The sequence below is a fragment of the Hippopotamus amphibius genome, chromosome 1, assembly GCF_030028045.1.
Source record: "Hippopotamus amphibius kiboko isolate mHipAmp2 chromosome 1, mHipAmp2.hap2, whole genome shotgun sequence".
Lineage (NCBI taxonomy): Eukaryota > Metazoa > Chordata > Mammalia > Artiodactyla > Hippopotamidae > Hippopotamus > Hippopotamus amphibius.
The window spans coordinates 12,350,731-12,494,909 of NC_080186.1; the positions used below are offsets into that span (position 1 = coordinate 12,350,731).

General features: G+C 42.7%; 4 protein-coding genes and 1 long non-coding RNA gene across 9 annotated transcripts in view; 2 read left to right on the forward strand and 3 right to left on the reverse strand.

Moving 5' to 3' along the window:
* Positions 1-8,625: 8,625 nt before the first annotated feature.
* Positions 8,626-74,527, reverse strand: FBXO42 (F-box protein 42). Of its 3 annotated transcripts, XM_057697602.1 has the most exons (11): positions 74,303-74,521; positions 56,546-56,841; positions 47,673-47,939; positions 45,063-45,179; positions 36,015-36,149; positions 14,152-14,305; positions 13,231-13,341; positions 11,843-11,939; positions 11,306-11,362; positions 10,521-10,637; positions 8,626-10,010 (listed from the first exon to the last, which is right to left on the reverse strand). In XM_057697602.1, the coding sequence occupies exons 3-11, from the start codon at positions 47,920-47,922 to the stop codon at positions 8,895-8,897; spliced, it is 2,154 nt and encodes a 717-aa protein (XP_057553585.1). In that variant the 5' UTR covers positions 47,923-47,939; positions 56,546-56,841; positions 74,303-74,521; the 3' UTR covers positions 8,626-8,894. The 3 variants fall into 3 exon arrangements, with proteins under 3 accessions (XP_057553585.1, XP_057553580.1, XP_057553592.1); XM_057697597.1 differs by lacking the exon at positions 56,546-56,841 and having other exon boundaries at positions 74,303-74,527; XM_057697609.1 differs by lacking the exons at positions 10,521-10,637; positions 56,546-56,841.
* Positions 74,528-76,193: 1,666 nt separating this feature from the next.
* On the forward strand, positions 76,194-76,397 carry LOC130860249 (40S ribosomal protein S3a-like). The gene has a single exon (XM_057748178.1). The coding sequence runs from the start codon at positions 76,194-76,196 to the stop codon at positions 76,395-76,397; it is 204 nt and encodes a 67-aa protein (XP_057604161.1).
* An 11,078-nt stretch (positions 76,398-87,475) lies between these two features.
* On the reverse strand, positions 87,476-96,535 carry LOC130830411 (uncharacterized). The gene is made up of 3 exons (XR_009047790.1): positions 95,982-96,535; positions 93,526-93,638; positions 87,476-90,287 (listed from the first exon to the last, which is right to left on the reverse strand). It is a non-coding gene; the product is annotated as an uncharacterized LOC130830411 (long non-coding RNA).
* A 526-nt stretch (positions 96,536-97,061) lies between these two features.
* On the forward strand, positions 97,062-128,690 carry SZRD1 (SUZ RNA binding domain containing 1). Of its 3 annotated transcripts, none has more exons than XM_057697622.1 (4): positions 97,062-97,135; positions 118,046-118,095; positions 119,837-120,091; positions 121,128-128,690. In XM_057697622.1, exons 1-4 carry the CDS (start codon positions 97,085-97,087, stop codon positions 121,228-121,230), a joined length of 459 nt encoding a protein of 152 aa, XP_057553605.1. In that variant the 5' UTR covers positions 97,062-97,084; the 3' UTR covers positions 121,231-128,690. The 3 variants fall into 3 exon arrangements, with proteins under 3 accessions (XP_057553605.1, XP_057553612.1, XP_057553616.1); XM_057697629.1 differs by having other exon boundaries at positions 119,840-120,091; XM_057697633.1 differs by lacking the exon at positions 118,046-118,095 and having other exon boundaries at positions 97,066-97,135.
* SPATA21 (spermatogenesis associated 21) overlaps positions 125,070-144,179 on the reverse strand; it is a 33,836-nt gene continuing 14,726 nt past the window's right edge. The window contains 6 exon segments of the mRNA XM_057733298.1: positions 125,070-125,127; positions 125,640-125,817; positions 126,611-126,786; positions 140,019-140,136; positions 140,253-140,324; positions 143,162-143,299. Of these exon segments, the coding sequence (XP_057589281.1) occupies positions 125,070-125,127; positions 125,640-125,817; positions 126,611-126,786; positions 140,019-140,136; positions 140,253-140,324; positions 143,162-143,299 (740 nt within the window).

Here is a 144,179-nt window from a genome sequence, read left to right on the forward strand (position 1 = left end):
CACCCCCAAGGAGTTCTTTTTAGGCTGGGCATAACAGGCCGGGGCTTGGTGGCAAGGCTGGTGTCCTTGACCTGGACAGCCTCGTGTCACTCCCCTGCTTAAAACACTAACAGCTTCCCACAGCACCTGCTGTCCACACCCCTCCCTCACAGGGCCTACAAGGACCACCTGTGCGCTGCGCCCCTGTTCAACACTCCAGTTGCACCGGCCTTTCTTCTCCTCCTTGAACGTGTCAAGTTCACACCAACCTCAGAGCCTTTCTTTCTGCTGTTCTCTCTGCATGGAATGCTCTTCCCCCCATCTTCCCATGGCTGCTCTTTCTTAATTCAGGTCTCAGCTAAGATGTCGCCTTCTCAGAAAGGCCACTCGGATAAGCCCAACCCCATCACACTTTGCCACATCCCATTTTTATTTTCTTCATGGTATCCATCTGGAATAACCTTGCTCAGTTGTTTACATATTTGTCTGTCCCTTCTCCCCACCCTCCACCGAAACAGGGCAGGGACAGGGCCTGGCAGTGCCCTCAACAGTGGATACTATATATCTGCTTAATGCAGCAATCCACGCTGGCCAGACACCTCCTCCTCCACCTCCAGATCCAGTCAGCCACCAGAGGCTGATTTTTCTCCCTAAGTGTTTCTACGTCCTCTTTTTGTTGCCACTGTCTGAGTTCGGGCACCCATTCCTGGGCTCTGCCTCTCGTCCCCCATCTCCAATTCATTCTCCAGTTCTGTCCACTCCAGTCACACTGACCTTGAGGCTCTGGAGGGGCCAGTCACACCCAGATCTCTGTGCCTTCACACAGGCTGTTCCCTCTACTGGAAGACCCTTTCCTTTCCTTCCTCCAGTACTTGCCAGAATCCCTGTCATCCTGAGTTCTGGTGGATCCCAAGCACTTTATCTGACTCCCCTCCCTCTAATTGGAACAAGTACAAGTGTTTACCTCCACTGATTCAGACATTTAAGAAACAGAGCTTTGTTTCCTCTGACCCGATTAAGCTGTCTCGGCTATGCAGACATTTTAATCCAGCAATTTCCTGTTAAACATAAATTCAGTGATTCCTCATTCCTACAGCTTAAACACTCAGTCTCCTCAAGGCTGCTTCATGTCCCCTACCTCTGGCCCCGGGGCTCATGTTCAGTGGGGTGGCGGGGAGGCACGTACCCAAACGCCAGGGACGCATGGAGGGGGTGGCGGTGGAGCACACACTCCTCTGATGTCATCTCCCCTGGGCCTCTGGGGGCCTCCTGCTCCAGAGAGAACCCTCCTCTGTACCTCTGCCAGGGCCTCATCCAGAGGTGTTCTCTCCTCCCACCGCGGACCCTGGTCATGAGCTTCTGTCCCTGCGACATCTGAGAAGTTGACCTCTGGTCACTCTGCATTGTCCTCAGCCCTGAATACTGGCTCCTTTGGACATGCCAGACCCCCCACAGCTCCTTTGCACCCTTCCGGGAGCACAGGGCGTGTCTTCCCAGGCAGAGGCCTATAGGCCTGCGTATTCTGCATTACTGACTGCCAGAGGCCAGGCCTGGACCCCACCCACCTGGGATGGCCCAGAAAGGCTCAGTCCTCGTCTGCCTCTGCCTCAGTTTCGCAGGGTGAGGCCAGGACAAGAACTTCTTCCTAGTTCTCTGGCTTCTCAAATGTCCTGCCCCTTGCTGGTTGTGTTGGTTGTTCTACGGACTTCACCTGCTTCTTATCTTTTAGTAGGACATAACTGGACTGTCTTTTGGCCTCAGAAGCTCAGGATTTGCAGTCTTTGTTCAGCCAAGGTGACACTCCTGCGTGTGTGATGAGGTTGTGAGCTCCTCCAGGGGCGGGCCTCTTTTTGATTCATCTGTGTCCAGTGCCTCGGGATCAGTCCACGCTCAGGGAATGTGCTGAGAATGAGTGATCCCCAGGTCAGTCCTGGGCCCTCCCGGCCTTGCCAATGAGTGGGCAGCAGCCCAGGTCCCCGGGCCCCAGGGCAGAAGCTTCCTTCTCCCTCCAGGCTTCTGTGTGGTAAGGCCTGGCCCTCAGCCCTCCTTCTCTTCGCTGCAGTGGCTGGGCAGACAGGCTCCTGGTGGGGGCATGGCACACCCCGCCAGGCCCCTCAGGCATTTAAAACATCAGCTCAGCTTTGTGCATACTGACAGGGCCCAGGCCAAGAGGCCAACCCCATGGGGAAAACACAGCCTTTCCCACAGCTGGGGGCTGGAGCAGAGAGGGCAGGAGGGCCAGCTTGGGGATGGTGCTCGAAAGCGCGGCAGAGGCCAGAGAAGGGGTTCTCCCCAGGCTTTACCAACAGCGGTAGAGGAGAAGTGGGCGTTTTTCTCCTCCAGCCTTCAGTTTCCTTATCAAAACGGCTTTTGAGAGTGTCTAGGAGGACTCAAAGCCTTTCACAGGGTGCCCCCAGGTGGTTTTTTGAGGAACCACACCCATGCCATAGACTAGCAACTACTGCTGGTTCCAGCTAAATGGCTAACCTGTGAGGCTAGCAGCATCCCTGCCATTTTTGCTGAGGCTCGGAGAAGTGGGATGATGAACCAACAGCTTTCCTGGTCCAAAGGGTATGCCTATGTCCCTGTCCTGCAGCCTCTCTGGGAAGCCCTTTCTGAATCCACAGAACTATGTCTAAAGAATTGAAAGGGCATATAAAGTTCCCTTGGTCTCATTCTTGATCTGATGCATCAATCATCTCTGTCATCTCCTCCCATGCAATTTATCAGTCTCTGCTTGAATACTTCCGTCAATAGTGAAATCTTTACCTCACAAAGAATCCTCAAGAATGCTGGACTGCTTTTGTCAATGGTATACTGTAGTGAGAAGGGGATAGTTACGGCCATTGAGAGCAAAAGGCAGACGTTAGCTGGAGATGCTCCCCTCTGTCTGGGGCAGGTGAGAAGTGGTAAACCCCAGTCACTTGTGGTGACACTACAAGCAGGGCCTGCAGGATTTTGAGGTGATGCCTCCTGCCCTGCCTGGACCCAAGGATGCTCACAGCCTTGTCTTTCCCAGGTTCCCTGGATGAGGGTGATGTGAGGCCAAGTCTTGGGCTGAGGAACTAGCTCAGGGTAGTAATAACAGATGCAAGACCTTGCTCTCCTCATTTGAGTCAGTGATTCCTGCACTGCTTCCCCGCAGGGCCAGCTGGAGAAGGGCTGTAGAGATCCGGGAAGCACAAAGGACAGTGTGGCATTGCCCTTTTGCTGGCTGGGTGCTGTGATTCAGACCCAAATGTACACAGGCCTCTGGCCCTTTAGTACCTAGGGGAGTGGCCAGGGAGTACTGTGTAGGACTGCACAGGGAGGCAATGGCTGCTGACTCCTGCAAGGCCTGGGTGAGCCATGGCTCTTCTCTGAGCTGTGTTTTCCTTGACATTAAGATTTCTTCTCAAATTGGCGAGACCCCTCCTCTCTGCTCCACACATCCTCTGACGTGGGGTCAATCACACCACTGTCTTTGTGCTCTGACCCTTCCAGTGCAGGAGCCTGCTCATCGGTAGTTAGGAGCATGGTCCCTGGCATGGATGGCCTGTGTTAGGAAGCTGTCAGGGAGCCTTATGGCACTGACCCTCTCTGAAGGCTGGGCATTTGAGGTCTTCCCCAGGACCACCAATCACCACTGGAACCCTACCCACCAAACATCACCTGCTCTACGACATCCCGTAGTCTGACTATCCAGGCAACGCTTGAATTCTTCCAACGATGCCATGCTGGTTCCACTCATTACACAGAGCTCTGACCGTACAAAGTTCTTGATGACCCTTCTCTAGAGCTTCTACCTACTGGACCTTGTTCAGCCCAACAGAGCCATAAGGAACAAGTCCAACCCTTCTGCAAGGGCAACAGTGGAAGCATCCAAAACAATCCTTCTATGCCTACCACCACCAAATCAGTAGCTGCGAGCACATGGTGCTGGGCCCTCTGTACCCAAGACCCTTCCTCACACAATGGTCTAGTTTGCTACACGCCTCAGAGTACAGTAAACAGAACAGACAGCACCAGACCACATGTTGTCAGAAATGGAAAAGTTTCATCTTGCAGCTTGGGAAACACGATTGTGCAGACAGGATTAGAGCTGCAGGCTTACAGCACCTGAGCCGGGGACAAAGCTGACATTCAGAAAGCGTTGAATGAAAAGAACGTTCAATGGTGCTTGGTGCGAAGATCCAGGGGTATAAGAAACTGGCACATACTCAGCCAAGTGGCTTTAGGGCTGTAGCCCCCTACCCTCCTCCCAGGCCCCACACAGGTGGGCAGACTCATGTCATCAGCCCCCGAATGATACTAAGTGTGCCTTTGAATCCAGGCGGAGTACTTTATGAGCCAGGGGCTGAATTCAACTGGCAAACCAAAGGATAAAAGTCCAAAGGGAGATGAAACTATTGAGACCATCCTGACCTGACTGATGGCAGCAGATGCTACGTGCTGCTCTCGAGGCAAAAGCCTCAGAGGTTCTCTTGGTGACATGTAAAGGATGACTCGGACACCCGTAGACATGCATCATCTTTAGTACGGACATGCTCCTGACAATTTCCACACTGTGCCCAGCACTTTCCTTCAAGATCACGTATTTTCTTCAAGGGCTAATTATAAATAGCCACCATTTATTCAGCATTTATCATGTGCCAGGCACCGCGCTAGTGCTTTTCATACACAACTTCAATTAATCTGCATGATCCTATATAACAGAAACTGTATTTATAGATAGGAAACTTGTACCCAAGATTAAGTAGTGAATAGCGGAAGGCAGGATTAGCCACAGGCCTACAGGGCTTCAGGCCTGTGTTCCCAACCCTCATTTGCTACGCTCTTTCAAGACCCTGAGGCCCTGTGTCCTCAGCTTTGCGTAGGAGGCCAGTGATGGCGTAGCTGTCGTCCTGGTCCCTGGGCCTCTGCTCCAAGCTCATCCCCTCTCTTGGGTCTCCACTGCAGGGTGGTACTGATGCTCTGAAACACTGAGTCCTTTGAGCGTGATGGAGAGAGCAGCTTTAATATTACATGACGTCCTCAGGGACGGGCAACCCTCCTAGAGGAGGAGTATCTTTCCAACTATTTTGCTTCCAACTTCAATCTCCAACTGGTTTTCACAACAGCTTGCTTTCTTTTGTACTAATAAAACAGTTAAGACAATTCTGTCCATTTTGTTTTATTTGTTAAACGGCTAAAAAGTCATCAGGGGAAAACATTAACAAAAAATAAAATTGACAGAGATTTAAATATCAATGAAATCAAATCCACTTTTCATTCCTACACTGTTATGTGCCTAAAATGATCATCTCAGGGTAAGCCACCCAGGACCCCTGAGTTGTATGGGAAACAACACTCACAGCACCAGCTTTGTCAGGGCACAACAGGTGTGCACTGACATGAACCCTGGTTGGTGGGAAGGGAGCAGAGCGAGGAGAGTACAGTGGAGCCAGTGCCTAAGGGGTTGTTTTCATTTGACAATGAACATGGTGGAGGGAGCCACTGACTGGTGACCATGCAGAACATGCCTTCTGCAGTTCACGGAGAGGCTGCGTGGGATGCAGGCCTTGAAGTTCTGTTTCCTTGCCCCTGGGTGTGTTCAGATCCTCCCCACTGACTTGTGCGCTGGTAAGAGACCAGACATAATGCAAAGCAGAGCACATCACCATGCCAGGATCACCAAAAGGACAAGGACAGACAGACAAACCAACCAGGAATGTCACTCTGAAGGGGAAGGAAAGAAGCAAAGCAGACGGAAACCCAGAAAGATACAGTGAAAGGAAAGGGAAGCATCCCTTTGTTCTCCATCAGCTGGTGGCTTTCTGTCCTCCAAAGTCAAGACAAGTTGCTTTTCTTTCTTCTTCCTCCTCTTTTATTTTAGAGAGTTTTTTGACACAGTTCCTAGGATAGTTCGTGGTTTCAGCTCTTGATATAAAACTCAAACATTAAAATCAAATCAATCTGTAGAGGGCTGGGAGAAGAGTAAGCCCAGTATTGCCTTACAACTAAAATTGAAGCTTGTTTTGACACCAAATTTGTGCTCCCAAATGTGTGGTGGGTGCGGGTAGGGGGTTTGTGTGGTTTGTGGAACCCACCCCCAAAGTGCAGAAGCCGGGCAGAAATATGAGCAAAAATGCAGAACCCCCTCTGCTGCACAGCCTGCAAAATGAGGAAACAGGAAGCTCTGTTCAAGAGGATATAGGAAGAGACTAAAATTCTCACGAGGTCAACGAGGTGGCCGGTGAAGTCAATATGACATGGGGGCTCTCAAAGGCACATTTGCAGGAATGGAAGGGGTTAAAGCTTCAAGTAGAAACAAAAGGTATTTTAAATACTTAAATACTGATAAATATTTACTTTAGGTGCTCCTGAGGGTTTAAAAAAATATTGTCTCATTTTCCTCAGTGAATTTTAAGACAAAATTGGCATCATGTCAAAACCAGAGCTGTGGTTAAATCTGACTGAAGTATCCACGGCGCTGTGGAAACAGTCACCTCAGCTGAGACGCCTGAAGTTCCCCTGCACGTGTGACTTCGCAAGGGCCCGAGGAGACAATCACCTTGACTGTGCTGAGTCACTCTCCCAAGACACACGAGCACAATGCCCAGGAGCCACCGGGACCAACACCACTGGGTGCGGAAGAGGCAGAGTCTTCTCAAAGAGCTGTAAACAGACAGTCTGGTTCCAAGTGGTGTGGGTAACACTGGGATGCCACGGAGTTCCGAGGAGCCAGGCTACTTTCTAAGAGAATCACCATCTCTGTTTCCTGCCTACTTGGGGAAAGTAAAAGGAATCAACAAGTTAACAGCTGGCTTAGGGAGGCCACAGGACAAAGGGAAAGATTACAAAGTTGAGATTCTGAACTTTCACGCTTCCAAATACTTTATATTTAAGTAGGAACTGAGTCTGGAGGCACTGCCCATGCACAAATGCAATGTCATAAACAAGGTTCAGCAACAGCAATAATGCCAAAATTGCTAATCTTCTAGGCTAGCTTTCTCTTGTGAATAAGGATCCCCACATGATCTAACAGTCTTTGCCAAAGAAGGACTGGCAACAGGCCCAGAGCAGACAGTCTGGAAAGCTAAGTGCTGAGCGACGAACAGTTGGACACCATAGTAAGTAGGCACACGGTAGTTTCCTCAGCTAAGGGAGCACACAGAGCGGTTTCTGGAACACATTCCCCTCCCCATGAGCTGGCCCTTTCCTGGACTTGGCACCATGGGTGCTTTCCCACCAAGACCACATTGTAAAAGCTAATGGCTAGGGGAAAGGATTTAACATGATTTAACAGGAGAAAACACACTTATCAGACAGACTGCTAAGAGCTGGCTGGGAGCCAGGACCCAGGGCCAGCTACAGCAGGCTTGTGCTTGGGAAATGCTAACAAGAAAAAGGGGAGTGTGGAGATGAGAAATGCAGTATTTTGAAATTTAAATCCTAAAGGCAAAATAAAAACCCTCTTTCTACTGATGAGAAATCACCAAAAAAATCCACATTTAAGTGGTGCCAATGTCTCCTACATCCAGGCCATGGTTTAGAGACTGGTAAGCTGAAATTTCCTGTGTCAACCAAAAAAAAGGGAAAACCCAAGCCTCGTTTGGATGAAAGGTGAATAAGACAATCACAAAGAAGGAGCTGCTCCCAAGGTCAGCCAGGCATCAAAGAAGCCAAGCACATGATATTCAACCCAATCACCAGTCAACAGCCAGGCAGAAAAATGCATGTCACAAACATTGGGTAAAAATCATTTCTAGAAGGAATTCTCTCCCAAGATCAATTTCCACATTCTATAAACATGGATGGGTGTGTCCAATGTGCCTTGGAAATAAAAGAAACCCATAAGGTAAAATAGTATCTTTTGACGCTTCAACGATTTCTCATGACAGTGGCATCTCAGAATTCCCTACTGGTCCCCTAGTGACGTTAGAAGAAGGGTTCCAGAAACATTTCTAAGAGATTTCTCTGGGCACCCAAGCTTAATAAAAGAAAAGAAAGCGAGAAAGGTTTCAGGGCTTTAAAAAAATCCACATATTAAAGAAAAAGAGGGAGGCAGGGAGAGAGGGAGGGGACGGGGGAGGGAGGAAGGAGAGAAGAAAAGCAGCCTATAAATAGAAAAGGCAGCCTCTGAGGATCAGGTTTTAAGGGAAAGAAAAAGAGAACAAATGTGGTTTTTGGCAACTGCAATGAAATATGATTGTCAGAAAATTCCACAATCAGACACCAGAATGTTTTCTGAGACATGGAGGGAGCGCTCAAAGACCAATGGACACTATGTGGACAGGTGTTTCTGCATAAACATTGTTTCACGATGATCCTGGCACACAAACGTGGAACAAAATTCCTTGCTGGGTAACTTTCCTCAGTCACAAAGAGCAGAACAGGGCTAGGCACAGGGCATTACTGCAAAGAGATATTTTCACAGGTCCTCTGTGTGTGTGGGGAAGGGGGGGTGGACGGGACAGTTTTCTCTAGGTTACTTTCACCCTGCCAGCACCTGAAGCATGCGAATCTGAAACCTCTACACATGCCCTTTCTTTTTCTAACTCCAAGAAGGCCAAATGAGATTTACAGGTGGCTCTTCAGTTTCTTTAGGAAGGTTCTGGTATTAATCTGTTCCCTAAATTCTTGGTCTAGTTACCGGCAAATAGAAAAAGGCAGCACAGCCTCTGCTAAAACACAGCAACAATTTTATCTGAACCAGGATGGAGATCTCTCCCTCTTTGTAAACAGAGTTGGCTATATAATATATATTTATATATTTATATAATTTTTTTCTTAATGGAGATTTGATCCCAGCCTGGAGTGAGTGATGCTGGGAATTGGGGTTTGGTTTATGAGAGGAATTTTGTCCTTTGTTTTCTCAATTCTCAGTCCAAATGCTTGCACTCTGGAAAATTCCAAATTAAAAGCCACAGAAAGGGAAAGGGTTTTAGAACATATTATCTCTTTGCTCGTACAAAGTACAAGGCGTTTGTTTTTGGATAGTACTTCACATTCTGTTTCTTGTCCATGAGTCCTCCAAATATGATGAGTTCACCCCTGCCTTGTACCACTGTATGCAGGCTGGTTTCGGGAGGTCCAACCACAGAACTGCTATTAAATACTTTCCATTTGACTCGCCCCTTCTCCTTGGTGTCTTTAATGTCCAGCACGTACATCTGCATGGGCTTGCAGTTCATACTCTGGTACAAGGGTTTGCCAACATTTAGGGACTGTGGAGGGTGGTGACCCAGGCGGCGGGCAATGGGAGGTAAGGAATGTCCATCTCCTTGGGCGGGCCCTGGGCGGGGAATGGGCACTGTTTCTCCACTGCTCAGGTTCTGGGTCCCAGGGGAGCCTGGAGAAGACCCCAGAGGAGGACTGAGTGCTGAAGAGGCTGGAGAGCCTTTGGACGACATTGCTTTGATGGCTTCTAGGCTCCGACGCAGGGCACCTGGGGAAACGGCTCCTGCAAGGGCACTGGCCACGTGCGGTGGGGTATGCACACCATTTGTCTGTTCAGGAGGGTGTCTTAAACTTCCCCCAACTGTCCTGTTGTCCACACCATCCATATGATTGCTACTGGAAGCAGGTTTCAGATCCCAATTCAGATCTATTGATCCTAATCTTAGATCTTTCTGATCTGGTAGTGACCCTCGTCGGGGGGCCAAAGAAAGTCCCATTTTTAGGTCATATCCTTCAGTGGTAGATGGAGTGCTAGGAGATATAGCCTGTACAGGGCTGTCCAAGGAAGAGCCACCTACAGCTGCTGATCCTGGAGATAAACTCCCACCATTAAGGATGGGAGAGCCATCGCCTCTAGCTGGGGAAAGGCTTCCTTCTCGGGAACTTGAGGGGGTCTGCCTTTGTGTTCTGGGCCTCAGTGTTCCCCAGCGGCCATTAACACAGGGAGCTTCATCCATACTCCTTACTGGAGACTGAGAGCGGTATTCTCGGGTTTCAGGAACTAGGGCTGGAGGAGTGGCACTGATAGGTGATGGGCGAGAGTTCAAACTGGGGCTGAGTGGGGCTCGCCCACTAGGAGCCTGGCTGAAGACCACCACACACTGCCCTACCTGGAAGACAAAAGACTCGTGCTCAGTTCTGATCATTCATTTAATCATCAAACATTTTATCACGAGCATCTGGGATGTGCCAGGCATTTTGTAGGTACCTGAGACGTAGAGATGAAAAGAAGGTAGTCTGCCCTCTAGGCTAGGTGTAGGGACAGACACGGGAACAATTTGTTGCTACAGTGAGAAGTGCTATCATCTGAATTATGTCTACAGAAGAGGGACAGAGTGGGGGGAGGAATCAAGTATTTGCTTGGGGGATCCTAGGGCAAGTTTTATAGATAAAGATGCTTAAAGCTGGGGCTTAAAGGATGAGTGGGGCCCACGTAAGTTTTTCCATCTAGTGGCTCATGTATGTGAGAAATGCCCCAAAAGCTATGGTCAAAGTCCACCTCTTCTGTGACATCAAGATGTTTTCAATCCCCATACAAAGTTGCTTGGAAATTTGAGGAGTTAATTTGGCTTTAGAGTTTAGGACCTCTCCTTCTGCTTGCCTATCAGTTCCCTACTTACCCGGCAAGCTGGATGGCACCACAGTTCTGGGGCCCCATGGTCTTCATTTTCTACCTTGAGTGGCTGCCAGGCCCAGGGACCTGAGTGCATGTGCAACAACCAAGCATCCTTGAACAGCTATAAGAGAAGCACCAACAACAGGACTCAGGTGTGGTACATGTTACAAAACACACACACACACACAGAGCTGGAATCTCAAAGCTGCACTGTCTGTCATAGAGTGTGTGAGCTCTTCAGAAAGAACAGCAAAATCTCCGGCCATTCATTCATATTATCACGACTGGCCTGGCACTTGAAATTGTACTTGTGACCCCATGTATCAATTTTAAGTGGTTTTGGATTTTGCCTGTGGTTGTGTGTGTGCGTGTGTATTGACGGAAAGGGTAGGTAATACACATCCAGAATGTCTGAAACTGAGTTCTTAAATAAATTCCACGTGAACTCTGGCCATTATCAACCTGCTTTTCTGTCCCACCCCCCTTGAAAAAATGACAGCAGCAAACCTTATAGCCTAATGACTAAGTGGGAGTAGGAAGACTACAGATATGTATATTCAAGAGAAGAATGTCTCTGATGAAAAGCCACCCACCGCCCCACCAAAAAAAAAAACAGAGTGGAGAAAAAGGCCAGAAAATACAAAGGCTATATAACCAAAGTTGAAAAAGTATTTTATAAATGAAAATGCTGCAGAAATGGCCTTGTACACTTTTACAAGATGAGACGGGGAAGCAAGTTTTGAATACTTAGCAGCATGTGCATGGGAATGCCACACCAGCAATACTCACAGCATTGGGGCCGCCACACCCTCCAAGGATTAAAATAGTTGCATCATCTATAACAATCTGGGGAGAGGAAGAAATTTAAAATAAACCTACAAAGACACAGGCATCTGACCTCCTTTACTTCATTTGTAAATGAAAATAGTCTACTCAGCTCCCAAAATGAGAGCATTCTATTTACCATAGCTCCACTCCCCCAAACCATGTCAATTCTGATCCTTGTAAACAAATTACTGATGATTCACCTGAATGGACTCTTTGTTGATCAAATATTATTAACACAAGAGTGCCAACCACATAAAACGCAGTGCTCTAATGAAAAATAAAAAAGCAAAGCAAATGCTTTCGGGAGAGGCATAATATAAACCCAACAAAAATAATTATAACCCATTAGAAGTTGAAAAATAAATACCAGCAAAAAAGAATGATAAATTCTCTTTGGCTTATGTATGTTGGCATCTTACCTGACTCCCTCCTCCCTATCCTGTCCTAACTGAAAGATGCTACAGTGTTTGCTGAATAGTTATTTTAATTCCTGAGCACCTGAGATTGGCCACCTCGAGGATGAGGACTGGGGCCAGAGATGTTCGGCTTGGACCACGCCCACTGCTCAAGGTCAAGGACCCAGACATCGTTGCTCCTGTAAGATAAGGACATAAGAATGAAGGAGTTGGGAGCTCTCAGGGACCACAAGAATTGATATAAATGAAGTTACGTTCATAAGGATGCCCCCAAAAGAGTCAGCACTTAACTATATTTTTCTTCCCCTCCTTTCCCTGGAAAGGAGACCTTCAAACCTTTGCTCTTTCCATTGACCCATAAGGCCTCATTTGAGACGTGTCTGTAGCCAAACAATGATACCTAAAGTAAGAGTTAATTAACTGTTGATAGGAAACAGCTACTAGTCATGATATAGTCTTCCAAAAAATATTGGAAAAAATTATTCAAAAGGCAGTTCTATCATTGTCCAGGAGATAAAGATTTATAGACTTTGGCTACAAAAAGTAATTTCACCATGACTAATGAAAGCTGCATTTGTATCAAGGACAAACTGGCATCTCCAACCTTCAAGGGACCAGTATGGCAAGGACAAACTCCTAAATGGCACTATTTTATGTTCCCCCCTCTAAGGTCATTTATTTACATGTAGGAACAATGGAGTAAGAGCTCCAATACCTTAAGCCCTAAGCCCTCTCATCTGGAGGGTACAGCTTACACAGTCTCCTCCACAACTGCTTTAAGATACGAAGACAGAGCGTACCCTAAGGGAGAACAGGGTTGGGTCTGGAACGGTTTTATTGCTGACAGCTGCTCAATTCCCATTTCAAAGCACAGGGGAGGCGACCACTACTGCTGCTGATGCCAAAGCAGATAAACAGATTCAGACAGACTGCTCTGGCCTGAGCTGGCCAGTTGTGACCAGAGGTGGAGGACAGTGGGCAGGGAGAGCATCCTCACAGAGGATGTCAGGCCTGACACAGTTTTCTTGCTCCTACCCATTCCCTCAACCCATCCCATTTGAAGAGTGAACCGTTTCCACCTGTCCTGTCAGTCTACCACTCTCCTTTTCTAAAGCCCCAGGGGGTATGAGCGGGGCCACAAAAGAGAACGAGGAAAAGTACTCTGCTTCTTGGAAGGTGGCCTTCTGTAGGCACAGGTAGAAACAGGCAAGGTGCAGGCCTCATCAGAACTCGATCCCACAGAACTGAACGACATAGCAAACAAAACAGAGATTCTACACAGCCCTGATTTTATGGAACAAGTTTTTCAACTTACTGGTCTATGACTAGAATCAAAAAATGGAATACTAGGGTAAGACGTTATTTGGATTAATTAGAACCATGTTCAGGAATACTGACCCTGACTAGTTTACTTTTCTGACCTGAAGGAGTATTCACCTTCAGGTTGATAGTGAGCAAACCAACACTTACATTTGCCGGGATCCTAGGGAGCCACCAAAGACAATCATCTTATCGTCTATCACACAGGAAGAATGCCCAGCCATGGGAGGCGGGCCATGGGTCGTCACAATGCAGTTCCACCTAACAAAAAAGAGAGGAGGAAGCCAAGGAGTCAGCTCCTCTGATTCTGGTCTTACATGTTGAAGGCGGGAAACAGTAAGCAGGCATCCATTTAAAATGACAATCCTATCACCTTCAGCAGAGAAACTGTTAGGATAATAAATGGAGAGTGGCACAAGGTATTTATGCCTTTTCTATGACTCTGCCAAAGTTATATTCACTTTCGCCTTCTCAATGCGTGTGGCCTGGGTAGAGTGGAGAGATGAGACAACAATGACAAGGGACTCTATTACGGTTCCTTAGCTGCTTCAGCCTAGTTTGCTGAAGGAGCACCACCTGCTGTTTCTTTCTGCAGGCCTGACCTGATCAGAACCAGCTGCCAAGAGCCCTGTACTAAGGAGTCCATTACAAGGAACAGAGGTTGCTGTCATTTAAAAAAGACAGGTTTGTAGAACAACTGAGAGTCAGTCCTGGGGACACAGCAGGAAGTAAAGAATCATCGAGATCTACAGCACCCCTAGGGACTCAGTAGCAAAGCTGAAGAGCTGTCTATTCTTCAACTGGCTCACTCATTTTTCTTGGAAGTGGAATAAATGTCTTCTACCTTTTCTCTTTGGAATAAGGGTTAACTTCAGGTTTTAAGGGGGTCCTGTAAACCCTCTGAAACTGTAGGCAAAATCAGTGCATATATAAAATTTTTTTTTCTGGGAAAAGAGTCCAAACCTTTCATCAAATTCTCAAACAGACTTCTGGACATACAAAAAAAGATAAGGAATCCAGTCATTTAAATCTTCTACTCTAGATTGAAAGGATCTTATCTTTGTGGCTTACCAGTTTTTAGAGGGTGAGTAAGTATGTATTTCATCAAAGAACCTCTCTGGTTGGTGTAGGGGGTAAGGGCTTGGCCGTGTCCAGCCACCAAACAGCACCAGCAGGTCCTTGTATACAACCAGGGTCGCTCCAGCTTTGGGGGAAGGATAGGACCCTGGGAGAAGTCAATAACAGCATGGTTAGGATTCAGGGCCTCACAAAAAGCCATAGGTAGGCTGTGTATAGATCACCTTTTCCTGGAAGAGTGACAAAACAGGACCCAATACTACGAGGCACAAGAGAGAGAAGAGACAAAACTGGGTTTGCAGTTCTGAGAGAAAACCATTACCAATTTATACACCTTTTTTAACTGAAGTAGAGAAACCTCAATTAGAGGAAAGTTACTTAGCCTCTCTCAGGTTTGGAGTGCTCACCTGAAATTAAGGATGAGAGTACATACCTCATAAGGTTATTTTGAGTATTAAACAGTATCTTCAAAGCACCTAGCACACTGCCAGGCACAGAGCAGGTACTCAATAAATGCTGACTCTCCTGCCCATCCCTTCAATACGCTTAACAGAGATCACAAAGGAAAGCATGTGAAGGATCCAGGGAGGGGTGTACACAGAGGCTAGATAACTGCTGCTAACAAACACAGGTAAAAGAGGAAGCAGACTGCAGTTCTCACTTGTCCTGTAAGTCAAATGTTAACACAGCAACCTCTGGGCCTCACTAGCACAAATGGACGCAGACTTTCAAGGCTCAATATGAAAGCATTCCAACGAAACTGTAGCCAAGAGTGGCTACTAAGGCCCTCCAGGCTGGACCTCTGAGCTCTGTTGACCAAATTTCAAAACAACAGAAATATGGCTTATGCTGGAAAACTTTAGGGTAACAAATGTCCCATAGGAGTATCATTTTTCAGAGCTTTTTGTCTTTGAAACAATTGCTATTTCTCCCAATCCCCTACTCTACATGCCACCTTTATTCGCTCAAAACCAAAGTAAGTTGTCCCATCCAGCTATCGGTAAATACTGGAATATTAAAAAGAATTTTTGTTGTTGTTAAAGCTATAGGATCTATTTTTCAGAGGAAATCTTAAGCAGAAAGAATCCCAGCAGTATATTAACCTGACAGCAGTTAAGGTACTCTTAAATTAGTGGACAACCTGGCCTCTCCCTTCAGCTAGGGGTTATGGGAACATGGTTTGAAAAGCCCTGCTCAGACTGCTTTAATGGTGTCGATTACATAGTCCTGAGGTTGAGAAAGTGGAGAAGAGGACTGTCCTCGCTGGGATCCAATTTAAGAGTAACAACATGAGTGAATTCCCTGGTAGTCAGTGGTTAAGACCCTGCGCTCTCACTGCCAAGTTTAATTCCTGGTCAGGGAATTAAGATCCCACAAGGTGCATGGTATGGTCAAAAAAAAAAAAAAAGAGTAACAACATGATTTATTAGGAAGGTACCAACACTCAGAATATGGAGTGAGCATCAGATGTGCTGAATACTTTCCTAAGAGAACACGCATCAATCCAGACAGGATCTGACCACAGAAACAAGTCTTCTCAAGGAATGGTTCTTGCTGAGACACTGGCTGAAGCATTCCATGAGTTAGTTCTTGCCATCCTCATATCCCACAGGAATCATGACTAACGGGGCTGCTCATGATATGCTGTCTTTCAGACAATCTGATGATCTCTGGTTAAAAGCTCTTGCCCTCCTAAGAGGAAGCCTTCTAGCCCAACTGGAATACCTAACTAATATAACGGTCTAGTTAAAATGCTAGTGTTACCCCAAAATGATTTAACTTGTGAAATACCAAACAAAGCTTCAAGTTCTTTCCCCTACTTTGGAACTCCTAAGTACTGTGAAAAAGTTGGAAAAAGCTAATAAAATATGTAACAGATTTCAGCAGAGCAGCAGCTTAAAAACTTTCCAGACTAAAATTTGGATTTGAATTTGAGATACTGGAAATCCTGGCTTTTAAATCAAGTGTAAAAAGTGAAGTAGCAGAGAATTCCCTGGTGGTCTGGTGGTTAGGACTTCGTGCTTTTACTGCTGAGGGCCCAGGTTTCATCCCTGGTCAGGTAAGAAAGATCCTGCAAGCTTTGAGGCGCAACCCCCTCCCTTCCAAAAAAAGTGAAGCAGCATACCAAGGTTCCCTCAAATAGCAAAACTTGGAAGCAAACAAAAATAGAAATTTTAGGGGCTTTCCCTGGTGGCGAAGTGGTTAAGGATCCGCCTGCCAATGCAGGGGACACGGGTTTGAGCCCTGGTCCAGGAAGATTCCCACATGCTGCAGAGCAACTAAGCCCGTGTACCACAACTGCTGAGCCTATGCATCGCAACTACTGAAGCTTGCACACCTAGAGCCTGTGCTCTGCAACAAGAGAAGACACCGCAATGAGAAGCCCGCACACTGCAACAAAGAGTAGCCCCCACACTCCGCAACAAGAGGAAGCACACACGCAGCCACAAAGACCCAAAACAGCCAATAAATTAAATAAGTAAATAAATAAATAATTTAAAAAAATAGAAATTTTAAAGTAAACAGCAGTTCGTATCAAAAAAGTTTAAGTACATGCACTTTGAATCAGAAATTCCATTTCTAGGGATTAATCTTCATGAGATAGCTGGGCAAATGAAAAAAGAAAGATACAACAATGCTTATTTGCAGTGTTTAAATAGATCAAGGAGTATCCATACAAAAGAATGGTTGTGAAAATTAAATGACTTAAATCATGTAATGCATTTAGGACAGTGCCTGGTATTGCTATTATCATTGCTAAGGCTAATTAATACAAAGTTAATACCAGGTCAGTCAGCCACAGACACCTGACAGTACTGCCTTCTACGTGGCACAAAGTTGATGAGAACAGAACTGAACTGGCGGACATATTTAACTACTACAATACTGTTAAAGCATTCCTGGCAGAGTAACTATATAGCTCAAGAAAGTACAATTTAAAAAGAAGAAGAAGAAGAAGAACAATAGAAATAAAATTGTAACTGACCCTACATGACAGAAAACGGAAGTCATCCCAAGTCCCAGGAAGGTAACTCAAATATACTGAATTATGATTTGGAAACAAAAAACAATGATTAACATGATAAGACTAGTTAGGGTTTGCTCCTTCGTGTGTACTATGTGTTTCCTGTAATATCTTTTGAAACAAATTACCAATACTTTATGAGGCAAGGCAAACCAACATTTACCACTTCTGGGTTCAAAGAGATTACAAATGTAGTGTAAGAATACATACCTCTTAAGGGGAAAAACTAGTCATAAAATTAAAAAGAGTGTTTGTAAAACATAACAATATGTAAAATCAAACTCAAGTAAAGACTACACTTTAGACCTGCACGCCCAACATGGTCACCACTTAGCCTTGTGTGCCAGTGACTACTGAGCTGGAAAGTACAGATACAGAACATTTCCATCATTACAGAGACAGTGCTACTTTAGACAAAGGATTTTAACTTTATAAACTATATGCCTAGGTTTACGGTGTATGGGGAAAGTGGTAAGGATGGATGGGTGACCTGACTGACTTTTAGGAGAAGTTACAATTGCTGCTACTTAAAAAAAACTATTACTACTGCTGCTAATGATGATGACTTGTATTTACTGAGCATTTACTATATGCTAAGCACCTTTCTAAGTATTCTGCATGTATTAACTAATTTAATCCTTCCAAAACTCCTAGTTTTATTTCCATTTTATGGGTTTTTTTGGCTTTGTTTTTTGTTTTTTTTGGCTGCACCACACAACATGTGGGATCTTAGTTCCCAACCAGGGATCGAACCTGTGCCCCCTGCATTGGAAGTGTGGAGTCTTGACCACTGGATCGCCAGGAAAGTCCCTTTATTTCCATTTTACACATGAGAATACTGAGGCACAGCTTATACCCATTCTCTGCATTGTTCTTCATGCACACAGATACACTCCTTCTGAGTAGTTACCACAAACAAGTCAGACACCTAAAAGATCTGAGTGTTTCAAAGCTGAAAAAGTTCTTTCCTAAATCTTTTTTTTTAAGTTCCATTGTATTTAAAAACTTTTTTTTTTATTGAAGGATAGTTGATTCACAACCTAAATCTTAATTAATTAGGTAAGCAACAGACCTAGAACAGAGAGACAAGTAAATTGAACAGAAGGCTATTCTTAGGACCTCTTTTTCTCCACAAGGCTCTGGGGTCACACCAGGACCCTTTATTTGTCCTCCAGGCTCTCCAAGGAAAGGTAAACTGGGACCAGTGACAGTGATAAATCAATCCTTAAGGATTATCTTATATGGGGGTTTTCCGAAAGGACTTCTCAAATACCTTGACCTTTAAGAAAGCCAAAAAATTTCCCTCTACTTCTTATCCAAAGGAGTAGGAGAATCCCCTCAACCTAAACTTCCAAGGTCTGTTTTACGTCACAAACGGAAGCTGTAATTTTAGCATCTTACTATCTTGACAGCTATATAGAGTCACACTGAGAAGTTACATTGTGCTTCTCCACCTCAATTTATAAGGAGAGTGAGAAGAAAAATTACCCTACAGGAACACACGAAGCAGGGGGGAGGGAGGGCACAGAATTCAACATAAAACCTCTACACAGTTATTTCAGCAACAAGAGGTCAAAGATACTGACTGGTGTGTCAAATTTTCTGTGACCCAATCATGCATGTAATGTTTACATTATTTGTTGCAAATTGGATACTTTAAAATTCTTGTCACTTGAAAAAGTCAATATTGTGAAGCCTTTGCCAAGAGCCCCTAATTTTATCATTTTAAAAATGTACATATTTCCTATTTTGAATTTGTTTAAAGCAAAGGATCTTCAATTCCCCTCCCAATTATCCTGCAAGGTCCACAGATGAAATGAACTAAATTTATGGTGAGATCAGAGAATGCAGAGGTCAATGAATTTTGCCAATTTCTCTATCTTAAAAGCTTTTTATCTGAGTTCTGGAAAGCAATATCTTTACGAGAATTCTTAGAAAAACAAGAAAACTCATTTTCAAATTATATACCTTTATTTGTTGTTTTAAAGTTCCAAGAAAAGCAAGCTATTTAAAGAGCAGTATTTACAAACTTTATTTAAACAACAACAAAAACAACAACAACAACACAACCATACATTACTGGGTAAGGAAAACAACTAACTTTTATGTGGACGAGCCCTAGATAAAATATTAGGTCCTAAACTTTGAAGAACTGCAACCTATGTGCAAGCAATTCATTCCATACAGCAGCTAGAATGGTATCACATAGTTGTTTAATATATTTTTATGAAAACACACCCAGCTATGATATTAGAGCGGGAATGAGTCACTGGAAATCTTGTACAAGATAGGGCAGTCCGACAACAGAAGACCCTCCATAATTAAAAGGCCCATCATCACAGTGACATATGATGAAATAAATACCCTTCCCTCAAGAAAACTTACAAATGAAGGTTTTCTACTCATCAGGACATTTCTTGGCCTGCCTTCAAAATATGACGCCACTGAGCCTCTAGAGAGTCTAAATATCATTGTACCACAAAAGTGGAGGAAGAAAGGGTGTCACTCCCAAGTAGGTTTTCATCAAGCACCACGGGACCAAATATGCCCACGTCAAACTTGGAGAAACGTTACTAAAGCCTACTCCTCCCAAAGCCGATGGGTATCCTCACAGAATTCTTTCCCCAAACACCAAAGGCCTCTAATTGCACAGTAGATATGATCAGTGGAGCAAATTTCAAAACAAGGCACAAGCCAAAAAGGCATCTGTGGTAAACTGGGTAATCAGATAGCTACCCTATACACAGAACTAACATTCCCTAAAATTGCTAACTGGCTCACGTTCCCCAAGATTCCTATGAAATCTGAAGAAATTTTCACATATGAAAGACAGTGGTAGAATTACAAGGCATTCTCACTTACTTTTGCAAAGAAGATGGTAAAACAGTGAAGGAAAGCCAAATTCTGGTTTGGTTTCCATGCCACTTTCCCACAACTGCAGTTTCTCCTCACACAGAACCCAGCGCTAGAAGTGAAGTTCATAAAACAAGCATTCATTTTAATTGGGGGAGGGTGTGTGTCTATATTTTATGTATGGCTAAAAAGTTACTTTTACATCTCCATACTGTGAGCATTATTTATTAAGATTATTAGTTTATTATTAAGATGTTATAATTACCATTCCCCTAGGGCTGTAGTTCTGAAACTTCAGCTGTATCAGAAATAAATGAAGGACTTGTTACAACACAGATTGTTGGGACCCACTTCTGAGTTTCCTGTTTTGTAGGTATGGGGTAGGGTCCATGAAGTTGCATTTCTAACAAGTTACCAGGGGGGCTAGAGTTTGAGAACCATGTTGCAGAGAGTTAATAATCCTTGGGTGAACCTGTTAGAAAATGCTCCAATATGACATTAAAAGGGCATGTGGTCATCCTTTTGCCTTTTTCCCCCAGTTTAGATGACTTTTCTTAACACTGAATCTATCCAGACTTCTTTCTGTGCGTACACTCTGTGTATGACTATGTGAACAAGGGTCCAAAGTGGGTTTTGCTGCCAAGTGCTTTGGTTAAAGGGGTGCTGAAAGGAACTACTTTAACATTTTCAATATACAAATATTCCCTTGGTCATCCTCATCTACATGTTACTGAATCTAAACTCTGCAAAATAAATAAATGGAAAACAACTGTTCCACCTACTACTTTCAGACAAATCACTTTAAGACTTATTTACAGCAACTTAAGTGACTTGCTAATAGTTCTCCATGATACTGAAAACAGAATGATCTAATACTAGGAATTAGGTACTCACAAGAGGTAAAGTTTGAAAACAAGAAAACTGTGAGCATGAAAATTTTTACCACGGGAGACTCACTAGCATGCCAATAAATCCAGAAGAAAAGTACTGGACAAAAAAAATCTCCGCTTTACTCATGGAATTACAGAAGGCTTTGGTGTGTGATTTGTTTTTTAAAAAGGGGGCACATGGTCTGAACTGCTTCTTAACTGGCAGTCAAAAACTGTTCCCTGGATGCAAACAAATTTATTTTGTAGTAATGATGCCAAAGGGGACATTAAAGAATGAATAATGGGACTGAGGTTTCAGGTTATACTCTCCATCTCATATTAACAACTCTTCACACGCAGTCACTTTCTCAGGGTAGGTCCAATGAAAGGCATTCACTCACAGCTCCAAATGAGGTACCACTAGTCCTTCCCACACAAAACTAGCCTTGAGGGCAAAATAAGACCAGATAGACTAGATTAACCAACAACTCTACCTCACAATTTCTTTTGTGTGGGTACTTTTCTGTGGTAATGAGGAGCCTGAGTTGATGTGTGTGTAGGGGTGGGGAGGTGGGGTGGGGGGAGAGATGAATTTTGCTGATAGGACCCAAGCTGGGTTTTGGGAAGCAGACCAAGCCTTTAGTGTGATAGAGCTGTCATTATGGTTGTGTGTGAAGTGACTGACCTTGATAGCAAGAGTCAGAGATCAAGAGAAGATTAATTTGGAGAGTCATTTCCCAGAACACCACATTAGCATCTGAATCAGAAAACCTACAGGGCACAAGAAGATAGGCTGACACTTATCACTTAGGAGGCAAGAAATCCTTCAGAAAAGCATGTTTCATGGTTTTATGGTTTGAGGAAGGGGGAGACAAAAGGAAAACTGAGAACACAATTCATCAGTATAAAGTTTGTCTTGGGTACTGTAAACACCTTGAAGACTAATAACTAGTCAGAATGGTCTCCAAAGTATGCAGCCAGACCACAGAGGTTCTACCTGGAACAGATATCAGTTTCTCTTCAGCTGATGAAAATGTTTCCAATTTAACTTCAATGTAGCCAATAATAATTATGCTGAGTCTTTGCAATTATTTAGATGCCCAGGGAAGATACAAAACTATAACGCCTATTTTAAAGAACGAAGGTAGGAGGTAAATATAAAGTTACCCTTCGACAAAGTCACTACAGAACCCCTAAACTCCTGCTTTCCAAGACTTGGTTGTATCCACTGTACTCTTTAACTCAGTCTAAAATAGGGATTTTAAGTTAGTCACCAAGGACATGGTACTGGATGCAAAAGAACTAAATTCTTCTAGACATGGCTTTCTTCAGGACCTCTGCCAGCACATTCCTTCCTGCTCGGCTAAAGACCCTCCTAGGGGAGGGAGGGGTGAATGGAGAAGGACATACTGTATCTAACCTCAATCTGTGCATTTAGTACAGTGCTGAGATAGTCTCCCAATAAGATTATATTATTATGTTATCCTAGAGGACAGGGACTATTTCTTATGAAAATATCTGCAGAACTGAACCCATCCATGGAAGTCAAATGGTTATGGGTCCCTCATGGGTTGGGATGAGACCTGGCTCCACTGAATCACAACCCACCCTTGATCAAGGCATCAGCATGCCTTTCAGCAGGGGGAAGGCCAAACACTTCTTTAGGTGTTACCCTCACACTCCAATTTTTTTTTTCCTTTTCGTATTTTTTCCCTCAATTGCAACACGGCCAGAAAGTTACTGACTGATGTCAAAACAACTCATTAATATTAGACAAAGCTTGTCTGGATCTTGGGCTTCAGGGCGCACGTTTTCATTATTACAATTATACCTGCATCTTTAAAAACATCCCTCCGTGGGTCATTTACAGACCATCCAAAACAAGAGGAACTTTTGTAATGGGCATGAGAAACTTTTAGATTCTGTATAACTATATAGGCCATAGGCATGAACAAAGAGAAATTCCCTGTTGGCATCTGTTTTCACTTCTAAACCAACCCACATGAAAGACCACTTGATAAATAGGGCAGCACTTATAAGCTAAAAATTAACAACATGAAAACCAGTAATAGTTCCTTGTCACCATTTTAAGTAGTCTTTTGATTCAATTTCTGAGGAAGGAGATGAAGTCCAGAGTCTAAGTTTAATCTGGTAATTTGTTAATTGCAGCTCTTGGGTGGGGGGGGAGCTTTGTTTAGAAGTGAGAACAATGCTGCTAGTCATAACGTTTCTGGCTTGGTATCAAAACAGGAAAATCCTAGTCAGGCAGAAGAGAGCTAAAGTGAAATATGGTATAATCTTTATTCTCTCCCTTGGAGGACCAAAGTTTACCCAGATTTGTGCTATGCAAATTTCCCCACTCTTCTCTCCACCAGGAGAGAATGTGTACCCACTTTAGAAAGCGTGTATTCTGGAAAAATCCCAGGATCTGAACTTCATAAATAAACAGAAAGGATTCCTTCCTTTCCTAGGGGAACCCACTGGCTCTGCTCTCATTCGCATCTCCCGAGACCACCACAGGTCCAGGCTGTTTCAGGACTGCATGGGACTAGAGAAGACAAGGAGAAATCACCAACTCATCAAGAAGATTAACGAGGAATGGGTCCATGAATTGGGAAGGAGCTAATACAACAAAGAATTTAAAGCAGTCACTTAAGTAACACCATATGCCTTCTTCACAGCGATTAGCACTATGGTACCTGGGCCCTGGGTGCCTTCCTTCTCTGGAAACAAACAAAATGTAGATGGAGATTCAAATACGTCAGAGTTATTTTAAGCAAAAGCACATAATCTTAATAAAAACAACTAGTCTTAAAAAAAAATTGTAACAAGGAATTCCATGGCAGTCCAGTGGTTAGGACTTGGCGCTTTCACTGCCAGGGCCTGGGTTCAATCTCTGGGAAACTAAGATCCCACAAACCACGTGGCGGAGTCAAAAAAAACAAGGAACAAACTGTGAACAGAATCCTATTTCATTAGTTTACTACTTTTCTCCTCATAAATTATATTTCCTTTAAAACCCCATCCATCCATATAAGCCCTGGCTCTACATAAATTTTATAACTTATTTAAATACTTCCATCTACTTTCTGGCATCATTATTTATTTTCTTCTTAGTACTTTATACTTTCTTCGTATTAATTTGTTTATTGTCTTACAGACGTTGCTGCTTGTTCACATCTATATCTGCAGTACTGACAACAGAACTGGACATAAATACTCAATAGATAAAGGCATGAAAATGAACAGAGGAATGAATGCAGTCTCTGTTCAAGCTCTGGGAATTCGAGGACAACTTAGGACCAGTCTCTACTTCTTAGCTACTACAGTATATATATAAAGGTATCAACTCAATTAGCTTCCACATCCCCGCTCCAGCTGTCTATTGCATTGTATACAATCTGAAGAAAAACTACAAATGGTGGGTATTACTGTGTCTACCCTATAGGTGAGGCAAATGAAATGTTAAACAACCTGTTTAAGGTCATCCAGTTACTAAGCAACCTTAGTTTGAAGAGACCAGATGCAAACCTGTGTTTGCACGACACAAAAACCATGCTCTTAATGGTACTATTAACTAGTCTCCCTCCCTCCCACAACACATTCCTCCCATCACTTTAGGCTGTGAGGCCCTAATAATAAGTATACCTTTAATTACTAGCTGAGTAGTCTTTTCACTTCAAACCTCTAAAATACTTAGTCATAGCATCATATCCTCCTACTTAAAGCAAGACTAAGTGAATAGAGAATTCTCTGGGTACTTACTGTGTCTAGAATATTCCTTAAAGTTGACAAGTAGGTATTAAGTGAGAAATGAATGCATACGTCCACAGGCAAACTTCTACAAGGATGTCGACTGCAGCTATATTCAAGGTGGCAATAATCCAAGTACCCATCAACAGGAGAATGGGTTCAAAAAAAAAGTGGTATATTCATGTTATGGAATACTCACAGCAATGAGAAGGAATAAACCACTGATAGATGCAACCACATGGATGAAAGTAAAATAAAACCAAGACGAATCTCAAAAAAAATCTCTTGGAAGTCAGAATAGTGGTTACCTCTGTGGGGAGTGGTGCTGACAGGAAAGGGACACAAGGGAACTTTCTGAAGCGGTAGCAGTATTTTGTATCTTGATCTAGGTGATGATCACATGGCTGTATACATATGTAAAAAAAGTCTGAGTTGTGTACTTAAGATGTTCATATTCCTATATGTAAATTGTCTTAATAAATTTATTCTTAAAATAATGGCTAATATTAAAGCATGTTACACGGTTGTCATGTGGCATCACCCATTACTTTCACCAGAAAACAGAAATACCAGCAATCTATTGTCAGAATTATAATTCATTATGTGAGGTCTTCAAGAACACATTCCTCATTTAATATCTAACTACTCTGTAACTCATATATAAATAAATCAAAGAACAAGAAACATTTTAAGACTGGGCAATGGGATTTCAGAAAGCTTACTAAAATGGGAAGAGAAAGCAAAAAAGGAACACAGTGTAAAAGCCAACAAACCACACATAAAACCCACAGCCCATACTCACTTTCAAGAGAACTATGGAAAAGAGAAAATTATCAGGAGTACTATCTGTTTGATAAGTAGAATCAATTAAAGCATAGTTCAAGAGTTCATCTCCCAAAGAAGAGATGAGAGGTAGCTTCTGAGCTTTGAAAGGATAGTTTCTCAGAATTCAGGCTGATATTTTTCAGTTAATAAATGACAAAACACAACTCTCACCCACCTAGGAAGAGCGCCTGTAGATTCTTCACACAATCTCCTCAAGGTTAAGAGAGTTGGAAAACTTGAGACACTGGCCTGATTCTGGACTGTATAAAGGATAAACAGCCAAACAATGTGCACTGAGCATGAGCTGGTACACTGTACTGCTGAGTACCCTGGGAACCAACAGGTCATTCATGGGGAAGGAGAAGTTAGAAATGACTCAAGGACAATACCTTCTATGTTCCCCCACACGGGACCAGCTTTCTGAAATTTTATTCAGGACATAACATTAATAAATTATACAAAATGAAGTTTATTGTGGTCATAAAACATGAAGTGCTGTTGCCAGGGGGTGGGCAGGGAATTATGTGGATACCTGACAATAAACAGAAACAACAGATGGTCTGAGAGTTTTACTACACAAGGATTCCAAGAGCAATCAAAAATTGCTTGTCGGGAACTTCCCTGGTTGTGCAGTGGTTAAGAACCCACCTGCCAATGCAGGGGACACTGGTTCGATCCCCGCTCCAGGAAGATCCCACATGCCTTGGAGCAACTAAGCCTGTGCACCACAACTACTAAGCCTGTGCTTTAGAGCCCGTGAGCCACAACTACTGAGCCCATGCGCCTAAAGCCCATGCTCCTCAACAAGAGAAGCCACAGCAATGAGGAGCCCACGCACCACAACAGAGTAGCCCTCACTCGATGCAACCAGAGAAAGCCCACATGCAACAATGAAGACCCAACACAGGCAATAAATAAATTAATTAATTACAAGAAAAAATGTGCTTGTTGGGACTTCCTAGGTGGCACACTGGTTAAGAATCCACCTGCCAATGCAGAGGACACGGGTTTGATCCCTGCCCCAGGAGGATACCACGTGCCGTAAAGCAACTGGGCCCATGCGCCACAACTATTGAGCCTGCACTCTAGAGCCTGTGAGCCACAACTATTGAGCCCACATGCCGCAGCTGCTAAGGCCCGTGCGCCTAGAGCCCGTGCTCCACAACAGGAGAAGCCACCACAATGAGGAGCCCGGGCACCACAATGAAGAGTGGCCCCTGCTCGTCGTAACTAGAGAAAGCTTGTGTGTAGCAACGAAGACCCAACACAGCCAATAAATTAGTTAATTAATTAAAAAATAAATTTTAAAAAATTGCTTGTCAAGATGGTAGGCAGACATGATCACATGTGTAGACATGAGACCTCAGATTTCTAAGCAAAGTCACTGGTTATTCTCAATGACACTCTGAACATCTATCTAAAATAAGGAAAAAAATTAGAGGGTTTCAAGAAAAGACAGAAAAGGCTCAAGAGTTGGACCAAATGAATAAAGTTAAAGGATACAGAATTTCCAACATGGAAGAGATAAACTAAGTACAGATTTTAACACAATTTGGTAATCAATACATTTGGTAATCAAGAAAAAATTTGTAGGTAGGAACTAACTGGAATGTCTCCTTCACAAAGAAAATATTGAAACAGTGAGATCGATGATTTGTTTTTAAGACAAAGAATAGAAGCTTAAAGTGTATTTGAAAGGCACGTGACAGTGTCCTCTTGATACACACAGGCTATTTACTAATTGATAAGCAACCACTTCTCCCCCATCTCTACAGACAGGTACTCTCAGAACACATCTGCATATAATGGTGATTTTTAAAAAAATGTATAAAGTGTTTAGATGCAAAACAATGCTAAAAAGCAGAATCTAATGCCTATGAGTACACTGGTACATTTTATTTACAAAAAAATTCCACATCCAGCTGTTTCAATGTCAGCACTGACATTTGGGACCTAAGGCAAGGGAAAGACTGGGTGATCTCCAGAACAAATTTTTCTGTCAGCTGTTATGGTTATACCTGGTGCCAGGTATCAGTACCAGACTCCCTTCTCTTCTGGCGATATTACCACAGGCTTGGGAAAGGGCAGTAGAAAACCTAAGAGTAAGTCTTTCCACTAGACACAGAACAGAAAGCTTCATCAGTGGATCCAAGAACCCTACGTGTATCATTTACACAGAAGAGAAGCCATGACACTCTGGGCAGTTATTTCTGGACAGTTCCTGCACTTTCCAGCTTCTGAGGATATTTTGGCCTTCCTATAGACACCTGATATGACCAATACTCTTTCTTTTTCCCACCCCTGACTCCAAAAGTAAACTAGCTTTTCTGCAGGATTCCTCACTGATTTTGTAAGATGTGATTTTTCTCTTAGGGAATGGTCCTAAAGAAACAAAATTATTTCCAACAGAGCTTCTGACTTTGGATAGCTGGAAAAGATCTTGACTGGGTTAGGTCATAATAAAACAGAGATAGTGTCTTCAGCAGCCTCCTGCCTCCCACCAAAAAATTTAAAAAGGCAAATCATGTTGCTATTTTAAGAACTCTCCCAGTTGTGAAAAGGTTTCTTCACCGACAGGCCTTCTGCTCCTCAGCCTTTCCGACTCTGACGACAGACACGCTGGCCAGAGAGCTTAGCTACCCGAGCCCCCCCCCAAACTGCATGGAGTGTCAAGGACGAAGGGCAACTATAAATAAAGAAGAGAGAATCACAGGAAAATAAACTATAAAAAAGAATTTTAAAAGGAGGGAAAAAAAGGAATAATTATGATAGTGGAGAAATCTAATAAACAAGCCAGGTGATAAGGTTAACATCAACAGTGATAAATCATGTTCACAGTGTATACCCTTGATGGGATGCGATGAAAAGGGCACTATACCGCTATGGTCTTCCTGCCCCAAATCCATAATGCTAAGTCTAACCATAAGAAAAACATCAGACAAACCATAATTGAATGATAGTCCACAAAATATCTGACAGTACCCCTAAAACTGTCAAGATCATCAAATAAGGAAGTCTAGGAAACTGTCACAGCCCAGAGGAACCTAAGGAGACATGAAGACTAAATGTAATGTATCCTGGATGAGATCTTGGAACAGAAAAAGGACCCCAGAATAAAAAAATAAGGAAATCTGAATAAAGTACAGATTTTAGTTAATAATAATGTAGCAATACTGGTTCATTAATTGTCATAAATGTACTATTATAACTAGATGTTAACAACAGGGAAAACTGGGTGTGGGAACTCTGTTCTATTCTAAAATTTAAAAGTCCACTTAAAAAGTAAAATTGATAATGCGAAACTAGTAAACTATAGAAAAAAATACAACTACTCACAGCATGTTACAGTAGGAAAAAACACAGACTTTACAGACAAAATCCTGCATTTCAATCACCGCTCCATCACTTACTGGCTGTGTGATCTTAGGTAAATTATTAAGTGATTCTCTGAGCTTCAGTTTCTTCATCTGCAAAATGGGGATAATAGTAGTGCCAACCTAGTTGGGTTGGTTTGAAAGTGAGATAGTATGTAGGAAGAGTCTGTGGCAAATAACACCCCACCTCCAAACCTTTCTCCATAATCACTGCCTCAGCAAGTAAGCTACTCCTGACTAGGGTTAACAGGTAGCTATTTCTACAAAGAAGCAGCTAAGAGAGCACAAAGCAGCCATTCTTAACAACAGTTACGGAGTCCAGTTTGGCAAAGTGAGGTCAGAGTTTGCACAATAAGAAAGCAAGAAGATTTTGCAGCGATCCAGGGTTTCCAAATTTAGGTAGGTTTAGAATCAACTGGGACATTTTCTTTTTTAAAATACAGATCCACCACTATCCCCAATCCCTTGAGATTAGGTGAGTGACTCTGTTACGAGGCTGAAGAATCTATATTTTTAGTCAGTTTCCCAGGTGGTTTGCTGTGTGGTTTTAGGAACAGTGGTCTTATCTTTCCCTCTTTACACAGCAAAGGAAATCGAGGCCCAGAGAATGCAAAAGTGATTAACTTCAAAGGTAAGTAGCTCAGGAGTAGCAAGGCCAAGATTAGAACAGGCATCTAGTTTGTATATCTCGGATCTTGATATGTTTTTCTGAAACAAAGGGCCTGAACCACAAGCCATCACTTGAAACTCCATGTGTGACTGAAAGGGAAGAAACTGGAAAGGAGAAAAAACAATCTTTGGGAAAGAAGATTCTATGGGGAGAATGTGGTAGGAAAATTAACTGTGCTCCAGGACTAGAGTTCACAGGCTGAGCTTTAAATCTTTACCTAACAAGTTTATATATAGGCTCTCCCAATATTTATAGACTCTCATAACTACGGAAAGTTTTAAAACGGAAATTTGTTCCCCCTTTGTAAATGGGTGTGAGCTAATGTTTAATAAATAAGTTTTGAAAATCAGAACAGTCTAGTATTAAGTGTAAAAATTCCTCCTTACAAATTTCAACCTTGATTAAAAGTAACCAAGAAAGGCTGTGACTTATGGTATTATATATTAAACAGATGCCAAAATTAGCCTCAGTTTGAATAAAGGGTGTTTTGGAAAGAGTGGTTCAAACATTAGTCTTTCGAAGTATCTATCCTAAGAACTACTCATTTGCTTTGGGAATTGGACATAGGTGGAGGCAAACAAAACTGTTTAAGAGTGAAGGTGTTACCTTAGTACAACACAAGGAGGTGAAACACTCAACCTCCTAGAACCACCTGGCAAAGACTACAATGAATATCCCTGAGCATTCATAATCACCCACCAGGATTTCTAATGGTTTCTGTTCTCTCCCACCCTTAATGACTTCATCTGAGTGATAAAGCAATCAGCAGAGAACTTCCACCAGTTCTTCCTCTGGATAAAGGGTCAATGTTCCTATTCACAGTCACCCCCTCCACTTGTATAGTAGATTCTGCCTTTGTCATTATTCGAAGACACTGTCCTAGCAATTAATTCTTCCTCTCTATCCAAATCAATTCCTCCCTCTAGAAGCTCACTGCCATCAGCATATAAACGTGCTATATCTGCCATCTTAAAAAAAAAATCCTGTCATTCTACAATCATCTCTACTTAGCACCTCACTTCCCTGCTGTCCTTTATAGCAACACTTAAAAAAAAATAATGTATTGTTCATACTTACTTTCTTCAACTCCTCTCTTCCCATTCTCTTAAAACCATTCCAAGGAGGCTTCATCCCTACCTCTCATTGAAAATATTCTCGTTACTAAATTCAAAGTCAATTCTCAGTCATTGTATGACTTGACCCCTTAGCTATATATGACATGGTTGATTACTTACTCCTCTCCTGGAAACATGTGCAAGTACGGTAGCTTCCAAGATGCCACATTCTCTGGTTTTCTCATACCACCCCTGCCCTCTTGCTCTTTCTCTAGTGTTTTGCGGTTTCCCCCTCTCCTCACTGATCTTCAAATGGAGTCTCCCAGACTTAGCCTCCTCTGTCTTCACTTACGCCCTTGTAATCTCATCCAGTCTCCCAGCTTTAAATCCATCTATACGACTCCCATTTGGCTATCTAGACAAATGTTTGTAGCCTGCATTTCTCCCCTGAACTCAAGACACATATGTTTTCCTACTCGGATGTCCTAATGTGCATTTCAAATTTAACACGTTTCAAACTGAATTTCTCATCTCTCCTGCACTTTGCCAACCCTGGCGACCCACAGTCTTACTCATCTCAGTGAATGCAACTCCTTTCTTTCAAGTGCCCAGGCTAAAAATCCTAACAGCCATTCTTTTTTCTTTCTTTCCTTCACTGCTTTTTATTGTAGAGTTCCAGTTCAGAAAAAGCTCTGTTCAAGGATGAATTCCAGCAGTGTTCCTATTGCCAGCAGGCAGCATTAAAGTCTTGGAATACGGAAGTAAGCCAGAGTAAATTCTGCTCCTTTTGAGTGAAGTAGCTTAAATATATGATAACATATGATTATGATCCTTAACGCAAACTTCACAGCCATCTTTTCTTGAGTTTCAATGATGAGCATTTATGGACAACAAACAAAGGTGAAATCATCCCAAGTATGATTTTTATTCAGATACTGTGCAAACTTATGGCCATCCTTGACTCCTCTTTTTCTTTCACACTCCATATTCCAACTGTGGGCTCTAACCAATGCATCCAATTTTTATTTTTCTGTTAACGCCCTAGTCCACATCACCATCATTTCTTGCATAAAGTATCACTACCATTTCTTAACTGACCTCATTTCTACACTTGCTCTCTTACAGTCTTCTCAGCAACCTCATGACCAGCCATTTCACTCAAAGAATATGACAAAGTCCACAAAGTCTTTGTAAAAGCCAGAAAGCCTTGTGTGTGCAACACCCTCTCCTCCCGTTATCTGTCCAGCCTCTCCTAGTGCACTCTCCTTTGTTCACTGTTCTAGCCACACGGGTTCCTCATTATCCCTTGACTGTCCCAAGCTCTGAACGCTGTGCTGGTTATTCTGTTTGGAATGTTCGTTCCTCAGCTATCCACATGGTTCACTTCTTGTACCCATCAAGTCTTTGTTCTGACGCCACCTTCGCCATGAGGTCTACCCTGATCCCCCTAGTTATAACCTTCCCCTATTCCTCATCCCCTTTACTATGCTATAGTTTTGCTTCAAGAGAGTTAATCAACTTCTAACATATTCTGTTATGTTCTTGTCATTTTAAATATATCTTCCCTCATTTGAATTTAATCTCCAGTAGTGTTTCTGTCTGTTTTAATCAGTCATGTATCCCCAGCATCTAAAACAATACCAGGCAGAAAGTAGGCAATGCATAAATATTTGCCGCATGAACAAATGAAGGGTGAGAGAAGAATTAACAGCAAAAAGACTGTACTGTCATTTAGGGGAAGTCAAGCCCTCTATTTTAAATGCCAAACTCTCCATAACAACTAATTCCTTGATACCACCACTTAAATGTTTAAAGAGATAAAAAAAGAAACCTCTTCCAAATATTTCTTCTCCGTTTCAGCAAATGGCCTCACTCTCTACCTAAGTGTACAAACCTGAAACATAAGTCAGCCTTGATTGACCCTCTCACCCTCCCATATGCAATCCATTAAGAAGTCCCATCAATTTTAACACAGAAATTCAGCTCAAATTCATTCACTTCTCTTTATCTCCACTGCGAGGACTCTAGTCCAAGCCATCACAGTCTCTCACCTCTACCATTCTGATAGCCTCCTATCTGTTCTCTCTGCTTTTTCTTGCCTCCTTTAATCCATTTCCTAAATAGCAGCAAAAGCGTTCTTTAAAATGTAAACAGGATCATAATACTCCTTTGCTTAAGATCTCAAAATCTCACAGACCTGGGTCTGTGAATGATTTGGCGCCCATCTGCACCTCAACTCCATCTGTGCCGCTCTACCCCTTCCTTGTTTTGCTACATCCACAAAGGTCTCCTTTCAGGTCCTTCAATATGTCCTATTCTTTGTACGTGCCATTATCACGTCCCATCACTCAGCATCTTTCATATCTCAGCAAAAAAGGCTGCCTTCTGTTTAAAGTAGCTCTCCCTGCTCTTATTCTGTATCTCATTCCTGGTTTTCTTCATAATTATTTTTTGTTTCTTCCCCATTAGAGTATAAGCTCCATGAGGGTAGGGATCACCTACCCTCACGTAGAAGGGAGGAGGTGGTACCTCACTGGAGATGTCGGAGACTTTCAACTGTAAGAGCTGTCACTGCAACACTCATCACCACCATACTCCCTCCAGATGCTCCCTCCTTCTATCATTTCAAAAGGAACACAGGATACAGTTTCACTGGCAAATCGCATTAATTCCAACTGCCATGGACTGAACTGTGTCCTCCCAAAATTCATACGCTGAAGTCCTAATCTCAGTGTGATGGCATATGGAGATGGGAGCTTTGGGAGATAATTAGGTTTAGATACTCTTCTAAAGAGGAAGCGATACCAGAACTCACTCTCTGCCACGTGAAGACACAGCAAGCTGTTAGCTCTCTGAGAGCCAGGAACAGAGCCTTCAGCAGCATCCCGATCTCGGACTCCTAGTCTCCAGAATTGTGAGAAATATATTTCTGTTGTTAAAGCCCCCCCACACTAAGGTATTTTGTTATGGCAGCCTACGCTAAGACACCAACCAAAATGACATGCTCCAGTCTCATCTGCAAAATAACCTAATACACATGTAAAAAGATATAGACAGTAGCCTTCTTTATCAAGATTCTGCTCCTAACCCAAACTGTTCCACTGTTTGTTTGATGCTCTTTTCCAAAGAGCTACACTTTTGAAGACAGCACTGAAAACTATCACTCTAGATACTCATCACTTGCAAATACTCAAATGCTATAAGACTTCACATCTGGTACCAAAGGGTGGTGGGTAGCACCCTCCCCTAAGCCACCATCCAACTTACCCACCTCCATGCACTAAAATGGGTGAGTCAGGCACACCAAGACATACCAACAATTGTGTTTTATTCAGAAAGACTCATTGATGTTTCAGTTAGGAAGTAATTTTGGCTGCGACTCATGACAGCATATAGAAACATTTCCTCAGGCAATCTTCCCATGGGATTTCTGCCTAAATGAGAATCTCACAGGACTCTTTATTAAACTACTGTTCGTTTGTTTTTTTAAAGAAGACATTTCAAAAAGCTCAGTTTTTCCCCTCTAAGACTAGGCTCTAATTGCAGATTAGACTGAAGCAGAAACTAGATTCTTTGAGACATTTAGTCAGAAAATGCCTAACTTTTAAACATTCAGGAGCTAACATGTTTTATAAAAGGGAACAGTCTAACACTGTATTTTTAAAACATTCAGATCTGTTGTAGAATCTGAATTACAAAGTCAGTTATTTCTCTGATACTTCTACTTTGGGGATTTCAAATCACAGTCTTTAAACTTAGTAGTTAACAGCAATAAAAACAAAAAAATCCTATGTCTATCTTTTAGGGAGAAATAAGTAAAAATAAGCAAAGTAGATGCCGACAGGCTATAAAGGTCCAGAGCTTCACATCTACAAGAAAGAGCAACACCCATGCTAAATTATCAAAGTTATAAAGCTTGGTTACAAAACAGAGAAAGGCAGTATTCACATTTTGTGACTGGAACATCGAAGCTACTCTGAAATGGGGCCCAGACAATAAGTACAGTGGCAACAGGATGCTTAAGCCAAAAAGACCCTCTACATTTTAGAATCTGTGATTCTAAGTATTAACCAATATTGCATTAAGTACAATAAGGGACAAAGTACTAGAAAAGGAAATGATCCAAAGTACAAAATTCTGAAGGCTCTAAAACAGTACCAATCTTCAAAAAATTTTAAAGATGAACACTTCATCTTCCCAATAATTTAAAAGAGTTTCATCTATGCAAAACCCAGCCCCACCTGTGAGTATCCACTGTCAGTATGCTCCTCCCTCCTATACCTGCCTATTGCAAAGGGAAGAAACAGCAGCTTGTAGCTTTGGGGAAGCAAAACATAGCTTCTTCTCATAAAAAGATTTCAAGCCCCTGGCCTAGACATTCATAGCAGTGATTACAGAAATAAAGGGAAACATAAACCTGCTTTCCCTACCTATTTAAAAACAGAATCTTCCGGTCCTCCTCCATATTTCTCCCAGAAAGATATGGTAATTTGTTCACAGTTACATGGAGAATTGGTGATTTTGCCAGGAAATGAAACTTATGTCTCCTCCCTCTTCGTCCAGTGCCCTTTCTAATATACCATGTTGCCTTCTGTTTAGTAATCAAAGTACATCAGGACCTAAATAGGTATGGAATCTGCCCAAGGAATACCAAAGTCTCCTCAGTCTTAGAGTGAATTCCGACCTTGAAAATCAAAATAAAGAATGTTTGGGAAAAGCTTGCCAACAAATCTAGCAGAATACTTTATACTCAGTGGACTCTATTTCTCCATCACACCAGCCCCTCCAATCTTATAACTGTGCCTTTTCAAACTGTCCCACCTCCTGAGTGCAAAAATAATTGTATGTGTGCGCACGCGCGTGTGTGTTTCTTCCCCAAGAAAGGTTAAGTGAAAAGAAAATAATCTAGTTTCTTTCTGCCAGAATTCTGGCATAGTGGGACTGTGCAGGAACGCAGCTACTGTGGGATCTTCCCACACTCCTGAGCTGTTAAAAGTAACCAGCAGAGGCACGTTCCACACACCCCCCACACAGCTGAGCTGGCAACAACAAAAGACATTCAGAGCTCTTAGCCCTGGGACAATGGCTTCTGTCAGTCCACCTCAGTTCTCACGACTGTGCTTCTGCTCTTACTTCAACTTCACACCGAAGAGCATATCACACCTGTACGAGTACTTGAGAAAGCCACATACATGAATTCACACAGCAGCACAGCAATTTTGGCAGGGTACCAATACTAATGAAAGTATAATTTAAAAAAAATTGAAAGACCCTACACAAGCATACTACTCTTAGCATTTACAAGCAGACTTGACAAAGGACCTGGGGCCCCAGTAATCTGTTCTTGAGACCGACACCAAAAGGATCAGGTAGAGTTTCCACGCAAAGGGAGTTACCTGGTAAGGAGGCAAAGATCAGCATTTTCTCTCTTACCTGAAGCCAAAGGTCGGATCCACTCTTTGCTATTTAGGTCAAGTCTCCAGAGGTCATTGAAGGCAGCATTGCAGCTGCTCTGGGTACAACCTCCAAACACATACATAGACTGATTAGCATCATAATAGCACGCACCTAGAAAGAAGACAATGAATGAATAACTGATGTCTACTTCTGAAGCCACTCTAACACCTTAACCATAGCCCATATCTTTCAAAGATCAATTATTTCACACATTACACAATTTTTCCCAGGTGCCAACCTTTCTAGAGCCAGCCTCTTGTTTTCAGTTTGATCAATATCACATTAACCTTTAAAATAAGGACCAGAGAAAAGCTATGGAAATGTTATTTCTGAGCACACTAAGCAAACTGACAATGATATCATTAAATAAGACAGTATAATTCTAGTAAGAGCACACAAGAATTCAGATTAAGGGTGCTCAGTGAGTGAAATTTCAGCACAGCTGCATAATTAATCTAAATCTGTATCATTATCCTCTAGGGCTAGGTGAAGATAGTCGGTGCTAACAGAAGTACTCTGTCCTCCCATTTCTCTCCACCAGTCCTCCTCTTACTGCTTTTGCTCACAGATGAAACATGAAGCACAAAACAAGACTTTATATGAAAGAGAATGACAGAAAACAACTGTAGTCAAGGTCATAAAGTAACCACATATACAGAACCAATGTAGCTCAGGGATCTCAGAAGTAGTATGGCCCCCAAACAACCGAGAGAAAAAACATGAAAGTCATTAAGCCCCTAGGTGTATCCAAAAGCCACCCAGGCCAACTGGTTAGTGCTGAATAGAAAACCAATGCAGTAAGTAATATTTAAAAAGCACCAAGGTCTCTAAGAATAGCCTTTTTAACTAGGTGGTTATATACACCTCACCAATGGGCACTATTCTGAAGAAAAGAGTCAATGACTGTGAGAGGGGCTGTTCCCCTAAAACCAGAAAGACCAGAGCCAGAGTCCAGATGAGAGACATGAAAGCTAAGCTCTGTCACCTTGCTTCTCACTGGAAAGCTCACTTAGCCTCTATCTTTTGGAAAAGATGACCATACTCCTTACAGTCCTGCATTTACCAACTTGGATTTCAGGAAAAGGGCTAAGCAAAACTTTTCATTCACTTCATGCATACCAGTGGGAAAAACAGACCTCTCAGTTTGAAACTAGGCTAAAACAGTTAAGTGTCACATAAAAGAAAGTGGAAGTGGAAAAGAAATTCAGAGATTCAACCCACTAGTGCATGGTTTCAGTGACCACCCAGTTTATCTGTTGGTCTGGTTCAGCTTATTAGCACACTACTCTTTTTAAGATCTCTTCTGAACTCTGGCACCACTTACTCAAGTTCAGAAAAAAGGAAAGGCCACTGCTATAATTACCTCTGTGATATATACTAGCTCTGGGATAACCCTTCTTTTTTATTTTTTCTTAACTCAGCCCATTTGACAGGCCTTAAAGGACTCTCTACATTAGGAAAGCAAGTCTGAAAATTGGATGAGTTAAAAAATAATAAAAGCAATGTGTTCAGTCACTTATACCCAGTAATCTCAGCCAATGGAAAGAGTAAATCCAAAACATCTGACCTCTGACACTGTGCAATAACGGAGCTACAGACTTTTCAAATTAATAAATAAATTAAAGAAACTAATGATGTGAAGAAATGAAATACCATTTAATCATCAACAGGCTCACATTTGCAAAATACTTAATTACTCCCAGAGCTCAAACGTGCTACAATGGTATATGAAGGTTTAAATGATTTTACACTTTCCACTCTTCCTTTCCCCTGCCCCCGTCTCCCTCTCTCTCTCCCTCTCCCTCCCTCTCTGTCTTTTGGTTGTGTTGTGCAGCTTGCGGGATCTTAGTTCCCTGACCAGGGATCAAACCTGGGCCCCTGCAGTGAAAGCTCACAGTCCTAACCACTGGACTGCCAGGGCATTCCCCCAACCCCTTTTCTTTCCCTACTGACTTTCTTTGCCTTTGAAAATAACTTTTAATCCATATCTACATCAGTTTTTAAATTAACATTCCAATAAGAAAGTCTATTACGAAGTAAAATCCTGGGAATTCTCTGGCAGTCCAGTGGTTAGGACTCTGCTTTCACTGCCAAAGCCTGAGTTCAATCCCACAAGCTGTGTGGTGTGGCCCAAAGGAAAAAAAAAAAAGAAGTAAAATCCTATGTGATTCCATTTCTCATGTTTCAGGTTTGTTAAGAACAGCAAATAACAAAGGATCAAGTTAGATGACATTAAACAAACAAAAAGGATAATTACTGAAGCCACACTTTAATCTCCACTAAAGGAGCTGAGCTTCAGGTATCCTGGTCTCCTCACACCTTTTTTGAACTAGCTACTCCAACAAATTGGGGCAATTTTGAACTGAACCAACTGGTACCTGGCATAAAAGAACCTTCTCTTCCTCTTGATAATGCATAACCACAGAACAGAAATTAGCAATGTCCTCTGACTTCTGAAACCTTAACTGATGTCCATTATAACAATGTTTAATAAGACAAATCCATGATTTCATAACTAAAAGAGTCGGGCTTGTTTATGTCCCACTATTCCTCAAAGATCAACTCTTGGCAGCTGCTTCCTTCATGTAGCAAAAAAGCACAGTGCCTTTATTTTTCAAAGAGGTAGCAAACATTCTTCTTCTCTATTTGGATTGAAAACCTAGCCAGAAGCTGGGCCCCATGAGGTCCTTACCACGTGTATTTTAATCCTATACTAAAATAAGGCAATCGGCATTTTCCTGCTTCTCTTTGAGCAAACAAAGGTTTCTGGAAGAGGAAGGCACAGCCCAAACTCTATGCAAAGCTAATGGGACTGAAACGACAAGTTTCACACACTGTATTTTCAATGTCCAGCAGTCATTATCAACAAAGCTTGGAGAGGAAGGGAGTCAATTTAGGCAGCTATGTTTAGAACTCAGATATAATGGGAATGAGAAAATAGCCATCAATAACACACTCAAATATTTTAAGCATCCTACTGAACTATGTTTGTCTATTTTTATTTAAGATGCCTACATGTTGGTCTGGGTGGGGGCTGGGGACCCAACAAGTTCAACGAGCCTTTTAGAAAAAATTAAGAATTTAAGCAAATACCAGGGCTCAAGTAGATACTTCCTTTTACCAAAGTTCTCCACCCAAACAGAACATTTTCCTTTCAGAACATCTAGACCACTGGAATGTGCTATACAATAGTTACCATTCATAGTATGGTATGACTACTCCGCTAAGAAATAACATTAAGAATGTGATTATTCCAACTGCTAAATCTCTTCAAGTTTTCTGAAATGTGCTTGACTGCTCCACAACTACTGCAAGTCACATACCTCAAGTTAAAATCTAATAATCCCTATTCGAAGACAAGTCAAATATTCACAATTACACACACAAAAAGCAAAGAGTTCTTCAGTATTCTGAATACTTTCCTACTGTATTATAATCTTCTAAAGTACAAGGTCTTCTAGTTGCTTCACATTTTCCATGGTGCCTAGTAGTGACTGTTCACTGAACTCTAATTTTTGCACTTTCAGAGGTTAAATTCTCGTTTCCTCACTTGTCTCCAGGGAAAGGTCCTGAGGCATTTATCCCATGCTTAGAGACTATGCTGTCATGTGTCTCACATCTACAAGCCAGGACATATTTGATAAGCCCTGTAATTACATAACTATGGAATAAGAAAGACTGGTTATCCAGTCTGGGCCTGCTGGCTATTGCAGGAGCAAGATTAGCAAGGGTATGGAATGACTTGACCATATTTGCAGCCTAAACACTAAAAGGTTTTTCAAAACATAATGCTGGGGGACTTCCCTGGTGGTGCAGTGGTTAAGAATCCACCTGCTAGTGCAGGGGACATGGGTTTGAGCCCTGGTCCGGGAAGATCCCACATATCTCGGAGCAACTAAGCTCGTGCGCCACAACTACTGAGCCCATGTGCTGCAATTACTGAAGCCCACGAGCCTAGAGCCCACGCTCTGCAACAAAAGAAGCCACTGCAACAAGAAGCCTGTGCACCACAACGAAGAGTAGCCCCCACTAGCCGCAACCAGAGAGAAGGCCACGTGCAGCAACAAAGACCCAACGTAGTCAATAAACAAACAAACAAACAAACAAACATAATGCTGGGGACTCAACAGACCCCTGTATCAACCTGAAAGGGCCATTCTACCTTAATCAAGGATTGCATGATTGGCCATGCAGACACTCATCAAATAACTAAGAGAACTGGCTTTGTTTTACTCCCCCTGCATTTTCTGTCCCAGACTTTTACAGAAGAAAGAAGCTCTATTGCCTGTATCTTCGTTACACAATTCCACAGAATTAATAGATGTCAACTATGAACCAGGTGTTGTGAAAGATACACAGATGTCTAAGACATGGAGCCTGGCTGTCCTCAAGTAGACAACAGCCTTGTGGAGGAGAATCATCATCGTCCTATCATTCTGCAAGTTAAATACATATTTTTACAAATGTTTCCTCAATTAATTTTCCTAGCAACCCTGTGGCATAAACAGAATTTGTCATACACATACACATTTTACAGATAAGGAAACTGTGGGTTAGAGGAGCCAAGGAATTTACTTCCCAAGTCTAAAGTTCTTCCTTTGCATGCAGCCTCTCTTACACAGATAATTACAGTAAAAGACAGGTGGTAATAAACATTAAGAGGAAGGTATGAAGAATGTACCGAAGGAGCATAAGCAGAGAAAGAGAAGAGCTTAATCTCCATGGTGGGAAACGTGAGAGCAGTTTGAAAGAAGGTGGCTTTTGGTTTTGTCTCTGAGATGGGTTTTAGAGGTCAGGACATTTTCAGTCAATTGACATGGGGCAAACAAGTCTAGGGGTGAAAAGGAATGGGAGGGGAAGGGAAAATGAAATCAGGGCCTCTAAGCAAAGCCACGAAGTAGGGAAGTTTAAGACAAGCAAGGAATCTCATGTGGGTAGAACCTGGCTGTGTAAGGGTGCAGCAGTGAGTCAAGCTGAAAAGGTAAGCTGGGTGAATGCCAGGTGGAGTGGAAACTTCTACATGCAGCGCAAAAAGGCTGAGGCTTTTTGGCAGAGGAATGACAGGGTTGATTTCATGTTTCAGATTTGCAGTGTTTCCTGACAGGGGCTCCTGTCATTTTGAGCAGGTCTATTCTTTGTGTGCAGGGTCATCCCATTCACTGTAAGACACTTAGCAACCCTGGTCCCTACCTAGTAACTGCCTGTAGTACTTTCCAGTCAAGACAATAAACAATGACCTTACACATTTCCAAATGCCCTAGGAGGTGGCACTGTCCCCAGTTTTAGAGATGGCTGCCAACTGTCTAGACCAGGTTCAGATGAAGAGAGAGGAAAGGAAAGGAGGCTGTTTAGAAAAGATTTAGGTGGACTTCCTTGGCAGTCCAGTGGTTAAGACTCCACGCTTCCACTGTAGGAGGCATGGGTTTCATCCCTTGTTAGAGAACTAAGATCTCGCGTGCCACGAGGTGCAGCCAAAAAAAAAAAGATTTAGGAAAGGTGGAATGATTAAGTCATAAGTGTGAGTAATGGGGGGGGGTTAAAAGCAAAGATATCAGAGAGATTGCAGAGACAGAACAGAATTAACAAGATTTGACTTTTGTTGTTGAGGGAGGGAGAGGAATTGATGATTAATCCAAGATTTCAAGCTTGTATAATTGAGAGAATGATAATATCATTAACGAAATTAGGGAGAGGAGAAAATCTGGGGGAAACTACTAAATTCTACTTTGGGCTGACTAAATATGATACATCTGTGTATCTTTGTGGTTCATAATAAGAGCAAAGAACTGGAAATGTGGATCTTAAGCTCAACACAAGTTAGGTATAAGGAATAAAATAGAGCTCAAGGGAGAAATACAGAGTTGGAAGTTGAAGGAGCTAAGGAAAAAAATGAAAAGAATGCCTTGTTTTCAACCTATTTTGAAAACTGCCCATTCCCTGTAACAATCTTCTTCAGTTTGCCAGTTAGCAAGTAGAGACAGATGGAAGGAAACAATAAAGAGCCCGAAAGAGACAATGAAAGACAATGAGACACAGAGATACCACTGAAAAAAATCTATGGCACTTTTTCTTAGATTGCAAGGAAATGAAAAAAAAATTTTTAAGCAAAAACAAACATCAAAATCCACCAATCGGACTTCCTAGGTGGCACAGTGGTAAAGAATCCGCCTGCCAATGCAGGGGACAGGGGTTCGAGCCCTGCCCTGGGAGGATTCCACATGCCACAGAGCAACTAAGCCCGTGCACCTAAAAAAAAAAGAAAAAAAAAAAAAAATCCACCAACCTCTGAGCTTCTGTGAGCTTACTCATAGTACTATTCCTTTCTATTTCCCCTTCAAAAAACTACCTCTGTTTTGTGGTAATACTCTTTTCAAAAGCTAGTTAACTGAAAAATATTTTTTCCCTCTCTCATCAGAAAGCCAAACTGTTGCTATGATAATTATTCACCCCTATTTCCTATTTTGGTTTCAATTTTACCCAGATTCATTTGACTTCCCTCACTTAGGGTTCTAAAACTACTTGTTTCAAAAACACCATCCTAAAAAAAGCCTTATCTTTAGAAACCTCATCTCTGCTTCTCATTCCAATCATCTGTAGGTAATTGAAGTTATCTCTCCCTCGACAATAAATATTGGACCTAATATGGATCCTCCTTTAATTTTATTAAATATTCTCAGCAAGGATTCATGTATAGTTTATTGCAGTGATGATTAAAAGTGTGGTCTGTGGACCTCTGAAAACATCTGAGACTCTTTCAAAACTATTTTTATTACAATAATAATAATATGTAGCAGTAGTAGTAATAGTCGTAGAAGTAGTAATTAATTGTTTTTTTCACTGTATTGACATCTGCACTAATGGTGCCAAAGCAATGCTAGGGAGAACTGCTGCAGCGTGTGCGTGACTCAAGGTAAGGGAGCTCGGCTACTGTAGTGATCACTGTGCTCTTCACTACCACACACTCACAGATTAAAACAAACAGAGCCAGTTCTGACTTCACAGATCCCCCAAAGAGTCTCACAGACGCCTTCCTCCCCCAGAGTCCAGGAATCACACTTTAAGATCTACTGCTCTAGGGGGTTTACAATAGCACAAGTAAAAATAGCTCCCTGAGAGAACTGGAAACACAGCAAATAGTTTGACCCGTTCCTTTGATCTATTTAGATCCAGTTCAAAGGCAATGATGAGTTATTGTTTATTGAACTCTCCTCTGGATATAAGAATATAGCATATAGTCTGGGGTAGTCAACCTCCAAGAGGCCTCCAAGAATCCTCACTTCCTGGTATTACACCCTTGGTCAATCCCTGTGTGACCTATAGGACAGAGCAGAAAAGATGGTTTTCACCTCAGAGATTAGGTTGTAAAAGATACCATGGCTGCTATCTTAGTGCCTGTCTCTGTTTCTCTCTCAGATTATTCATTTTGTGGGAAGTCAGCAGTCAAGTCGTGAGCAGCTCTATGGAGAGGTCCATGGAGTAAGGAACTGAGTCTCCTATGAACAGTTACCGAGTGAGCTTGGAAGCAAGATTTCCCAGGCCCCAGCCAAGCCCTCAGGTGACTGCAGCCCAGGCTGACAGACTGACTGCAGCCTCATGAGATACCCTGAACCAGAACCTCCCAGCTAAGCCACACCCAAATTCCTGACCCTCAGGAAGTCTGTGAGATAATAAATGTTGTTTTAAGCTGCTAAGTTTGCAGGTAATTTTTATGCAACATAGGTAACCAATAACCCTCCTTCCCCTCAAGAGTTCAAAATACGGCTTAAAAAAAAAAAAAAGACACAAACATACAAGCTAACAATGAAAGACAATGTGAGTTAAGTGCCAAATTAATTCTCCAGACGTAAACGCAGAACAGGAAAATTTTTTCTGTGGGCTAGAGAGTTGAGAAAAGGTTTCCCAAAGGAGTGAGAACTTCAACTGAGTTTTCAAGAAGCAGGCTTCAGCTAAGTGGATGGGAATACTCTAGAGAGGAAGAAACAAGTACAGCAAAGGGACAACTTGAAAGAGGAGAGCTCTTGTGAAAAGTTGGGAGATGAAGTGGTAAATTTAGAAGTAAGTCAACTTAAAGAGGGTTTTAAATATAAGATTAAGTTTAGCTTTTATCCTGTAGGCACTGTACAGACACTGAAGGTTTCTCAACACAGAACTAACATAACTAAAGCAGTAGTTCTGAGAACTTTCTAAGAGGCTTCCCTCTCCTCTCAATGAACTTTCTTTATGTAAAATCATTAATAAATACACCTTTACTGGCCTAAGATATATCACATCTCAGTCTCACTTTGATGAAGGGATATAAATCACTAATAGAATAAAATGGTAACAGGAATTCCCTGGCAGTCCAGGGGTTAAGACTCAGTGCTCTTACTGTTGGGGACTGGGTTCAATCTCTGGTGGGGGATCTAAGATCCTGCAAGGTGCATGGAGCAACTTAAAAAAAAAAAAAAAAGAATAAAATGGTATCTACAAAAATCACTTAGTTACTTCTAAAATAAGTTGAAAACTCTGAATTATATCTATTTGCCAGAACATTTTATTTATAATTTTACTACTTAAATTTGTATTTTATAATCAATATCTTTTATGTTCAAAATATTTTGTGACCATAGTCAAATTCAGTGTTTGCTGGATATATACTATGTTAAAATAAAGAGCTACTGCAAGAGTTAGTGCTAAGCTCTGGTTACTCCCTAAGCAGGATCCCAGAAACACCCTCACGTATGCTTTTCCTTTGTTTTCCTCTTACATGATGTCAAAAGTTTAAAAGCCTAAGCATAACACCTTGACCTCTCTGGAGTAGAGATACTAGAAAAACCCAATGAAAAAGCAGAACATAAAATGATACCACAGCGCTTACAATATATTTAGGTTCATGCTCTTCCCTAATCCTGATTGTAAAGTTAATATAAACTCTCACTTTACATTTTCTTCATTAAAAAGTCAGACAAAATACAAGCCTCCAAAGTAGTTTCTGGAAACATAACCAGAGGCAGGATGGGATCTGCTTTCACAGTAAATACTCACTGTGTGAGAACCGCTGAGTGATTGGGGTTCCAGGATAAGGGTAAGTCCGACTCTCCCACTGAATGTTTCCTTCCTGGACAGCCTTTATGAAACCATGATAACACTGGTGGGCTACACCTAAAGACAAAAATAACAAATGCCTCAGCCTAGACTCTTCCCTTGTAAATCAAATGATTAAAAGTGCATCTATTAATTGTCTTATCACTTTTCTAAGATGTAAGTTTCTTTGAGGAACTCCAAATTCCTTTGATTTTTCATTCAAAGACAGAAAACCGAATCATGGAATTTCAGAACTGGAAGATCTAACCCTTTCAATTTACCACGGTTAAGTAACTCCTGCAAGGTTACAAATGAGCTCACACTTTAAATCTGCTCCCCTTACGTTGTATCATGAGGCAACACATCAAAATAACTGGTGCTATTTACTCCAAAGCAAAGGGCTTGGGAGATAATCTAGTTTTGTGAGAAAAAGTATAGTAAAACAGTCTCTAGAATATAACAGCTGTTCAGTAAATATCTATGGTTAGACCATGGCAACCAAGTAGTCTCCATCTTAAACAAGGAGTAATAATTAGCTGACAGTGGATTATGAAATGATGAATTTACAACTAAGGAAAGCTGTTTTTAAAAAAAATCAAGAGTTTTTACTATAATGCTGGATACATGTCATTATATATATGTCCAAATTCACAGAATGTACACCCTAATATAAACTACAGACTTTGGGTGATAATGATGTATCAATGTAGGATCACCAATTATAAGAAATGTACCACTCTGCTGAAGGATGTTGAAAGTAGGGGAGGCTGTGCACGTCTGGGGCAGGGGGTAAATGGGAAATCTATGAACCTGCTCAATTCTGCTGTAAACCTAAAACCACTCTAAAAAAATAAAGTCTTTCTAAAAAAGTGAGAGCTTCATACTTTTGGAACAATCTGTTTTTCCAACACATGAAATTACTTTCTTATTTCAAAGAGAAACATTTTGAATGAAAAGTACAACCGATTATTTACATTTTGAAAGAATGTATCACTCTTGAATTTATGTCACCTTAGTGGATCCTTAAGCAGGATTACAGAACATGTTTTCCAATGATGTATAATTATCCCCTGGCTGAACTCACAGTTAAGAATTGGAATATTAAAAAGATAAGGCCATTTTTAATGTGTGACCATACTGCCAACTACACTCTGATGAAGTAATACAGATTTGCAAATGCTGAACTGAGGTAAGGCAGTAATGAATAAAAGACAGATACATAATGATTGAGGGAAAAAAAGCTGTCTTGGCAATGACTTTCCCCAGAAGATCTAAGACTGTGTGTATTATGTTAAGGTTCCTCTCTCTTAAAAAAAGATAAAAATGATAAGAATGCCAAATAAAACCTAAGAATAAATTCATATATTTGATTAGATCACCACCCTTCTCCTGGGATTCTCCAACCCCTCTTCTAGAAGTGAAACCATCTATTTCCACAGTGTAGGGAACCAATCTCTCCTGAAGAGTCCATTAACTCTGCAAACAGAAGCAGGCTGTGCATACCAGTATTACCAGTTGTGAGCAGATGAGCACAGGGCCCAACAAGCGGTTTCAACACAGCTGATCTTCATTTTATTAGCTCTCTAAGTTTGACTTTGGACAACTGACGAGGAACCTACTCCTCAGAGAACCACTCTGACTGGAGGAGAAGATTTTAAGACTGATTCAGATCTAAAGGTTTTTCTCTCTCATATCTCTGGCTGCCTTGTTCCCATGAGGAAAGAAAAAAATTGACACAACCCTTGCTTTGATCAAAGATTATTCAACTGGCTCGGTCATCTTCATTCAAAAAATGGGCCCTTTTGGGACTTCCCTAGTGGCGCAGTGGCACACGCGTTTGATCCCTGGTCCAGGAAGATCCCACATGCCTCGGAGTTACTAAGCCTGTGAGCCACAACTACTGAGACTGTGTGCTGCAACTACTGAAGCCCAGGCGCCTAGAGCTGGTGCTCTGCAATAAAAGAAGCCATCACAATGAGAAGCCCAAGCACTGCAAGGAAGAGTAGCCCCCGCTCTCTGCAACTAGAGAAAGCCTGCATGGAGCAAGAAAGACCCAAAGGAACCTAATTAATTAATTAATTAAAAAAATAAAAACAAAAAATGGGCCCTCTCCAACCTAAAATGGAATGAAACCAAATAACTGCTATTAATTAAAAATACAGTATAACTAGTAACCTCAATATTTAGCTCAAGTTGAAATCTTGATTAGAAAATGGAGGGGAAAAAAGGAGAAACATTTTAAAAAGTAAAAGACACACACAGGGCCTGTGCTGTTCATAGATAAAATCAAGCAGTAAATGCTCTCATAACCCCATGTCTGCCACAATTAGCTACTTCAAGCTATTCATAGTTCGCTATGAGGATTGTACAGCAGTTACAATAGTCCTGACAAAGGTAAGAGTTATATGAAAGTTAGCTGTTGCTGTCAATCCATATCCATCCCTACTCTACCTATTCAAGAACAATACAGTTTACCAGATCAGCCCCAAAAATATGCTTATTGGGAGGTAAAAATAAATCATTCAAACAAATTTTAAATAAATAAGTAAACCTTTCCACTTTCCACAGTACCTTTAATAAGTCGATACCACTGTTTGCAGACAAGGGCTGCAGTTTTGTGTTCCTGGTATGGTGAAAGAAAGGACAGGATATACTCCAAAACCTCTTCCGGTAACTCAGACATGGACCTATTATGTCTAGTCTCCTCAACCTCCAATACTGGGTGGGGCTCCTCATCTTGCTCCATTGTCCCTTCCAGCACAGTTTCTTCTTGGTCCACAGCCATGAAACTGTCATCTTCACTGTCCGAGGAGCTGGCCATGACATTCCACTTGACAGCTACAGTGGGAAAGAAACAAACATCAGTATACACTGTCTGAAGTTCTGAAATAAATCAGGCACACACATCCAAACTTTTCATGATTTCTTTTAGATGCTCAATACGAAATCTGTCCTTTAGCGCTTTCCCACACTAGCTGTGAACCACCTTAATTTGTCAGGTACAGCTCAAATACCAAGACCATCCCGAATATCTAATAAATCCCTAACGGCTTCTGATGGTATTTTTTCTCTCCACTGAAATCCAGAGTGAGAGCTGAATTCTGGTATAACCATAAAACCAAAAGATCTGTTCTCAATAACTCCTCTAATTTAAGGATCTGACTGGCAGACAGCAAAGAGAACAGCAACCAGCTCCTCTTGGCCAGCAATGATTCAAGACCTTGGGGACTTCCCTGGTGGTGCAGTGGTTAAGAATCCGCCTGCCAATGCAGGGGACACAGGCTCAATCCCTGGTGCGGGAAGATCATACTTCTACATCATAACATTCCAAGGAATGAAAAACTGGAAACGATACAATACAAATGCCCACCACCAACAGAACAGATAAATCGTGGTACATTCACACAATGGAATACTATACAGTAAGGAACCACAGATACACACATGGATAAATCTCTCAAACATAGTACCGAGCAAAAGTAGACAGAATAGTACATACTACATGACCATTCTTGTATCAAGTTCAAAACTAGGCAAAATTAATTTATGTTGTTGCAAGTAACGATAGTGGTTAAGGATAGTGGTTACCAAAGGTAACCACTGGGAGGCTCTTGGGTACTAGTAAAATTTCCTGATTGGGTAATGGTTACACAGATGTGTTTGGTTTGTGAAAAATTCACCAAGCTGAATACTTAATGCACTTTTCTAAAGTTTACCAAAATAAGCCACTATGAACAGTTACCTCTAGTGGAGGTAATTCATTTTTAAAAAAATATTATGGGTATTTTTAAATGTCTTTGTGCTATCTGTATTCCCTAAATTTTCTAGAAAGATCACAAGTTAAAACACACACAGAGGGACTCTGCTGGTGGCAGAGTAGTTAAAAATCTGCCTGCCAATGCAGGGGACACGGGTTCTATCCCTGGGCTGGGAAGATCCCACATACCATGGAGCAACTAAACCTGTGCACCACAATCACTGAGCCTGCACTCTAGAGCCCACGAGCCAGAACTACTGAGCCCACATGCCCACAACTACTGAAGGCCATGCACCTAGAGCCCGTGCTCTGCAATGAGAAGCCACCACAATGAGAAGCCCACATACCAAAGAGTAGCCCCTGTTCACTACAACTAGAGAAAGCCTGTGCACAGCAATGAAGACCCAACGCGGCCAAAAAATAAAATTAAGAAAAAATAAACAAAACACACACACACACAGAGGCAGGCAATTCATTTATCCCAAGACAATGATGTTTCATGCAAAGTCTGAGGTAAAAATAGTAAAATGAAAGAAATAGGGTGATTTATATAAGAGGTGTGTCACAGATTAGATTCCAGAGGCAGCAGATGCTAAAATAAAATTAGGAATGAAAAACGTTTAATGGGGAGAACTCTTATGAGACGAGAAGAGTAGGACTGAGCAGGAGGAGCCATCAGACCATAAGGCAGATCTGTCAAGGCCTGTCCAACAGAGAGCTTGGGAGCACGGACAGCCAGGCAGTGGACTCCAGTGCTGGGCAAGATCACTTAGATCACTGCTCTGCTCACCATCACTGGCTATTCTGAGAAGAGCATGACCTTGTTTCCAATGCTGAGGCAGACCCTGAAAGGACTAACAGCTTTCTTTAGCTACATTCCTTACAAGTGGGCAGCAGGTCATTTCCTGAAGGGACACCTGAGTTCGTTTTATAATTTTTTAATACATCTATTCCCTTGACCATACACACCTACCCTGACCATTCACTATGCCATTCACCTTACAAATTTCCAGCATTCCCTCTAGCACTAACAAGAAGGATAAGAAATAACAGGAAGAGAAGAGTGATCTGGAAATATACATTGGGGCCTTGAGGAAGATGTGAAACGTTCCAAAAGTTGGGGGGTGGGGTGGGTAGGGAGAGCAAAGAACAAAAACTTCCCACCTCATCTCTACCACTCCTGTAATTCACATACTAATTATGTACAACATCTTAAAACTCTAAGAATAATCACATTAAGGAAAACATGAGTCAAAGCTCATCAAATTGCTCCCAACATACTTTATCTACCAAATTAGCTCATAATACTGCAATGTGTCCTAGAAAGTGGCTGCCAGAATCTTGATGATGATGAACAACTGGTGGCTAATGAGAAGTGGGGGAGTAGCCCCAATCCTCCTAGTTGGGGGAGAGGGGTGGTGGCAGAGACAGGGCATCAGCAATTCCCTCCATTCCTCAAAAGTAGAGAAATATTGTGATAGGTTTACTATAAACTGTATTAAATAAAAGATCCTAGATAGTTAGCCACCTCTGCCCTACTTTAAGTGAACTGTTTTTCTACATGCTTAACTTGCTAGAGGAAGGCCTTTCCATTTCCAGACCTAACTCCTACCCTAAAGAGTACAGTTACATCTCGGAAACTGGGACATGTGTAGAGACATGGATGGACCTAGAGACTGTCATACAGAGTGAAGTAGGTCAGAAAGAGAAAAACAAATATCGTATATTAACACATATACGCGGAATATAGAAAAATGGTACAAACCAACCAGTCTGCAAAGCAGAAACAGAGACACAGATATAGAGAACAAACATGGACATCAAGTGGGGAAGAAAGCGGTGGGGGGGAATGAACTGGGAGATTGGGATTGTCATATATATATATATATATATATATATATATATAACTAATAAGAAAAAAAATCAAATTGTACACTTTCAATACATGCAGTTTACTATGTCAATTGTATCTCAATAAAAGTTCTTAAAGAAAAAAAAAAGAGTACAGTTACATGTCAAAATGACTATACTGCCCAAGACAATTTAGATTCAATGCAATCCCTATCAAATTACCAATGGCATTTTTCACAGAACTAGAACAAAAAATCTTAAATTTTGTACGGAGACACAAAAGACCCTGAAGAGCCAAAGCAATCTTGAGAAAAAAAAAATGGAGCTGGAGGAATCAGACTCCCTGACTTCAGACTATACTACAAAGCTACAGTCATCAAAACAGTATGATAATGGCACAAAAACAGAAATACAGATCAATGGAACAGGACAGAAAGCCCAGAAGTAAACCCATGCACCTATGGTCAATGAATCTACAATGAAGGAGGCAAGACTGTACAATGGAGGAAAAACAGTCTCTTCAATAAATGGTGCTGGGAAAACCAGACAACTAAATGTAAAAAAATGAAATTAGAACATTCTTTAACACCATACACAAAAATAAACTCAAAATTGATTAAAGACCGAAACGTAAGATCAGATACTATAAAACTCTTAGAGGAAAACATAGGCAGAACACTCTTTGACATAAATCGCAGCAATATCTTTTTTGAGCCATCTCCTAGAGTAATGGAAATAAAAATAAATAAATGGGACCTAATTAAACTCAAAAGCTTTTGCACAGCAAAGGAAACCATAAGCAAAACAAAAAGACAACCCACAGAATGGGAGAAAATATCTGCAAACAATGCAACTGACAAGGGATTAGTCTCCAAAATTTACAAAAGCTCATAAGGCTCAATATCAAAAAAACAAACAACCCAATTAAAAAAAAAGGACAAACGATCTAAATAGACATTTCTTCAAAGAAGACATACAGATGGCCAAGAGGCATATACAGATGGCCAAGACATACAGATAGCCAAGAGGCAACATCTCTGATTACTAGAGAAATGCAAATCAATGAGAGATCACCTTACACCAGTCAGAATGGCCATCACCAAGAAAAAAATCTATAGGGAATTCCCTGGTGGTCCAGTGGTTAGAACTCCACACTTTCGCAGTCCAGGGCCAGGGTTGAATCTCTGATCAGGGAACTAAGTTCCTGCAAGCTGTGTGGTGCAGCCAAACAAAATCTACAAACAATAAATGCTGGAGAGGGTGTGGAGAAAAGGTACCCTTCTACACTGCTAGTGGGAATGCAAATTGGTACAGCCACTAGGGAAAACAGTATAGAGGTTCCTTAAAAAACTAAAAATAGGGCTACCATATGATCCAGCAATCCCACTCCTGGGCATATCTCTGGAGAAAAATATGGTTCAAAAGGATACATGCACCCCAATGTTCACTGCAGTACTGTTTATAACAGCCAAGACATGGAAACAATGTCCATCAACAGATGAATGGATAAAGAAGATGTGGTACATATATATACAATGAAATATTACTCAGGCATTAAAAAGAATGAAATAATGCCATTTGCATCAACATGGATGGACCAGTAGATTATCAAACTAAGTGAAGTAAGTCAGAAAAATATCACATGATATAGTTTAAATGCAGAATCTTAAAAAAAAAGATACAAATGAACGTATTTACAAAACAGAAACAGATTCACAGACGTAGAGAATGAACTTATGGTTACAGGGTTGGGGGAAGGGTGTGGAGGAGGGATAGATTGGGAGTTTGGGATTGACATGTACATACTGCTATATTTAAAATAGATAACCAACTGTACAGCACAGGGAACTCTGCTCAATATACTATAATAACCTAAATGGGAACAGAATTTGAAAAAGAATAGATACATTTATATGTGTAACTGAATCACTCTGCTGTACACCTGAAACTAACACAGCATTGTTAATCAAATATACTCCAAAATAAAACTTAAAAAAGTTTTAAAAAAACACAGTTACATAAAACAGAAAACAATAATTAGAATTTTTCTAATTTTTATGAGGCCACCATCACCCTGATACCAAAACCAGACAAAGATACTACAAAAAAAGAAAATTACAGACCAATATCACTGATGAATTTAGATGCAAAAATCCTCAACAAAATACTAGTCAACAGAATCCAACAACACATTAAAAGGATCATACACCATGATCAAGTGGGCTTTATCCCTGGAATGCAAGAATTCTTCAATATATGCACATCAATCAATGTGATACACCATATTAACAAATTGAAGGATAAAAACCACATGACCATCTCAATAGATGCGGAAAAAGCTTTTGACAAAATTCAACATCCATTTATGATAAAAACTCTCCAGAAGGTGGGCACAGAGGGAACCTACCTCAACATAATAAAGGCCATATATGACAAACCCACAGCAAACAGCATTCTCAATGGTGAAGAACTGCAAGCATTCCCTCTAAGATCAGGAACAAGACAAGGGTGTCCACTCTTGCCGCTACTATTCAACATAGCTTTGGAATCCTTGCCACAGTAATCAGAGAAGAAAAATAAATAAAAGGAATCCAAATTGGAAAAGAAGTCAAACTGTCACTGTTCGCAGATGACATGATACTATACAAAGAAAACCCTAAAGATGCCATCAGAAAACTACTTGAGCTAATCAATGAATTTGGTAAAGTTGCAGGATACAAAATTAACACACAGAAATCTCTTGCATTTCTATACACTAACAATGAACGAGCAGAAAGAGAAATTAAGGAAACAATCCCATTCACCATTGCAACAAAAAGAATTAAATACCTAGGAATAAACCTAACCAAGGAGGTAAGAGACCTGTACTCAGAAAACCATAAGACACTAATGAAAGAAATCAAAGACGACACAAACAGTTGGAGGGACAAACCATGTTCTTGGATTGGAAGAAGCAACGTTGTGAAAATGACTATACTACCCAAAGCAATTTACAGATTCAATGCAATCCCAATCAAATTACCAATGGCATTTTTCACAGAACTAGAACAAGAAATTTTACGATTTGTATGGAAACGCAAAAGACCCAGAATAGCCAAAGCAATCTTGAGAAGGAAAGACGGAGTTGGGGGAATCAGGCTTCCTGACTTCAGGCTATACTACAAGGCTACAGTGATCAAGACAGTATGGTACTGGCACAAAAACAGAAATACAGATCAATGGAACAGGACAGAAAGCCCAGAGATAAACTACGGTCAACTAATCTATGACAAAGGAGCCAAGGACATACAATGGAGAAAAGGCAGCCTCTTCAATAAGTGGTGCTAGGAAAACTGGACAGCTACATGGAAAAGAATGAAATTAGAACACTTCCTAACACCACACACAAAAATAAACTCAAGATGGATTAAAGACCTAAATGTAAGGCCAGACACTATAAAACTCCTAGAGGAAAACATAGGAAGAACACTCTTCGACGTAAATAACAGCAAGATCTTTTTTGATCCACCCCCTAGAATAATGGAAATAAAAACAAAAATAAATAAATGGGACCTAATGAAACTTCAAAGCTTCTGCACAGCAAAGGAAACTATAAGCAAGACGAAAAGACAACCCTCAGAATGGGAGAAAATATTTGCAAACAAATCGACAGACAAAGGATTAATCTCCAAAATATATAAACAGTTCATACAGCTCAATATCAAAAAAACAAACAACCCAATCAAAACATGGGCAGAAGAACTAAATAGGCATTTGTCCAAGGAAGACATACAGATGGCCAAGAGGCACATGAAAAGCTGCTCGACATCACTAATTATTAGACAAATGCAAATCAAAACGACAATGAGGTATCACCTCACACCGGTTAGAATGGGCATCATCAGAAAATCTACAAACAGTAAATGCTGGAGAGGGTGTGGAGAAAAGGGAACTCTCTTGCACTGTTGGTGGGAATGTGAATTGATACAGCCACTATGGAAAACTGTATGGAGGTTCCTTGCAAAACTAAAAATAGAACTACCATATGACCCAGCAATCCCACTGCTGGGCATATACCCAGAGAACACCATCATTCAAAAAGACACATGCACTCCCATGTTCATTACAGCACTATTTACAATAGCCAGGACATGGAAGCAACCTAAATGTCCATCAACAGATGAATGGATAAAAAAGATGTAGTACATATATACAATGGAATATTACTCAGCTGTAGAAAGCAGTGAAACTAGGACATTTGTAGAGACATGGATGGACCTAGAGACTGTCATACAGAGTGAAGTGAGTCAGAAAAACAAATATTGCATATTAACAAATATATGCGGAATACAGAAAAATGGTACAGATCAACCGGTTTGCAAGGCAGAAACAGAGACACAGATGTAGAGAACAAACACATGGACACCCAGTAGGGAAAGCCGGGAGGGTTGAGAGGGAATGAATTGGGAGACTGGGATACCAAATAGTACACTAAATATATGCAGTTTATTGTATGTTAACTGTATCTCAATAAAAGTTCTTTAAAAAAGAAAAAGAAAGAGCGTTTACTGAACTACTGTGCACTAATTAAAGGGTACTACTGGGAATTCCCTGGCGGTCCAGTGGCTAGGGCTCCGAGCTTCCACTGTAGGGGGCACAGGCTGGATCCCTGGTCAGGGAACTAAGATCCCACAAGCCATGCAGCTCGACCAAAAATTAAAAATTAAAAAAATTAAAAAAAAAAAAAAAAAAGATACGACTGATGTGGGGTTTCTGAAAACTGTGGCAAAACTGTGATTCTATCACAAGAATGCTCAAAGGTACCATTTCAGCTATTAAAATGTACAGCAATACTTTGGTATAAATATGAATAAAATTAGACTGGAAAATAAAGTATATCCTGGAATCATAACTGCCTGAAGAAATTAAATTTAAATTTTTAAATTCTATTTTAGAGTTTCTTTGGACTTCCCTGGTAGTCCAGTGGTTAAGACTTTGCACTTCCACTGCAGGGGCATGGGTTCCATCCCTGGTCGGAGACATTTCGCATGCTACCCAGTGCAGCCAAAAACAGAAAACAAAAAACAAAAAAACCCAGCAATATTTTAGAGTTTCTTTTAAAAGACTTAGTTTCCTTACCTGTAAAATGTGGGTAATAATAATACTTATCTCATAGAGCCTTTGTGAAAATTAAATGCTTTAATAAGTGTAAACTCTTGGAAAAGTGTAAGGCATATAGCAAATATTCAAATATTCTCTGCACTGTGTTTTACATTCTATTTGCAGAAGTTAATGGTTAAAGTAGGACATTTTAAACAAGCAAGTAGTGAAAATAAATTTTTTACCATATATATCAATTTTATACGAGAAGACATGCTTATTAAACACTTTCCTTTGAGAAAAGCGGCTATATATTCTGAAACAATAAATTACTGATAGATGAATGAATGCTTTTAATAGGCACAAAAATGTAAACAAAGATTTATTTCAAACTGTTTAGCAAAATAGTGTGCGCTATGCTGTTACACGAGGCAAAAATTATTCAAAGAAAAATATGCACTTTACAATCACTTATACCAGCAGTTCTAAGCCTAGCAAAGAAATTTCCACTGGAAAGCAGTACCACACACTACAGGTCCAAAGGGAGATAAAATAGTTGTTAGGGATCGATTTCACTTGATTTGGGTCTCCAATGAGCATAATTCTTTATTCAGAGAACACTGGAGATGTCTTTATACACACAAGGCAACCACAGAAAAATAATATATGTGTATATATGTTTTATATCTTTTTAATGTCAAGTAATCATCCCACAGTTACAAATTTCACGCTGTTATCTTTATTTGTTTTACTTTACTTTTTGGCTGCGTTGGGTCTTCGTTGCTGTGCACGGACTTTCTCTAGTTGCAGAGAGCGGGGACTACTCTTCCTTGCGGTGTGTGGGCTTCTCATTGCGGTGGTTTCTCTTGTTGCAGAACACCAGCTTTAGCAGTTGGGCGTGGGCTTCAGCAGTTGTGGCACACGGGCTTAGCTGCTCCGAGGCATGTGGGATCTTCCCGGACCAGGGATTGAACGCACGTACCCTGCATTGGCAGGCGGACTCTCAACTTCTGTGCCACCAGGGAAGTCCAAAGTTTTTGTCTTTAAAATTTCCTGAAATTATTTTTCATCATGTAAAAAGTGTCTATTTCTTGGTTTCCAAATGATTTGATAATCTCTAGTTTCATTTTGATGGCAGAGTTTGTTACTGTTATTTTGTACAAATAATATTCCTATTTCTGCCTTCTGAGTGGAATAGAACACTTTGTACATAAATAAATATTTTCTTTCACATTTCAAACAATTTTGTAATTATGATCCTCTGCAAAGAATTAGTATAGAAACTGTATTTACTGATAAAGTAACTAAACCTATGCAACTTATTTATACTAATGCTCATCTGCTTATACTACACTAGAAAAGAAAATATATTCTCTCTTATTTCCCTCCATAGCTGACTTCTAAAGTCATCCAACTTAGAAATCCTAATACCTTTAAAGAAAATTTTCTTTTAAAATCAACTTAGCCACAAGTTGTTTATATTAATTTTTATAAAACGTAGCAGTACTTAAGGGAAGCCTAAGATTATCTTTCTAAGTGTTTATTTTAATTTTACAAAGAAAAACCTTCTTGGAACTTCCCTGGTGGCGCAGTGGTTGAGAATCCGCCTGCCAATGCAGGGGACATGAGTTTGAGCCCTGGTCTGGGAAGATTCCACATGCTGTGGAGCAACTAAGCCCGTGTGCCACAACTACTGAGCCTGTGTTCTAGAGCCCTCGAGTCACAACTATTGAGCCTGTGTGCCTCAACTACTGAAGCCCGCACGCCTAGAGCCTGTGCTCTGCAACAAGAGAAGCCACTGCAATGAGAAGCCCATGCATCGCAATGAAGAGTAACCCCTGCTTACTACAACTAGAGAAAGCCCGTGCACAGCAACGAATACCCAACACAGCAAAAAAAATAAATTTTTAAAATAAATTTTTAAAAATTTGAATAAAAAATAAAGAAAAGCCTTAACTAAAACAGGTTAGTATAATTAATTACCTTCATTATTACTTTCTATTTACATACTGTTATGGCCAGAACAAGAAGCTATCTGCAAACTTAAAAGAACTGAAGCGAAAAATTAATTTTCAGAATCTGAACAACACAATTGCACCAAACTCTGCAAGTGTTTGCTGCCTACCAGAATCTAATTTAGAAAGAAATGCAAAATCACACATATGTATAGGTGCGGAGGGTGGGGAGGGAAGAGAAAGAGCATTAAAGATTTAGATGTTATGCAAGAATTTTACTATTAATAACATTCACTTGCAGTGATACTGATATCAAATTTGTAATAGTTGAGATGTAGTCATTTGTATGCAGACATAGAATCACCAAGACTCTTCTATTTACCCTACTTCTATATTCTGAACTACATTTTCAAAACTTTCCTAGTCAGAATAGACACTAGCAATTTTGTACACTGCTGAGACCCCTCTGCTGGTTTGGCAGCAGTGGTTATTCAAAAATTAGTTGAAATAATAACGAATACACTTTTTCATTAAATTAATTTTAAAAGTTTGTATACTGAAATAAATATATTCATTAAATATACATTTCATAAAATGCATAGTTTCAGTTTAAAGCAAGTTACATTAACTTTAGACCTCAAATGTAAGGGAAGTTGTTAGTTAAAAAAAAAATGTACATGTTAGTGTGTTCTACCAACTCTTTTTTCACATTCACAAAAATTACTTTATAAAACTGGAATCTAATTTGTACAATATTGCTCATTCTAAAATTAAAACTGTCATTTATATTAATATTTGCATAACAATACATTCCCTATATACTGTAGTATCATGAATACATGAATATATAGTAAAATATACAAATGTGCATGGGAATGTTAAACACCCAATTCATTACGGTTATTTTAGAGAGAGAAAGACAATTGGGATTAGAAGAGGAACACACAGGGTTTCAACTACTCCCTGTGTCATATTTTCCTTTAAAAAAAATTCTGAAGCAAATATGGGAAAAGGAAACAAAAAACTAGTTGAAAGGTTAAAAAAATTTTTTGCCCCTAAAATTATTTTTTTCTGTATAATATGGTATAAAATATAAAACATTATATTTCTTTTTTTAAAGAAACAAGGAAAATGAAGTATTTTTAAAAATTTTATTGAGGTATGGTTGATGTATAATGTATGTTTCAGATGTACAACATAGTGATTCACAATTTTTAAAGGTTATAATCCTTTTTTAGTTATTATAAAATACTGGCTATATTTCCTGTGCTGTACAATATATCCTTGTAGCTTATTTATTTTATACACAGTAGTTTGTACTGCTTAATCCCCTACCTCTATCTTGTCCCTTTCCCCTTCTCCCCTCTCTCTCCCCTGTGGTAACCACTAGTTTTTTCTCAATATCTGTGAGTCTGGTTTTTTGTTATATTCACCAGTTTGCTTTATTTTTTAGATTCCCCCTATAAGTGATATCATACACTATTTGTCTTTCTCTGTCTGACATTTCACTAAGTATAATATCCTCCAGTCTATCCATGTTGTTACAAATGGCAACATTTCATTCTTTTTTATGGCTGAGTAGTATTCCGTTGTGTATATATACCACATAAGACATATCATTCTTGAATCAATCTACTAGGTACTTCAAATTAAATAAGGTAAATATTATAGTGAAATTAAATAAACAGAATCAATTTTCTATGTGGGAAAAATGAAAAATTGTCAGGAAAAAGGTTTGATTTAAAAAGCAGTAAGAATAAAGAAAGGTATTATTACATAAAAAATGTGAATATACTTAATGCCACTATGCACTTAAAAATGGCTAAAATGGATAATTTATGTTATATATATTTATGAGCTAAGCCAATTCAGAGTGAAGGAAGACAGTATTTTATTTATAGGTAAAAACTAAGGACAAAAGTTTCAAGTAAGAATTTCTGCTGATAACAGCAGAAACCCAAAGCTGAAAGCACAGCTGACTGGCACACTGATGTAATTCTATCTCAATCAGTTATGGATCAAAAAATACGAAAAATGAGAAAAAAAAAAAAAGCAATTATATTCCAATAAAGAGCTAAAAAAATATGAAAAATGGCAAAGAGAAAAAGGAAACTTAAGATTACATTGTCATCACGCCTATGGACAAAATTAAAATAGCAAAACTTCAAATTCATTTTAAAGAAATTTCTGAAATTTTCCTACTTCATCTTAGCACTATTTTGATTCCTCAAATTCAGTTTACTTCTGATGACTATATACATTCCCCTTGGTCTCTACTCCCTCTGACCCTTCATTTTGAGGTTCCTTTCTCTTTTCATACCCTAAATGTTGAGCCCCTCCCCCCTCCCCCCACTGCAGTTTTGCCTCCTTTGCCCTTGCTACATTTTCTCCTTAGGGAAAGGAATCACATGGTTTCAAATATGACCGCTAAGAGTGTCTCACTAGGCTATGAGATCCTTGAGATTAGACTGATGTGTTCATCTTCTATGCCTGGTATAAGGGAGATTCAACGAAACATTTGTTCAAAAAGATGGATGGACAGACGGATGGACAAATTAATCACCCCAAAATTCTAGGCCTGATTCTCAACTACCTCTTCACCTTATCATATTTTCAATTGCCTTCTAGACAGCTGACACCCAATTCATATTGAACATTTCCCCAGCTACCTGCTTATCTTCCTTCCTTCCATTTATCTGACTCAAAACCTAGGAGTCATCTTTTATTTTTCCTTTTCTCTTTCCTCTCACACCTAATTAATTGACAGATTTCTCTCATATTATCCCTTCCTTCCAGTTACCTCGCTGCTGCCCTAAAGGCCAAAATCATCTCTTAACTAAACTACTGCAATGAAGAGAATTAGCTCGTTTCCCCACTGCTTACTCCTTCCTTCTCCAATCTATCCTTTATTGCGATTCAGGATTAATCTTCATGGTGCAAATCTGGGTCAAAAACCTCATTGATTCCTCAATGCAGATTCTTTAATATTCAAGGTCTTCAGCACTGCATTTTTAAATTTTTTTTAAAGTATGCATTTCAATGTCATTAAGTGCATTCACACTGTACTATCACCAGCACTATCCATCTCCAGAACTTTTTCACCATCCCAAATGGAAACTCATACCCATTAAACACTAACTCCCCACCCTCCTCAGCTCCCAGTGACCACGATGCTACTTTCCGTCTCTATGAATTGGACTGCTCTCTAGGAATCTTACATAAGTGGAATCATAAAACATTTGTCCTTCTGTGTCTAGTTTATTTTACTTATTAACATAACATCTTCTAGCTTCATCCATGTCATAGTATGTGTCAGAATTTCATTCCTTTTGAAGGCTGAATAATATTCCATTGTATTTATATACCACATTTTGTTTAATCCACTCATCAATCAATGGGCATTTGTTGTTTTCACCTTTTGGCTATTGTCAATATGCTACTATTAACACTGATATACAAATATCTGTTTCAGTTCTTGCTCTCAATTCTTTTGGACAGACACCTAAAAGTGGAACTGCTAGATCATATGGTAACTCTGTTTAATTTTTTGAAGAATTGTGTTCCACAGCTGGCATATCATTTTAAAGTCACTACAGTCTGGGTCTAACCTCTTTCTGTGTATCTCTCCACACTGCAGTCTATTCCTCTATCATTCAGCCAAACTGAATCTCAACAGAGCCTCTTCCTACCTCTAAAATCCTTTGTCCTTGCTGCTCTCTGTCTGGGATACAATTTCCTATGTGCAAATCTACCCATCCTTCGAGGCTAGCTCAAGCGCCACCTACTGCAGAAAACATTCCCCGCTTTCTCCAATTAGAAGGAATCTCCTTTTCTGAATTCCCTTTATATTTCCTTCATCACTGTCGACCGTACATAATAATCAGGTACACACCTTTCTCAGCAAGTATGTCTAATTCACGTATTTACTGCCTTCAGTAACTAACAAGTAGTAGACAATAGGTAAATGAATAGAATGTATCAACAACAAAAGAATAAAAAATTTTAAGATAAAAATAATTCAAAATTTCTTTTTTTTTCTTCAAAATTTCTAATCAAGTTGAGAATCATCAAGGAAAACTAAACCATACCTGTTAAAATCTTTTTTAAAGTGTTATCTATCAACATTTTAAATGCACATGCCAGATGACTCAAACATTCTAGTTCTAGAAGTATCTCTGAAGTAAACCTTGGCACAACTGCAAAAAGGGTGTTCTATGCAGCACAGTTTTATCAGCAAATTTAAAAAATAACAACAACAAAAGCCAAATGTCCATTCACAACGGAGTAAACAAATTATGATACAGCCATAATCTTAAGCAGCTGTTAAAATGAGGTGGATTTACATGTACTAACAATACTCTACAACATATTATGAAATTTAAAAAGCCATTTCTGCCTAAAAATGTAGGGGTGAACTTTTTTGTATCCACAGAGAAAATTTCATTTCAAACTGTCAGAAGTAGTTATCTATGGTAGTTTGTAAAATGGATTCACTTACATGAATTGATTACAACAAGCATCTATTCTGTAATTTTTTGAAATGTCTCCCAAATTTTCAGTAAATTCAACCTGGTTCTGATTTTTAAATGTAAAGATAAATATTAAAAGTAAAATAGGGACTTTCCTGGTGGTCCAGTGGTTAAGAATCTGTCTTCCAATGCAGAGGACACAGGTCTGATCCCTCGTCAGGGAACGAAGATCCCACATGCTGCAGGGCAACTAACCCCGAGCGCCACAAGCAGAGAGAAGCCCAAGTGCCACAACTAAACATTCCGCATGTCACAATCCTGCTTGCCGCAACTAAGACCTGATGCAGCCATAAATAAATAAATAATGCAGAATATTCTACAGTCTTATTTTTATTTTTTTAAAGCATCTATTTATTTATCTATTTATTTCTTTGGCTTTGCCAAGTCTTAGTTGCAGCTCTTGGGATCTTTGTTGCCTCATGCTGGATCTTTAGTTGTGACATGCGGGATCTAGTTCCCTGACCAGGGATCAAACCTGGGCCGCCTGCATAGGGAGTGCAGAGTCTTAGCCACTGCACCACCAGGAAAGTTCCCTATACAGTTTAATTATAAAAGAAAAGACACCCAGCAGTGTATAATATTCCTGCCAAAAAGTAAATATAACAAAACTAGCAATTTTGTAATACTGTATTTAGAAACAAAGTGCTGAGTGGTTCAGATATTACAACTCTGTATCTTTAAGTAGAGGAGAAAAAACCAAACTGTGTAAATGGGTGTTCTCCAAAGAGAACTAAACATCAAAGTTTTTTGGTTTTGCTTTTTTAAATTGAGATATAGTTGATGTACAAGTTTTATATGTTTCAGGTGTACAACATAGTGATTCATAATTTTTAAAGGTTATGCTTCACTTACAGTTATTATAAAATATTGGTCAATTTTTCTGTGTTGTACAATGTACTGTTGTAACATATACTTTATACAGAGTTGTATGTATTTCTTAATCCCCTACCCCATCTTGTTCCTTGCTCCTTCCCTCTCCCACTGGTAACAACTAGTTTGTTCTCTATATCTATGAATCTGTTTCTCTTTCCTTCTTTTTAAAATTTATTTATTTATTTATTTATTTATTTATTTATTTATTAGCTGCATTGGGTCTTCATTGCTGTGGACTTTCTCTAGTTGTGGTGCGTGGGCTTCTCACTGCAGTGGCTTTTCTTGTTGTGGAGCATGGGCTTTAGGCGTGTGGGCTTCAGTAGTTGTGGCACATGGGCTTAACTGCTCTGCGGCATATGGGATCTTCCTGGACCAGGGCTTGAACCTGTGTCCCCTGCATTGGCAGGTGGATTCTTAACCTCTGCGCCACCAGAGATCTTCCTGTTTCTTTTTTATGTTCACTAGTTTGTTGTATTTTTTAGGTTCCACTTATAAGTGATATCATACAGTATGTGTCTTTCTCTGACTTATTTCACTAAGCATAATACCCTCCAAGTCCATCCATGTTGTCACAAATGGCAAAATTTCATTCTTTTTTATGGCTGAGCAGTATTCCATTGTGTGTGTTGTGTGTGTGTATGGATACCATATCTTCATCCACTTATCCGTTGATGAACACTTAGGTTGCTTTCATATCTTGGCTGTCATAAATAATACTGCTATGAACACTGAGGTGCTTAATGTTTTCATTTTCTTCAAAAAAATCAAGGTTTAATACTACAGTCAAAATTATTCAAAACTTGCCAGGATTTTGGGGGGACTTTACTACTTTAAAAAGAAAATCTATACAATAAATGGATACATCTCTAATATTGAGCAAAAGAAGACAACAAAAGAATACATAAAGTATGGTTCCATTTATGTAAAGTTGACAACAGGCAAATTAAACTATTTAGATACACACATAGGTGATAAGACTGTTAAGAAAAGCAAGGATTTCCTTGCTTTTCATGAGACAAAACAGTAGTTACTTCTAAGAGAGGAAAAGGTTGTAATCAAAGAGGGGTACAATGGAAGTACCTCTGAGGCACTGGCAATATTCTATCACTTGATCTGGATGGTGGTTACACAGATGTTTGCTTATAACTATTCTTTAAACTGCACATATTTTATGCATTCTTCTGAATTTCTCACAATATAAAAAAATCTACCTAAACCTAATTTTTAATACTATTTAATAATAATACATAAATACTTCTGCAGGTGAACTTTTATTCTGAACATATGCTCACATATTTGATGTAAAATAGCTTCAGCTAAAAGTGCACAGAAAAACCAAGCTGCCAAAGGTAAAAAGAACAATGAAATCATTGGGAACTCAGACAAAAAGGAAGAGGAAATCTCAAGGTTCCAATGCTTCTCAAATTTTAATCTGAAACTCAAACTACAGATTCAGATTCAGCAGGCCTGAAGTGGGACCTGACATTCTGCACTTTAACCCTGATGATGCCAATGTTGCCAGTCCATGGAGTATCAACTTCTTAAGAAACCATTAAAATGCAGCTGGTGTCAAGACTAGCTAAAAGGAAAGGGAATCAACAGATACTAAGAGTCTGTGCCAAGAGCCTTATCTCATTTAACCTACCTCAATTCTATAAGGGACATATTATCAGTTATGTTTTACAGATGAGGATAATGAGGCCTGGGTAGATTAATTTGCCCACGATTAGCCAGCTCTGTAAAAAGAAAAAGAACCAGAATTTGAACCCAAAATGCTTTGAAGTCTCTAGGAAGGAATTCACTAAATGTGAGCAAATGAGAAGCATGTTTCAGGAAGCAAAATCCAAAGTACTCTACAATCACACAGTGCTCCTATTCAATCTCTCAGTTTGCATACCAGAGCCAGCATCCTCATGGACACAAAAATATTCTACACAGAACATAAGACAGTTTGACAAGACGCTAATAGAGAATGGAAATTTTCATTTCCACTTATATTTTTTTCTGGCGGTGATCAGAGCAAAGGAATTCATGAAGGGTAAATAATGTCCTGGCTACTCCCTATCCTCAGGAAACCTAAAGGACAATGGCATATGCACATAAAGTAAATTTTGTTTCACAAGCTTGCCTGACCATTAAAAAAAAATCATCTAGTAGGTACAATTCCTAGAGATTGTTTCAGAAAACAAGGATGAGTCCAGGAATACTAATTTTTTAACAAGCACCTAAGCAGATTCAAGTTCAGAAAACCCTCAGCAGTACTTCTAAAACCTAACCTTAGGTTCTCGTTTACAGTTCTCCTATGTCTTACACACTTGACTGAGCAATAGGTTTAAAATATGGCTAATGGGACTTCCTAAGTGGCACGGTGGTTAAGAATCCACCTGCCAATGCAGGGGACACAGGTTTGATCCCTGCTCCAGGAAGATCCCACATGCCACGGAGCAACTAAGCCCATGAGCCACAAGTACTGAGCCTGTGCTCCAGAGCCTGAGAGTCACAACTATTGAGCCCATGTGCCTAGAGCCCGTGCGCCACAACAAGAGAAGCCACCACAGTGAGGAGCCCGTGCACCACAATGAAGAGTAGCCCCTGCTTGTCACAACCAGAGGAAGCCCGTGTGCAGCAACAAAGACCCACCGCAGCCAATAAATTAATTAATTAATAAAAAATATAATATGGCTAATAAAACTTTCAGGAAAATATAAAATATTATAGCAGGAGATCTTAGAGATTATGGAGCAATTTAACCCTTATTCTACAAACAAGGAAACTGAAGTCTGAAAACTTAGGTGACTTCCTTCAGGTCATGTATTTAGGCAAAAACAGAACCTGTATCAGCTCAGTGCTCTTTCTAACACACATACCAAAATCTATTTTAAAAGTAGGGTTTTTTTGTTTTGTTTTGTTTTGTTTTGTTTGGGGGGGGGGGTTGGCCATGCCACATGGCTTGTGGGATCTTAGTTCCCCAATCAGGGATTGAACCTAGGCCCTTGGTGGTGAAAGCGTTGAGTCCTAATCACTGGACCACAAAGGAATTCTTCCCAGCGAAATCTGTTTTTAGAAGATCAGCAGTAAAGCATTTACCGATTACCATTGAAAAGTGACTAGTTGAACAAATCTGGCACATCCCTCTATCCTTATACATCCTTTTGTGTAAGAAAGGATAAAAAAGAATATATGTAGATATTTATTTTTGCAAAAAGAAACACTGAAAGGACAAGCCAGAAACCAATAAAAATTAGGAAGAGGATGATCCAAGCACCAGCTATGTGGCATATGTCGGCAATTCCCCCTTCTGGTCCTCCATCTGAAAGTGGCAGCAGTGCTTGTGGTGGTGGTTTTGGTAATACCATCTATTCCTTTTGTTTCCAATTCTTGAGGTAATAGTTTCACCCTAGGTACTTTATTTTTTTTTATTTTTATTTTTTAATATATATGTATTTATTTAGCTGCACTGGGTCTTAACTGTGGCACGTGGGATCTTTGTTGCAGCATGTTGGATCTTTAGTTGTAGCATGTGGGATCTTTAGTTGTGGCATGCAAACTCTTAGTTGCAGCATGTGGGATCTAGTTCCCTGACCAGGGATTGAACTCAGGCCCCGTGCATTGGGAGCTCAGAGTCTCAGCCACTGGATTACCAGGGAAGTCCCAGTTTCACCCTAGTTATTAATCTCTAAGTCACTCTGCCCTACTCTCTTCTGTATCTCAAGTCTTGCAACCTATGTTAAATCTTCTCTATTTGAAATACCTAGTATGTTTTCCATTTTCTTGACTGGATCTTGACAGAATATTTTAAGAGTAAAAAGAATCACAAGTAAAATTTAAATTTTACTCAGTAACTTTTACCTCAGTAACTTTGTTAGCAACAATATGAACACTGTATTTTTTAAACTTATGTGTGGGACTTCCCTGGTGGTCCAGTGATTAAGGCTCCATGTTCCCAATGCAGGGGGCCCAGGTTCAATCCCTGCTCAGGGAACTAGATCCTGCATGCCGCAACAAAGACCCAACACAGCCAAATAAACAAATATTTTTTAAAAATAAAAGTTATGTATATTGTAGGATAAAGCAAATAAACATAACAGTACTAAAAAATAAGATCTTCAGGGACTTCCCTGGTGGCGCAGTGGTTAAGAATCCACCTGCCAATGCAGAAGACATGGGTTCTATCCCTGGTCTGGGAAGATCCCACATGCTGCGGAGCAACTAAGCCTGTGTGCCACAACTACTGAGCCTTCGTTCTAGAACCTGCGAGCCACAACTACTGACGCCTGAGTGCCTAAAGCCCGTGCTCTGCAACAAGAGAAGCCCACGCACCTCAACGAAGAGTAGCTCCTGCTCACCACAACTAGAGAAAGCCCACACGCAGCAATAAAGACCCAATGCAGCCAAAAATTAAACAAACAAAAAAATCAAATGCATACACTGAAGGAATATTTGAGTGACTATATGTAAGTACTGATGTGCCTATAAGACACTAAAAATATAACATATGAATTACACTACATGATACATCCCTTTTAAGCTATTTGGCAGGAATTTGTTAGCACAATAATTTTCTTTTTGGATATTAACTTTAACCTAACTGTGCAAGGGCAACAGCGGTTAAGTGGCGGAGCATACAGGAGATACTCTACAGAGCTGGATGGAGTAGTTAAATGAAAAAAATGCCTCCTACCTAGGCAAATGAATGTTCCAGTTATAAAAATGAACCTAATATACATGAGAAGCAGTGAGACTACTCTGGATTGAACAGACTGCGTGACGGATGTCATGGAAAGTAAGTCTGGAAAGGTACAATGAGGGCCAAATGGAGAACTTCAAAGATAAGGAAGTGAGCTAGGCAATAATGAGTTACCATAGGTCCCCAATCAGAGGAGAAACATTCAGATAGTAGTCCTTTAAAATTGGTCTGTCATAATACTGTCACTTTAATCTTAATCATTTCCAAAAATTACCAAGAAGAAAAGCTCAAATAACAGCAACTACTTTTTATGCAGTATTTACCATGTGTTAGACATTTAGTTAAAGATTTTACACGTATGTCATGAGGTAGGAACTGTAACCCCCATTTCGAAGATGAGGGAAACTGACTAGTTAACAACTATAGCAGTACTTCAGCCTACCCTCAGCTCATGAAAGCCTGGTCTAGAGTCATGTCAGCAAATATAACGGGAAGTAGGGAAATCTGAGGGATACTGAGGAATATAATACAGATCTACATGGCAGGACACAAAAGATTATTAAAAAAAAAAAAAAAAAAAAAGAGTACTGGGCTTCCCTGGTAGCACAGTGGTTAAGAATCCGCCTGCCAATGCAGGGGACACGGGTTCGATCCCTGGTCTGGGAAAATCCCACATGCCTTGGAGCAACTAAGCCTGTGCACTACAACTACTGAGCCTGCGCTCTAGAGCCCATGAGCCACAACTACTGAAGCTTGTGTGCTGCAACTACTGAAGCCCAAGTGCCTAGAGCCCATGCTCTGCAACAAGAGAAGCCACCGCAATGAGAAGCCTGTGCACCGCAACAAAGAGTAGCCCCTGCTCTCCGCAACCACAGAAAGCCCACGTGCAGCAACGAAGACCCAACACAGCCAATAAATAAAAATAAATTTAAAAATAAATAAGTAAATAAATAAGAGAGTATTAACAAATGATTCCCAGTTTTATGGTCTACCAGACCAGAATAAAATTATTCTATCTACACAAATGGGAATACTGAGAAGGGAATTTGGTTAGTAGAGGTTTTTATGTTAAGGGAGGTAGGAGGTGAAACAATGGACTCAACTGTGAACATGTGGACAGCTGAGTTAGAGGATATGCTCTATAAAGTCCCTGGAAAACCAAGAGGCATAAAAGAAAGATCACATCTAAGTGGATTTAAGAGACATCAGGTCAGTGGTGTCAAATGAAGACATGAATGAGCCCCATTCTCCAATCAAAGACAGAAAGAGAAGCACAGGGGAAACCAGAAAACACGTATTCCTGCTACAGGTATGTCTGCATACAGGACAGGTATGCCACTGGGACTATGCTATGAGGATGCTAGGAGATGAGTTCCCCTTGTCCCAGTTTTAATGTTCCATAAAAGAATGTGACAATAATGTTTAAGATTTGAGAGTTTACTATGTGCTGGGCAATGTGCTGAGAAGTTCACATGCATTCCCACACTTAACTGTCCCAAAATATGGGCATTATCCTCATTTTATAGATGAAAACACTGAGGCTTAGAGAACCTAAGGTCCAAACCCAAGGAAAGTAGCAGAACTAGGGTATGAGCCCGAGTCTACCTGGGGCCAAAGCCTACGATCTTAATTAATTACTACACTGAAATAAATAATTATCAAGCCAGCGCACAGAGCATATGTAAACCATTAAGCTTCCTCTGTGTGTGTGTGAATATATATATTGACATAAAAATTGCCATTGTCACCATTTTCAAATATGCAGATCAGTGGCATAAAGTACATTCACATTGTCTGCAACCATCACCACCATCCATCTCCAGAACCTTGATCCCAAACTAAAACTCCATACCTGTTAAACAGTAACTCCCCTTTCCCTCCTCTCCTCAGCCTTGGCAACTACCATTCTACTTTCTTTATGAACTAGACTATTCTAGGTACCCCGTACGAGTGTAATCATACAATATTTGTTCTTTTGTGGCTTATTTTGTGGCTTATTTCACCTAACATGTCTTCAAGATTCATTACCATTAAGTTACTTTTAAGTTAAATAAAATGTGAAATTCTAACCCACACATCATTATGCAGTTCTACAGGGAATTATATTCCAAAATCCCATTATGATTTATGAGACACACTTGGAAGAGAGAACTGCATTTACCGGAAAAAAAAAAAAAAGGGTGGGGGGAGCTAAGGAAGACAGACAAATCAAAATTTGAAGGACCCATAGGAAAGTAAAACTTGAGATTCTCCAATAAGGAAGAGAGCAGCTTGCTTGCTTTTGACTAGACCAAAGGATCTATTTGGAAAGATGTTATTATGTATCTCAAAACAAAAGCTAAGAAAGCAGTCCTGCAGAAGAAACTGCAAACTAACACTGCTGCATCAACCAAGAAAAGACAAGACATTAGCTTTTTGGCTAAACACAGCAAGACTTCAGTAAAAAAAAAGCTTTAAAAGTAAATTCTGAAACAGAAGGATAAATTCCATTTTTCCTTGATCTGCATCTGAAAAACCAGCAGATGGGAGAGGCAACATTTAGTAAAACTGTATTAATCAATTTATAATTAACATCACTCTTTCTCTAAACAATGCACCAAGAGGTTCATTCTGGAAAAAAAATTTCTTGTTCCCTCTAGAGTAACATGAATCAAACATTTAAGATAAGAATAATAAAGGAAACACAAATTTGGAAGAGCATGCCATACTCGTCGATTCGTTAAAACAGCTGAAATAAAAGTCTTCTAAATATTAAATATTCTAAGGGAATATTAGTAGCTAAAACTAAAACTTGTTTGCTTTTATAGAAATTAAATGAACTACCTGAAGTCTATGTATTACTAGGAGACAAGAGAAAATACGTTACTGTCTAAGCTAAGTTACTGTCCAGAGTAGTAAAATTTTACATCTATTGCTTTACATAATATCTCTACGTTTATCAGATTTATATATATAAACAAGCATCTAAGTACCACAACATACTTCCACCTTTGAAGCAAAACAGAACAGCAACACTGGAAAAAATTAAATAAAAAGCCTAGGTGAAAATTTTAGAAATTAAAAAGTAGAAGCTTAATACAGGAAGAATCAGAACTTAAAGCAAATTTTCTTTCCAATACATGCCTGCGTAAGGAAATGCAAGATTAAGCTATACAGGAGTACCACTAAGTCATAATTTTACAAGACATTTAGAAGAATGTCACAAGAAACAATTTTAAAAATAAGCTGTAGTGTTACGAGCTTAATATTGGGCAATTTTAAAATGAACTGTCTGTAGGTTGTATCTTTCTACATGGAACTGACTGTCACAATATAGAAGAATGAACAAACACATCACCTTCACTTTCCTGTCAACTGCTACCTTAAAGCACTCATTCTCAGTTAAGATACAGATGGTATGTGCTCAATACTGCACCACTTACAGATTCCACTCAATCCAAAAATTCACAAATTTTTTGCAATGTAGGTGACAACATGCTAAATTAATTATAAAATACCACAGCACTAAGACGAGGAACTTGTATTGAATAGAAGTTCAATATCAGATATGCTAAGCAACCTCAATCTACATACATAGAGTCTATAAAATAGTTTAGTATAGTTCTGGCTTAAGCTGTCAGCTTCACCTCAAAAGGAGGACCTTCTTGTTTTATTTATTATTGGGAGACAGGAGACAGTACTAACAATCACTGACAACCAACAGTCTAAGGGACTAACAACTAAACATTAACTGAAGGTGATCAAATTAAAATCATACAGTACTTCTTGTGCCGGTTTACAAAACAAAAATAAAAGCATCACCACTCTAAAGTTGTCACCACTTAGTAATCTGAGATATTTTAATTGCAGTGGCAATGTTTGTGTTTACTAAATGTGCATATGACTCACTCTCAAAAAGGTTCTCTCAAATCTCTGGTGGATTTCTGAGAATGCAGAAACTGTAACTGGGGCATACTGTGTGGGAAGTGTCATGACAGTGAATGAATAAAAGAGGAAAAGAACTCATTACAGAAAATTTTTAAGTTTTTATAAAAAGCACGTTGCTCACAAAAGGCATATTTTTCTGCAGAGTAACAGGAAAGGTTGGCAAAAGCCATCCTGGCTCTGAGAAGCCTTCCTTGACTCCCTTGGTTGGATTCAGTGCATTTCTTACACTACAATATATTTAATTAGTTTCTCAATCTGGCTCCCGGACCAGACTGTCAGCAACTTGAGACCAAAAACTTCTCTTATCTTAGAATCATCAGTACCTACTTCTCAAAATGCCCAGCACACAGAGGGCCCTCAATAGGTATTTTCATAGAATTGATTACCGAATAATAAGCTTACATTCACCTTTTACAAAGCACTTTCACAAACAGTACTCTTTTGCTTCACATAACAATCTTGTGAAGTGGGAAGGGCATTATTTAAACAAACGGCTTCTGGTTTTATACCGACTGACTAAAACGACCCTGAAATCACAAAGATAATCACGTATTTGTTTATTTTTGAGATAACTTCTTGGGACCTCAATATTCTTGTAAAACTTAGAGGTTTTCCTAGCATTTTCACAATAGGTAGCAATTACACAGCTCTGGGTCTTACAGAAGGGTTTTAACTATATAAAGCAGGGTTAGAGAACACTCTTCTAGAAATCAGACATTTAAGAAGCATTCTAAGCTATTCTTCCTGAGCCTATTTTTTTGTGACTCTGAGAAGGTAAGAAACTGCAAAATGCAAAATGCTGGAGAGTGAATGATGTCATGGATGTCATGAAGTTGCATCAATACCTGATGATGATTTAGCACAACAATGCAACACATCATGCCAAGAAGTATAATGTCAAACCACCAGGATGTTTTACTGCATTAATTTCATGATTCCTTGTTAGCAAATTGAAATGTAGAGTAGCTCTTCAATTTTGTAAAACAGAGTTGTTGTTGATTTAGGTTTATGTCCTTAGCAAAGGCACAAAGAAAATCTACAAATCTCTATGGAAAAGGCTTTAAGAAAACAACAGTCAAAAAACTGGCTAGTAATAAACAGTTATCATTTTAGCAATTAAAAGCTTTTTTAAGTAAACAAAACAGCCATGGGTCAATGTAGATAGAGTAGTACATTTATATTGGGCTTGTCAAAAGCAAACAGTTACAGGATATAAAATGACAACATACAATAGAAAGGAAACCAACCAGATCATACACGTGAATGTGCTCAAAATTAGGGATTTGAAACAGAGCATCACCATTCACTGTAAAAGCTACAGACCGAATCTTAAATGTCCAATTCTAAATGATGCTATTTCCTCTCAAATTTTCCTTATCTCTTTCAACTCATGATGTCATCCTTCTTCAGAGCAAGCAAAACAAATTGAAGTTACAAAAGGTATTTGGTGTGTCCAAGTCAAGGGCTATCGCCCCAACAATTCCCTACAGCACAACTGCAACTGAAGCCATCATTCCTCCAGGAAGAGACCACAAGGCTTCAAATCGGCTTCCCTACTTGAGAGAAACAAAATTAAAGTCTGCAAATTAGCATTTGAACAACAACAACAACAACAACAACAAAAGTTGTTCTCAAAAAGGGTAAGTATAGTACAATGTCCCTACCGGCAAAGGAGAACTGGTAATGTGTCGGAGTCCTCACGCTGAGCAATCGGGATCCCACCACAGAAAAGTCCAAAGACTTGGGCAATTAAGAAATGAAGCTTTTATTTTCCTAATAAAATTCGGGAGATTAACAGACAAAAGCAACTGGGTATTCCGAATCTTAACAATCCAAACAAAGGTTTCAAAGGAACGAGAGGGCTTCATTAGCACTGAGGTTACTTTCCAGAGACTATCAAGATCTCACAGCTGTTTTTCCTTCGTTTACAAACTGGTTCCCACCCTTCCACGGTTCCCTTTGCACAAACAATTCTCACCAGAAGCCTTCCACGGTCACAACGTGGGCTGCTGTCTCAATCAAGGAGATCGGCGATTCCTACTTCGCTGGGAGAACACTCAATAAGCTAAGGGGTAGGAAAGGCTGCTTGTGCTTCATTTTTCAAGCCAATTCCAAAATCTTCCTTTTGCAGCTGCAGCTTCATAGATGCTGGCCCCTCACCGCAGCCCCAATTATGGAGGGCACCGAACTCCGGCTCCTCTCGAAAGGCGTTAAAGATTTGGGGGCCGGGGTGGACGATAACCTATCCCCCTCCCCCCCCCCCCAAGCCATCCGTACCCTGGTCACACAACCCTTTCGTGGCCCAGGTGAGGAGACGAAAACCGCCGTGCTAGAGGCCAGAGGCCGGGTTCGCCCCCATCCCAACGGCTGCCTGGAAATGGGCTCTCCTCCTCCCTGCCTAACCCGGGAAAGCCGAGGATGACTACAGCAAGCAGGCCGGCACCGACCCCCGCGCGGGGTGCAGGGCCTGCGCCGGACCCATGGCATAAAGGGCAGAAGGCGCCGGCTCCCCGCCACGGCCCCGGGAGAGGAAGAGGCCTCACCTGGCCCAGCCTGCGCCACGCTCTCGGGTACGCTCCGCTGGCGAAGGCGGTGAGGGAGCCGGGGACAGGACCGGAGCAGAGGCGCTCTGCCCCAGACCGCGCTTGCCACACTCGGGGCTCCTCACAGCTGGCGGGACACCGAGCCGCTCGTAGCCGCCATCTTCCTCCACTCAAACGCCGCAGCCGCCGCAGCCTCAGCCGCCGCTGCTCCGGCCGGGAGAAGACAGCACGGAGCGCGCATGCGCCGGAGACCGGCGCGGAGCACACGCGCGCGCACACACGTCAACGTGGCGGGCCCGCGCAAGGCGGCCTATGGGCGGCGCCATGTTGGGAAGGTACGTGCCGGGGCCCGCAGCCCCCACCCTCCAACCCCCTGGCCTTGGGGAAAGTTCTCCGAGGTTGGAACGCCGTGTGGGAGAGCCAGGCTGGAGTGAGGAAACGTCGCGTGTCCGCGCCCGCTTTCCTCGGGTACCTACAAAAGGCATTAGAACTTCATTCACCTTCCCGTGTGCTGTTTGGGACAACTGAGCAGTTTTCCCAACGGCTTGAGACTGTGATAGATGTCAAACCAGGAATTAATTTATTCGTACCCCGGAGGGCCCGATGAGCACAAGTGCTCTTGATGTCGACTAAAGGAGAGAAACTCGGTGCTTTGGTTATGCAACGGAAGCCTCCCATAACTGTGTACCAACCACTGTGTGACTTGTTACTAGCTCCATTTTTCATATGAGGAAACTGAGGCGCAGGATGTATCAATCATTTTCCCAAAGTCACATATCTGGGGAGTTGGGGTGGGGAGGTAGGATTTGAACTCACGCGTATCTGGTTCCCACGCTCTTGTACTTTCTGCTATCACTATCACCAGGCGGTGGGTTCCAGCAAAATCCCCCTACCAAGGGAGCAACCTGGTGTGTAGGTGAGAACCTTCATGAACTACCTGCACAGCATCTAGTCTAAGGAAATGCCAGAGACACAGAGCCCAAGGGCTTCAGTCTTCACCCCTTGCACCTAAAACTAAAGCAACCTTGGGCTGTCAGCCCACCACCCTGGAATAAAGTGGACCTTCTGGGACATCTCTTAGGACATAGGGCTGGATCCGAACCCAAGTCTGCTCTCAAGTTGAGAAGGCAAGATGCTATTGAACAAACTTGGGTCAACCTCACTCTAAAAGGCACTCTCTGTGTTCTACGAACTTGAATAATGCACAGACCCCTGGGTAAACACTCATGGAATCCCAGTATGAGGAACACTGATTTAAGAAACTCAAATCTTTCAGTTAGAAAATGTCACTGCAAAAGAGAAACTTGGCAATTACAATTATAAATAAATATTAAAATCATGTCATTAAAAATCCCAAGCTTAAAAATTGTCATGTAACTTGTGAACAATCCCTGCACCTCCACCTCCAAATACGCTGTAGAGCTCAATGTTAGAAACACTGGGTGAGCTTTTGACTGCTTCCTTTTAAAAATGCAGGTTTCGGGGCTTCCTAGGTGGCACAGTGGTTAAGAATCCGCCTGCCAATGCAGAGGTCACAGGTTCAATCCCAGCTCCAGGAAGATCCCACATGCCACGGAGCAACAAAGCCCGTGTGCCAAAACAAAAACAAAAACAACAACAACAACAAAAAAAAAAATGCAGGTTTCGGGACTTCCCTGTTTGTGTGGTGGTTGAGAGTCCACCTGCCAGTGCTGGGGACACAGGTTTGATCCCTGGTCCAGGAGGATCCCACATGCCTCGGAGCAGCTGGGCCCCTGCTCCACAGCAAGAGAAGCCACTGCAACAAGAGAAGCCACCGCAATGAGAAGCCCGTGCACTGCAGCTAAGACCCAACGCAGCCTAAATAAATAAATAAATATGCAGGTTCCAGCTTTTGGCTCTGAGCAGCACTATGGAGGTCAGGAAAAACAAGCACCTTATGAAAGGTGGCAAAAAGGGAGCCAAGAAGAAAGTGGTTGATCTGTTTTCTAAGAAAGATTGGTATGATGTGAAAGCACCAGCTATGTTCAATATAAGAAATATTGGAAAAACACCAGTCATAAGAACTCTGGGAACCAGAATCCCATTTGATGGCCTCATGGGTTGTTGTTTTTGAAGTGAGCCTTGCTGATCTGCAGAATGATGAAGCTGCTTTTCAAAAATTCAAGCCAGTTACCGAGGATGTTCAGGGCAAAAACTGCCTGATTTCCATGTCATGGATCATACCTGTGACAAAACATTGTCCAGAGTCAAAAATGGCAGACCATGATTGAAGCTCATGTTGATTTCAAGACTACTCATGGTTATTTGCTTGTCTATTCTCTCTTGGCTTTACTACAAAAAAAAAAAAAAAAAAAAAAGTGCAAGATTCAGAAGACCTCTTATGCTCAGCACCAACAGGGTCTGCCAAATCCGGAAGTTGATGGAAATTCATGACCCAAGAGGTGCAGACAAATGACTAGATAGAAGTGGTCAATAAGTTGATTCCAGACAGCACTGGAAAAGAGATGTAAGGCTTACCAATCTGTTTATCCATTCCATGATGTTTTTGTTAGAAAAGTAACAATGCAGATATATATATATATATACACACATATATATAAAACTGAATCGCTTTGCTGTACACCTGAAACTAACACAACATTGTAAATCAACTATATTTCAATGAAAAATTTTTAATAAAAATAAATAATAAGGTAGAAATGCTGAAGACATTCAAGTTTGAGTTGGGAAAACTCATGGAGTTTCACGGTGAAGGCAGTAGTTCTGGAAAAGCTACTGGGGATGAGATAGGTACTAAAGTTGAATGAGCCAACTGATATGAGCCATGAGTCCAAGAATCTGTTTAAAATTCAGACTTTTACCAATGACAAAAAATTCTTGTGTAAAAAAATACAGGTTGCAGGACTTCCTAGGTGGTGCAGTGGTTAAGAATCTGCCTGCCAATGCAGGGGACACGGGTTCGAGCCCTGCTCTGGGAAGATTCCACATGCCACAGAGCAACTAAGCCTGTGCTCCACGATTGTGCCTGTGCTCTAGAGCCCGTGAGCCACAACTATTGAGCCCATGTGCCGCAACTATTGAAGCCCATGCGCCTAGGGCCTGTGATCCACAACAAGAGAAGCCACTACGATGAAGGAGGAGGCCGCGCACCACAATGAAGAGTAGCCCCTGCTCGCAGCAACTAGAGAAAGCCTGTGTGCAGCAACGAAGACTCAACGCAGCCAATATATAAATAAAATAAATAAATAAATAAATTTATTAAAAAAAAAAATACTGGTTGCAGGGCCCACTTTAGACAATGCCTCAGACTTCTAACGCTCCCCAGGGATTCTGATGCCCAGTTAAGTTTGGAACTGCTAGATCATGTTAGAACAAGTTCAAGTGCAGAACCACTTCATCCTGAATCTCCTAGCTCAAAGATAGGAGGGATTTTTATCTGTTTTGTTCACTGCTTTATCACCTAATTATAGAGACTGGCACACAGCAGGGACTCTCTAAATATTTGTTGAATGAATGAATTGGGAATTTGAAAACTAAGAGAGCATTCAGTCAGATATTTAGTGCGCACCTACTATGTGCCAAGCCATGTGATATGTACAGCAATATACTTTTTTCTAATTAATTAATTAGTTAATTTAATTGGCTGTGTTGGGTCTTTTTTTTCCTGTGCATGGGCTTTCTTTAGTTGCGGTGAGTGGGGGCTACTCTTCGTTGTGGTGTGCGGGCTCCTCATTGCTGTGGCTTCTCTTGTTGTGGAGCACAGGCTCTAGGCGCGTGGGCTTCAGTAGTTGCAGCACATGGGCTCAATAGTTGTGGCTCACGGGCTCTAAAGCACAGGCTCAGTAGTTGTGGCACATGGGCTTAGTTGCTCTGCAGCATGTGGGATCTTCCTGGAGCAGGGATCGAACCCGTGTCCCCTGCATTGGCAGGCGGATTCTCAACCACTGCACCACCTAGGAAGCCCCCAGCAATATACTTTTAAATAAAACAATAAAGTCCCTGCCCTCATGGAGGGCCCAGTAGTTTACTGGGAGAGAGAGACAATAAACAAGTAAATAAGCCAATATAAAATTATCAATTGTGATAAGCACAAAAGTATTATTATTAAAGCAAAGACTTTGCTTTAATAATAATCACAGTTGATATATATTATATACTATTATTATGTGCCAAATACTGCTAAGTACCATTGTTGAGCTTATTTTACAGATGTTGAATCTGAAGCACCCAGGGATTAAGTGGCTCAACTCACGGTCACCGATAGGGTTTGAACCCAGGTGGTCTCACCTCAAAGCCTTTGCTATTGAACTCTAAACAATGTAGAGTTCTGACAAACAAGAGGAGATAAGATTGAGGTCAATTTATATATGGCCTGGAATATCAGGAGGAAAACTGGATATTACCTCCTAGGTCATGGAGATTTGGGGGCAAGGAGGATATGTGATGAAATGGTGTTTTAGAACAGTCTCTCTGCAGTGTGAAGACAGCTTGGGACATGATTGGAGGTGAGGGGACAAGATATGAGGCTAGGATGAGAGGAGTGGCTATGGTCTCCTTAATATCATCTGGAGTTCATCCCAGCAATCAATTACTGAAATTCACTTTTTATGTACTTATTTAGAATAATGTATGCATATAAAACAAAATTCAAATGGTATGAAAGGACATATGATAAATATTAAGTCCATCCTACCAGTCCCCCAGCTACCTGGTAAACCTTGCCTCTCCACCAAGGTGACCACTGTTACAAATTCCTTATATCTTTTCAGAGATGCATATACAAATACACACATACACATGTAGATAAATAAACCTACAAATAGCAGCAAACTATACACACTGCTCTGTACCTTGCTTTTCTTTAAACCTAATTATAGTTCCTTGAGATCATTTAATGTCAGTTTATTTAGAGCCATCTAAGTTTTGTTACCAATTTATTGTATTCCTTTGAATGGCTGGACCATATATATATATATATTTTTTATAACTTCATTGATAATTATTATTAAATCATAGAAAATATCAAAACAATCTATAGACAGTCTGCTTTTCCAAGCTTGTTATTTTCATTTTTCCATCAATCTTATGTGATATTTAAAAACAGATTGCACAGGGCTTCCTAGGTGGCGCAGTAGTTAAGAATCCGCCTGCCAATGCAGGGGACACAGGTTCGATCCCTATTCCAGAAAGAGCTCACATCCTGTGGAGCAACTAAGCCCGTGAGCCATAACTATTGAGCCCATGTGCTGCCTGCAACTACTGAAGCCCACGCACCTAGAGCCTATGCTCCGCAACAAGAGAAGAAGCCACAGCAATGAGGAGCCCGTGCACCACAATGAAGAGTAGCCCCCACTCACTGCAACTAAATAAAGCCCACGTACAGCAAAAAAGAGCCAACACAGCCAATAAAATAAATAAATAAATTTATTAAAAATAAAACAGATTGCACTGCTTCCTTGTATAAGCAATATTAAAATCATTAAAATATTTAATGTTTATTAAAATGCTTAGAGGATGGACCATATATTTTAAAAATGAATCCTCTAGTGATAGACATTTGTTTCCAGGCTTCTGTGATTATAAACAAAGCATCAATGAATATCCTCACACTTTTATTTGCATATGAGCCAATACTTACCTACAGGGAAATTTCCTAGATATGCAATTGCTGGGTCAAGAGGCATGTACATTTTAAATATTGGTAAGTTGCCATTTATTTCTTAACTGTCTACATAGCCTCAGCTTGGAAATCAGGTGGAAAGTTTTCTCACTATGGGCTTTGCTCTTATATTCCTATCACATACTAGAGTGTTTCACGTGGTAGATCAAAGGTACCTGCAGTTCTGAGTGCAAATCACTAAGCCCCAAACATGAATGGTATAACAAACATATTCCACAAGAAAGAGAAGCTCATGCTTTAGGGTCTCTGCCAGTGCCTGTTTATGCCACTGCCTCAACTTTGGGGGCTTTCCCCCTGGAGGAAAAATTGCCACCACTTCTTCAATTTTAGACCTTACTTGGTTCCATCCTCTCATTTTACAGATGAGGAAGGGACTTGTCCAAGGTCACAGAAGGCCTATATGATTAACTAGGGCTGGCCTCTTGATTACCCATTTGGTGGAACAAAAGCCATTTCTTTTGCAGCATCCTCAAATTGTTGCCGTAAAATCATCTAGGGAGTGGATTCGTGATCTCCTGATCTCTGAAGGAAAAGAATTTCTCCTCGGGATCAATAACAAGTCATCCCTCAGGTATAAGTAACAGAGTAACAGTTTATTAAGAAGCGAGTACAACAGCTTCTGGCACAGACACCAGAAGGGGGTAAAGAAAGACCTGAAAACAAGCTATAAGTTCCATGATTATGTATCTTTCTTTTCTAGGAGTTAATTAGCTCATAAGATTCAGAATTTCTCCTTGCAAGTTCACAAACATTCAGATAATCACCAAAGAGCTTTACAGTTCAGTGAGTGCCTCCCCGCACCTGTTAGGCATTACTCTAGTCCCGTTTACGTAATTAGGAGAAAGGGTCATAAATTCCAAGACATATGAAATGTATACAACTGGGCCCATACGTTTTCCCAACTTGGTGTTTTTTCTGCTTAAGCTTATCATATTCCCATCACGTTCCCATCATATTCCCCCCTTCTCATAATGGAGAATAATGCTGCCGGGAGATGGGGCGTCATATTTGTCTGGCTACTTCCGGCTGGAAAGGGGCGTCGTTATTAGAGCAAGGCAGCATTATTTCCACCTTCCTCAGGGGATTCTGATCTAAGGGCCCAAGATAATATCCTGGAAAGGTTGGAGGAGCCACAGAGGGGACTCCAACTATCATTTGTAGCTTAAAAGCTTCAAGTCGCTTTGACAGCATTTGTACGGCACAGTTAAAGATACAGGGAGCAAACAATAAGAATAGTACAATGAATATTGCAGTAAGTAACAAGGACTGCCACCACGATGGCCCAGTGATCCATGACCTTACTCATTCCCACAGGGAATCGTCAGAGGAACCATGGCAGTCCAGCGGCAGAAGATAAGGGCAGTGCTCTGCATATCTAACAACTGGATCGATTGTGGAAAGCTGAAAAGGACCAGGCCCAGGACAGGAATATATTATCTTGAGGATCAAAATGTTGATTCTGGCAGAGACGAGGTGATCATCAAGGATAGTAGAAGTAAAATGATCATCCCGCGGAACAAATGGGACACACAAAACTGGAAATATTAAGTTAGATTTACATTTGATTGAGTAGAATCCGAAGGTGTTCATTTTTTTATTCTTGTGTGATGAATCCAGGAATCAATTCCTGGCACCTTCACTGCTGTGGGGGAAGAGAGAATTACTGGAAAGGGTCCCTCCCAAAGTGGCTCGAGAGAAGGACGTGCTGAACATAAAGTTTCTACTAGCACCTCTGTTCCAGGCTCAAACAAAGGAGTTTGATGAAAGTTTGTTTCTAAAGTAGGTGTTTTTAGATCTTGCAAGGCCTGTTTCAAGGAAGTACTAGTCTGCCATCCTCCATCTGTAACCATCCCTTATCCACTATTTTAGCTCCTTTTTGTCGGTAATAATTTGTTTCTTCTTCAGAGTATTGAGGTTTTACCTCAGCTGGGGGGGGCCGGTCCAAATTAAGGGGACTTGTGAGGGGACATACTCAAGGAGAGCTGCCTTACAAGCCCAAGAATCTGCAAACCAGTTTCCTAATGCTACTGCGATTTCATCTCTTTGATGACCTTGGCAATGCATGATAGCAACTTCTTTTGGTAGACAGACAGCTTCCAAGAGTCTCTGTATTTCAGATAAGTATTTCATGGGGCTCCCTGTGGCCATTTTAAACTGTCTTTCTCTCCAATTAGCTGCATGGGCATGTAAAACTAGGTGTGCATATTTGGAGTCTGTATAGATGTTAACCCTCTTTCCTTTACTTATTTCTACCGCTCAGGTTAAAGCAATTAATTCAGCCAGTTGAACACTAGTGCCAGGGGGAAGAGGGTGTGCCTCTAAAGTTTGTCAGTCAGTGGTTACGGCATATCCTGCCCTTTTTATATCCTCTTTTATAAAAGAACTGCCATCTGTATATAGGGAATCATCAGGATTATTTATAGGGGAATCCTTCAAGTCTGCCCTCGCAGCATAGTTAAGGGACAAGACTTGGACACATTTATGAGCTGGGGCTTCTGTCATTTCCTCTGGCAAAAAGGTTGCAGGGTTTAGAACATTACAAACTTTGAATTGAGTCACTGGTCCTTCTAATAACAAAGATTGGTATTTTAGGAGATAATTATCAGACATCCAAAGACTACTTTTAGAGTTAAGAAGCCCAGACACATCATGAGAAGTGAGAACCGTCAAGTTTCGACCATTAGCAAATTTGAGAGCTTCAGGTACAAGCAAAGAAGTAGCAGCCACCACCCTAAGACAGTGGGGCCACCCCTGAGCCACCACATCTAAGGTTGTACTTAAATAAGCCACTGGTTGTTGCTGGGGTCCTTTAGGTTGGGTCATAACCCCTAAGGCTACTCCCTTTCTTTCGGTAACATATAAGTTGAATCCTTGTCCAGTTGGGAGGCTAAGAGCTGGGGCTTATACTAAGGCTTGTTGAAGAGCCTTGAAGGCATTTTGGGCTTCTGCTGTCCACAGTGTCTGATCTGTGTTGGCCTCCTGGGTTTCAGTCAAAAGCTGATATAAAGGTTTAGCTAACTCCCCACAGCCAAGAATCCAGATCCTACAATAGCCTGTAAGACCCCCAAACCCTCTTAACTGCCTCAAAGTGGCAGGTAAAGGATGTTTGAGAATTTGATTCTTTCAGATCCTAGGGCCCTTGAGCCTTGAGAGATTATGAGACCTAGATATTTAACAGAGGACATGCATAGTTGAGCCTTGACTCTTGAAACTCGATAACGACAATCTACCAGGAAATTTAATAAATTTTCAGTGATACTCGAGCAGTGTTCCTTGGTATCTGTACAAATCAGAATGTCATCTACATATTGTAGGATGGCAGCTCTGGGATCTGAGAATCTTTGTAAATCTTGTGATAGAACCTGTCCAAATAAATGAGGGCTATCTCGAAAGCCTTGGGGCAACACAGTCCAAGTAAGTTGTACAGCCGGTTGGGTAGGGTCCTCAAAGGCAAACGGAAATTGACTCTCGGCCTCCAGTGGAATACAAAAGAAAGCATCTTTTAAATCTAAAACAGTAAACCAGGCTGCATTTTCTGGTATGTCAGAGAGCAAGGTATTAAGGGTTAGGAACTATAGGATGCAAAGGAATTACAGCCTCATTAATAATTCTCAAGCCCTGTACTAACCGCCAATGACCACTGGGTTTCTTAATTCCCAAGACTGGAGTATTACAAGGACTGTTACAGGGTATTAATAGTCACTGTTGTTTTAGATTTTCTATGATTGGCTTTAATCCCTCTTTAACTTCTGGTCTTAAAGGATATTGGTTTTGATGGGGAAAAAGACTAGAATCTTTGAGTTTAATTACCACAGGTTTTGCCTATCTGGCTTCCCCAATTTTTCCTCCTTCGGCCCATACTTCAGGATCTACTTGTGTTTCCACCAGGGGAAGACATCGAGGAGTAGAGGCCTCGATATTCATATGCACTGACACTTGAACTTTCATTAATATGTCCCACCCTAATAAGGGAGATGGAGTCTCAGGCACTCTCAGAAAGGCGTGAGAAGAAAGGACAGAGTCCCAGTTACAGCTTAAAGGATGACTAATATCATTGTGTTTGACCCATCCCTTTACGGCCGTGGAACGACAGGAAAGTGGACCAGGGTCTCAGTGAGAATGGAGAAAGTTGCCTTGGTATCTAGTAAGAAGTAGATAAATGGGCTGCCCACTGCTATCTGCACCCAGGGGTTCCTCAGATGTTATTATGACAGGGGCCTGTGTCGGGACCCCTGGGCCCCTTCAATCCCGAGTTTCTGGGAGATCTGATCCCTGAGACCGGCGCCTCTGGGGGCAGTTCCTCCTCCAGTGTGACCCCTTGCAGGTGGGACAAGGAGCTGGGGGCGGCCTAATAGCCCTGGGACACTCTCGTTTGAAGGGCCCCTCCTTTCCACACAAACAGCAAGTTTGTCCCTTGCCAGAAAAGCCCTGATTGGAGGAACCTCCTGGGACTCTGGGTTGTTTCATTACAGCTTGGGCTGCCATTACCAAGGCCTCGGCTTTCTCCTTAGTTTTCCATTGTTTAAGTTTTCCCTCCTCTGTATCTCAGCCATAATAAACTGTCTGTGCTAATTGTAACAGCCTTTCTAAAGACTGGTCTGGTTCAAAAGCATGCTTCTGTAATTTCTTTCAAATATCCGGAGCCAACTGAGTGAAGAATTTCTCTTTTAAAATAACTTTTCCCTTGGTAGTATCAGGATCTAATTCAGTAAATTTTCGTAAAGTTTCTCTCAGCTTTTCTAAAAATCTGCCAGGAGACTTCCTCTCTCCTTGCTCAACGTCTGCCAGTTTAGAATAATTGAGGGGTTTAGTCCTTGCCTTCCATAGTCCCACAAGAATGCATGTAACAAAATGATTTCTACACCATTCTTCCCTCTCAGTATCTGGATCCCAGTCTAAAGGTTCTGTTGGAGGGACAGCTTGTATTCCAATAGGGAATGCCTTATGTTCTTCTTCAGACTCTCCTCTAGCATTTAGTTCATATCAGTCCTCACCACACTTCCTAGCCTCGGATAAGACTTGGTCCTGGGAATCTTGGGTTAGAGTTTGACTTAATAATGTCATTACATCTTTCCAAGTTAAATCATATAATTGGTTAAGGCCCATAAAGGCATTTATGTATTTATCAGGGTCTTCTAAATAATCCCCCAAGTCCTCTTTTACTGATATGAGAATATTTCCTGATATGAGAATGATCTCTGAACCTTAGTAGGTCCAAACTCCCCATTAGCCACTTCTTGAAGAGGCATCATTTTTGGAGGACCCGGATTTAAAGGGGCCTTAGTAGCCAATCTGTTATTTTCTCCTCGATCCAGGGGAACCGAGGGCTGTTGGGATGATGGCCTATTTCCCTCGGGGGGGCCAGGATATGGGTGTAATTGGGGAAGGGGGGTTATTACCATAATAGGTATATTTTTTAATAAATTTATTAATTTTATTGGCTGTGTTGGGTCTTTTTTTTTTTTTTTTTGCTTTCGTTTTAGCTGCGGTGAGTGGAGGCTACTCTTCATTGTGGTGCACGGGCTCCTCATTGCCTTGGCCTCTCGTTGCAGAGCATGGGCTCTAGGCACGTGGGCTTAAGTAGTTGCAGCACATGGGCTCAATAGTTGTGGCGCACAGGCTTAGTTGCCCCGGGGCATGTGGGATCTTCCTGGAGCTGGGATCGAACCGTGTCCCCTGCATTGGCAGGCGGATTCTCAACCACTGCGCCACCTAGAAAGCCCACCATATTTCTTTTTGCACATATCTCCAGTTTATCCCTCAGGGCAAAGAACAGCATAACATAAGGAACTTCTACCCATTTTCCTGGTTTTCTACAAAACAAATCAAGTTGAAGGATGGAATTATAGTCAAGTGTTCCTCCTGGGGGCCATCATTCACCATCCCCCAAAGGGTATTTAGGCCAGGCAGTATTACAAAAGAAAATCGGGTGCTTCCTTTTTAGACTCTGTGGATCAAACTTGTCCCAGTTTTCCAGGATGCAATCCAATGGGGGTGGGACTGGAACTTTCTGAAGCGCCCATCTGTAAGACAAAAATATGGCATCCAGCACCAATTTTCCTCCAGGAGGCGTCCCTCCTAATCCCAAATGGAAGTCTGCTTCTACCAAAAGCTTACTCCTGCCCCTGGTCAAACTTACTCTGCCCACTCTTTACCGATGCAGGTGTCCCTCATCCCCACTTATTCCACCAACAAGTAGGGGCGGAGATGAGCTGGAGGTGGTTCCAGTGTCATCCCAAATCTGTTGCCAGTTCCTCACCACCAGTACCTTTATTGGGTTCCCTCTCTGCCTGATATGCCATCCTGGATGTAACAGGGTGGTCTGCCTGTACGCTTCCCAGGCTAAACACCGGAGTGAAGGCACATGGGTTCTCTGTCAAAAGTTAACAGGTCTCGGCTCTCAATGTAAATAATATACCTTAACAGGTCGATTACGAAACCCAAAGTGCTATATTTGGGATCTCCATACCAATCAAGATGATAGCAAAGGAAATGGTGAAGGGAAGGCCATTGGGAGCAAGGATATTCCCGTGGAGAGGGTCTCAAATCTTCTAAAGTGTCCCCTCCTAGTTTACAGATAGGACACAAGGAAAATTGCAGTAGTTCCCTGAAGAGCCACCTAAGGGTATATTTGGGCCCACTAAAAGCCACGGAGATTAATGGAAGAAGCCCATTACATTTCCAATCTGCCCAAAGAATAGGATTCCCATTCAGAGTTCTAAGAAAATCCACACAAGTCAGAAGAGTTTCTATTCATAAAACCTTAAGACATAATATCTGGAGTAAGCACCTCTGCCTTGGCAGAGCCTGTATACTGGCCTCCAGTAAGGTGATTCCTAATTTTAAAGAAGTTCCAGGGGCCAGGACTCCACCTAACTCTTTAAGGTGCCCTTCCTGACAATGGGTTAAGAAACAACCTAAATGCAACTTGGAATCCCTAAGAAGATGGGGCTTAGTGCTCAAGTAGCCCATTGTAGATGTAGGGGTCAATGGGAAAACACAGTAGCAACAAGGGAAGCAGATACCTTGCATCTTACACAGCCTCATCATTAGGTTAGTCCCATAATTTCCCCAGGTTACAGACAAGTGCTCAAAGAGGCCAGGAAAGAAAGAAAGAGATGGAAGAAAGGTGAACCAAACACTTCATCCTTTTCTGGCCGCTCCCCTCTCGGGGATGCAGAGTGCTCTTAGCATTGGCAGGTCAGTATAAGCCCCTGACAGGTTCCCTTACGGGCTGCCATAAGCCTTATGAGACACTCATGGAGCCACGGAGTGGGACTCCACACTCATTTCGCCCCTAATCGGACGTCTCATCCTGTCAGTCACTCGCTGCAGCGAGTGGGTTAGTAGAAACAGAAAAGGCAGAAAATCAGAAATCTGAGTGACCTTACCTTGTCGAAGATCCCAGACCAGCCCCCAAAATGTTGCCGTAAAATTGTCTAGGGAGTGGATTCATGATCTCCAAAGGAAAAGAATTTCTCCTCGGGATCAGTAACAAGTCTTCCCTCAGGTATAAGTAACAGAGTAACAGTTTATTAAGAAGAGAGTACAACAGCTTCTGGCACAGACACCAGAAGGGGGTAAAGAAAGACCTGAAAACAGGCTATAAGTCTCATGATTATGTATCTTTCTTTTCTAGGAGTTAATTAGCTGATAAGATTCAGAATTTCTCCTTTTAAGCTCACAAACATTCAGATAATCACCAAAGAGCTTTACCCGCTCAGTGAGTGCCTCCCCGTACCTGTTAGGCATTACTCTAGTCCTGTTTACGTAATTAGGAGAAAGGATCATAAATTCCAAGACATATGAAATGTATACAACTGGGCCCATACGTTTTCCCAACTTGGTGCTTTTTCTGCTTAAGCTTATCACAGTCCCATCAAAACGATCAAGATTTCTACCTTTCTGGTCTCTTAGACGATTCAGTCTTAAGAATGCCCAACAAATTCCTTTGTTAAATAAGGCTCATTGCCAAATTGCAACACAATTGTAAGAAACTAGCTCCCTCTGCTGGTAACATGCTGTAACTACAAAGCCTAAAACGACTATGACTTTGCAATTAGGAAAAATTAATCACACCTTAAGAGTGAGGCTTAGGTGATGCCTGATGGTTTCATCCAGCTTGCTGCTGCTAAGGCTCAATCAGGATAATTTACTTAAAAGAATGAGTTCACAGGAAGAGTATTCAAAGTAAATATAGTTCCCAAGAGTGAACAAGATAAAATCTTTTATCTCTGAAGTTGGTCAGGCCATTAATGGTAGTAGCGGTATTTTAGAAGAGACTATTTGAGCTGCTAGTGGAATAGTCATGTGAAGTGCTGATAAGAAGCCTAGTTATATGAATTAGAAACACCGGATCAGTTCAGGGCTGGAAATCAACTTTGGGGGTCACCAACAGTGGGTGGCTGACATCATGAGCATCGAGGTAAAAACAGTGGACTGAGGACAGACCCAGAGATGACTGATATTCCAGAGACAGGAAATCATGAAACCAGAAAATTAGTAAGCACGTTACTTCAACTTCTAAATAAAGACTAGTAAGTTAATATATGACTGCAATTTATGATATTAGGAATACAAATGGCAACATTTCTCAACAAGAAACTGTCACTTTAGAAAAACTGATGACATGCTAAAAGCACGAGAAGAAACCCATTCTAAGAAACGCATTCTAAGTCAGTTAACTTGATTATGGCAGCCAAATGCAACACTACTGAATGATATAGCTTTAATACTGAGAAGCCTGCAGGAACATGTCAGTGAGAATAAAAACACAAGGTGTTTGCTTTTTCTCCTGCTTTTGTGTTTTGGGGAAAAAAAAGGATAATTAGAAAAGTGAGAATTATAAGTCTTGAGCAAGACACCTCCATAATGATAATAGCTAATCTTTAGAACTCTTACTATGGGTTAAGCATTTTCCTAAGCTTTTCAGCATAGAAACTCATTTAATCCTTACAATCTACCTTTGAAGGAGCTATCATTATCTTTTTTTACACTTGGGTAAACAGAGGCACAGAAATCCTACGTAACTTCCATAAGATCACACAGTATGTTAAAGCTGGAAGTGTCCAAAGTTGAACTTTAAAGTCCAGCCAGGGTCTCCAATTCTCTACTGTAGGAAAAAAAAAATTGTTTAGGAAGACACATAAGTAAGCTTCTAAGGTAATGTTAATGTATGTATCTGTCATTAAAGAATTAAAGACTCAGGAGAACTTCAGTAGTTCTGGTCATCCAGCTCAGGTGCAATTTTATCAACTAATGTTGATAAAATAACTAATGTTTTCACCTCAAGCTAGAGGATATAGCGTTAATAGAGAGGCAGGGCTCAAATCTGTCTCCCCATCCAGTGTTCAGGGCAAAATGTAAGGGTTTAGGGGAATTTCAAACTTGGTACAAGCTTATCGGTTAGTCTTGACAGTCAGAAGCTGATTGGAATCAAGCTACTTGGGTAGCTGCAAGCTGGATCTTATTAAAGAACTTCTTGCTTGGTAAGGGGCTCCAGTGGCAACATTTCTACTGTTTCTCATTCTGTAAACTGAAGATTCTCGGTTCTGGGGTCATCCTGGAGACATGGGTTCCAGTCTTGCACATGAGCAGTGCTGTCTCTGTAAAATAACTCAAGGTTTGATTAATAAACAACCTATTTAAGGAGACCAAACCAGGGTAAGCATGTCAATGTTTTATGTGTTGTTTTAGCTCCCCCCTTTTTCTTTGTACATTCCTCAATGTTAAGGGAAATAGGGCAATGATTGCTCTAGCTGCTTCCTGCTGAATAGGGGCATAGATTTTCATAAGAGGAATGAAACTGTTTTTGCACTTGATTGTAAATATTCATAAGTCCCACACTGAACTCTTAAGTCTTGGGTAATCACCGTGTCAGCAGGGGGGCAGCCTTTTTAAATATATGAGACAGATGATAAGTAAAAAATTTGGTGAGTAAAAAGATTAACCCCTTGGGCTTCCTAGGTGGCGCAGTGGTTAAGAATCTGCCTGCCAATGCAGAGGACATGGGTTCGATCCCTGCTCCAGGAAGATCCCACATGCCACGGAGCAACTAAGCCCGTGTGCCAAAAAAAAAAAAAAAAAAAAAAAAAAAAAGATTAACCCTATGATACACAAAACTATGATTCCTAATTTTAACAGTCCTCCCAAACCAGACCTTATTCTTTGGGATCCATGAACACATGTCATTTTTACATTTTTAGTGATTGAATTTGAATTTATATTGGCCTGGTCCAGACTTCTGGGTGGAAGCTGTCTACTTTCAAGATGTCCTTGCCTTCTCTTCCTGGGCAGGTGGAGTCTTAGCTGTCCCATTTCTATCTGAAAAGTAATTTAAGGTCAGTTAAGAGTTCATAAGTGTAATTAGGGGCTGAGACATCAGTATTGGGTTTCCTGGCCCCTCTAGTGTTAGGAAGGTTGGGTCCTCCTACTTCCTCCTGTCCATGGAAAGTGTGCCCTGTCTGGGAACTGTAAAGGGGGCAAGGGAGGTGCTGGTTAGAAATGGGTACTATTTTTACTCGGGAGGGGTGTATCCAAGGTTTAATTCCTTTTAGCTTTACTGAGGAATGTGTGACCAGGACTTCATAGGGTCCATTCCACTTGGGTTGCAGTTGATCCTCAGGATAGTAATTTTTCCAAGTTTGAGGAGGATCCAATTTCCTGGGCTTTATGCAGTGCATGGGAACGTCTGTGGGAAACATTAATTGGCTAGAAGCATATTTATATATGGAAAATAAGATAGCACCAAGAGATTGCACACATTTTATACTATCTAATTCTTTTACAATACAATCACTTTCAAGACAGCAATAATAGTTTTAAGGAAGGGTCTCCCATATAACATTTCACAAGGGCTCAAGTGGCACTTGCTTCTAGGGGCTACTCTCACCCTCAGCAGGGCAACTATTAAGACCGTATCTCAAGTGAATTTGGTTTCTTGACACACTTTGGTGATTGTCTCTTTTAAGGTATGATCCATCATTTCAGTCATGAGGGCTCCATGAAGCATGTCACTTCTATTGTAGTCCGAGGGCCCCAGATACCCCTTGAGTTACCTTGGCTATGAAAGCTCCTCCACTGTCACTTTGAATTGAAAGAGGCAACCCAAAATGAGGGCTAATTCCTTTTACCTAGGAAGCTTTCTCTCTCCGGCATGGAAAAGCTTCGACCCATCCTGTGAAGGTGTCCACAAATATCAGCAAATATCTATAATATCGCACGGCTTTTGGCATAATAGTAAAGTCTGTTTGCCAATCATCTCCTGGTTCTGTCCCTTGGGTTTGCACTCCTTTGATTATTGGAGGTGGCCCAGTTTTAGGATTGTTTCTGGTGCAAATCAGGTAATTTCGTATTACCTTCTGGATGGTCCTTTGCATTTATGGACTAACAATAAACTTTTGTAGCCAGCGATAGGTTGCATCCTTCCCATAACGGGTTCCTTGATGTAGATGAGTAATAATTCTTTCCACTAAATGCTGGGATATAAGCACTAGTTCCTGTTCATTATATATCCAGCCTTCTTTGTTTGGTACTGATCACCATCTAAGTCTTAAGAGTCAGCATGAAATCCCCATTCATCGTCTCTCTTTAGATCCGTTTCTGAATACTGAGGCTTAAACAGGGACAGGTCCACACTTGGAATGAGTGCTATGGTATTTGTCTCCAGCCACCTGTTTTGCAGCCTGTTCAGCCAAATTATTTCCTTTAGTTATACAACTATCAGTTTTTTGGCGTGGGCAACGTACTATGGCTACTTCTTCCGGCATTAAAACAGAGTTTAATAAGGCCAGTATCTCCTCTGCACGTTTAATTTTTTTCTCACCCGATGTTAGTTGTCCTCTCTTTTTCCACATGGCCCCATGTACATGCATGATAGAGAAGGTATACTTAGAAGCAGTATAAATGGTTACCTTTTTCTTAGCTCCAAGATGAAGGACTCTCCTGAGGGCTATGAGCTCTGCCTTCTGGGCAGACGTACCTGGAGGGAGGGCTTCTGCTTCTAGGACCTCCTGATGAGTTGCTAGTGCATATCCAGCTTTTTGGAGCCCACGATCCATGAAGCTGCTCCCATCCACAAACACTTCCATATCTGGGTTCTCTAAAGGCTGATCAGTCAGGTCAGGTCTGCTACAATACTCTTCTTGAATAATTTGTATACAGTTGTGAGCAGGTTCTTCTGCTGCACTGGGGAGTAGAGTGGCTGGGTTTAAAGCAGATACCTCCTTTAATGTTACATTCTGGTTGTCAAATAGCCTGGCATGGTATTTGCCCAGCCTCTTCGAAGTAAGCCAGTATCTACCCTTTTGTTCAAGTAAAGGTTGCACACAATGAGGGGTGTGCACAGTGGTAGGACTGCCCACGGTAAATTTTTCAGTTTCTTGTAAAAGGTCACAGGTTGCAGCCACAGCCCGGAGGCAAACTGGCCATCTCTGAGCTATAACACCCAATTGTTTGGAAAAGTAAGCTACTGGCCTTCAGGCAGTATCTAAATTTTGAGTTAGCACTCCGAGACTCACGCCCTGTCTTTCATGCACAAAAAGATCAAATGACTTTCTAATGTCTGGGAGACCAAGTGGTGAGGCTGTTGAAATTTTCTCCTTGATGGTATGGAATGACTCACAGCACTCTGTAGTCCAGCTTAACGGCTCACTGACACTTCTTTTGAGAGCGTCATATAGAGGTTTAACTGTGAGTCCAAAGTTAGAAATCCAAATACGACAAAACCCAGGCATTCCTAAGAATCTTCTCAATTGTTTTCTGGTGGTGGGTGCATCGACCCCAGCTAATGCTTCCCTTCCATCCGGCAACAAGTTTCTTTGTCCTTTTGATAACTCAATTCCTAGGTATTTTAAAGTTGGTTGAGAAATTTGTGCCTTTCCCTTGGAGACTTTATAACCCTGGTCTGCCAAAAAGTTTAAAGTGAGGATTGTATTTTGGTCTGAAGCTTCCTTAGTTTTACTAGTGATTAGCATATCAGCCACACACTGGAGTAAGATTCCTTCATTTAACTGGAGATCCTTTAAGCCCTTGGCTAAGATCTTCACAAAGATGGCGGAGGCATTTTTAAATCCTTGTGGAAGTACCATCCAGCAATACTGCTGTTTTATATTTAGTCTCTGGATCATTCCACTCAAAGGCAAACAGTTCCTGGGACTCAGGACTTAAGGGTATGCAATAAAAGGGATCTTTCAAGTTCAGAACTGTAAACCAGCAAAAAGTCTCCAGATAAAGTTGTAAGCAAAGTATAAGGATTTGGCATCACTGAATGTATATCCTCTACATTTTGGTTGATAGATCTCAAATCCTATACGAAATGATATTCTCCAGTCCCAGGTTTTTGTACTGGCAGGATGGGAGTGTTATATGGGGACTGACAAGGTCGGATTAATTGGCATTTAAGAAAGGTGTTTATCAGAGGCTCTATACCTTCCCTTGCCTGCTTCTTTAAAGGGTATTGCTTTAACTTTGGAGCCTGGGAACCTGGACGGAGTTTTACTACCACTGGCTCAGCTGTCTTGGCTCTTCCTGGTGTCCCATCAGCCCAAACATCTGCTCTTACCTTTTGAAGAATTTCTTCAGGGACATCTCGTTGAGGCTTGTCTCCCAATTGTAATGGCGCAGCTTGGAGGGCACAGTCTTGACCTGGGAGTACTTTGGTGTCTACTTTTTCTGCTGAGAAACCACCCACTTGGTTATTTAAATCTGTTAGTACCTCTTGCCCTGATGAGGGACTACGACATTCAGGCACACACACAAAGCTGTACTTTACATGTGTTTTCTCTACGTGACATTCAAGCCGTTGTATAAAAGGTTTCTGAGAGGGCTTCCTAGGTGGCGCAGTGGTTAAGAATCCGCCTGCCAATGCCGAGGTCACAGGTTCGATCCCAGCTCCAGGAAGATCCCACATGCTGCGGAGCAACTAAGCCCGTGTGCCAAATAAATAAATAAAAAAAAACAAAAACAAAAAAGGTTTCTGAGAGATTTCCCCAGGTACACCAGTAATGGATGTTGTCTTGGGGGAGAGGGGGCCCTGTCTGTTTTTGGGACACTCCCTTTTCCAGTGTCCTTCCTGTTTACAAAGGCACGCTATTGCGGCCCAACTGATGGCCTTTCCGGCTGGGTTTTAGAGGTCCCCGGGGTCTTACCCGCGGTCGTTTGTTCTCTCCTGCAGACATCCTGCTGGGCCTTGACTGGTTACAGCTGAGCAGAGCAACCTGCCTTTTCCCAAATTGCTCCTGCTTTTCCTAAATTTCATTTTGGCCTCTGAACACCTCTAAAGCAATCTGGACCAAATGAGATGCTGGCATCCACAATCCCACTTTAAGTTGTTGCAGTTTTTTTCTTATATATGGGGTACTCTGACTGATAAAGGTTAAATTGACCAGTCCCATGTTATCTGGGTGTTCTGGATCAAAATCAGTATATTTTCAGAAAGCCTCATTAAGCCTTTCAACAAAGGTGAATGGACCCTCATCGGGCCCTTGCCGTACATCCTGAACCCTCTTGAAGCTGTTTGCCCCCTTTTCCAGTCCAGTTATTAAACAATCTTTATAATGATTCAGCCTTGCTTGATCCCCGGGGTCACTGGGATCCCATGCTGGTTCAGTTCCAGGGATGGCCTGTGTTGCTGGAGCTGTGACTGGATTATTTGGCTGTAACGCATGCAACCTTTCGGCTTCCCAGCGGGCCTTCTCTAATACCATGCTGCGTTCCTCCGGACTGAGGAGGATATCCATGAGGGTTTGTATGTCAGCCCAGTAAGGATGAGAAAAATGTAAAATGTATGTAAAGAGACTCACCATTTTCCTAGGATCATCTTGATAAGATGGCATTTTATCTTTATAATTAAGTAAATCTGTGACTAATATACCACAATGCTTGACTCCAATTGCTCTGGATTGGCCATGGTCATCTAAGCCTGTTGCGACCTCCCTTAACAGAAATTGCGCTGCCTGGGGTAGAGTGTTCCTTGGGCCAAATTCAGTACCCTGCAGTGTACAGGTAGGGGAGACCGTTCCTTTGTGATCATCTGCTAAGGGCGAGTACAGAGCCGGACCAGCAGCCCTAGGAGGATTGGTAGAAGCCTTGGCACTGCCTGCAAGAAGACCCCTTTCAGAAGTTGAGGGAACCACAAGAGGTGCCGACGGAGGGGCTACCGAAAGAGGTGCTGAGGGAGAGGCTACCGAAGGAGGTGCTGATGGAGGGGCTACCACAAGAGATGCTGATGGAGGGGCTACCGAAGGAGGTGCTGATGGAGAGACTAGATCATCGTTAGACTTTGACTGAAGTAAAACAGGCTTTTTTCTGAGGTTCTTCCCTCTGACCCATCGTTTTATCAATAAACGCCTTATGCAAAATTCTCTTGTATAAAGACATAAACGATTCTACATATAGAATTTCGTCCCATTTTTTTCTCTCTCCTACAAAAAGAGTGTAATTGTAAAATAGTATTATAGCTCAAAGACCCATTCTGGGGCCATTTTTCCCCTGACTCCAGTTGATATTTGGGCCAGGCAGTGTTACAAAAAGAAATCATTTTCTTCTTTTTCATAGACTTAGAGCTAAACATTGACCAACCCTGAAGAACACTTTTCAAGGGCGTGTCATTAGGTACGCTGTTATCATTCCCCATTTTGTAAGAGTTTTTTTCTCAGGATGACCACAGCAAAATGACAAAACAGATTCAATAAAGTTTTCCTGTGGTCATCTAATAGTTAACCCTATTAGCCAATTCCTAACAAACAAAACAACCAGACACAGATAAACAAAGAAATCCAAAGGCCTAGGACTCTAACCGGATCTTTTGAGTACCTCAGCGGCTGTTACTTTTTTTTTTTTTTTGGCCGCGCTGGGCAGCTTTGCGATCTTAGTTCCCCCACCAGAGATTGAATCCGGGCCCTCCGCAGGCGGCTGTAACCTTTTATACTGTCTCCCTCACAGTGGGACTCTAACCCATAATCCTGATGAAGTTATTAGACAATTTAGGCACAAGCGCGTTTTAACGAGATTACTCACCCAAAAGACCCAGGAGCTGTTTCTTTCCACTTTCCAAAGGGAAAGTAGCGCGGAGGAGCCTGGAGCTGCTGCGGGAAGCAGGAACCCGACAGCCGAGCCTCTAGACAAATTGGGTCTAGGTGGCCATTCAGGGTCGGTGGCGAGGGCCTACAGCCAGCCGGGGGCTACAGTGCCTCAGCCAGGCGATCACAAAAGGATCCGTTCGTGATCGGCAAAAATTCTTGGTGAGCAAGGGCTCACTGCCTGGCACGCAGAGAAGCCAATACTATGGCCTCAGGTTTTGAGACAAGAAAGAGCTTTATTGCGAGGTCGACCGGCAAGGAGACAGGAAGCAAGGCTCAAATCTGTCTTCCCCCCACCCCCCGACCCGGTTTGGGGCAAAATTTAAGGGGTTAGGGAAATTTCAAGCTTGGCACAAACTGATTGGCTAATTTTCAAAGCAGTCCATATATGGTAAACAAGGTACTATGGCAGCTGGAAGCCGGATTTTCCTTACTAAAGGACTTCTTGCTTCACCTGGTTAAGGAGTCCGATGGCAACACTTCTATTGTTTGAGTTCCCTAGACTGAAGATTCTTGGTTCCGGGGTCATCCTGGAAACATGGGTTCCCGTCTTGCACATGCGCAATACTGTCTCTACGAAAACGATTTGCTCAATAACCTATTTAAGGAGTCAAAACCAGTTTAAGCTGGTCAATGTTTGATCTCCTGTTTCACCTTGTTGAGGTATAAAAATGTTTTCAGAATTATGAAAAAGCATAAGCTGCAGTTTATGAAAACTACGGCTTAAAATTGTTTGCCCTTAGAAAAGATGGTTCCAAAGAACACACTTCCCTTACTCAAGACGATGACTTCACGGGGACTCCCATTCAGTACAAGAGATAACATGCTGCCCTTAACAAAAATGGCAACTTTCTGATTTCTCTGCCCTCTTCCAAGATGGCTTCCTCGATGCTCTTGGGCCTTGGACTGGAGCCTCTTCCGGGCTTGGCAGGGGGCGGGGTTCATTGAGCAAAGCCTTGCGTGCTGGCGCCCGCGACGGAGACGCGCTTCAGGGCGCAGGCGCGGGGAGGGGGTGGGGGAGGAGGGAAAGCGGCGAGTAAGATGGAAGATGAGGAGGTCGCTGAGAGCTGGGAGGAGGCGGCAGACAGCGGGGTAAGGAGGAGCCGCCGCCCCGGGGCTGGGCCGGGCGGGACCTGGCGTGAGGGAAGCCTCCGGGGAGCGGGTCTGGGGATGGTTTTTCCCGGAGGAAGGGCCCCACACGCCGGGCCGGGGGTGAAGGAGAGGCCCCCGGCCCCTGAGCGCCGTGAAGGCCTCTTAAAGGGGCCGCGTTCTATTTCCCCCTCCACCTTTGCTTGGTGCGCCTCCTTCCGCCCCCCAGCGACGTGCGCGTCACGCGGGGCGCCCCACCCGCCACCCAGGGCCCCTTTTCCAGGCACCCGCTAGCTCGCCCCGGGTTCCTTTGATCCTTCCTTTCCCCGTCGTCCCCCTCCTCCCCCCCCACCCCGCCCAAAGCACCATTTTAAAGTTCATGTGCTTTGCTGAGCGACACACCATGTGGGGAGGGATGCGCGGACCCGGGGCGGCAAGCCCGGCTCGGAAGAAGAGCAGGAGGAGGAAATTGAGTCATTTCTGGACCCCTCAACTCTGCTAACATCCCCCACCGCTTTGCGCCATCCGCCACGGTGGGCGAGTCTGGGTTTTTGTTTTTTTTTTCCTCTTTCAGTTTTACTCTGAGAGCAGGTAGCAGGCTGGTCTCCCGGGGACCCCGCCAGAGCAACCGAAAGCCAGCGGGCAGTCTCTCTCCCCGAGGCCCACCCAACGATCTGAGCACCGGGGAAGGGTCTCGAAGTGTGGTCGCCGGGGTCGAAGGGGGAGGGGTGCGATTTGTAGAGTAGCCGCGTTCCTGGGAGAGGAGGGGGAATATAAATCGTTCGACTTCGCATTTTGGAGTTTTGTTTGCCTCCTCAAGCTACAGGAAAATAGTTTACCCCAAGCCGGAACAGCCAGTTCTATTAGGTGGGTGTTTAATTCGGTCTGTTTTCAGAGTTTGTTTATATGGTGACCCTCGTGAAGGTGGGGAGATGTCTTTTTGGCCTCCCCGTGTGCTTGTCTGTTCAGTGCTGGCTCGAGTGACATCCACCGTGAAGGTTTATGTGTCGGGAGTAGGGCTTGGAGAGCCGAGTGTACCGGGGTAGAACAACAGGAGCTGCGGTTTTCTCCCCCAAGCGCCTTTGAGGGTGCCTGTCAGCGCTGGAAGAGAATGAGAAATGGGCCCTCTCCCTTAACATTCCCTTAATGTTGAAATTTTGGCGTTGGAAGTTTTTCCCGGTGGTGGTTTAGCATTTCTCTCAATGTGTTTGTTTCCCGCTTAGCATAATTGAGGATTTGAAGAATTAATTCGTTCAGAAGGTATTTAGTACCGTTCTTATGTGCCGACCATTTTATTGGTTTTTGACTTGAGTAAGGAGAGCAATTGAAAGATTTTATAGGGAGCAACGGGTGTCAGCTAGGTATTTATTCATTCGGCAAACATTTTGGAGCGTCTGCTATGTGCTAGACAACGTGCTTAGCAGTGACTTTGTGGCAGAGAATTCGCAGTCTCCGGTAGGGGCGTTTACTGCCTACCACGAATGTGAGTGAATCGTTCAAAACCCCTCATGCTGCTCCCTGCAAAAAAAGTTTGGCCTTCAGTTTGAATAAGACTCAGATGATGTTTCTTGAGCATCTTGTCCTTTCTTTGTTTTTCCTCACATGTCTCGAAGGGACATGAGTTTCTTATGCTAAAGAATAAGAAAATAAACAAAAATGAAGGTAGAGTTCAGAAATTGAGGATTGCTTTACTTTTTCAGAACTGGTAAGCTGCTTAGAGATCAGCTAGCCCACTTCCACATTTTATAACTGAATAAACCCCAGAGATGTAAGATTTAACTTAGATCTTTCTGGTGCTCGTCCAGTATTCTTTGTATTGTCCCTTACTTTACTAAAACCCTTTATAAGTGCCAGGTACAGAAGTGGAACCCAAACCTTGTCTCATTGACATCATGAGCAGTGCTGCCAAAATGCAAGTTCCCTTATGTAGCTTTTATTTAATTGAGATAACCCGTAGAGGTATTATCCTCCTTTTGCAAATAAGGAAACTGATGTTTGGGGAGTAACCTGTCTTGCTCAAGGTCACACAGATAGTAATTGGGAAGCTGGGATTTGACCTTTCTGACTCCAAAGCTGTATTCTTTCTCTGACATTTTGCTGCCTCCCACCTGGGGGGAACCGATGGAAACTTTGGGAGTTGGGCATTAACTTTCATCTTTCGTATGTTTGCTTTGGGCTTGTATTTGAAGGCTCTCTTGAATTTGATTCCCTTTGTGAATTTCACAAAGGGTTTTGTAAATGTGCACTTTTGAAGGAGGGGGTGAAGCATGATGTCCCTATCGCTGGGAAACCAACTATCCATGTCTTTCAGATATAGTCGGTTGTGTATGTAAAAGTCTTAGCTTCAGGTTACCCTGTCTCTCAACTGATATATGGTGATGAGTGTTAAATTACACATACACACTCCCTTTCCAAAAACAAAACACTAGGATGGCAAGACTAGCAAATGGGGTTGACTGATTCTAAAAGTGAGCATTTAAACTTTATATAATCTAGAGGCAGTTCTAATCCTTGAAAGTAGAGGCTTTTGGTGATCCCTGTCCTCTAACACCACTAAAGAATTTTGCCATCATGCTAGAATTTCTTTCTTATTTTTCAGTACACCTGAGGTCATTGTTTCCTGTATATTTTCAGAATGCTCAATATCAAGTTTTATTGTGTCCTTCAGGGGAAGACTGACTTTGAGAACACCTCAAGTATTCTGTAAATAGACTACTTTTTGGCTTTTAGTTAGAATGGTGAACACTTAGGATCTGATATAAAATTGTCCCATTACCTGTTCTCCTAAGGAGTTACATCCTCAAAAAAAGGACAATTCAAAAAATATAACTTACATTCCATCAAGGTAATGCTTCTTTAAAAATATGCTGCCTTTAGAAGAAGTGAAAATGTAGAATTGAGTTAATGTTGATTCAGACTCTAAATTGTGTTTAAGATGTCTTAAACACATCTCAAGGGACAAATAGCATACAGTATTTTGTAATCTTTGTACTCCCCCCAAAATCAGATCAACAATTTGCTCAATTTGAAAAGATGAGGGATTTCCCTTGTGGTGCAGTGGTTGAGAATCTGCCTGCCAATGCAGAGGACATGGGTTCAATCCCTGGTCCGGGAAGATCCCACATGCTGCGGAGCAAGTAAGCCTGTGCAATACAGCTACTGAAGCCCGTGCACTTAGAGCCCGTACTCCACAAGAGAAGCCACTGCAGTGAGAAACCCTTGTACTGCAATGAAGAGTAGCCCCCCCCCGCCCCCCCACCACAACTAGAGAAAGTCCATGCACAGCAGCAAAGACCCAGCGCAGCCAATAAACTAATTAATTAATTAATTAATTTAAAAAAAAGAAAAGGTGAAAAGGGCTCATGTGCCCAGGGCACAGCAAAATAGGGTGTTTGCAGCAGAGTAAGGATTTTATTGCACGGTACCAAGCAAGGAAGTGGGAGATAAGTCTCAGGTCCACTCCAACTTGGTCTTTTAGTTAAGAGTTGGGTTTTTTGTTTGTTTGTTTGGCTGAGCGACGTGGCTTTTGGGATCTTAGTTCCCTGACCAGGGATTGAACCCTGGCCCTTGGCTTGAGAGCGTGGAGTCCTAACCACTGGACTGCCAGGCAACTCCCTAGTTAGGAGTTGTTAAAGGGGAAAGAGAGGGGAAGCTGGTGGTTAATCATTCTCTTGTGACATTTCTTAATCATAGTTCCAGGAGCTAGGCTGTCTGGTCTGTGTGTCTCCTGCCTGGTGGTCTGACCTGGTGGTCTGGATGTGGAACCTGCAGAGGTTATCTTGTTCTGAAAACAACTTACACTTGTGCATCAGTGATGTTATCAGAGGTTACATTCTTAAGACATCTGCTACTGGTTAATTATTACTGTGTGAGCATGGGGTAGAATTTAGAGGAGGAAAAAGAAAAGGGAGAAGGGAAAAAGTTTAAAATCAAAGCTTTTCTAAAAGCCAGTTAATGTACTCAGGTTCAGATTTCTGATAGTTTAAAGCTTTGTATTCACTCGTTTACACACACAAAAAAGATCCGACCTAGTCTTGTTGGTAATGAGCTATAGTCCTAGGGGAAGGCAGATGGTACATAAATGGAATTGGACTGGCATTTATTATAAAGCGTTGGCAACCTTTCTAATTTCCCTGCATCTCAAAAGTTCCATTTTATTCTTTTTCACAAGAGCAAGTCATGTAGCTGATTGGAAGAAAAGACATCTTAAGTAAGTTAAAGGATACTGATCATCTGGACTAAGAATTTAAGTTTGTTTACTTTCTACCCTCATTGAGCCAGTCATCTAAACATAAGCCCTTCCGTGATGCTGCGTGGTGTATAAGTCTATAGCAAGGTGTCAGTAAACGTAGACTGCCTGCTGTGTTCCAAGTACTAGGCACAGTCCAGTGGAGGAGACAAGTGGGGCAGCACTTTCTTTGGAAGAGACACAGACAGGGTACCGAGGCTGGGATCAGAGACAGTCTTGTAGAGAAGGTGACGCCTAAATTAAGATTCAAAGGACCAGTTGAATTAAGCAGTAGTAAGTCTGGGAGGGGCAGGTAGAGTGTAGGAGGAACGCACACAAAGGCAAGGAGGCAGTGAGAGAAGAGTATGCGGCATTGGGAGAGCCCACAAGTATTTCCTTTTGGCTGGAGGGTGGGGTGTTGGCAGGACTGAGTGGAAAGAGATGAGGCTTGAGAGGTATGCAGAGAGTTATGCAGAGGCCAGATCAGGAAGAGCCTCCTTGCACTTGGTTCTAGGGAGCTTGAACTTCGTCCTGAAAGCAGAGAAGAGCTTTGGAGGTGCTTTTTTTTTTTTTTTTTTTTAGCAGAACAGTGACAGTTAAATTTTTTTTTTAATTTATTTATTGGCTGTGTTGGGTCTTCATTACTGCACGCGGGCTTTGTCTAGTTGTGGCGAGCGGGGGCTCCTCATTGCCGTGGCTTCTCTTGTTGCAGAGCACGGGCTCTAGGCGCGTGGGCTTTAGTAGTTGTGGCACACGGGCTCAGTAGTTGTGGCTCACTGGCTCTAAAGCGCAGGCTCAATCGTTGTGGCACACAGGCTTAGTTGCTCCGTGGCATGTGGGATCTTTCTGGAGCAGGGATTGGAGCAGGGATCGAACCTGTGTCCCCTGCATTGGCAGGCGGATTCTTAACCACTGCGCCACCTAGGAAGCCCTAAATTTTAATTTAAGAGATAATAGCTTTGATTTGCTTATCTTTCTTTAGAGAAGAGGCCATTCTCCCTGAAGCATGGTTGCCACCTAACTTTGGGGTCTTCAGTGCTACCTGCAATTGCCGTCATCACAGAAGGTGTACAGTTGCTGTGGATAGTGGGCAAATACTAGTTATTTTGGGGCTACCTGGTGCTGATTTCCTTGTCTCTGTCTTTACGGTAAAGAAGTCATTTAAGATTTGTGGTATCAGAAAGCACAAATGCAGGTGTACTATGCCCAAAGGAGCCTTTTCTAAGCTATTTCCGGTCCTTTTGGAAAGATTGAGTTCTAGGGACTGATGTCTTCAGAGGGGACTTTCTATAGAGCAGTTGGCTGGTTTAGACATGATTATGCTGAGCAGTCTGTCCCTGGGACTCTTGAAAAAGATGTTTCACTGTGGTTTCAAAGAAAGGAGGATAATGAGCTTTTCACTGGTAACTGCTCAGCTCTTTTCTTTGAGGCTGCATGGGGGGTCTTGTTCCCAGCATGCTCTGGGTGTACAAGAGAACTGCCATGGTGCTGTGAGTTGGAATTCAGAAAGTTGCTTTTCCTTCTGCAGCAGAACTGTGTGTCTTTCGAAAGCTTTTGGTAAAATTCTCCAAGAGAAAAGGCACTGTTGTCTAGATCTGGTGACTCAAAAGTGTTCTTGGGGCCAGCCCTTTCTTTCTCTTTTCCCCCTTTACACTGTAATGTGAGTTTCTGGCTGTATCAGTTAGCTAGCCTTCACAAGGTGGAGTGGATTCTTTCCTGCACACTTTCCACAGAGATAGAAATTTTTTCTGTCATGACAGCTACTGACTTGTTGGCTTCCTAGGAGACTGAGTTTAGCTACTTATATCTGTGGCCAAAATACAGAATGAAATGTTTTTTTTTTTTAAAGTGGTAACTATAAAGATTTCTCTTCCCAAGTGTTTTTTAAACTCTGCTAGCCTCTGCCAAGCATCCTTCTCCTTAACATCCAGCTCAGCTCTATGCAGGATAAAGATTAAAACCAGCCACCACAGAAATTAGCAACAAATCCTAACAGTGGTCTGTTTGTACATAAGGAATCTTATCCCTGAGGGTAAGACATTTTAAAATGTCCCTCACATTGTCATCCCCTCCCCACATCTGAAACTCTTTTCCTTATAAAATGAACACAGGAAATAGTCATTCCTTTCTAAAAAGAATAATAAATATATACAGTTAAAACTGCATTCTTTGGGACTTCCCTGGTGGTCCAGTGGTTAAGACTCCGCAGGGGACGTGGGTTTAATCCCTGGTTGGGGAACAAGGATCCTGCATGTGGCGTGGCAAGGCCAAAAGAAAGATTTTTTTTTAAATTGCATTCTTCAGGGGTGTGATCCTTAGATGGGATTGTACAGGACAGTTATGACTCGAGTCAAGAAGGGTCAGGGCTGTCATTACTCTTCACAGACTTTGAGAGTCAAATTTCCAGTCCTCATGCTCTGGTGTTCTTGGCTTAAAAAAAAGGATTTGTGACCCTTCAGGTGTCAGTTCTGTTTCTGCTACCTAGTTGCACATCTCACTGGTGAATGAACACTGCCTATAAACCTGTGATCTCCCAAATTCTACTGGCCATTTCTGGAAGGGCTTCTGAGACAGCATCTTGAGGGCTTGTTACTGGGCAGGTAAAGTGCATTTTTATATCCAGTATCCCATGCCGTCTCAGTGACCTAGTGAAGTGTAGGTGCTATTATTCCTAGTGGCCAGGAGAGGAAATCACATGGCCGAGCTCAGCCAAGGCTATTGGCTGAGCCTACGCTTAGGGATCTTTTTGGACAGTTTGTTTACCTTTGCTTCTTGGCAGGTAATTAACTAGTTAAGTGCTTTAAGGTGCTTAGTTGCTAGTACCTTTGAAGTATATTTGTTTTGCCTGGGATTGACCTGCTTCTGTAACCTGGATGACGAGCTAATAAATTTTGTGATCTGAGAAACTTGAACTCGGTGTTCAAGAGCCAGAAGGACAATGCTGCTGTTAGTTGTAATACTGAGAACAGTGATTGCAAGTGATATGCTGGTTGAAATTTTTTAAATCTTTTTTGGGGGACGGAAGGGGCTCGCTGCACAGCTTGCGGAATCTTGGTTCCCCAACCAGGGATTTGAACCCGGGCCCTCAGCAGTGAAAGTGTGGTGTCCTAACCACTGGACAGCCAGGGAATTCCCTGAAATGTTGATTATAAATGGGAAATAAGTTTTTAACATCTGGCGAAGTGGAGAGAGAATGTAAATAATTTTTGCTTAGATCTGTTGAGAAGATTGGACAAGTCTGCTATCTTAGGATCCCTTTATCTGTAGTTCACAGTGACAGCCCTCCGGTGTTCCACCTATAGACTTTTTTGGGGTGCACATTGTTTTTTAAATATTGAATCTGAATGCCTTTACCTGGGTCTTGATTCCTCCCCTCCTCCCTCCTCCCTCCCCTTCGTGGTCCCCACCCCATGTTACCTGCCTACTTACTGTGTTGTGTTGTGTTGTGTTCTGTTCTGTTCTGTTCTGTCATGCCTGCTTTATTGACCTGGCCTTGGAGGCGTTTTGTTTCCTGCCCCTCCAGAGTGCCATGATCCTAACTAGCCTTTGCTGAAGGCACCCTTGAGTGTTTGAATAAAACCTGTGTTGGGGTTGGGGGGGTGGTAATAGTGACTTTGCTCTGTCCTCCGAAATCTGTATGCCTGAAATTTCCTTTGCGAGAGCAGGCTTGCTGTCTTCATTTTAAAAGGTAGCAAGAAAGGATAGGTTCCCTCTGCCAGTCACTGACCCACTTTCTCCATCCATGGCAGGAGAAGTCAGAAGTCTAGGCTAAGGGTTCAAGTGCCAGGTCTGATTTTTGGGCAAGTCAGCTACCTCCTGTCAATGAAAAAATTAATCACTAGTCAGTCTAAGAAAGAAATGGAAATTTTTATTCTAGGATTATAACCTAGAGACAGTCTCAGAGAGCTCTGAGAACAGTTCTGAAGAGGTAAAGGGGGAGGCCAGTGGATGTGAGATTTTGGTGAAGAGGTGCATGTAATTCAAGCACCCTACCAAGTAACCTTGGTAGACGGTTACTGCTATTTGCAAGAAACAGTTATCTTAGTTAATGGTTTTAGTGCTTTTCTAATTATGGGAAGATGTGAGTAATGGGGTCCATAAAATTTTCTCCTGAAAATATCTGTCTGAGAGCCAGTTTTCCCAGAGCACAAAATGCCTCATCCTGATCTACACCCTGAATTCTTATAGAACTGGGTGGTGGGCAGCATTCTTTATTGTACAATCCCTTCCCTTTTGGTCTTAATTTCAACCAAGGTTTGAGAGGCCTTTCATGACCAGTTTGCCCCATGGCGCTAGGAATGTTCATTCCCAGGTCCAGTGAGGATTTTGTTGGTAGGCCGCTTCATGTGCTCTTATTGGACTAGGCCCTGTTAACAGTAACCAAAAGCCTCAGGACCACCTGACTCACTAGTCTGTTATGGTCCAGGAAGTGGCTCCCTCTTGTTGCTTCTTCCTGTATTTAGGGTTAGACTATTACAGTCATTGATCTTACAGAACTATATATTTGGTCAATTGTTTCAAGTGACCTAGTCATCATTAATTTTATTGGAGGCTTAGTCATACATTTGGTAGTGCAAAAAATAATAATGTTGTGGGAAAATTGGACAGCAACATGTAAAAGAATGAAATCAGAACACTTCCTAACACCATACACAAAAATAAACTCAAAAAGGATTAAAGACCTAAATGTAAGGCCAGACACTATAAAACTCCTAGAGGAAAACATAGGCAGAACACTCTATGACATACATCAAAGCAAGATCCTTTTTGACTCAACTCCTAGAATAATGGAAATAAAATCAAGAATAAACAAATGGGACCTAATGAGACTTAAAGGCTTTTGCACAGCAAAAGAAACCATAAACAAGGCAAGAAGACAACCCTCGGAATAGGAGAAAATACTTGCTAACGAAGCAACAGACAAAGGATTAATCTCCAAAATATACAAGCAGCTCATGCAGCTTAATACCAAAAAAGCAAATAACCCAATCCACAAATGGAGGGAAGACCTAAATAGACATTTCTCCAAAGAAGACATGCAGATGGCCAACAAACACATGAAAAGATGCTCAACATCACTAATCATTAGAGAAGTGCAAGTCAAAGCCACAGTGAGGTGTCACCTCACACCGGTCAGAATGGCCATCATCAAAAAATCTAGAAACAATAAATGTGGAAGAGGATGTGGAGAAAAGGGAACTCTCCTGCACTGTTGGTGGGAATGTAAGTTGGTACAGCCACTCTGGAAAACAGTTTGGAGGTTCCTTAAAAAACTAAAAATAGAACTACCACATGCCCCAGTAATTTCACTCCTGGGCATATACCCAGAGAAAACCATAATCCAAAAAGAAACATGTACCATAATGTTCATTGCAGCACTATTTACAATAGCCAGGACATGGAAGCAACCTAAATGCCCATCAACAGATGAATGGATAAAGAGGATGTGGCATATATGTACAATGGACTATTAGCCATAAAAAGGAATGAAATGGAGCTGTATGTAATGAGGTGGATAGACCTAGAGTCTGTCATACAGAGTGAAGTAAGCCAGAAAGAGAAAAACAAGTACTATATGCTAACTCATATATACGGAATCTAAAAAAAAAAAAAGGGTACTGATGAACCCAGTGACAGGGCAAGAATAAGGATGCAGATGCAGAGAATGGACTGGAGGACACAGGGTTGGGGGGGCGGGGGGCGAAGGGGAAGTTGGGATGAAGTGAGAGAGTAGCGTAGACAAATATACACTACCAGCTGTAAAATAGATAGCTAGTGGGAAGTTGCTGTATAACAAAGGGAGATCAACTCGATGATGGATGATGCCTTAGAGGGCCGGGAGGAATCGCGGGAGGGAGGGGATGTGGGGATATATGTATAAATACAGCTGATTCATTTTGGTGTACCTCAAAAGCTGGTACAAGAGTGTAAAGCAATTATATTCCAGTAAAGAGCTTAAAAAAATAATAATAATAATGATGTTGTAAAATAGGTAGAATACAATTAATAGAGCTAGTAACATTAATAAGATCATAAATATTTAAGCTGAGAACTTCCATTAGGTGCAGCCCAGTATCTCCCCAGGTTGTCTGACCAATCTGTTCTGCACCAATCACTATGTTTAAGGGAATTGATATATTGGCATTGTACATAAAGTTCACCAAAGATGTCTGCATATGCAAGGCAAGTGGTGGGTCATTCTGACCCCTTAGAGGATCGAGAAAGGAATGTTCTCTTCTACAGAGTTACATGGCCGACGCCAAAAGAAAAGTGGGTCTCTGTGGTTGGGAAGGTCTGGTTAATGCATAATGCAGGTGCATAGTGCACACTAGAGGGGAAGGAGGAAGCCCAAACGGGCAGAGATAACTTTTGTGTTTAAATTTTTCTTGTCTTGCCTTAAAATAATTTTCATTTCATCACTGCCTTTTGGTGCCAGAGAAATCCATCTAGGCATGTGGATTCGTGATCTCCGGAAGAAAAGAATTTCTCCTCGGAATCAATAAGTCATTGCTCAGGTTTAAGTCACAGAATAACAGTTTATTAAGAAGAGAGTACAAACAGCTTCTGGCACAGACACCAGAAGGGGGTGGAGAGACCCCCGAAGGGCTGTACATGTGTGTCTTATATACCCTAAAAAGAGGAGTTAATTAGCTCACAAGATTCAGAATTTCTCTTTGCAAGTTCACAAACATTCAGATAATCACCGAAGAGCTTTAAAGTTCAGTGAGTGCCTCCCTGCACCTGTTAACCATCACTCCGGTTCAGTTTGTGTAATAAGGAGAAGGATCATAAATTCCAAGACACATGAAATGTATACAACTGAGCCAATAAATTTTCCTAATTGGGTGTTTCTTCTGCCTAAGCTTATCATATTCTCATCATATTCCTATCACTTTCAGCTTCATTTTCCTCATTTGTAAAATGAGATTAATAAAATCTGCCTTTCCTGGTGATGAGAGTTAAATAAAGCACTGAGTAAATAAAGCTTCTTTCAAAGGCAGTGTTGGAACAGAGTGTTGTTGCTTCTGAGTGTGAGGGCTGCTCTCCAGCGATTGACGGTGTGGCCTCTGTTCTGTTAGGGTGTCGCAGAGCTGGTTGAGAGGTCTCTTCCTTGGTGCCCCAGAGGACTAATATGTATATTGTTTACTCTAAGAGTTGTATTGCTTAGTGGTGTATGAAAACTGAAAGGAGAAAGGGGAGCCCCATTAGACTCTGCTGCCTGTTGTATTCCAGGGGTTGAGCTCACCACTGGTACTTCCATCCTGGCCTGTTCCACTCCTTTAAGGTAAAGGACTGTGTAGATTCCCTCTCTCAGGGAGACCCTCTGAAGAGATGCTTAAAGCAGAATAATACATTGTCTCAAGATGGCAAGTTACAGATTTTCTGAGGCCCTCCAGCCTGGAATACATCGAAATTGCTAGATCTGTTCTGGAAATTTGTTCCTTTGAGGCACTTCTTAGATTTAAGATCTGGACTTTGGAATTGAGCTCTGCTGTAGTCCTTCCTGAGGAACTGTGGGCTTACCTCACCTGGCCTGGGGTGCACAGGCAGGCAGGTTGGTGGTGTTCCCTGTCAGTCTTTATTCTGCTTCTTAGTTGCTGTGGCCACACGCCAGCCACACTCCTGAACCTTTTTGCTTCCTCCTCTTGAGGTTTAGGGTTCAGTTCTCTCATTTACTCGTTGAGTCGCCTTAGGCAAGTCAGTTAACCTCTGAGCCTGCCGCAAGGCCGCTGTACCTCCCTTGAGTTGCGGTGAGGATTAGGGTGGTGAAGGAAGGACGCAGGTGCCTGCCTTACACATACCTGTGGCAAGTGCTTGGAGACTGTGCTGCCACCACCACTAGTGAGAAATGCTTAAGGCAGCCTTAGCTTTTATTTGGAGCATGGATAGTGTCACTGCCTTCAGACCCAAGTAGACCCCGTTCATATGCTGGCTCCACCCCATAGCAGCTGTGCAACCATGGTCAGGTTAATAACCTCCCCTGAATTGGTTTGTAAATCATTTGTAAAATGAGGATATATCGGTTAAAATCTTGTTTCATAGGATTGTTCCTTAATTCGTTTGTTGGATACTGTTTTAGGCACTCTGGACAACTGCAGTAAATGAAGTTTCTACTCAGAGCTTACTTTCTAGTGGGAGAAAGATGGACAGTAAATAATATTTTATACACACACACAAAGAAGAAAAATAAGGAGCATAGAAGGTGACTGGCTGGAGTATTTTATTTATTTATTTTTAAATTTTTAAAAAATTTGGCTGTGCTGTGGGGCTTGCAGGATCTTAGTTCCCCAATGAGGGATTGAACCCATGCTCTCAGCAGTGAAAAGCACAGAGTCCTAACCCCTGAACTGCCAGGGAATTCCCTAAGAGCACCTTTTTAAAAAAATGGTCCGATAAGGCCTCTCAAATAAGGATAGGCTGAGAGAGCAAGCCATGGAAAAGCTGCAGAAGTACATTCCAGGCAGAGGGAACAGCAAGTGCAAAGGCTCTGAGGCTGAATTGCACTTGTTTTATCGAGTAGGAACGGGTGAAAAAGAAAGTGGCAAGAGATGAAGTCAGAGGTAGCAGGGAGCCAAATGCAGGAGAGACTGGGAGACCATGGTGGATATCGCCTTGAAATAGGAAGCCATGTGAGGGTGTTGAACAGAATTTAACTTGGTTTTTAAAAGATTGTTCTGGCTGCTATGTGTAAAATAAACTGTAGGGTCAAGAATGGAAGCGCAGAGACTAATTAGGATCCTATTATTACAACTGACCGTTCAAGAGCTGTTGGTAACTTGGACCAGGATGGTCACAGCAGGAGAAATGTTGAGAAAACTCAGGATACGTTTTGAAAATAGAACCAACAAGATCTGCTGATGGTGGGTGTGTAGCAGGCATCTAGAGGAGTCCAGGGTCTTTGGCCTGAGCTCTGGAAGACTGGAATTGCTGAAGTGGGGAGGGTAAAGGGAATGTGGGAGGAGCAGGTTTAGTGATTGTGTGAGATCAGGGGTTGGGTTTTGAACACAATAGGTTGAGCTACCTTTTGAAATCCAAGTGGGAATGTCGAGTTGGCAGTGGTATATCAATATTTTAAAGCTGTGGAACTAGATGAGATCACTTAATAAGCCAACTTGGATACAGAAGGGGCAAACTCTCCAACCTCAACGGATCAGGAGAGTAAGAGGAACCTATCTTGTTATAGGAGAAATCAAATATGGAGTGTGAGAGAGTAGTGTCTGGGAGGCTGTGTAAAGAAAATGATTTATCCATTCTATATATAAAAGCTTACTTCAATTTTAAAGAAAAATGCTTTAAGGAAGGAGCACTGAGCAGTGCTGAATGCTGCTGAGAGTGGGTGAAGTGAAGATTTGGAATTTCCCAGTGAATTTGGCAGCACTGCATGTTATTGGCGACTTTGACAAGAACAGTTTCAGCGGGACAGTGAGAGCTGGATTGAAGTGAAGTGGTGAATGTTACCCAGAGCAGGGCCTGAGCCAGACATTGGGCGCTAGATGAGTGCTAGTAACTGTTGTGCGGACATGACAAATACGACCCACCAGAGTAGGTTTTGCACATCAATAAACACCATGCCTCTTGGGTCCGTAAGGCACTCAGTCTCTACTAGTTGCTGACAGGTGAAATGTGCAGCAGAGATACATCTTATTCTAAGGTTAGATCTAAAGCAGTGTTGTCCAACAGAAGTACCATGCAAGCCACGTAGGTAATGGAAAATTTTCTAGAAGCCACGTTTGAAAAGTATAAAGAAACAAATGAGGTTAATTTTAATATTTTTAAATTAACCCAGTATCTACAGAGTAATATCATGTCAACATATCAATATTGAAACTATATTAATAAGCTGTTTTACACTATTTTTTTGTACTAAGTCTGGTAAGTCTGCTGTGTATTTGGCACTTAAAGCATGTCTCAGTTTGGACTGGCCACGTGTCAGGTGCTTACCAGCCACATGTGGCGGTCACCACTGTACTGAGTGGTGTAGCTGGATCTAGTGCAGAAGAGAGTGTGCCCAAAGGATTCCCTCTTCCTGGACAGGTGCAGAGAGATCCAGAAAGCTGTAGCAAACTTGGAAAAGAAAGCAGGAAGTGGTTGTTCCTTACAAGCAAGTATGAATTGTTTGGTCTTTACAGTGTACCACCCCAGAGCCCTTCACGGTTTTCTGATGTGCCTTACTTCTTCTGATTCCTGTCTTGCTGACCCTAGGAATTAAAACTAATTTTCTGCAGTAACTTTTTGAGTAGCGTTGATACCAAATAATAAGAACCATTGTTGACTGCAGCTGAAGTAATCTCAGATGGTTTTCCAAACCTAGATTAAAAGAGAAATGGGTCCATTATCAGATACCTTTCTAGATGTGAATATCTCCATTTAAGAAGTATCTTATTTGGGATCCCTGTTTTATTTCCCTCTATTCATGTTCTCATTCTTTCTCCCCAACATTTGTATGCCCCATCTCTTCCCCTTGCAACTCTAGTCCTTTAAATTTCTGCAGCTTTCCCTGACTTCTCATAGCAGGATCATCCCCCCTTCATTTCTGTTTCCAAAACACTGTTGATACAACTAGCACAGCAACTGTGGTTTCTCTTCTCCTGCCTGGCCTGGCTTTCCTCATCAGCAGGGATTGCCTTACTCATCTCTGGGTCTCCAGCTTCTAGCACATCTCCTACCTTTATGATTTTCTGTAAGTGCTTGTCTCCAGCTTTTTTATCACAGTGAACAAAAGGAAAATGGCCTTGAAATACATTAAAAAAGTGTAGACTTCCTTAGGGAGGGAGCTTTAGAACTATATCCTATGCCCTACAGTGACCCATGTAATTAAAGTGGAATGTTTTTCCTTGCTGTGGGAGTAACAGAGGAAGGAGGAATGTTTTGTGGGAAATGGAACCTTCAAACAGAGTAACCCGAGTCAGTATTAAAAAGGCAGCTGATGTCCTAGCTATGCCCCCACAGATCTTTGTCTCTCAAGTTCTGAATTCTGACTTTTGCTTTTTTCTGATTTACCCAATCATGTTTGCTCAGAGGTTGAGTTGAGTTTTTGAACCTAACAGTGATCCTGAAGCATCACCGTAAAATCGAGCCTGGGATGGTATGGCTTTGGGTGCTTCCCTCCCTGGAGTTAGCCAGGGGAGGTGGAATACACAGAAGCATTGGAGATGGCCCGCCCCACTGGGGCAGGACTGTCATGCCACTGATGCAGAGAAACAAGGCAGGGATGAAGCACAGAGCTACATAAGTCGATAGGAAGGTTGTTTGGAAAAAGCTCTGTGGGTTTCACCTCTGAACTTGAAATTGCCAGTAGTGCACTTTAAAAGTTATAGAGACCTTTTTATCCGGTTTTAGACCAAATTTTGCTGGTTCTACTCATGAATTCTTTTTGCTTTATTCCTAAATGAAATGGATGCCCTTGTGGGAGGAGCCAGAATCCCATCCTGGTGTGTGGTATGGAGACATAGGCACCTTGCTGGGGAGACTGCTCTCCAGGAGGCGCTGATGTCCTGCCCAGCAGTTAAAGAGATTAGGCCCCGCTTGGGCACTGCCTGCTGTGGTGAAAGTTCAGGAGCCAGAACGTACTTGCAAGGTGGTCTCACCATCTACTCCTTGACAGCGTCTTCTCTTTGCTTTTCATCAGGGCCTGTCAGGCTCTGGTTCTCAGAGAAACGCTTGTTATATTCTCAGGACTCCTGTCTCTTCAAATCACCTCAGTGTCTACTTGTAGATATGTGCTCCCAATTTGGGATAGTTGGACTAGACCAGACGAGCCTGTGGGGCATAGTTGTTCACAGGGAGCCAAGACCAGTCATTATTCCTTGAATTTGAGAGGAAAATCAGAAAATATCCTCTGCTGAAATGGGAACTGATAGAGACAAGTTGTCCCAGAGAAGTCACTTAAATAGTAAGTGTTGCTGATAAAAAGATGTTATTTCCTAACTGAGAGCCAAGACCTCTTAGACCTCCATTCAATACAAGATTACTTGGATTCTTTGGAGTTGTGTTGGCTGCATTGGTGACCAGAGGAGTTGGGTTATCAGAGAGAAGGACGCTGTGGTAGAGCAGGACAGGGTGGGGTGGGGTGGTGGCCCTGGGGAGCTGGCCGCAGGAGGTCAGGCTCCAGAAAGGACAAGACACTTCCTCCCATCCCCCCTATGTAACAGGTCAGGATTTGGGTTTGTTCACTCTGTCTCTTTTAAATGTGGCTAGTATGAATCAGCTTCACCATTCCTAGGTGAACTGGTAAAGTCTGTTTCTTGAGACAGTACAGCTGTACTAGTGCTGTACTTGCTGTACTTGCTGTACTTTGCACCAAGGCCCAGAATAGCCTATTTCTCCTGCCTTTTTTCTTCACCTCTTCCCTCCTCACTTTTCTGTTTTCCTCTCTGATCCACTTCTTAGTGTTACAGGAGCGAGGCTCTCGTTGTCATCTGCCTGCCCTTGCACATACATCCTGATCCTCTTTGTTGCCTTTGTTCCTTTTGAAGATTGTGGCTGTGTCACAGTTTAGGCCGTTTGAGGTGTCTCCTTCCCCTCCTGTGCTTCCATGTCCAGCTTTCTGCTGGAGGTTCACGTGAGCATAATCATTACAAGACTAAGGGCCTCAGCAGCCAGTAAAGTTGTGCTTCTTCCTTGGTTGAGTTGAATTTGTAGGTGTTGATGTCTTCTTTCGCTCACCTTGTGGCTGTGGCTGTGGCCTCCCCTCTGCCTCCCGTAAGGACCAGCCTGTCCAGAACCACCTTGCTCCCCACTGTGGTTCTTCATGGCCTTCTGCCCCCACGCTTGCTTGCTTTCTGGTTTTGCTTGTGCTCGCACACCAAGAAGCATATACCTCATTTTTGTAGAGGTGTAGCTCCACAGACGTGATACCTGTGCTTGGTAACAACAGATCTCTTGCTTAGGATTTTGACCCAAAGAGAGGAGGCCACCCCACTTATCAGAGCACAGAGCATCATCTTCTGGAGTCTTTTCAAAGCTATTTGACAAAAAATAAAGAGCTTTTCCGGAAGGAGAAGCCATAGGAAATCAAATTTTTTTAGCACCTTGCCTGTGATTGCTTATGCCCTAACACTTGCCTTGTGCCCCGGCAACCCTTCCTCAGTTGGAGCTGAGTTATAAAGTAATGAGTTTATGCATGTCTCTCACTAGCCATGGAGGTTGGGCCTCTAACACAGGAGCTTTGACCTCGGGCTGGGCCTCTGTGCATCCTTGTAAAAAGAGAAGGTACCCTTAGATAACTAGATTCCTTGTTGGGGCCCACATCTAGATGCTTCCTCACACATTCTGAGGCCTGTTTAATTCCTTTGGGCTATTGCATTTCTGGAGGAGAGAGGCATTCTCCTTGTAGTGCACCCTGTAGGAAAGTTTCCTCTTGGTCCAGGTCTTCAGAGCATGAGTCTGAGAGCAGATTGATTGCAAAGCCTTGTCCAAGGAGAGAATGGACTGACTCATGATACCTGGACAGACTCCAGAGTGAGACGCAGTGCCCTCTCCAGCTGCTGGCAGAGCACCCCTCTCCAGCTTGGACAGCTCTGCGCATTGCTGGTGTACAGCTGGCCACCTGGAGATGGCCAAGATCCACTTTCCACCAGAGCTGTTGGGTTTATATCCTGTCCTGTCGTCCAGTGGAAGAATTCCTCCTCAACTCTGATAAACCATCCTGCCTGATGCAATGGAGGTTGATGCGAGTATTAGTGTTTGGAGTGCCAGGGAGCAGTGTAGAATTTAGGGGGTATGTGGAAGAGGGGATCAATATCTAATGGCTTTACCAGCGTTTCCAGGGGTTTGAGCAGTTGTGGGGATGCAGCAGCATGGGGTAGGGCCTCCAAAGCCCTTAGTTCTAGGGCTGCCTCTATGATGTACTACTTTGTGACCTTGGGTAAGTTCCTTAACCTCCCTGAGCAACTTTCCCTCGTCTGACAGAGAAGGATAAAAGCTCCTTTGTCAGACCACTTTGGCGTGAGCAGAAAATGAGTGTTTGGGAAAGTGTATAGACAGCCATTAAATATTATAGTCCATGTGCCCTCTTGAAGGGCTTTTCTCCACCCAAGCCCTATTTGCTGGGCCTGGGCAGGTTCTATGTCTTCCCTAAGACCCTAGAGAAAGAAAGAAGCAGTTTGCCCTCCTGAGAGGAAACCTGGATGGGACCTCTCAAATTCAGCCACTGTAATGTGTATTTTTCCACAGTGTTTTAAAAAATCAGCTAATGTATTAGGCCCATTTGCCTCTATGTCTTATTTGGCCCTCACAGCAATATGAAAGCAAGAGTTCATGTAATGACATTTAAAAATTTAAAGCTTTCCCCCCAAATCTCCTAAAATAGCTCTGGCCCTGTCATCCAGGGCTTGGCTGCCTGTCTGCAGGGGGAACGAGTGCTCTTGGGTACCTCATAGCCCCCTCACTGTGCTCCCTGCATGTGAAGTTTGGTTACTTGGCCACCTGTGGAGGCATTTGATGTTGACCCCGTTTGAAGACATCTAAATCCCACAGACATGAAACCTTGCATTTATGATGAGAAACTTGAATAGGAAATCTCATCTTCAGATTGGAACAAAATGATACAGTGTGGAACTTTAAAACTGCAAGTTATTTATGAAAAGCCCAAAAAAGGTAGTGGGCATTAGACTAATGTGAAACATAGTATTACTCAGGCAGTAACATGGTTATTCATCCAAAAATTTAGAATTACTGTTACTGACTGTGCCGTGGGCATAGATTCTCTTTGAGTGCATGTCCGTCCGTTCACAGAAAACATCTAGGTCATTCTCTTACCCTTTGTGCACCATTTCTGTTCAGTCATTAAACAACCATTGGGCGTCAACGTGTGTTCCAAGCTCGAGTGAGAGGTTTTCGTTCTTACGGCTTCCTACCCTCTCTAGAGAGCTGATGGTGCCCTTAGAATACAGTTTGTTGTGCTTGCCTAAATATATTTTGGGTCTTTCATAAAAACAAAAAAATTTAAACAACTCAGCAGCACTGAGTGTCACGTCAGACTATTTAAATTCAGCTGCATATGGTTAGGGTAGCTTCATGTTGTTTACAGGAAACAAAAGTAAGGACACGGAGAGACAAGAAGGAAAAGAGAAAAATATCCCAGGGGATAGTAACCAGCGAAAACTGGCATACCTTTATTAATATGAAATAATAGATTTTAAGGTAAAGAAGATTATTTCACAATGATAAGCTTTAATGTTCTAGAGGGAATAATTCTTGATCTTTCTGTAGTCCATAGATCAAACTAATCAGTAAGAATGTAGACAATTTGAATAATACAGTTAACCAGCTTGAACTGTACCCATCAACTGTGTTTCAGGACATACAGAGCGTTTGTGAAAACTGACTGCACACTGGGCCCTGAGGCGGATCTCAGCAAATTCAAAACCAAAAGGCAGTCATTTTTAACATTTTGCAAGTAATAGACTCCTTTGAAAATCCCATCCATCTTATAAGTCAGGGTTTCTCAGTCTTGTCACTATTGACATTTGGGGCTAGATAATTCTTTGCTGTGGGGCTTTTCTGTGCAGTGTAGGATTTTAGTGGCATCCCTGGACTCAACCTACTAGATGCCAGTAGCAGCTCCCCTCCAGTAATGGCAACTACAGATGTCTCCAGGTGTTGCCAGACGTCCCGATGGGCAGAGTCACCCCTGGTTGAGAACCACTGTTTTAGATCTCCTCTCCAGAGAAATACATAATTTTGCATATAATTGCTCCCGTCTCCAATAGCTGGGTGGTCTTGCCCTCACTGGTTGAGTGGGACGTTTTTTAAGAAAAAGCAGCGGAGTATAGCCAAGGAGCCTGGAGGTTTGGGCTGTCCTCTGTGCACAGCTTCTGTGTCCTGTGCATGGAGGCTCGCACACGAGGCTGTGGAGGCATCGTGGAGTTCCTGGTGCTGAGGGCCTGACAACTCTGACTCCCATCCAGTTCCACAGACGTTAGGCTTCTGTTTTGTTCTAGGCCTTTTGCTAGGTACTAGTCACAGAGTTCAAGTCCATATGAGTAAAAAAAACAGACCATAAAATATGTGACACATATGATCATGAAGGAATGTAAAAGGGAGGGGAAGAAAAGGGGGGCAGCGTTTATCTCTGAGGAGCAGGTGATTAACTGTAATGGGATCAAAGACGACTTCAGAAAGGAGAGGTGGACATTCAAGCTGGGTTTGGCAGGGTAAGTGGGAGTTTGCAAGGAAGCGGAGATGGCAGGCAGGCAGACCAGCACGCTGGTTCCTGGGGGTTAGCCACAGCTGGGTTTTGCTGTGGTGTAACTCAGGAACAGGAGCGAAAGGAATGTGTGGGCAAGGCCTGCTTAGCAGCTTGGACTGGATCCGGCAAGCAGTTGAAGCATTTTCAGTGGGGAAGTGACGCAGTCAGACTTACGTCTGGAAAGGTGATATGAGTGGCTCTGTGAAGGACAGATTGGTGGCCAGGAGACTAGTTGGAGGCCGTGCAGTGAATCCAGCTGAATGATGAGGTCTAGAACTCTCACCGCAGCCACGGGGATGAAAGGAAACGAACCTGCAGGGAGTCAGGGTCCCAGATCCCAGTCTCGTAAAGGGAGGGCTGCATCTGTTACTTCAAAGGACACAGTAATGTCCCTGGGCAGAGAGGACACTGCCCTTAGCTCTGAAAATAAAGGCGTAAGTTTTTATTTGAGAGAGACTTTTTTCCACTTTTTATATACATTTTTTTCCTCTAGGAAATAGACAGACGGTTGGAAAAAAAACTGAAGATCACACAAAAGGAGAGGTAAGGCTGCTGTCTGGTCTGAGGGCTCCTGCTCTCTGCTGTGAGAGCTGGGCAGTCAATGCTGTTCTCCAGCTGGCCATTAGGTTTGGCAGGTCAGGCTCCTGGGCAGCAAACCCTTCCCTTAGGGACAAGGTGGCTTGCGGCTTTGGGAGTGAGGCTGGAGTGTTCACCTGCCTACTACCTCAGTGGGCACCATGTGTGAGGTGGTCTGACGGAGAGTGGGGGCAGGTGACAGGTCAGAAGGCTTGGATTTGAGGCCTGACTCTGAGGTTTGGAGCAAGTTGTTTCCCTTTCTGGATGTCACTTTCTTTCTCTGTGACACAAGAAGGTTGGACAGGTGATTTCCCAGGGCCCTCCATGACTTGGTGGCTTAGGGCATTACCAGGGTATCCTGGAAGAAATTCTTCAAGACCTTTAAGGATAGCTTTTTCCCCCACCCAGGCAACAGAGGAAGTGGGTTTCCAAAGCAGGTGAAAGTTGACTTCAGCCGTCTGTCTTTGCCCTGGTAACCTGTCAGCTTCCCACAGGGACAGGCGGCAGGGAGGAGAAGAAGAGGGCCTCTCTGGGCTTGCTTAATAGGCTGCACAGTTGTCTCCAGAGAACTGGGGGTGCCCTGCCCACCCGCTGGCTTTCCTGGCTCCCTGCCTCCTTGATCAGAGTGCTGGCTCCTTGTCTGTCTGCTCACCTCAGCAACCACACTAGCACCTGGTTACAGTCCCCTGGCCATGCCGTCCTGTCCCACCCAAGACTTGTTCCAGCTCCCCTGGCAGCAGCCTTCCAGTCCCTACCCCTCCTGACAACCAAGGCTTTGAAAACAGGCCCCGGGGGCTGTTTGGTTCTGAAGAGAAGCTAGTTGACTGCTCTTGGGAGGGTCTTTGTGGCTGCTGAGGGGCTGCCGTTCCTGCCTGGATCCCTTATTCTCCTGTGGCTTTTGTGTCTTTCCCTTCCTGTGTTGTTTTCCTCCTCTCCTCGTGGACACGTCGCCTGATGTGCACATCCACCAGCCTTGGACAGTGCTTTTCCTTTGAGCACTGCCAAGCACTGTTTCCAGGGTCGTCCTTGACCCCAGCCCCGCCGTGTCCAGCAGACCGGAGAGCCCCGGTGAGGGAGGGGTCTCTGTTCAGAAGCTCTTCTGAAGAGGCCATCCAGGGTCTGGAGCAGCTTGTCCCTGGGAGGCGCAGGACACTCACCAGAAGGCTGAGACAGTTTGGTAAATCCTGTCTTGATGCCAGGCAGGGACGGGGGAGCTGGCTGTTTTGTTTGGTCTGAGCGCCTGTTGTGGGACCTTGACTGGGAGTGAACACTTTGCCGACCCCCGAGCTACGGGGCTCCCACCGAACCGGCCTGTTACACTCTGGTCTGTGTAGAGAAGCTGGGGTTTTCGCTGAGGCCATTGGATTCTGGACAAGAGATGTTTTGCCGCAGGGGCCAAACAGGGGTTGGTGTGGTGCTGACGCACACGGGGAGAGCAGTCCCAGAATGAGCTGGTGTCCCCACCCTCCCTTGCCTGGGGTTAGGTCTGAGCAGCAGATCTGTGGGCTGCGTGAGCTTAGTAGGCTAGGTTGCCCTGTTGAGAAACGCTTCTTGAGGAGTGGGAATTTTGATGTCTGGTCAGAGGCCAGAGAATAATGCATAGAATTAGGAGGGGAGGCAGGAGAGTGGTGAGGGGTGGGTGTGGGCCCGTGGCTGGGGCTCTGTAGTCAAGGGTGGGACTTGTGAAGCTGTGTTTGCTCTTTGTCAGCAGGAAATCCAAATCTCCTCCCAAAGTGCCCATTGTGATTCAGGACGATAGCCTTCCCACGGGGCCCCCTCCACAGATCCGCATCCTCAAGAGGCCCACCAGTAACGGTGTGGTCAGCAGCCCCAACGCCACCAGCAGGCCGGCCCTTCCCGTCAAGTCCCTAGCGCAGCGAGAGGCAGAGTACGCGGAGGCCCGGAAGCGGATCCTGGGCAGCGCCAGCCCCGAGGAGGAGCAGGAGAAACCCATCCTCGACAGGTGAGCGTAGCTGGCGGGGCTGACCGTCAGCCACTCCACCAGGCCACCTTGAGCAGGAGGGAGAGGAGAGTGGCCTGGCTGCCTGCAGAGTAGGAAGAAGCAGGCAGAATCAGGGCTGGAACCATCTTTGACTCAAAACCTGCCAGTTTGAGCTCATCTCTGCCGCTTAACTTCTGCTTCACTTAGATTTGCTTAATCCCTCTGTGCCCTCACAGCCTAATCTGGAAAATGGGGCAACGATTGTGCCTGCCTCATCCATTTGTTGCGCAATTAAATGACAAGTGGGTTCCAGGTCTCGTAATGGCCCACTGTGATGTTTTTGTGAGTTTTCTAAATAAATTCTTTATTCCTGGCATTTGTTTCTCTGCAGTCCTAGAGGTTGCATTATGTAAGTTTGTTACCTCCTACTAAAGCAGTATTTGTTAAAATAGCCTCTTTCTCACTTTGAGAAGCTTCCTTGGGTGGGGTATTCTGGGACTTGAAGTACTAATCTGTGCCTTATTTCTGTGCCTTCATTATTGTGGTAGACTTCCGTTCTCTCACCTCTAAGCCTTCATTTGGCAGAGTAGTTTTCCATAGTAATATGAGTCAACAGTTAACCCCATGAGTTGGAGAGAAGCAGGAGAGCAGCAGTGGCGGGTTCCAGGTCACTCTGCTGAGCCTTTGGCTAGAGGTCTTTACCTTGACCCGACCTCTGGGGGGTCTGTGCCACAAAGTTTTGTGAAAGATATGCTATCCGTGGTCACTGCCTCTGGACAGGATGGGCCCTCGAGCCTGCAGGTGAATGGTCCTGAGCCCGCCTGGGGGGGAGAGTGCTGCAGGTGCTAGAGGTGAGCATAGACCCTCCACCCCACCTGCTCTCAGCGGCTTCCCAGCTTGGAGATGACTGAGTCTGCTTAAGAAGCAGGCTCAGGGAGCCAGAGTTGGCTAATAGCTGTGGTAACTTCTGCCCCAGCTGCAGGAGTGGTTGATTTTAAGATTTGGGGGCCTCTTTTATACCCTTTCTCAGGCCTCCCTCTGATTTTCTCACTTTCAGGCCAACCAGGATCTCCCAACCCGAAGACAGCAGGCAGCCCAACAATGTGATCAGACAACCTTTGGGTCCTGATGGGTCACAAGGCTTCAAACAGCGCAGATAAACACGGGCAGGAAAGGATGCTGCCGCCGCCGCTGCCGCCACCACCACCTCCTGGGTCGTCCACTGCGGGTCGCACTGCCGTGGCAGACAGCTGGACTTGAGCAGAGGGAACGACCTGACTTACTTGCACTGTGATCCCCTTTGCTCCACCCACTGTGACCTTGAACCCCATGCACTGTGACCTCCCTTCCCCCCCTTCCCACTGTGATTGGCATGTCTACAAGGGCTGTCCCAAGTCAATGGAAGGGGAAAGGGTGGGGGTTAGAGGAGGGTTGGGGGGACCCACCAAGGGCTCAGAATAGGGAGTCAGACGGTGCCACTCGGCCACTTGGGGTAAAGCCAGTGCCAGCAATAACCGTTTATCATGCTCAGTAACTTGGGATTTCAGAACACAAGTGAGAACTCCCGTCCAGCCCCCTCAAGTGCATGTCTTCATCACTTAAAAGCAAGTTCCATTTGAACATATCCTTCTTTTTTTTTCCTTTCCTTCCTATTTTTGTTTATACAAATATTTGATTTGCAAAAAACAAAGTGCATGGGAGGGGTTTTAGCAGTTTAATGAATTTTTAATTGAGAAAGGGTAGTTTGGTAGTCTACTTAAAAATGTTTCTGGGCAATTCACTAGAAACATTAACCAATAGGATTTTGGTGAGCTTAGCTTCTGTATTCCTACTGCCGCCCAGAAAAGGGTCAGGGCTCTGCAGCCCCCAGGACAGATAAGCACCCCATGCCTATACCTCCCTCCCACCAGCTAAGTCCCAGAGCATCTGGGCCCTGCCTGGAGCCTGGGTTAGCTCTGTAGGCTCAGAGAGCCTGGGGAGGGTGCCAACGCCTCACCTCTAGTATTTTGGGAGATAGGGAATGTGAACAGACTTCCCCTTCCAAAACCCCTCAGGGTGGTTCCCTACCAGCCAGGCTTACTACTTCTAGAAGAGGGCAGGGAGTGAGGCTGCACTCCCGGGCTTTAGGAGTAAGGGCTGGGAGACTTGCTCAGTATTTTGCTGTCAGCACAAGGAACGCCAGGAGAGAGTCTGACTCCAGGACTCTGAGCCTCCTGCTGAGGGTGGTCAGAAGGCAGGTGGATCCTCCCACACCGGCGAGGCTTAGAACTCTCAGGTGTCTGTGGAGCGCCCTCTCTGTTGATGGCGTCAGCTCAGTGACTCTGCCCGGTACATTTCCCTTGTGGAATCACTACCTTGGGAGCAGACCATTCAGAATAACATTTGGGGAAAGATGAGCTGTGCATTGCAAAGATTGGTAATGACAGACTGGTTCCCCATTGGCCGAGGCTACCCTCCACCCCTTTTTCCAGAGCAAGGGCCTGGAATGAAGGTAGTTTCCTCTCTGTCCTCGGAGCCTGGAGATTTGCTTTGGCTCTTTGAGGTGGAAGAGGCTTAGGGGGCCCTGCCCAGAGCAGCTGTGTGTGTACAATCTGGCCCCCCTCAGGCTTTCTGATCTCTTCCGTTGCACTGCGCCTTATGTCCCTCAGCCAGCCAGGCGGCCTCCTCACTCAGCAGATGAGTTTTGGAGTGGTTGGTGTGACATTTGTGATTCGGGCGGCTTGTGGTGGCCAAGGTGGCAAGCTAGGTCTTGCAGGCTCACTCCACCTTTGGTTTGCCTGGCTCTCAGCCTTGCCCTCTGGAGATGTCAGCTGGGCCCAGCAAGCCTTGGCCCACTACATCTTCCACTTGGGAGGAAAGGTCAGCTGTCAGTTGAGTAAGCAGCTAGTCCATAGCACAGGCTTACAACTGTGTGAAGCCAGGAAGTTGTCCGTGAGCAGAGCTGGAACAAAGCTTCAGTCAGTAAGAACCCGCAGGATGTTGAGTGGTGCCCACAGGCTGTTCTGAGGGGAAGTGACCTCGAGGAGTGGGCAAGGGAGAAGGTTGCTGCTGTCTTTCCAGTTCCACTGCCCTGACCGAGTTTCCGCATTCTAAACAGATAGTGTCTATCTCTCATGTAATAGTGGTTTCTGGCCCAAGATGAGACTATGCTTTTCGGTTGGAGAAGGTACAGAGATAGGCCAGGTGGGAAGGCCGGAAGCGCTGATTGCTCAGTCATTGGGACCACCTGTTCTTGCTCCCCTCCTCTAGTGGGAGCCGAGGAAAGGCTGGCTGATGGGTGTCTGTGGATTGAGGATGTTCTAGGGACTGGTGCTCCCACCTCCCTCTGGCCAAAGATGGGGCTCTGCCCGCTGTGTACCTGTCACCACCCGCCAGCAGTCATATCCTGGCGTCCCAGATGGAGAGGTGACAGGCAAAATTTTAAGAGAAAGAAATGAAAAGAGGAAACTGTTGTGTTGGGGGGAGGTGGGAGGGGAGATGGGAGAACGGTTTGGATTTTGTGTGTGTGTTTGTGGATGTTTTGGGGGTTTTTTTTTTTCTTTTTTTTGTTGTTTTTCTTTTTCTTTCTTTCTTTCTTTTTTTTTTTTTTTTTTTGTAGTTGTCTATAACTTTCCTCAAGTGCTTTTTTTTTTTCTCTTTTAAAATTTTTTAAAAGTAAGCTGCAGGCTTTGGCTTGGAAAACCCCAGGGGAGTGGGGGGCAGAAACCTGAGGCTGCTGCCCCTTTATCTGCCTCATGGTACTGTCCCCTCCCCCCAGCTCCTCCCTGACCCCATGAGCCAGGCCTCAGACCTTCCAGCTAACCGCTTCCCATGAGCCACTACTCTGATGTCAGCCTATAACCAAAGGAGCTGGGGGTCTGGACCTGGTGACCAACCCTTCTCCGCCCACTCAATCAGGGTGCTCCCCACCTGCAGGCAGGAGGCAACACCCTATCTGCTACCATCAGCCCCTTCCAGAGCCCACTGCCCCGCCCTGCCCTGTCCAGCCCAGCCATACCCTGCTCTGCCCCATCTGGGGATGCTCTGCTCAGGGATGGGCCGGCAGGGCTGCCCCAGCCTCCCTGGTAGGCAGAGACTCTGGAAACCTCTGGGGTCCTGTTTTCGGCCATGTGATCCCAGGGGTGCACATGGGCCCCTTGGGTATCTGAAGAGAAGGGCATGAGAGGGAGGGCTGCACCCCTGCAGTCCTGCTCTGCTGGTCTAGCGGGCAGCTGCCCACCCTACCCCACCCCGCACCGCGGGCTCCTGAGTCGGCAGGTTAAGCATTTTATAAATTGTATTTTAAATACATGTTTTAAACTTGTCAGAGCCTTGTCCTCATTTCAGTTTCTGGCCTCCTAACCTCTTGGCTGTGGCTGCTTGTTTAACCACGGGGGAGCTATCTCTTCCCAGTCCCAGGGAGGGGCTCTCTGAGTAATGGGACTGGGGTGGTATGTGGATTGGGGCCAAGGACCCACACCCTTAGGCTCCAAGGGAAGGAGACCCCTGGATCCTCGGGCTCTGTTGGCTGAGGCCTCTTCTGCCCGTCCATGGGTCTGCCCGTTTTAGGGGCCAGGGTCTTTCCCAGGTACTCCCCTTATGTTCACCATTCCCTTCAAGCAAGCGGGAAAGTGAATTCCTGCCCTTGTGGGTCTCCTAGACCAAGGCTTGGAGACACCCATCTGAGGAGAGTACCAGTTCTGTGCTTTGAGAGTACACAGGAGGTCAAGACTTTGCACCCAGGGCCACCTCTAGTAGGACCCCTGACCTTCAGCAGAATTTTGAGGCGAGTCTTGCTTCAGGGGCTCTGAAGCCTGAGGGAGGCTGAGGCCCTGCACTCTGAGAGCCAAGTGGAGGGGTGAAAACCTGGGGCCTTCCCTGGCACCAGGCACAGAGGCTGAGGTTCTTGTTGTTTATTGGCTTACCAGGCCACAAAAGCAGAATCCAGCAGCGGTCCCTGCCTGATGAGCCATCTATCTGCAGGCCCTGAACAGCTGCCCGGAGTCAGGACTCCACAGGGTCAGTGGGTTCGAGCTGGCACCTAACTGGGCCACTTTCGGCTGTCAGAGCTGGATTCCCTAGGGAGAGAGGTGGAAGAAAAGGGTGGGAGGAAATGAGCCATCCCATGTGCCCAAGGAGCGAGGAGTCCTTCCCAGGGAGGTGATGGAGCCAGCAGTCAGGCTCAGGGGCCCGCTTCCAAGTGTACTGTTCTGTTATCCCAGGATGCCTGAAAGAGGACTTGCTGCAGGGGAAGCTTCCCTTTCCCCAGCTGCTAAGCCTGTTTCCAACTACTATTCCAGGCAAAGGACTTGAGAGCTAAACCCCCTGCATGAGAAAGGCAGGTAGTGCCAGTGAGTCCTGGGCATGGAAGGGCATAAGTACCCTGACTTAGGAGCAATCTACCTGGTACACAGGCTCTCAAGGTTAGTTTCTTCCGCCTTCCATCCTTTCCCCTTTTTCCTGCCTGGAACAACAGTCTCCCAGGCATCATCTCTTGGAAGGATGGATTTCCTCTTGGGTTAGGCCAGGGACTTCATAAGGAAAGAGGTGGATGGGCCTGGGCTGGGGCCCCTGCGCTCTGGGTACCTACCTGCTTCCTTGAGATCCAGTCTGGAAGAAGAGGCTGTGCATGTCAGGGCCCAGGCTGGTGGGGGTGCACTGCTCTAGCGCGTAGTGGCTGCCCTGCTTCCGGCGGACTGTCTTCTTGTCCAGCTGTGGGCAGAGCGGGATGCAAGGCACCTGGGCATAGGGGCTTTGCAGGTTGGCAGCTGGCAAAGGTGGAAGAGGCAGGAGAGGGGAATGTTTCAGAGCACGCCCAGCCCTGGGAGGCAGGCAGACCCATGTGAAATCCCAGCTTTGCCACATAAGAGCTGGGTGGGTTTGGGCAAATCGCTTAACCTCTCTGAGCTTCTCCATAAGCTGGAGATGATAGTGGTGGCCACCTCAGAGCTGCTGATGAGGACTAAAGGGATGATATATGCAAAGCACTCAGCTGAGCGCTGAGCACAGTGGAAGAGCTAATACCAGCTTAAAAAGGAGCACGTCTTTGGGATGAGCCCTGGCAACGTCTGATAAGCACATTCTAAAGACTCTAGAAAGCTCCTAGGCCATCACTTGGCACACAGTAGGAGTCTACTATTATCGGGAGGTAACCTTGCCCAGTGAAAAGAGCACAGTTTTGGAGTCAGGCCTGGGTATAAACTCCCCTTTCTGACACATGCTAGCTGTGGGGCCTTAGGCAAGTTGCTTAGACTTCAGTTTTGTCATCATGAATACGTGGGGTAAATATGTGATTATGAGGTTTAAATTCTAGCACATTGGGCTTAGCTCAGTGAGTGACCCCAGAGGGTGCTCAATAAGTGATGAGCTGGGATGGCTAAGCATGTCTCACTCCAGGCTCTTGGGAGCAACCGGTGCTCAGGGCTAAGGCTCAGGAGAAGGAGCGCGAAGGGCTGGAGATGGCGGTGATTATCAGCTGTGCGATGGTGCACAGTTAAGCTCAAAGTGGGAAACCACGTCTCAGCTCCTGGGCCCGGCCGTGTGGGTGTCCAGGGCCCTCACCATAGTTCTCCTGCTTCAGCCGGCTCAGGATCCTGAGGACTCTTCGTTCTGGGACTTCCAAGGCGTCTGCCTGCTGGGGGTTGTAGGGGAGCTTCTTCTGGGACCGCAGCCGGCCAATGGCAGATTCCATCTCTCGGGCCTTACAGGTGCCTTCCTTCAGCTTCTTCTGGTAATAGCTGAGGAGGCAGTGCCACCCAGCTCAGCCCAGCCCAGCCGTGTTTAACCCACCCTCCTCCTCCCTCACTCTTCCTGAACCCCTGTTCTGTCCGGCCAGTCCTGGAGCAAGATTTTAGTCCCAGCTCTATCATTAACTTCCTGTGACCGTGGGCAAGTCACTGACCTGCTCTGGCCTCGGTCACCCCTATGTACAGTGGAGGGAAATGGTTATCTCTACTGGTCACTGGAAGTCACTTGACTTCTCTAAGCAGATCAAACAGTCAACATTTTTATAGGGTTAAAAACAAAGATTAAATAACAAGACCTGTTAAGCATTCAGCAAGTTGACCCAAGGAAGGAGCTTGGTAAATGTTACCCATGACTTCTACCACTGATATTTTTACCTAGATGTGCAAGTGCTTTGTAAGCCAGCTGTGCAGTTAACTTCTGCTCATCTTCCAGATTTCAGCTTATGGGCCACCTATTCCAGAAAGTCCTCTCTCCTCCAACAGAGTAGCTAGGGTCCCACTGTAGGCCCCCTGACAACCTGTACTTACACCATCATAGCCCACTTAATATTCTTAATTCATCACTACTTGCTTTTTCCCCACCTGACTGCAGCACCACGCATGCATTCATTCATTCAGATACGTATTGAGTGTTTACTGTGTGCTGGCCACTCATCTAAATGCTTGGGAAAGAGCAGTGCAGGAGATATTCATTTAAGGTCCTTCTCTTGTCTCTCAGCCCCACCTCTTACTCCAGCACTGTCACAGCAACTGCTTCTACATGGGCCTCGACAAGCTTTGCACAGGGACAACCTGACACGATGTCACCCCAGGTCGTACCTGCTTCTTGCTCTAGAGCCTCTCTGCCAGAAGTGCGGGGGAATTAAACACCTGTGGGGGGCGCCCTTGCTAAAGGAACCAGCAGCTAAGGTATACAGGCTTCTCTCTCCTCCCCTGACAGCTCTGAGCCACCATTCATAGTCTCCTCAGGAGACCCTGGGGGTGGTGGACTCGATAACACATCCTCGTATTGGCTCCTCCTTTTGTGTTCACGTCCCTTCCCACACTTCTGCTCCCTGGTATCACTTTCTGAATCAGCTACGTAGGCCCATAACTAGTGGGAGTATCAGACCATGAACAAATAAATTATGGTACCATGTGAGTAGTGATGGGTGTTCTGAAAGTAAAATCTGAGCAGGAGGTAGTGAAGAGCTATTTTGTTCACAGCACTCAGTGAAAATCTCAGAGGTGGTGGCATCTGAGCAGAATGAGGGGGCGGGGAGCAAGCTACGTGGATTTTGGGAAGAAGAGAATGGCTTCTGAAAAGGCCAGGAGGTGGGAAAGAGCTTGGTGAGCTCTAGGAACAGAGAGGGATTAGAGCTTGATATGTGAGGGGGAAGGGGGTAGAAATGGGCAGCGAGATGGGAGGGCCAGACCACCTGAGATTTTGTGGGCAGTGGTGAAGGGTGGGTATGCTACTCAGAGTCAACACTGGTTCTGCTAGGGCCTCTGCCTATCCCTGAAGCCTGGAATTTGGGGTTTTAATGAACGTCACACACAGAAAATAGAAAATGAATACCAAAGCCCTCGCGTGGAAATTGGATCTAGACCCCTGTGTAAAATTAGGACCTGAAAAGGCAACATCCTGAGTAAAAAGATGGGCTAGAAAATAACTTCACCTCACAGAGGGCCAGCAGGACATAAGCAGAATGTATGCAACTTTCTCGGTCACAATTTTAAAGTAAACTGCTTGCTTTCTACTTCCTCTCCTTCCCCTTCTTGTGGGCTTGAATTTATATGTGTTGCTGGTAAATTGGCTTAGGATTGACCTAGGGAATGGTGGAACAACAAGTGGGAAAGTAACTGGGTGCTTGAGCAAGTTTGCCTTCCTGCCTGCTTCCAACAGACCATCAATACGAGAGAAATAAACTATATTGTTTGAACTATAGTACACTGGGGTCTATTCCTTAACTAATATACTAATCTAGAATTCTATGCCCTGCTAAACTCTTTGGTAAGTGTGATGGTAGAATAAACACTTTTGTAGACACACAAAATCTCAAAACTTTTGCCTCCCATGCATCCTTCCTCAAGAAGCTACTGGAGGCCATGTTCTTCCAAAATGAGGGCATAAACCAAAAAAAGAAAGGAATCTATACATACAGAAAATAAGAGATCTAACACAGAAGAAAGACAAAAGTTAAAGGAAGATGGTGAAGGGAGATCCTACAATGCCAGTGCAACTGCCATAAAGGACAACCAGTTTAGATTGTTTCACTATGGCTTAAAAGACAGAAGTTTCAAGGTCTGGCATTCCCACACCTGTTGTTGAATTACTGCCTTTCTAACCCCAAAAAACTACTGGTGAAACATTATTATTTTTGTAAGCAAATTAAACCAAGAAAGAGTAAGCAAACCAAGAATAAGTAAGATGTGATCCAATACACAAAATTCCAATCAGAGGAAAGGAAGAAAGAATTCCTAGGGTGACAACAGTGTCCCAAGATGACAGCTCTACAACAGGCTTAAAAAGAAATTAACCCCAAAATCAGAAGAACTGAATTATTTAGAAAACTCCAAGAAAAAAGAAGCCCTAGGGACTTCCCTGGTGGTCCAGTGGTTAAGACTCTGTGCTCCCAAAGCAGGGGGCCTGGGTTCAATCCCTGATCAGGGAAATATGATCCCACATACTGCAACTAAGCCTGAGCATGCCACAACCTATTGAGCATGCGCGCTCTAGAGCCCATGGGCTGAAACTAGAGAAGCCCATGTGCCACAACAAAGAGCCTGTGTGCTGCAACAAAGACCCAGCACAGCCAAAATAAATTAATTTTTTTTAATTCTTGCAAAACAAAGCTCTAGGAAGGTGCAAGAATTATCAATGAGTACAAAGAAAAAAAATCAAGGCAATTTTCAACTTTTTAGGAAATAAGAAAGGAAATGAAATCATAGTAAAAAAAAACGCTCAGCTATAAATAATTGCATAGCCATAATATTAGAAACCCCAAACATTTAGTAAAAAATGATAATATATTGGAATGGGGAGGGAGGAGAGGAGGGAATAGTTGTATCAGACTGCTAAATTCTTACTATAACAGGAGGTCAGTAGATAGAAGTCTAAAAATTACTAACCAAAATATTGTAGTACGTCCATCGTATTTAGAAGTAAGTGCTAAAAATACTCAAGAAGAAAGAGAAAGCCTAGAGAGAGTGTGGAAAAAAGAGAACCCTCCTACGCTATTAGTGGGAATGTAAATTGGTACAGCCACTATGAAAAACAGTATGGGGGTTCTTTTAAAAACTAAAAATAGAGTTACCATATAATCTAGCAATCCCACTCCTGGCATATATCTCAAAAAGATGAAAACTAATTCAAGAAGATACATGCACCCTGATGTTCGTGGCAGCACTATTTACAATAGCCAAGACATGGAAGCAACCTAAATGTCCATCAACAGATGAATGGATAAAGAAAATAAAAGATAAAATGGAATATTACTCAGTCATAAAAAAAGAATGAAATAATGCCTTTTACAGCAACATAGATGGGCCTAGAGTTTACCATACTAAGTGAAGTAAGTCAGACAGAGAAAGACAAATATCATATGGTATCACTTAAATGTAGACTCTAAAAAAATGACACAAATGAACTTATTTACAAAACAGAAAGAGACTCAAGCTCAAGAAAACAAGCTAATTTTTACCAAAGGGGTAAGGGGGGTGATAAATTATGAGTTTGGGATTAAAATATACACACTACTATAGAAAACAGAGAAACAATAGGGCCTACTGCATAGCACAGGGAAATACATTCAGTATCTTGTAATATCCTATAATGGAAAAGAATCTGAAAAAGAATACATATGTAACTGAATCACTTTGCTGTACAACTGAAACACTGTAAATAAACTATACTTCAATTTTAAAACAAAGAAACAAACAAAAAAAAACCTCCCCACAAAGAAAACAAGGTCCAAATGGCTTCACTGTGAGTTCTATCACACCTCTGAAGGAGAATGAATACCAAGATTTCATGAACTCTTCCAGAACATGAGAACACATTAACCCATTTTATGATGCCAGCATCATACTAACAGGAAAAGTAGGCTACCCAAAAAGTAAACTAGGGACCAATATTCCTTGTGAACATAGATGCCAAAATTCTTAACAAAATAGCAAGTTAAATCCAATAATATATTAAAAGGGTAATGCATTACAACTAAGTGGAGCTTTCCCAAAGAATGCAGTTAGTTTACATTGAAAAATCAATCAATTTTATCTACTATATTAACAGAATGTAAGAGGAAACCGTTATGTTCATCTCAAGATGCAGAAAAAGCATTTGACAAAATTCAACTCCCATTCATAATAAAAACTCTCAGCAAACTAGAAATAGAAAGGAACTTCCTCAGCATGATAAAAGCATCTACAAAAATTCTATAGCTAAAATCATGCTTAATGGTGGAAAATTTATTGCTTCCCCCATGATCAGGAACAAGGCAAAAATGTTTGCTGTCATCACTTTTGCTTTACTTAAGGTCTCAGCCAGTGCAATAAGACAAGAAAAAGGACTAAAAGGCAAATGGATTGGAAAGGAAGAAGCAAAGCTGTCATTATTCACCGATGACATCATTGTGTGTATAAAAATGAGAAATCTCTTTTTAAAAGCTATCAGCTCTAATAAGTGAATTTAGCAAGGTCATAGGATGCAAGATCAATATACAACAATAACTATACCTCTATAATACTAGCAATGAGCAATTGGAAAATGAAAACATCTACAATAGCATAAAATATAAAATACTTATGGATATATATATGTCTATGTGTGTGTGTATATATATATTTTTAATTTCTTAACCATGAACTCTCATGCTTTGCAGAGGTCTAACCTCTCAGCACCTTATCACTACTTATGGATATATTTAACAAAATATGTAAAAGATCTAACTTGAAAACTACAAAATCCTGCTGAAATTGGAGACCTAAATAAGTGAAGAGATGCACTATATTCATGGACTGAAAGACTTGTTATTATGGTGTCATTTCTCCCAAAATGAACATATAGATTCAGTGCAATCCCAATGAAATACCAGCAGGCTCTTTAATATTGACAAAATAATCCTAAAATTTATATAGAAATGCAAAAGGGAACTTTCTAGGTGGCGCAGTGGTTAAGAATCTGCCTGCCAACACAGGACACGGATTTGACCCCTGCTCCAGGAAGATCCCACATGTCACGGAGCAACTAAGCCCATGTGCCACAACTATTGAGCCTGCACTCCAGAGCCCGTGAGCTACAACTACAGAAGCCCATGTGCCTAGAGCCGGTGCTGTACAACAAGAGAAGCCATCACAATGAGGAGCATGCACCCCACAATGAAGAGTAACCTGTTTGCCACAAGTAGAGGAAGCCCGTGTGCAGCAACGAAGACCCAATGCAGCCAATAAATAAATAAATAAATATATATATATATATATATATATATTTAAAAAAAAAAGAAGAAAGAAATGCGAAGGACCTAGAATAGAACAGGATCTAAAACTCTTTGAAAAAGAACAAAGTTGAGGACTTACTCTGCCTGATGTGAGCAATTCAAAGCCCGCTCATCTTTCTTATTAATCCGAAAACCTCCCTTATTCATCTCAAGACACTTTCAGATATTGTAAAAGGTCAGGACATTGGAAACAGAACTATTCTGCACTTAAGAGGGCCATGTGGAAACAAAAGAAAAATCTTAAAAGTGTTCTCCACAAATATTTGTAAAAAGCTTTAGCCTTCTGGGCAGCTGATTTTAACTTGTTCCATCTGCCAGAAATATAATTTGGATGCAAGAATTTTTTATAGACTAGTAAACTTTGTATTATTGTACCCATCTCATAGCTAGGACTTTAAAATGATAGCTTTAAGACCTCTGTTTGCATGTTACATAATATGTGTGTAATGTTTTTCTACTCCAGATGGTATTACTTGTAAGAGAGCTGTATTTAATTGGCTTAAAGAAAGAAAGAAAAAAAAAAGCTTATATAAATTTACTGTCTGTGCCAGCTGAAACCTGATAATAAGATATTGAAGCAAAATTTTTAAAGTGGTTATACGATTAGAAGTTGACCTGATATTCAGAGCCTGATAGGAATTATTTTTAAGGCCTTGTTTCCTAAGCTAAAATGAAACTTATACTTGGGGAGGGGGGGGACATTCTGAAGCCTTTGTAGAATGATTTATTAAAACATTCCAAAGACAAACAGCTCTAAATCTAGAACATAGGAATCTTTCAATTTCTATCTTAGTTAGAAATCTTCTCCTTGAAATAAGGAAACAAATTCAAGATAATGTAATTGGATGGGCCGGTCACCCCCTTTGATGTCATTCAAGCTGCAACACAATTCTTTGAGAATTGAAAACAACTGTCCTTGTCTTGCAAAGTGAGTCTTTACAAAAATATAATTGACTAGTCAAACGAGCATATGTTATCTCTGCCAGATGTTTCACCTTATAATGCTATGAATTCAACTTAGGAACAAAATGTACAATTAAAGTGCATTGCTTGATGTATGTCAACCATAACAGTAAATTAAAAAGAAAAAAAGATTGGAGAGAACCATATGTTTAACTTTCTAGATTCTTTGTTTCTGCGATTTCTCCTTTTTTTTTTCTTTTTCTTTATTTATTTTGGCCGAGCTGTGCGGCATGCTGGATGGTTCCCGGACCAGGGATCGAACACAGGCCAGGCCTCCCTCCACAGTGAAAGTGTCAAATCCTAACCATCAGGCCACCAGGGAACTCCATGTGATTTCTGATACTGGCCTGATTTGTCCACAAAACAAATATCTGAATCACTTTGTTGTATACCTGAAACTAACACAACATTGTAAATCAACTACACTTCAATAACAAAATAATAAAGTAATTTTTAAAAAATTTAGCCAACTTTAATGAAACTAGGTTTATTTTTACAAACAAATTAGTTATACTTTTGATTATCTTTGAAAAAAATGGGGATGACTGTGGAGGGAAAAATGCTATGTTTCAAGAAAAACTATAACACACCTTTGTAGGTTGTTGGACAGTTCACTTATTTTGCGCTTTTTGTCTTCTTTCTAAACTGGCTCCTGCTACGTTGTGTATTGTCTCTGTAATCAACGTTTCTAGTTTGCCTCCCTGCTCCTGACCTGGCATCACTAAAAACTAGGACTGCCCTTTTTCCAATGCCCAGCAAGCTAAAGCAACTTAATATAAACTTCAAAAAGAAAAAGTTACATCAGATCATAAAAACCCTTTATGCGGACTTCCCTGGTGGTCCAGTGGTTAAGACTACATGCTCACAATTCAGGGGGCCTGGGTTTGATCCCTGGTCATGGAACTAGATCCCATATGCCACAACTAAGACCCAATACAACCAAATAAATAAATAAATATTAAAACAAAAACATAAACAAACCCACAACAAAACCCTATATGCCTGCTGCTGTTAGTTCACCAGAACACCCAACACCATCACCAAAGACATTCAAACTACAAGACAGAAAATTCATCAGAGAGCCACCAGATAGCCTCACTCCGCCATCTTTTTTATTTTTTCTTTTCTTTTTTGGTTGCTGTGCAGCATGCAGGATCCCAGTTCCCCAACCAGGAATCAAACCGGAGCCCCCTGCAGTGGAAGCGCAGAGTTTCAACCACTGGACTGCCAGGGAAGTCCCTCACTCCACCATCTAAAGAGGCCTTGAGGGATGCTTGTTGCTTCCCTGGTGGTGCAGTGATTAAGAATCCACCTAACAATGCAGGGGACACAGGTTCAATCCCTGGTCTGGGAAGATCCCACATGCCTCGGAGCAACTAAGCCCATGCACCACAACTACTGAGCCAGCACTCTAGAGCCCGTGAGCCACAACTACTGAAGCCCGCACGTTGAAAGCCCATGATCTGCAACATGAAAAGCCACCGCAATAAGAAGCCCACACACCGCACAGAAGAGTAGTCCCGGCTCTCCGCAACTAGAGAAAGCCCGAGTGCAGCAACGAAGACCCAAAACAGCCAATAAATAAATAAATAAATGTAAATAAATAAGTAAATAAAAATAAAGATGCTTTGAGCCTGACATCTAAGAATCTCCACAAATTAACTGCCCTCTAGACTCAAAAACTGAGTTCACAATTTGTTATAACCATTAATTTGCTTCTCTTTTGTTTCCAAAGAAACGCCCCTCATTAAATGCTTGCTAGGTCACTATATAAAGGCCTAAGTTAGGTGGATGCCCTACTCCCAACTATACCAACGTCTCCTAAAATGAGCTCCGACTATCATTGAACTGTCTCAGGACTAAGAGACAAATCCAGGGAAATACGGGATCATGTGCTTAGATTTGTTGTTTTCTGCTTGTTCTGATCTATGTTTTCCTCCCCCTTTTACAGATCTCTTACTTTGCAATTTCTGACCTGACTTTTTCTCCATGGCCACCAACTCAGCTTTTAAAAGATGAAACTTCTAGGGAAGCGCCAGATGGAGGAAATGAAGTAGTTTAGGACATGCCGCCCCAATATATGCCACTTTGGCATGTTGATTACTTTGAGTTAAAGGCACTTGAAAAACAATAGGTGCAAGAAGGGTACACTGACTTTCCTCTTTCTTTCTAAAAGCAGGAGATAAAATTCCCATGTGAAAGGTGCCCTCCCTGAATCAGAAGGAAGAAACATTCTCATCACAAGCGAGGAAGAGGGAATTCCCTGGCGGTCCAGTGGTTAGGACTCTGCGCTTTTACTGCGGAGGGCCCACAAGGCCATGTGGCACGGCCAAAAAAAACAAAAAAAAGAATAAAACAAGGCAGGAAGTGTCCAGGCCAAGAGAACTCTGTACAGACAGACATGGTTAAAGTAACTCTTATCTTCCTTATTCTGCCCATATGTTTTAGTTACTTTTCTACAGTTGCCATTCTTTTAAAAAAAATGTTTTTATTGAATTATAATTCATTTACAATGTTGAGCCAATCTCTGCTATACAGCCAAGTGACTCAGTTATACACATTTATGCATTTGTTTTTTATATTCTTTTCCATGATGGTTTATGACAGGATATTGAATATCGCTCCCTGTGCTGTACAGTAGGACCTTGTTTATCCATTCTGAACGGGACAGTTTGCATCTACCAACCCCGAACTCCCAGCCCATCCCTCTCCCTCCCCCTGCAGTTGCTACTCTTTTTTCAACCTCATGTGTAAGTACCTAGGCCTTGTCACTTTGGGTCGTCATTATTCTTGTGCTCTCATGTGCATGTAAATAAAACTCCTATACTTTTCTCCTGTTAATCTGTCTCAAGTCAGTCCTAGCTAGAAACTCTAAAAGGGGGGACTTGGGCTTCCTAGGTGGTGCAGTGGTTGAGAATCTGCCTGCCAATGCAGGGGACACAGGTTCGATCCCTGCTCTAGGAAGATCCCACATGCCACGGAGCAACTAAGCCTGTGCGCCACAACTACTGAGCCTATGCTCTTAAAAAAAGAATAAAAGGGGGGACTTCCCTGGTGGCGCAGTGGTTAAGAATCTGCCTGCCAATGCAGGGGACATGGGTTCGAGCCCTGGTCGGGGAAGATCCCACATGCCGCGGAGCAACCAAGCCCGTGCACCACAACTACTGAGCCTGCGCTCTAGAGCCTGTGAGCCATAACTATTGAGCCCATGTGCCACAACTACTGAAGCCCACGGACCTAGAGCCGGTGCAACAAGAGAAGCCACCACAATGAGAAGCCCATGCACCGCAATGAAGAACAGCCTCTGCTTGCCACAACCAGAGAAAGCCCGTGGGCAGCAACGAAGACCCAACAGAGCCAAAAATAAATAAAAATAAATTTATTAAAAAAAAAGAAAAAAAGAAACTCTAAGAGGGCAAAGGAAAATTTTACCTCCGCTACACACTGAGTGTCATTTTCTTAATTGAAAGGACAAACTATGGTGATGCAGCCTTGGGTGTTTGGCAGATCTTCTCTCAGAAATGGGTGAAGTTAGCCCATCATTTCAAGGAAAACAACTAACAACATTTGTTACCTATGATATAATTAAAGCTTTCAAGTAAAAAATTAGAACTTGGGAAAACTTAAAATCCACTATCATAAGCGTGTATCATATGCTTGTTCATACACAGAATAGTTCATAACAGTGAAAGTGACCAAACTATAGCCCCACGCAACACTTCTAATATATATTTTTATTCATTTATTTATTGGCTGCATTGGGTCTTCGTTGCTGTGAGAGGGCTTTCTCTAGTTGCAGAGAGCAGGGGCTACTCTTCACTGTGGTGCGTGGGCTTCTCATTGCAGTGGCTTCTCTTGTTGCACAGCACAGGCTCTAGACACATGGGCTTCAGTAGTCATGGCACACGGGCTCAATAGTTGTGGCTTGAGGGCTCTAGAGCGCAGGCTTACTAGTTGCGGCACATGGGCTTGGTTGCTCCGTGGCATGTGGGATCTTCCCAGACCAGGGATCGAACCCGTGTCCCCTGCATTGGCAGGTGGATTCTTAACCACTGCGCCACCAGGGAAGTCCCCACAACCAATTTTTAAGACACTACTGCTCATCAAGTTTGGTGTACTATCCAAGAAAAATATCTCCATGGTATGTGGCTATTAAATGAAAAATCTATTATAGTAATTTTTCCAGTTACATATTTGTGTGAAGCTGGATTTCTTCATATTACTTCAACCAAAACAATAGATTGCAACAGATTGAATGCAGAAGCAGATAGGAAAATCCAGCCAACTTCTTTTATGCCAGACACTGAAAAGATTCTCAATATTGTAAAGCAATGCATTCTTCTCATTAACTTTTTTGTTTGTTTTGGAAAATATCATTTTTTCACTTAAAATGTTTTTTCTATTAACATGCAATGAGGTTATCTTTGTTAAATTAATAGACATTTTTTAGATCTCTCAGTTTTAAGTTCAAATATAGAAAATATTGACAGAGTTTCCTAGGTCAAAAAGTTTTAAAACTGCTGCTCTGAAGAAACTCTTGCCCAGGTATTCCAGAGACATATACAAAGTATTCACACTCTTTCTACCATGGCTGGAAAGTGAACATAGACTTAATGTGCATCTGCAGAACAAATAGATATATTGTGATGCAGTCATACCACATAATAGTATGTAGCAATGAAAACGATAAATGACCCACAGCTATGCACAAGAACATGGATGAGTCACAAAAACGTAACACTGAGAAGAAACAGCAAGTAAGAGAGGACTTACAGTATGAATCCACTCCAAAAGAGTTACAAAAACATGGACAGCTAAATAATAAAGTATTCAGGAATGCAAACAAGTGTGAGTCAAAATTGAAACGTGCCACTGCATATCCACCAGAGTGACTGAAATTAACGAGACTGACGGTACAAATTTGAACAAGATGTGGAGCAACTGCAACTCTCTTATATTGTCGATGTGAGTGTAAAATGGTATAACCACTTAGAAAAAAAGTCTAGCGGTTTCTTACAAGTAAAAATACACCTATGAGAAACAAAATATATGTCCACACAAAGACTTGTACAAAAACGTTAATAGCAGCTTTACTCATTATAACCCGAAACTGGAAACAGCTCAGAAATCTACCCATGAAAGGATGGGTGAACAAAATGTGTTATATTCGTACAATGGGATACAATAATAAAGAGGAGTGAACTGTTACTGCTCACAGCAACATGGGTGAATGTCAAAGGCAATATGCTGAGTGAAAGAAGCTAGACACTAATGACTACATACTGTGTGTTTCCATTTATGTGAAGTTGTAAGACAGGCAAAACCAATCTGTGATGGAAAAAAAAAATTAGAAGAGTGATTGCCGCTGAAGGGGTGGGTTCAGGGACCACATGGGAAGGGTCCTAAGGGCACTTTCTGGAATGATGGTAAAGTTCTGTATATCTTGAAAGGGGTTCAGGTTGATGGGGTGTGGGCATTTGTGTGAGACTCATTCAACTGTACTCTTAAGATCTGTGCATTTCGCTGAATAAACATAATATCAATACCTCAAAAGACGGGGGGAAGTGCTACACAAATATTGATCATTAGCTAATGATATGTATGCTGACGTATTTAGAAGGAAATAACTATAATTTACTATGAAATGAATAAAAAATAATATAGGTTGATGAACAGATAGAGGGATGGATAGGTAAAAGAAGTATGGCAAAATGTCAACAGTAGAATCTAGGTGAGGGGTATATAAATGTTCACTGTAAAATTCTTTTAACTTTGCCATATGTTTGAAATTTTCAATAAATGAGAATTTACTGAAAATGATGAGGGAAAAAATAAGCAGTGAAATTTTAAAACAAAAAGCAAGGGAATAAGGGTTGGTTCTTGTTAGGGGAGAAAGTATTTTGTGATTGGGGTAGGACACGCTAGGGCTTCAAGATTATTGGAATTATCTATTTTTAAACTTGAGAAATTGATACATGGGAATTTGTTTTAATTACTTTTAAAATTATACATTTGTCATCTTCAGAGTTATATATGTTTAGTGATTTACAGATGCCGGGAGGAAGAAAGATCTCTCTTCTTTGGGGTTTGCTAAGTTGGTGTTGCTGCAACAGCCAGCAATCATTCCCTGTCATCCAGCCCTGGCGGAAAAGGTCTGGTCTGTGGCAGGAAGAAATGATCCAACTTTCTGAGCAACAAGGACAAGCCTCTGTGTGCTGCAAAAGAGACCAGCTGGGCCATTCTGCCTTGACTCTTTGCTTCTAGCCCTCAAGTGTTTGTGTTGTTTTTGTACACAGCCATCTCTTCCTTAGATGAACCACTAACCACCCACCAGCCCACTTTGGAAACTTGGGAGGCTTCCATCTCTTGTTCTCTAGCCCTAGATAGGCTCCATCACATTCCCTTTCTGGGATTGCTATGTGGGTACTGCAAGAAGGTATTCCTCTTGCTGCTGAGGTTGCAAAACAAGGAGGGTATGAGTAGGGGCTGCCAGTTGCCATCCTTCCCACTGTAGGAAGAGCCTAACTGAGCTTGAAGCCAATGCAGAGATGAGCAGGAGAGATAAAGCCGGAATGGTATCATCCGGTCTCCTGGATCCAGCCATTCCTGAAACCCTTAGCAGTGATGTGAGGAGCCAATATATTCCCCTTTTGCATAAGCCAGTTTTATGTGGGTTTCATTTGCAACTAAAAGCCCTAACTATCAAAAGTCCTCAGCTGCCAAAATGCTAGGTGACTTTTCTGTGTTTGCAACCCTCCACCCCCAACAACCAGCCCTACTCACCTGGTGATCTCCTCTAAGGCTGCCTCGGGTAAGGCCAGCATCTCCACCAGCAGGGACAGGATCTCAAAGAGCAGAGTGTGGGGGTTTGGGGGAGCCATGTCCGTCAGGGCACTCTGTTCTGGGGACATGGGATGGTGGCCGCCATTACCATTTGACAGTCCTGGATGTCCAACCCCCCACCAGCCACCTGGCCACTCCCCCAGCTCTGAGTGCCCTGGGCTCACCCCTGCTCACCCACAGAGCAGAAGAAGCGCTTGGTGTCTGTCATCACAGCCAAGAAGTCTTTGAAGTTCACGTGACCATCTCCTGTGGAAGCCATAAGAATACAGGGTGGGCAGGGGACTTCCACAACAGGTTCAGGCATTGCAACACAGGCACAATTGTTAGTATTTACTGACTGGGTTTGATTATAAAAGTAACACATACGGGGGGTGGGGGGGCGGGGGGGCGAAGGGGAAGGGGGGACGAAGTGAGATAGTAGCATAGACATATATATACTACCAACCGTAAAATAGATAGCCAGTGGGAAGTTGCTGTATGACAAAGAGACGTCAACTCGATGATGGGTAATGCGTTAGAGGGCCGGGATGGGGAGGGTGGGGGGGAGTTGCGGGAGGGACGGGATATGGGGATATGTGTATAAATACAGCTGATTCACTTTGGTGTACCTCATAAGCTGGTACAAGAGTGTAAAGCAATTATATTCCAATTAAGAGCTTTGAAAAAAAAAAGTAACACATATTCAATGCAGAAAGCATGGTGCACACAGGAAAGTAGAAGGTGAAAATGAAAATCTCCTGGTTAGAAGCTCCCAGAAGGTCCTGGAAGTAGCAGTCTGGGTTCATATCCCTGGTGTACCACTTACTATCTTTGTGACCTTGGCAAAGTCTCTTAACCCCATTATGCCCTAGTTTTCTCATCTATAGGGTGAGGATGCCCTTAACACCTTTCTCATGGGAGAGAAATTGAGGCAAATTGCTTAGAAGAGGGCCATGCGTGGACTTCCCTGGTGGCACAGTGGTTAAGAATCCACCTGCCAATGCAGGGGACACAGGTTTGAGCCCTGGTCCAAAAGAATTCCATGTGCCTCGGAGCAACTAAACCCGTGCGCCACAACTACTGAGCCCAAGTGCCACAACTACAGAAGCCTGCACTCCTAGAGCCTGTGCTCTGAGACAAGAGAAGCCATTGCAATGAGAAGCCTGCACACTGCAACGAAGGGTATCCCCTGCTCACTGCAACTAGAGAAAGCCTGTGCGCAGCAACCAAGACACAACGCAGCCATAAATAAATAAATAAATAAATAAATAAATAAATAAATAAATAAGCAAGCCATGCGTATAATACATGCTCACTAAATGTCAGCGACTCTTACTGCAGGGTACTAGTCTCTGCATGAGAACATATTTGTACCTACAGTTTTCCCACTTTGGCCTTCAAAGTCCTATTAGGCCTGCCCCTTACCTGTCTTTAGCCTCTCCTGGTACCAAGCTCCCCACCACTAACCTGCTCTCCCACCAGGGGCCACCTTCTTCCCTGTTCCCGGCCTTTGCACGTGCTTCTTCCTCTTCCTAGAACTCTCTCCACCACCCTCCAACTCTTTTTGTCTGTTTGTTGTAGCCGTGCCAGGCAGCTTGTGGGATCTTGGTTCCCCGACCAGGGATTGAACCCCGGCTCCGGGAGTGAAAATGCTGAGTCTGGACCACTGGATGGCCAGGGAATTCCCTCCAACTCTTTCACGTATTGCTTCCTCTTGACCATCCCTTCTTTAGGGAAGTCAGACCAGTACAGCTCAGACCCCCAAGTGAAAACTCTCATAAAACCCTTGTACTTCAACTGCACACTCAAGACCTGGCATTTAATTGAAGCTCTGGGAGGCAGGAACTGGGTGTTTTGTTTTGTATTGTGTCCTCAGGGGTTAAGACGGAGGTGCTTGGCAAATGTGCTCTGAACCACTTGACAAATTAATGATCTCTAATCTTTAAAGCCATCCTTGGGGGTGGAGTGGGGGAGGGCCTAATACTCTTACCCCCTGCCACAGATGAGGCCTGAGACACAGACAAAAGCAGGCTGTTGCCTGGGGTCATGTAGGGGCAGAGCTGAGGTCAATTCCTAGCTTGTGTAAGGATTCGCACTCAGGCAGTGACAGAGCAAGCAGAGCTGACAATCAGTGGTCAGGAGCCCAGGCCTCCCGCAGCTTCACTGTGTTCCCTGCATCTAGCCAACCAAACCACATGGGATACTCCTCACCCTGTGCCCTATTCCCTTTGTCCAGGTTATTTCTGCCACTAGGAATGCCCTTCTTCCTTCTCTTCCTGCCTGACTCCTGCTTCATCTTTCACAATTTGGCTCAGGCATCACCTCCTCCAGGAAGCCTTCCTCCCTGATCCCTTCCTCCAGGCTACCTTAAGCACTGCTTCCCTTGGCAATTCTTCCTTCTGTGTCATTGAGTGTGTGGGCACCTCGAGGGCAGGACTCACATGTCCTACATCTCTTTATTCCCAGTCCCCAGCACAGGAATGGGCAAACAGTAGGCAGCTAATAAATGTTTAGTTAATGAATGACACTGGCAGTTAATGTCTCCTGGATACATTCTGTGCACCAGGTGTTGTGCTCAACACTTTGCCTGGATTATCTCATTTAATCTTTCTAGCAGCCCAGTGAGACAGGTACTGCCCTAAGCCCCATTTTATGGGTGGGGAAACTGAGACTTGGTGAACTTCAGTGACTTGTCCAAGGTCATACAGCTGGTAAAATGAGTGACCAAGTCATGGAACGATGTCCAATGAAGCATGCACAAAGGCCTGGAAGGAGTGATCTCAGAGATCACATACATCTTAGGGTCAGGAGCTAAGTCTTGGTCATGTCTGGGTCCCCAGAACCTAGCACTGAGTAGGTACTCAGGGAGCACTAACTTTGGGGGCCAGGACCAGCTACATCATTTGTGGGGCCCAGCACAAAATGAAAATGCAGAACAGGGCCCCTTGCTCAAAAATTATCAAGAATTTCTAGACTGTAACAGCAGAGCATTAAACCAAAATCAGGACTCAGTAAGCACAGAGCCCCGTGTGACTGGGCAGGTCTCAGGCTGCTCATGGACCTGATGCTGCCTGGGGCTCAGGATGAAGCCTCCCCACACTCACCATCAAGATCAGCACTCCTCAGGGCATCCTCTACCTGGGCTGGCGTCAGGGAGATGCCCACGAGGAGAAGGATGTTCTCCAGGCTCTGTGCGTCCACCTCGCCGTGACCACTGAAGATCTCAAAGTAGCTGCGGAAGGCTGGGGTGGGCCCCAGGGTTATGTGGGATGAGGACGTTTCCTTTTCCACTATTCATCCCATCCCCTCCAAATACCCTCCTGCCCAGCATCCTCTATCACCATGCCCTGGTGGAGGGACAAAGTTAACTAAAAGAGTGAAAGTGGAGGGGTGTGGGCCCCTTGACTCACTTTACTGTCTAGTATCAGGTTAGACCAAGGGCTCAGCTGGTGTGGCAAAAGCTAAGCTAATTAGCTACCTTCACCTTGCACCAGCAACATGCCCACTTTAGGGTACCCTTACCATGTGCCAGGCACTGTGCTAAGCTCTTTATAGCCATGTTTTCATTTCATTCTTACAACAGCCCTGTAAGAATAGAATGCTTATTCCCTTGTAAAGATGGGGAAACTGAGGCTCAGAGGTTAGAGCACCAGACAGATCTTTCTGACTCTGAGTCTGTGCCTTGGCTTTGGGGCTCTGCAATTTCTTATCTGGGTGGACATAGCCTCTAAAACAGCTTCATTTGTCTGGACCAGAGCAGAAGATCAGGAAGGATGCAGAAGATCAGGAAGGATGCTGAGAAAGCCCCAGAACAGTACCAATTGATAGAAGAGTCATGTCCTGGCCATAACATGTGTGGTGTCTGGTTTCACAGCCCACAGCAAGATCCAGGTTAGAATCAACAGACCTAGTGATAAGACTGGCTCTGCCACTTCCTAAGAAGCTGGGTTGCTGTTATGAGCTGAATTGTGCCTGCCACATAAACTCACATGTTGAAACCTTAACATCCCTCTGCATACCATAGACTGTGCTGATGTTTGGAGATAGGGCCTTTAAAGAGGTGATTAAGTTAAAATGAGGCCGTTGGGGTGGCCCCTAGTTCAACCTAACTGGTGTCATTAA

Coding starts and splice junctions, on each gene's coding strand:
- FBXO42 (XM_057697597.1), bottom strand. CDS start 47,922: ATGGCCAGCTCCTCGGACAGTGAAGATGACAGTTTCATGGCTGTGGAC. Junction 36,150..45,062: donor CACTCAGCGGTTCTCACACA/GTGAGTATTTAC, acceptor TCTTCTTTCTAG/GTGCGTGCTATTATGATGCT. Junction 11,363..11,842: donor CTCGAGGTGGCCAATCTCAG/GTGCTCAGGAAT, acceptor TCCTCTCCCCAG/ATTGTTATAGATGATGCAAC.
- LOC130860249 (XM_057748178.1), top strand. CDS start 76,194: ATGGAGGTCAGGAAAAACAAGCACCTTATGAAAGGTGGCAAAAAGGGA.
- SZRD1 (XM_057697622.1), top strand. CDS start 97,085: ATGGAAGATGAGGAGGTCGCTGAGAGCTGGGAGGAGGCGGCAGACAGC. Junction 97,136..118,045: donor AGGAGGCGGCAGACAGCGGG/GTAAGGAGGAGC, acceptor TTTTTCCTCTAG/GAAATAGACAGACGGTTGGA. Junction 120,092..121,127: donor GAGAAACCCATCCTCGACAG/GTGAGCGTAGCT, acceptor TCTCACTTTCAG/GCCAACCAGGATCTCCCAAC.